Source organism: Lonchura striata, chromosome 16 (assembly GCF_046129695.1).
Source record: "Lonchura striata isolate bLonStr1 chromosome 16, bLonStr1.mat, whole genome shotgun sequence".
NCBI lineage: Eukaryota > Metazoa > Chordata > Aves > Passeriformes > Estrildidae > Lonchura > Lonchura striata.
Genome location: NC_134618.1, coordinates 12,948,460 through 13,058,416, shown reverse-complemented (window position 1 = coordinate 13,058,416; position 109,957 = coordinate 12,948,460). Strand labels below are relative to the sequence as shown.

Genomic DNA, 109,957 nt, shown 5'->3' with positions numbered 1-109,957 from the left:
TCTAACTCATCACTGCCTCCCCATCCTGAAAGTGGGGGGATAATCCACCCCTCACTGGCTGGTCCCAAGGGCCACCACTGCCCAGACAGAGTTTAGGCGCAGAGACCAATTTGCAGGAGAAATTCCACTGCATGGTGGCACCTGCTCAGCCAAGAGCCCTTCACTTCTCATCCCCTTCCCAGTTCCTGGTGGTGATGGTCTCCCACCTGGAATAAGGTGAGGGATTCTATTTTCCTGGGTATGAGCCTTTTTTCTTCAATGCGCTTGGAAGGGATGAGAACTTGGACACAGACAATTGGTGGAAGAAATCAAAACAAAACACTTAGAAATCCAAACAGTCCCCCCCACCAAAACATATTCCATCAACCAACCAACCAACAAAAAAGTTCTTCAAATAAAACTCCATCTCTTTCTCTAAAATCCATGATTAAAACCTGGTACAAACAGGTGAATATAGATATATATATATATTTTTAGTAGATGTAGTATTGTTTTTTTTTCTCCTCTCTCTTTCTCATTATACAGCAAACATTGCAAATATAGAAATTTTCTCTGTACAATTAATGACTTCGGTTTACAATGCAATGTGTGGTAAAACCTCTTAGTGAGTGAAAATGTGAACGGGCCTTCAACCGGGTAAAAGTCTAAACTGGAAGACTCCGTTTGCAAAAACAGCCCAAAAGATGGAGCTCCTTCTGGTCTCTTTTTGGTTTTTGTTGCTGTTTTTGTCGCTGTTGATTTTGGAAGGGAAGGAAGGAAGAACACAAACTGTTCACAAAGAATCCACAAAATCACGGAATAGGGACTCATGCAATGCAATATTGGAAAATGCCAGACCTCAGCTCTCTGCCCGCTCTTTCATTTTCATTTTATATTCAATTTTTTCTTTTTTCTTATATTTTTTTTAAAAAATCAAAATTAAACAAAACTTTTTTTTTTCCCCCACTCCACAGTTTGTTTGTTTGCAAAGTTTGTGTTCAAATTTGGTGCACTTCTCACCAACGTGAGGACATTTTAATATCTCACTGTATATATTATATAGAATATTTATAGATTTTTCATTATTTGTTCTCTCTTTTAATTTTTTATTGATTCTCTTTTTTTTTTTTTTAATTTTATTTTGTTTCAAAGACAGTCTGAATAAAAATAGCTGCTGCGGATTTCTTTTGGTCCAGTTAGTGTGTTAAGTCACGAGTTGTGTGAGGACTCAGGACTTTTGCTGGGCAGACACGCCCTTCCAGTAGTCTAAGATGTCGTGAAGATCCTCGTCTTTGGCAAACTGGACCTTTTTGCGTAGGGCATGGCCGGCTGCCATGTACTCCTCCTCGTCTTTGTGCCGCTTGCGGTTGAGTTTGAAGCGCTCCCAGATGCTGTGCGATGGTTTGCAGGTGTACTCTGGGCTGGAGGTGTAGCTCAGGTTGTGGTACTGGGGCGAGAGCTGGGAGTAGGCCAGGTCTCTGGGGCGAGGACGGGTCAGAGGCTCCAGGATGGAGGGTTTCCGCCCGCCCATGCTGTCGTGCTGCTCCCCTGGGTGCGAGCTGGGGTACGAGTGCCGGTGCTCGCTGTACTGGCGGATCTTCTCCGCCTCTGCCCGCAGGATGGCCGCGGCCGGTGTCACAGTGAGGATGGTGTCGGTGGTGGGGGATGTCTTCTCAATGTATTTGGCTTCGGATTTGTGGCCCGATCCCTCGGAGCGGTAGGACCTGGGGCTCCGTATGGAGCCACTGGAAGAGGTGCTGGAGCGTTTGGGGGCCGCCTCCATGCTGTGGTGTCGCTGGAGAGGGTGGTTGTAGCTTTCCTTGTAGACGGGGGAAAGGAATCCGTGCTTGCTGGGGATCTGCTCTGACAAGAGCACCAGCTGAGGCTCCACCGTGGAGACTGCCCCCGACTTCACCCCTTGGAAGGAGGTGGACTCGGATTTCAAGGCATCGATGCAGTTGTTGATGATCTGGTTCACCTTGTCCACCTCCTTGGCAATGGTGGAGATCTCAGCCACAGAGCCCTGCGTGTCTGGCGGCAGGGACAGCTCACAGTCTCTCCTCTCAGGCTGCTCACCCGTCCTCACCTCCATGTAGTTGCCCTTGGTGGCCTTAGGGGTCTCGCTGCTCTCAATCAGCTTGTACTGCTCCACCTCGCCAGCAGAAGGTAGGTAGGGGATGCGGGTCACTGTCTCCCCACCCAGTATCTGCCCCTGGGACAGCTGGGTGATGCTGGTGGTCTCCATTTCTGGCCCATACTTCAGCTCGATGATGGTTTTCTTCATGCTGCCGGCAGCCTTTTTGTGCTTCTCCTCCTGCTGGCGCCTCTTCCGGAGGCAGTAATACACCACGCCCAGGACAATCACCATGCCAAAGAGACAGCCCAGGATTGTCATGATATAATGGGTGGCAGTGGAAGGGGTGGGCACCGGCTCCTTGCGGTTGGGTCTGGTGGGGGTGATGGTGACACAGGTGTGGTTGTACTTGGAGTACTGGTGAACAGAGACTACACAGTAGGTGTAATCTCTTTGTGCTACTAGGTTGCTCACGGTGATGTTCTCCTCCTTCTTCCTGAGCTTGGTGATCATGGAGGAGAAGCCGTTTTCAAACTGGGAGAGGATGTACATCTTGCTGAAGGGGTAGGGAATCTGCACGGTGAGGACGGCCGAGTTGTGGTTGAGGTGCTTCACCTGGATGTTGGGGCGCACCTCCGTCTCACCGATGGGCGTGAACAGGGAGAACTGCGGCGTCGTGCCGTCGCCGGAGGAGCATTCCTCCTCGGAGCAGGGGCTTTCGGAGGGCACCGTGGTCACCTGGTACCTGGGAGGGATAAAACGAGGGATCACAGTGTAGGAGCCACCAGTGCAAAGGGACGAGAGCATGCTCAGAGCATTGCGGTAGCCAGTCCGGCCTTGGCCTAACAAGTAGTAGCCCATGTAGTCGGGTGGGGAGTCGCACTGCATCCGGTCGTAGGTGCGTGTCATGTTGGTGAAAGCCTCCAGCCATTGCAGGAAGCCGAGGAGCTCGCAGGAGCAGTAGAAGGGGTTACTGTAGAGTTCACAGACAGAGAGCTTGTTTAGGCCCCGAAAAGTGTTGCTGTCCAGTCTCTGGATCCTGTTCATGGACAGGTCAATGTTCACTATGTTGGGGCACTCCCAGAAGGCATTGGGGGTGACAGTCTCGATGAGGTTGGCCTGGAGATAGAGGTACTCCAGCTTCCCCAGGCCCCGGAGGATGCCCTCGGTGAGGTTCCTCAGTCGGTTGTAACCCAGCTGCAGCACCTGGAGGTTGAACTGTCCTGAAAAGGCACCGTCCTCGATGTAGGAGATCTCGTTCTTCGTCAGGTTGAGGTATGTCAGGTTGCCGAAGCGGCTGAGCGAGGCGTACTGCACGCTCTTGATCTTGTTGTCGTTCAGCCGCAAGTCCACGATGGTGCTGTTGATCTGCTGGGGGATGGACTCGTAGGGGGGCTGGTTTTGGCTGCAGATGGCCAACCAGACGAAGCCCTTGTCCCCCTCAATGAGCCAGCAGTCTGCCCGCACCCCGCCGGCGTGCAGGAGAGACACGGCCGCCACGCACACACAGAGGGCTGACGTCGCGGCCCACCGGCGACCTGCCATCTGGAAGGGCAGCACGGAGAAGGGGCTCCTGGTCTGCTGGAAGCGGGGAACAGGACAGGGGCCAGCAAGGTGTGGGCTAGTGCTCCTTTGGAAGCTTTGCTTGCCTCTCCCTTCTCCTCATGGCTCAGAGACGGGAGGGAAGCGTCCGTGGAGAAAGCAGACCTCGGTGCCCACGGTACGCGGCAGCCAGCAGCCAGGGGCTGCTACCAGGGCCTTGGTGGTTGAGGCTGGTCCCGCATCACCAGGCCTCTGGCATCTCGAGGAGGGAGTCATGAAGTTAAGCGCCTGTGCAGAGGAGTTGTTCAGGCTTAGAGAAAAGCCTTCCTCTCATTTTTTATAGTACTTCTCCTTGTTTTCTTTTTGCTGCACATCGTGGCGCTGGTCCCCATCTCCCTGTGCCTCCGTGTGTTCAGCTGTCCCCTCTCAGTCCCCCGGCTCACCTGCTCAAAACAAAACACAAGCACAAATTAAGCACAAAGGAAAGACAGTCAGCACTCAGAGGTGCTGGAGATCCATCCAACTCCCCTATTAGTTAGGCATGCACCTTCCCATTCTGGCAACCAGCTTTCAAGGAGCCTTTGGCTTATTTGGCTGCCACCTGCACTGTTTGGCAGCACAAGGAGAGGAAGTCACTGACCACAGAGGTCATCCTCTGAGCCCTTGTCCAGCGTCACTTTTTTGGCAGTCGAGAGACCAACACACATCCAGCACACCGTTTGTCTGACCTATTTAGGTGTCTACCTGAGGAGGAGAGGAGTGATGCCCCAGAAGTGTCTGTTCCTCTCCGCTGAGAGCAGCTGAAGTCTAGACAACTCGCTCTGATGTAGATTTGATGCTGCAGCGTTTTGCTGAGGGGAATCCTGACTGTCTCATGTGCTGGTGTGCGCAGCAGCAGTGCCCACACAAGGGGTGCTGGTCGAGGACACTGTGTCTCTCTGCCTGCACTGCCATGTGGCATTCGGGATACAGCCCAACATCAAATGCTTGTCCTGTTTCTGGGAACCTTTGCAAAACCCACTGGTGTGATTGTGAACCACCCAGTGTCCTTGTCCCTGCTGGGGGCTTGTTGCCTTTCTCCAAGGCTCTCCCTCCCAGGTGAAATGATGCAGAGGTGTGGAAAACCAGCAAACATTCAGTGGCATAACAAGAGCATTTGCAGAGGATGGGACAAGACTTTCCCTCCCCAGCCAGAAGCAGCTGTTTGAAGACTAGGAAAAGCCTTCACTAGAAACAAACCTGTGAGACTTCCAGCAGCCACACTCACACAGAGAAACTAATTTCTTGCTCACATTTTCATTTTTCCCCCTAAATTTTTTACTAAGCATAAATTTCCATGGATAGCTCTTACTTCTTTTTGTGATTTCTTAGGGAAACAGGAAGGCAAAAGTGGAGAGGTGGGAAATGCATGACCACCAGCATCTCCTGGGTCATGCTTTTCCACAAGATATTGAAAACATCATCTCTGGATATCTCTACTGCCAAACAGAACTTTTGGCTGGTAGCATGGATGCAGTGAGATGTTGTAGCAGAGATGGAGTTGCCCACAAATGGACAGAAATCATCATGGCCTATCTAGAAAAATCCTTCTTTGAACTTTTTTGGGAACAGAAACACTGTTTGTCTCCCTTGGCCAAGGGCATACTATAGAAGCCAGGAAAGACAGCACCAATACTCCTTGGAAACAGCTGGTTAGAACTGCAGGTTTCTTGGGAAGTTGTGAAGGATATAGGGCCACATCTTACATTCAAATGTTCTTTCATTAAATCTGAAAAAAATTATAAACCCAGAAACAGTTTTCCAGACCATTTTACAGTGCCCAGGCTGGACTGTTCTTGGTGCTACATACCTGAAAATTGTGTGGAGCTGATTGTTTAGAGGCAGATGTATACTCTGACCCTTGTCCCAAAGAAACAGGGTCTTTTCCAGCCACAATACCAGGCAGGGAAGGAGAGCATATTTCACTGCAGAGACCCCTGTCCACCATTCAGTTTATACCTTGGAAAACAGGCCACTATTAATAAGCAGTAAAACAGTTTATTTGGTTGGATTGTGAACAATGAGTCTGTTCCATGGTGACAGTTATGTTTCCACTACATGAATGATGAGACCTTCTCTCACATCAGCTCTCTGCACATGAGACTTTCCAGCCACCTTTTCCTCCGTGTGCTGTCACTTCCCTGAGATGCTCTGCCAGCACCTGGAAGTCCATTTGAACATGGCTGAGTCCTCGGAGCCAGCGAGGAAGGGAAGTGGGACTGTGCTCCCTGGCAGATTGCAGGTGAGTGCCCCCCTTGCCACCCCCACAGGCTGCAGTGCCAGACTGAAACACGGCTGCTGCTGCATCCCTCCGGTGTTAGACAACTCAATTAACCTCTCTGCTCTCCAGCCTCCTCTCTGGTACTGTGAGATAATGATAGCACTTCATGGGGTGGTGGGAGACTGAAGCAAAGTGCCCTGAGCTCCTCTTGTTGGGGTGAAAATCCCAGCACATCCATTGTGTTGCAGGTGGAGACTTTCCCTCTAGGTGTGCCAGCTCTCCTCTGCCACAGGGAGCAGCCTGGTGCCCAGCTCCTCCTGCATGCTGTGGGGATGTGTATTGCCCCTAAGTGTGTGGGATGAGGCATTCCTGGCCTGCAGAGCCATAGCAATGGCTTGCTCCAGTTGTCCCTTGGGGGTGGCATTGATTCCAGCATCTCCCAGTCCTTCTCCATGGACTTGAGGGTTCCTGCAGGCAAGGGAAGCCCTGCCAAGCCGAGCACAGGCAGCAGGAAGGGATGCACTTGGCATATTCTCTTCAGCAAGCATTTGTTCAGTCCCCCCTGTCTCCCATTGTGACCCAACCACCCTGTCTGGGCAAACTTGTGTTTGGGAAGGCTCTGCAGAGCCAGACCAGCCTTTTCCTTGCAGAGGAATGTTCTTGTCACTGCTCCCTGGGGAAAGGCTGTGGGCAGAGGGCATTAGTGGAGTGGGACCATTCATGAGCAAGGAGCAGAGACAGACTCCCCACAGATCTTGCCAGGCTGATCCCCTGTAGCCTTCCCCTACAGCATCTTTGTGCTTCCCCCATCTAATTGGAGGTGTGAGGATGAAGAAGAGCAGCAGGAAATGACTCAAACACGTTTAGTAAGTGTCCCACTGTATGTTTTCTCTTATTTCCCATACATTGCCTATCAGCCCAACAACAGAAAGGAGAAATGGCATTTTATCAGCAGCCTGAGTTTAATTTCAGCTCATTAAAGCAAGCAATTTGCTGGTTTATTTGCTTTACAAAGTGTGAATAAAATGACAGCATTAAGGAGATGTGAGAGCGGAAAGAGGGGCTAATCTCCCTTTTTATTAGATTCTCAGGACATGACTGGTGAGTGGAGAAGTGGGTCTTGTTGCTTTGCACAAAAGGCATAATTGCTCATCTTGCTGGCTTCTGAGAGCATCCATCCCAGCCCGTGGTGGTGTGGGGGTGTGCCCAAGCAACACCAGCATCAAGCATCCCACAAGGTTCTGTGGTTTAACTCTCCTGCCTGCCTGATTCACCTTTGCCCAGCTGTCCTGAGTTTATTCTCCTGGTAACGCAATTGCACATCACTTTTTCCAGTCCTCTGAACCCCCACAGAGCTGAGAAAACCTGGGAATAAACCAGCAAAACTCTTACATGAAAAACAACCAGGAAAGTTTTGTTGGTTTTTTTTTTGCTGCTGGAGAATAAAGCAAAAGGTGGCAATGAAGAGAGTGTGGAATAACAATAGAAATGTTTTGGAATGATGGGTCTAATCTCAGTCAGAATATCCTGAAGTGTGGCACCATGGTGACAGTGACAACAGGCCACATCCATGACATGGTAGCCACCCAGGGAATTCCTGCACCATTCCTGCACAGTTTCCTGGGCCCTGCAGACACTGCTGTAATTCCCTTTCCTTCTGCTCTCAGCAGGCAGAATGGTTTGACCAGCTGAGATGATGTTGGGTTTTTGTGTCCTGAAGAGCAGTAGCATCCTTATCCTGGCTGAAAACCCATAGCAAGGAAGCTGGAAAATAAAAGGAAAAGCTGGAGCTTCAAAAACAAGTGCAAGCTGGCTGGGAAGTTTTTTGCTTCCATTTCCCAACTAATGGCATCTTGGAAAATTAAACCAGAGCAGCAGCTGCAAGGAAGCAAACAAAGCATCTGTGGGGGTTGGGAAGAGAGCTGGCACTCAGTTCCTAATTTTGTTATTCTACTGAATGAGTTATTTCAAACTGTGGATTACATTTACTGAGGGAACACAAGATTACGCATGCGTGTGCGTGTGTATACACACAGCAGGGCTCCTCTCCTTGGCATTTCTGCATCTCCACAACTTCCTTTTCCCTAGCTGCTCCATCTCCAGCATCTCCTAGGTCCTCTTTCACAGCAGCTTGGGCTGTTTTATCAAAAAATTATCCCCACTTCAAAGAGAGCCAGAGGAAAATGGAAGTGGTACATTACAAACATGAGTGTTTGGTCACCCGAACTGAAGGGGAGAGAAAATTTAGCTAACAGAAACCAGATCTTAAAGTGAACTTTGGTTCTTCATTATGTGTAAGATAATCTGGAGAGGCAGCTCCAAGATGGCAGATGAAACCTTTTATAGTGATGAAATCACCTGTAAATAGCTAATGTCTGTATGTCAGGTGGGGAAAGGAGGCTTCCAGGCAGGTTTTTCCCTCATTCATACTCCTGGTCTTTGTTCCATGACTCCTGCTGGGTGCTGTTGGTCAGAATCAAAGCCTCCCTGGATAATAAAAACACTCAGGCCTGTAAAATTCAAGTTCATTTTATATCCAGACATCCTGGTCCCAATACCTTTCAATGACAGGGTTTAGGCAGCATTTTGTGCATCCCAACCTTATTCCCAAACACCTCACAGTGTTAAGAGTTCTCCAGTCAATTCTACTCTCTCTCCTCTTATTTATTATTTAAGAAAAACAGGCAAGGGAGAAGATATATATATTCCACTGAGGTTTGAGGAGAGATTAAGAAGGAACAAAGCAGAGAGGTGAAGGGGAAGCTGAGAGAGAAGTGCTCAGCATTGCATCCAGGACAGCTTTTCCTGGGACTCTGGGAGGTCACAGACTCTATCACAAGTATCCAGGTGGGAGGGATGGCAAAGAGATAACTTTTCTGGGAGACACTGGGAGAAACAAAGGGAAACTACATGCTTGGTCTTTATACAGGGATATTAATACCATCAGTATGTCAACACTCTTGGGCTCTTTATGGTGTTGGGGCAAATCTCTCCTTGGCTTATTCCTATTTTAACCTTGATTGAAAGAGTTATGATCTTTACTGGAAGCTGATATTCAATCCCATTTAATTTAGCAGTAAACTTGGGTGCAGTAGTGCCTGAGGGGAACCCTAGTTCAAAGCCACTGTGCCTCCAGAAGCCAGGAGGAGGCCAGAGCTGCAGCCTGGGAATGGCCAAACAAACCTCTTTGCACAAACATTTGTAAGAACCTATTTTATATGGTAAGATAAATTCTGGTTTTAAATGACAACATTTTCAAGACAAACTGTTGGGATTTCAGAAAATAAGACTATTCTGCTGTTACTCAGCTGCAGTCTGAAATCATTTATATCCATCTCATGCTGCTTGGTTTCCAGGGTCTGTTGAGATGACAGCCCTATCTCATGCTGCTGTGGGCTGCTGAGCAGAAGCCTCTGCTGAGTTTAAATAAATGCATAAATGATTTTCTTGGTGAGCAACCTCTTAAGCCCAGCTGGGGCACCTGTGCATTAAACCAGCCTTCCAAAACATCAGCACGAGCAGCAGTGGAACATCAGCTCCAGCTCCTGACAGTGCACTTGAGCCCTCAAGGAGCTGAGAAATGTGATGAGAGGGACAGAGTTAGGGGAAGGTGAAGAGGCAAAACATTTTAGGGAATGTAGAGAAGTAAGAGCTGTGATCAGGTACTACTCTAGCAATAAGAAAGATGTGTTTCCATGGGAGAAAGCCTCTCTGGTACTTTCTTGATGGGATTTTTCCTTAGAAATAATCAGTCTGAATCACAGCTTCATTATGGGATGGTTATGCTGATGGTAGGCTGGGGAAAAGCAGAGGTCTGGTGTGGAAGCAAGAGTCCTGTTTTCCCCTGTAAATAGTGCTGAACACCAAAGGATGTTTTTCCAGCACCAGTGCAATGGAGGGAGCCAGCCCCACGCTGGGCAGTGGAGCTGCTGGTGCTCCTCAGCAGTGACAATCAGATCTTTGCTGCTGTTTGGAAAAGGGCTTTACTGATTTCATTCATTAATTTATTTTTGCAGGAAGCCTGCATAACCCTTTGCCTCCCAGATGGGAAAACCCACTTTTACACAGGGGAAAATCTGGTGATGGATCTGTGAAATGGTGCGCTGTTAGAAATTATTTTTAGAGGTGCAAGTATCGTTTTTGCTCTGATATTTTTATGGCTGCATTTGCAGGAGAACACTTCCCCCTCTGTCCTGCCCTTCCCCTGTGAAGGGGTCTCTGGCCAGTGCAACATCACAGCTTCTAGACAGGCTGTAAAGCTGAGTGTTGAGAGATGGAGAAGAAAACACACAGCTCATGAAGGACTTCATGGATCTCTGGGTAGGCAGAACAGAATTCACCCTCCTATCAGCATGTGTCCTGCACACAGGAATTGTTATGTCTGTGCTGTCAGCAAATACCTCTGCTAACCTCTCACTGAGTCACTCACCTTGGAAGCTGGTCCTGATTTTCTGGTCGGAGACTTTCAGATGTCTCTTCTAGTCCAGGTTATCTTGTGATTTTAATGGCCTCCTGGAGCTGAGAAGCCCAGCTTAAGGCTGGACCCTCTGGCTATCCACTTTCTGAAGGGGGTTTCTGCCCAGATATTGCTGCATCTGCAAGCCCCAGTGCCCTACAAGCCTAATTTTAGCTCAGTGCTGCAGGCTGGCTTCTTGTCATGGGCCAGGAGAAGGTTAATGATCATCTGGGCAGCCCTCCAAAACCAATCTAATGTTTATTCAGGATAACAGCATTGCAGAGGAAACCAAGCATGACCACCTTCCACATACAGCTCACCCATCACAGCCCTGCTCCTGCAGGTGGCTCTGCTGGAGCAGCTCACACTGGTCCTCTCTTGGAGGAGACCCTTCCCTAGGTCAACTCATGTCCTCATCAACATTTCCAACCCTGCTCTCTTAACCCAAACAGATGCTGTGTTTCTACAGAATTTTACCAGGCTGTGTTGTTTCAGAGTGGAAATACGTGCTAATTATAGGACACTCCTCATGGGTCAGATAGCCTGGCTACAAACAAATATCCATTTATTTGGATATTTGAGAGGTGGGTCAGTGGTCCCAGCCTGGCGGTGGTGGCCTGGATGTTGCAGGTCTGTGCTCCAGCTGGGTCTGGGGTGGAAGTGAGAGGATGAAGGGCTGGTGAAGATTAACACATGAGGAGGCACAGGGATGTGAGACAGCAGAGACTGCACCCTCTGGCAGAGGGCAGAGTCCACACGATGGCTGTGTGCATTTATTCACCTCAGCTGCTCTTTAATGGCTTAATTTCTGCCATGAATTACAGCCTTTTCTTCCCACCAGCACAGCCCCTGCATCATGCCTTTGACACAAAGCGAAAGGATGTGCAACAGATTCATCCCAAGAATACCTGCACCTGTAGGCAGGTGAGCACTCTGCTTTCTTGGGGCTCTCCTTGGGCCCCTCAGGGCTCCATGAAGGCATTGGGTATAAACTGTAAAGCCTGAAGGCCTGAGGTGTGCTGTGCTGGGGGAAAATTCTCTTCAGCAATAAGTACTCGCAGACATACATAGCCCAGGAGAGCCCTTGATGCTTCCCTCGGGGTGCAGAAAAAATTGTACTGATAGCAAAAAGAGTTTTCTGAGGCAGCCCTGAGATGCTGGTACTGGCTTTGGCATCAACAGTCCCAAAATAGCTGGTTCTCACTGCCTTCCCAGGTGTGCTGGGAGGCACTGTGTGAACATCTATTTAGCAGTGTCTCTGGAGAACACTGGGAATGTGCTTCCTGCTACCTGAGATGGTCAGGGAGATGGCCACATGTTTTTGGAGCTGATATTAATGTCTCATTTGATTATGTTTTACAGCATGATTAAAAGGCTCCTAGACTCCTGAGCAGGTATCTTTATTATGCTAAATCTGAACAGAGCACAGATACCCCACTGTGGGCTTGGCTGGTTAACATGGTGCCAGACAGTGTTTTTCTCAAGACTACCTGATTTCCCACTGGACCATGCCCATGCACTGGTGGGAACAAGCAAAACCCACCTTTGCCCACAGAGGATACTCAGCTACAGGGATGAGGAACCACTGAGGTTCCTTTATAGTGCCAGTATGCCCAAAGCTCAACCAAAAAGCCTTCTACCTAAAAGTGTGTGGCCAGATGCAGAGAAGCTCATAAAAAATGGGCTGTGCACATGCTAGACTACAAAAGAAACTGGTTTTGTCTGGGCACATGCCAAACTGATGGTGGAGAAGCAGCAGTAGGAGCTGCTGGTGCATTAGTGTGCAGCACACAGAGCCCTTGCACAGCATCCTGGCTGTCCCTCAGCCAGGTCTGTGGCCACTCCCTGGGCCTCTGTGTTTCCCTGCTTGTCCAGAAGATATGGAGAGTGGAAAGAAACTTTGGAGTCCAAGACAACAGAAGCAGGGAGCTGTGCCAGTGTTTGGATTGCCTGTCCTTTTCCCAAACATTTCCTGTGGAGGTTACCCAAGCTGAAAAAGCAAGTGAACCCAAAACACCTACCCTCTTTGGAGGATTGCAGTTTATTGTTAATAATCTGCTGCTAAAGGGTAACATCTGTTTTGGACAAACTGTAATGAGATTTAAACCCCAGGTGGAGGGAGGACTTCACAGTAATAAATGACTTTCTGTATGTCTAAATAGTTTTAATTTTTTTTCTGGCAGAAATAGCTGCTTTTCACCTCAGGCTTCTTTTTGCCAGCTCTTTTTGTTTAATGATTGCTATTAATTTCCAGGGTGGCAGATGGATTCTAGGCTGGTGTAGTCTGAAATGAGGAAAAACAGCCCGTGAAGGTGCAGGCTTGCCATGAATGTGTGCACAGGTCACACACGCTGGTGTGATGCCATGTGTGGGAGTTGGCTTCCCAGGGGAACAATTGCTTCTAGGTACCTGCTAATCCCCACTGGGATGTTTGAGCACCTCTCAGTCATAAAGAAGGTAAATTAACATTTCTGGTCACTGCTCGTAGCTCTGCCTGTTTACACCTTCATTTAATAAAGCTGCTGATTTCAGCAAGGGTTCAGGAGGAATTCAGCACTCAGTGCTTTGCTAAATCCAAGCTAGAGTGAGCTGGAGAGCAGCACGTGGTCCCCAGAACATGGAAGGAGCTCCCTGCCCATGGCTGGATGCTGCCAGGTGATGGGGATTCCTCCTTGGGCATGAAACAATGCAACACACATTTTTCAGTGCTTTTCCTGTGTTACTTGGATATTTTTTTTTCAATAGTGTGGGATTTCCCAAACAAACAAACATTCTCCACCCTCCAGCTGTGGTAGTAAATGTGTGATGTTGAACCCTGCCAAGCTTCTAGTGCCCAAAGGAGGACTGACTTTATCCTCTCTGCTACCACCTCCTCCTCAAGAAGCCCACAGAATTAATCCCAGTGAGTGCTGCAGTGTGCTGGGGTGCCTCCTTGTCTTCCCCTCCTGTGGAGCATCTCTGCACTTGGCTCAGCAGGCAGCACACATGGGTAGCCAGGTGAGATGCTGGATCTAGGAAGCAAGGCTGATGCTGGACCACCACAGGGCAGCACCCTGCAGACAGACAGCTGTCCCAAGACAAAAGTGTGGCAGAAGAGATGGGAAGGAGGGAGGGATTTAGTTCCCTGGGCCTGGGTGAGCTCCTGGGGATGGAGGAAAGGGGGTAGAGATAGAAAGTGCAGCATCTCAGGTGATGCAGATAATCGCCTTTAATCTCCTGCTCAAAATAACCCAAAGTCAAGTAAAGGAGGGATTACAGGGCCTAAGCCACTGTTATTGCCAGGGTGGTACAGACTTAGGTTGCCTCTGAAGGGCTCCTGAGGAAGAAGAGGAGCTGCAGCAAATACAAATACTGCTGGAAATGCCTCCTGGTGAGGGTGACTGGGTGGGCTAGGCACCCTCCTGAGGTAGCCAAGGGGAGTTGGAGCTGCAGGCACAGCAGCCTGGCAGATTTAGGAGCCTACACAGGCACCTGGTCCCAGGGAGAGAGTGTCTTAGATGACCTTTGTCACTTAGTCATTGCTGATGAGTTTATTCTTAGTGCAGGATCCAAAGTGCTTTACAGCCATTAATTATCCTAATGGGGAAGCAGTGCCCGTGAAACCCATTTTACAGATGGGAAACAGAACCCAGGAGGAGCTAAATGACCTATCAGGTGCTGGGGCAGGGCTAGAGAGGTAGCCAGGCCTTGCCCCTCCACCTCCCTCCAATTTGAAGGAGCCTTTCCTTGGATGTGTGTTGCCATCATCTGTGAGGCTGAAGGCATCTCCTGCCCTTTGCCAAAAAGCCACAGCTCGGCTGCTGCCAGGCAAAACCGAGCTGCAGAGCCCTGTTCATCAGCTCCTGGTGATGTCTCTGAGATAGCAGCAGCACAGGGACTGTGTGAAGCAGGACTGCACTGGGGAGGGAGCAGAGTATGCTCATTTTAATGAGCCTGTCCCTGCCTAAAGGAGAGAGAAAAGCGAGAGGCCAACCTGGTTTAATAAACTCTGGCATACGGATTTAATCAGACGGATCATTGTTCCCCAGCACAGGGATGAATATATTAAAAAAATGATTCAAACTTTCCCCCTTTGTTTTTCATTTGTATTATGTGCTGTGGTGTGATAAAACATCCTGGGGCCAACTTGCAAGGCAATAAAAGAGACAGTGGAGGAGAGGAAGACATTGATCCATGCGAGCGAGCACAAGCACTGTGGGAAGGGAGGCTGCTGGCAGGCAGGGCTGGAAGAGAGGGGCTGCAGCATCCTCAGCCCCCACCAAAGCCCCTGGGAAGATGTGGTTATGGGGGCTGACCTGCTGTCAGCTCCCTTTCAGAGATCTGAGATGACTAATAGCAGTTTAAGTCCAGTGCTAAAAGCAGCTTCCTTCAAGCATGAGATTTCCATCTCACTACAGAAAGATCTGAGCACAAAAATACCCCCACACCCCTGCCCCAGGAGGGAAGGAGGGACAGTCCCCACCTGGTGCAGGGACACCAGCGCGTGGATTGTGCTGGTGGTGTCTTTTGGACTCAGGTGGCACTGGCCTTCCAGGGAATGGTGCAACAGGACAAACTTTCCTCTGGACTCTTCCCTCCTCCTTACCAGGATGTTGTTGCTTCACTGCCTCCATGTGCCAGGCAGGAAGGAGTGGGGATCTGGGTGCTGCTTATTAATTTAGAGAACTAGATAGCTGTGGTTGCAAAGCTGCAAACTGCACAGGCAGAAGGCAAAGGCTGCTCCCAGCGTGAATGCCACACCCCTGTGCCTCTCACTGTCCCTGGGGACAGCAGGCATTGCTTGGGGGCACAGAAAGGTCCTGGTCCAGCACAGCAAAGAGCAAACTGGGTCTGCAGGCAGCCCAGGGGGGATTGTGTCAGTGTGGGCCTCAGCAGCACCTGGCTCTGGGCTTGCAAGGCTCTGGCTACGTGGGTGGGAATAAAGCCAGCTTAGACCAAATAGTCTTTTGTACTAAATCCTGGACAGACCACCTGGAGCTGTGGACAAGGACAGTCCTCAGGGGCCTCAAGATGCCTCCATGGAATTGACCTCCTTTGCCCTGCCCAAGCTCACTGTCCTTGACTCAGGCTTAAATAACCCCCAGCCCTTGCTTTGCTCGCCCTTCTCTGGCCTGTCAGGCTCCTTGCCACCCTGAGACACAAAGAATTGGCTCTCCAAGGATGGAACAAGGCACTCAGCTGGGTTTTTAACCTCTCCCCCTAATACTAAGGCCAGAGTTGTCTAGCTGCACTAAACAGCTCCCTGGCAGGTGATAGATGGGCATTTGGCTGAAGGCAGCCCAGAGATGCTTTTGTTGGGGGGCTACAGGATCCCCTGGCAGAGCAAAGCTGTACCTGACAGGTTTGACTGGCCCTAGGACAGAGATGGGGTTTGTGGTGAGAAGCCAGGAATTACTTTTTCCATCCTTCCTTCAGGATGGATGACCTCCACCAGCAGCTGCAGGGCCATGGTAATGTTTAGAGGAGGGGGGAAAGGCATCTCTTCCTTGGAAAAGATTTCTCTAAACTGTGTCATTGACCCATCCACTGAAGTCACTTGTGGCCACTTGGTGTTAAGTATCACCAGCTTTGGCTTCTAACACACCACCGTGCTGCTGCTTCATTACTTTATCCATTACTGTCCATAAACACTAATAAATAATCCTATTTTCATTCCCCCCATTGTTTAAGTGGTCATTAATTGTAGTTTAAATGCTGTCTTTGCCTATTTGTGTACGATAGCTTCTTCATGATTCCTTGATTAACTGTGATTGATTGTGTATTTTAAAATCAATTAAAAGTTTCAACACTAAAAGGTAGAGTCTTTAGCAGTAATTCTCCAAGACATTGCCATTTATAATGGTGCTATTGTAGTGCTGGGATCCATTAGTGTGGCAGGCTGTGATCTTTATTTTCCAGATTTATGCAAATCAGTAAGTGTGAGTGTGCACGTGGCTGTGTCTGGTGTGGGAGTTCCATGGCAGGAAGAGGGTGTGGTGAAGAATCAGCTTCTCACAGGGCTGCTGGCTTTTGTGGGTGACCAGGAATCACCCACTCCCTTCCTCAGAACACCAGTGCGAGGGCTGAGCCCAGGACCTTATAATCTCCTTGCATTGTGTATTAATTTTCTAATTGTAAAGAGATGCTGATACCCTCAGCTGAAGGGGGCCACGAAGTGGGGTGGGTGCTCTTCTGCAAAGCTGTTTTAGTGGATGCCCCTGTGCCCTGGAGGGGTGGAGGTGAGGGGGCTGTGGGAGGATGGGGATGGCTGTGAAGGTCTGTCTGTGGTGGTGCTGAAATGATGGAGGAAGAGGAGGGTGGTCACCACCTGTGTGTCACAGCATGGGCTGGAGCACAAATCTCTGCTCTTTATAGCACCATACCTGTATTACATCAATGCTTAGCTCCTCATATTGCTGTTGTGCTGGGAAAACGTGTGTCCAGCACCAAGGGCTGGAGGAAATGGGCTTAACACCGTGCTCTCGTGCTGCCTTGCCCTGTAAACCTGGATCCTAAGTGCTTAGGGCTCTGTGCACTCTGTGACTTCAGGGCAGCTCTGCCCAAGCAGCTTCTCATGGCCCACACAGAGAATTAGGGGTGGGGAAATCACAAAAGAGATTTTGTGCAGGTGCTCCACGGTGGGAGCAGATCCCCAAGGACCAGTGGGAAATCAGGCCCTTGTAATGGATCCCCTATTGTCCCCCATCCCCCTGGATGTCTGCCTGCTGCCAGGAGCAGGGCCCTCCCAGCCACCTGCCAGCTCAGGCAGAGGATTCCTGTGCTCTTATCTGCTCACAGACATTTGCCACCCACCCCTCTCCCAGCTGCATGATGCAAAAAATGCCTCAGTGCCCCAGTACAGCTGCTGGGAGCACCTGTAGAGGAAATCACCAGTTCTGTTAAATGATGGGGGGACCATTTTGTGCAAGCCCTGAAATGGGATCACTCTGTTGAATTAACTTGCCTGGCTTGCATTGATGTTAATGAAATAAAGAAATATAATGGTTCCAGACTTTTAAACTTCTTATAGCTTGATTTGCATAATGGCCACCGCTACCCTGAACAGGAACTGATCTGTCAAAAAATATTGTTCCAGTCCTCTATCATTCAGCTCAATGGGAGGTGCAGATTGGCCCACAGGAGCTGTTTTTCGCTGATGGAGTGGAGTTTGCCTAGTGCCGACCATAAAAAGCTAATATTAGCATGCAATCCAATATTGTAAAAAAGAAATTGGTTAAAAGTTATAGATCAATAACTGTTAACGTGGCTCTATTTTTCAGACAGATCATGTTTGCTGCTGCCTGCTGATGGGGAGGCAGGCTCCCTCCTGCTGGCTGAAACAACTCCAGGGTTCCTCCTTGGAGGAGCCTGGGACTGCAGCTGATGCTCAGCTCTCCTGGACAGCCCTGGGAGCTTACTGTGCTGCAGAGTGTTTCTTGTAGAAGTTTGTTCCCCTCCACCCTGGATTATGAAATGCTGGTCAGGGCTGGACATTAGCCCTGTCTCCACCTTCTTGCACAGCCCTCCTCAGTGCCTCAGATCCCCTCTCCTTGAAGCAACCCCACTTGATGCCTCAGATTGTTACCCTTGATTACCTAGACCCCTTCTCCTCCCTGCCCTAGATCACTGCTCCTTGGTTATCCACATCTCTGTTCTTTGATGCCCCAGATCTTTGCTCCTTGGTTACCTACATCTCTGCTCCTCCATGCCCCAGATCTCTTCTCCTTGATTATCCCGTTCTCTGCTCTTTGATGCCCTAGATTTCCTCTCATCAGTGCCCCAGATCTCTGCCTGCTGCCAAGACAGTGTCTCTTCCCTGCAGATGACTCCTGCAGTGCTTCCAGCTCTTCCAGAGTGACTGGATACTCTTACCCCTGTGGGGAGAAGGGAGTTGGTCTTGCCATGTGTCTGTCCCATCCCTGAAGTGAGGGGAGCATCCCTCCTCTCCACCGTGTGCATTTAAAGCCTGTTGCCCACATGGCAGGGACTGTCTCTCCACACCAGAGTGTGTTTAGAGACTTCAGACCCAAATCCTCAGCTACAGTGATGGGAATGGGAGTGTGCAGGAGCAGGGAACCAGCTGAGCACCACCAGCCAGTGTGACAATGGCCCTTTTGCCCCCACTGACCTTGGGTTTGCCTCTGATACCTCATTACAGCCTGCCTTTGATCATTTGCCTCTTCCCTGCCCTTTACTGGAGATGCTGGAGAGCTTTCCTGACCAATATCATCAAAAAGGACATTTTTACTTCCAAAATATACAACTTAATTAGAACTGAGAAGGGAGAGAGCAGCCAGTTCATAAAAACACCCACTCTGCGACAATCTCTGTACCGATCCTGTGGAACTGGGGACAAGAGACACCTGGGTTTCAGTGGGAACAGGGTGGTTTCCCAAATACCCCTCAGGTCCTGGACAAAAAGGGGTTTGTCCACTGCAAGAGAAGGATTTGGTGTGGAAATGCCCTCACCTGCAGTCAAACATGCTTTGCTGAATTGGGACCCATTGGAAGCATGGACTGAATAGCTGCAGACAGCAACAGACAGTCTCTCATCTAAATCATCACCCTGTAAACACACCTTCTGGCTGAATGCTTGAATATCCACAGTCTTGCTAACACACTCACTGAACTGGGACCATTTCCAGCTTCCCAGGCCCACCCCATGGCACGGGAGGAGTGTGTTTGCATCCAGCTGCCAGCTGTGGGCAGGACCTGCCCAAGAAACGAGGTCCAGTCGTTCCCATCTCTGCAGCTGCCCCGTGAAACAGCTGACACCTTAAAAATTGATGGGGTTCATTTCCTGCCTCTGTGCACTTACTTGAAGCACCAGCTCTGCCATTACCAGCAATGTCCACATTAATTACTATCAGAACCCAAGTACCTTGGCACGGCTCCCCTGCCTGGAATGTCTGTCCCAGCAGTGACCTGCATTTCCCTCCCCGTGGGACCTTTGGCATGACTGGGATTTCCAGAACTGAACAAAGCTGATGCTGGATGAGCTCCTGGGGAGGAGGACAGGCAGGTCTGCTGACAGGTTGGCCCTGGCCCAGAATCACCTGCAGCATGAGGGGCTCCATCACCCCTTGCCTCACTGAGCCACAGCACCAGTGCTGCCCCATCTCTGGGCATGGGCTTTTCCACATGGCATAAATGATTTAAATACTCATTGGAGACTGACTGTGGCTGGGTGGTGGAAAGACTTCTCCTGCAATCATCTGGAGTCCTTGCCCTGAGTCCCTTCAGGTTTGAGCTCCAGGGACCAGCTTTCAACTGTCCTTTGCACAGAAACCTCCAGCTTCTAAGGAAAACAGTCAAGTCATGGGAAAAGGCTCAGCTCACTCTAAAAACAGCTCCTGAGGGATGGAGACAGGCTTTTCAATGCTCTGTTGGCTGCAGAAAATTGAAAATCTCATCTCTTTTGCATAAAATGCTGATTAATGAGTGCTAAACATAAGCATGTTTTAGACAGTGAAAGGACATGAACAAAAGAGAGAAAACACTAGAGATTACGAGGTAATGGGAATCAGCAACTGGAAGGATCATCAATAAAGCTTCTTCAGCATGGACAGAGTTACATCTAAGCCAGGTATCACACAGCCTGGTCAAAAGTCTGACCAAAAGTGTGCTTTGAATGCATGAACGCACCAAAATCAGGACCTGCAAGAGACTGACAAATACAAGAGAAAACAACATTCATTCAAGATGCTTCATTCTTGCCTTTTGCCATTTACCTCAAAATCTCATGGGAAACACCAAGCCCACAAGCAATAGCTCCCCAGAAAAAGGTCTACAAATTATCATGGGTCACAAGCTGAACATGAAGTATCCATGTCGCATCAAGAGGCAGACAGAGCCCTGGGATGTAAGAGCTGCAGCGTGGCCTAGGAGTCTCACAAAATCATTTTTCTGATCTGTCCAGGACTGGCGAGGTCTACACTGGAGCAGATTCTGGTTATTGGCAGCTCATATCAAAAAGGAGGTGGCGCTGCTGTAGGCAGCACAGAGCAAACAGGATGATCAGAGGTCTACGAGACATGACCTACAAAGAAAGATTGAAAGAACTGGGTTATTTTGCCTAAAAGAGATGATGGAAGAAGAGATGTGATAACAGTTTTCAAGTGTTTAAAAGGCTGCTGCTAAGGGGAAGAGAATAATCTGTTCTTTATGTCCATGGTGGACAGGACAAGAAATAATCAGCTTAAATTACAGCAAGAGAAATCAGGTTAGGCTTGGGGACAAAAAAGGCTCCTGGAGCAAGGCAGTGGTTACCTGGGAGGTGGAGGGGCTCTGTCTCTACAAACATGAATGCTGTTTGGGAACAGGCAAACATCCATGGGGAGAGGGGGCTGTCCTGGGGCAGGGCTGCACCCTCTCCATGCCCCTGTGGTGCCATCAGCTGAGTCCGGAGCTCCTGGATTGTCCAAAGTGAGATCATCCTGCAGCAATCACTTCAGCTGGCTGGACAAACCCCAGACATTTTGGCTTGTGAGAAGATTCAAGATGGCAAAACTTGATTTGGTAGCAGACTAGGGGCACAAGTCAATGTTTTGGGTTATTTTTCTTGCCGTGAAGAAATACTTCAAAATTGATTTTCCTTTTCCCCTCTCATCTCTTTCAGTCACTCGATTGTAACACAAACGAAGCGGAGCATCCCAGCCACGCCACACAGTCAAGCTGAAATGACACCATCCAAATGAAACCTGTTTGATAACGTCCTTGCTGAAAACAACAATGAAACCAATCTCTCTCCTCCAGGCACTCGGGTGCGGTTGAATCACCAGTTCTGAGTGCACAGACTTGCCTGGAGACGTTTCTCAGCCAGCTCGAAGGATTGTTGCTACCAGACAGACAAAAAGAAAACAAAAACAGGGCACCTTCCAACCCAGCTGTGCCCACTCTGAGCAGCCACTGTGCCAATGGCCAGGATGGGGGATCCACCACGGTGTCCAGAGCAGCTCCAGCCACTTCCACCCAGTAGCACCTCCCCTGTGCTGCTGAGCATGCACCTCGGGGCTACTGATTAAGAGATTCTGCGTTCTCCTGAGGAATTATTATTACCCCTGGGTTCCAAGAGCAATCCTTTATTTTAAAAACCTGCCTCATTTTATATTTACCCATAGAATCTTGGCCGGGGTTTCTGAGAACTGCAGGTTTTTGGAAAGGCCAAGTTTTAAGTGGAGCTGACTCAGCAGAAGCAAACTTGATTGAAACAGTGCCTGTTTGAGTTTATTCTGTTCCTGGGCAGGATTGGAAACAAAGCAGAAGAAAATAGACTCTTCCCAGCTTTGTTTTCTCCACAGGCTTTTGGCTGTGTGCAGCAAATGTTGCTGACCCACAGGGACTGCAGACTGAAGTGGAGGAGAGCAGAAGAGAGCTGGCAGAATCCCTGCTGTATATCCCATATTCTATTGATTTAAAGTTTAATACAGGTGAGATGAGATTCAAAAACTAAAAAGAAGAAAAATTAAGAAGTAATGAAAAAAATTAAAGCCCTGTAAGCAATTAATTTTCAGCCTCACTGCTTAGAATCAGTCTCAAGAAGGGGACTGGGGATGCAACTAATACTTCGATTATTAAAATATCTCTCCAGTTCCCCCCAGGTATAGGCAAGCCCTGCCATGGGGAACATGGTGCCAATTCCTTCCCACGCTACAACAGCAGCAAACTGGGACCTGGAGTCATTTTAACATAGCCCCTGCAGCCAAGCCTGTGAATCCTTAGCTGTGCCTGTGGCACAGCCTTCTGTCCACAATGGCAGCACTCCTTGCTTGTTGATGTTGGTGGGGCAGTGCTGTCCCAAGCAGGTCTTGCTCAGGAGATGAGTACCCCCTCCACAGCCTGCCTTTTTCTCAGGTTCTCCTCATTCAAGAGCTGGAGCTGGAAAGAGAAGATGGATTACAGAGGATGGCCAAGCTGCCATGCCAATGTAGCACTGGGTTCTGCAGTTGGATCGTGTCCCAGGTGAACCAAGATTCCTTCAAGGAAAAATTCATTTTAGGCTCAAGAGAAAAATATAAAAGTGCCGAAAGTCGACCATTTTCTCATACCTTGGAGAGTGCCTGCTTCTGATGTCCTCACTGTTATGAGGTGCCTAAGTGACAGCCAGGCTATGAAATACAGCCAAGGGTTTTTGAATTGACAGCTCATTTCATGTACAAGCAAAGCCTGAAAGACAGTCCAGAGCTGCTTAGCAAGAGCAGGCTAATAGCTCAGTACACAGCAGAGACCTAATGAGAACACCAGTATCTCCTAACTCCAGCTTCCCTCAGACAGCCAAGAATATGGAAGTTGTCACTTAGTGTCCAATGGCCATAACGAATGTGCCAGTGGAGGTGCCCAGAAAGAATAATACCATAAATTGGCAAGGTGGCAGCTGCATTCATCAGCTCAAACAAGAGCTGGTCATCCATAAAATCTGGCAGGATCAAAGACCAGTTCTTCAATGCCAATGTTATTTCCACCTTTAGAGTGTGGGTGGAAATATGCTTGAAATTTGCCAGCAGCCCCAACAGATGTGTCTCTTCTGCTGAAAGCCAGTGCTGGATGGTGACCAGGCTATGAAATGCAATTAATTTATTACAGCAAATGCTTAGAATCATCAGGGGATTCAAAAGTCAACCCCCAAATCCTCTGGAGAAGGCAGCAAGCGTGTGCCCAGGACATGCATCAGCAACAACCATCAGTGGCCTGCTGGAGCTGAGCACCAGCACCTGGGCTGGAGGTGGGGACCAGCGATTTGGAGACACCTCCAGCACCAGCTAGAATGTGCCTGCTGAGCTTGTGCCAAAGACCACCCTAGGTCAGGGGTGGCTTCATGTGGTGAAAAAACTTCTCCTCCAACCCAAGCTTCCTAAGAAAGGCTCAGCAGTCTCTTGTTGTCCAGTCTCATGGTTGTTTATTGCAAGTTATCTAAAAGATTTTCTTCTGGGGCTGCTGTGGTTTGCTCACAGCTCAGGCAGAGGCACACACACACCCTGACATCCTCTCTGACCCCGACTGCTTCTTCTCTCCCCGCCCAGGGCTGCTGCTCTCTTTTATATGGGACATTACGTGTTAAATGTTTACATTTTTTCCCCAATGCCTATTACCTATATTAAATGGTACTTTTCTACTCTAAACCAATCTGTGAGTGCCAACATCACCAAGAACATGGAGGTAAGGAAGGAGAAAGAAGAAGCACAGGCCAGGCCCAAATCCCTCCATCTTAAAACCTCTGACCCCCATGTACAAAACCAAAACCCCCCTGTACAGCACTCAAAAATTCTTCCCTCTACTTTGTGACTACTTCTACTATAATATCTAAACTTTTGTGACTTCTTGTTCTTCCTGCAAGGTTGGTAACTCATTCCATGGCTCAAATCCAAAATCACAGCTGTTTCCAGCTGTGCCAGAGTCTCAAATGCTTCAGACCTGGGCCCAGAACCTCCAAAAATGTCTGAGGGACATTTTGAGCTCTGACAAGCTTGTGCTGCAGGGGCAACACGCGGGCCCCTGCTGTCCCCTCCTTGGTGACAGCGCTGTCTCCAACCCACACCAGCGCAATGCTGAGGCAGCCTGCCAGCTGACACCCCTCCCCTGGAGCTGGGAAGAGGGTGAGAAAGGAGCTGCCAGTCCCCAGTGACTCGTGCCCACCCTGTCTGCCTGCAGAGCCCCCGGGCCGCCTGTCACCGCCTGGGGTTCGCCACCACCGTGACACGGCCGGGGAGCGCACGCGGTGTTGCTGGCACTGCTGCTGCTGCTGCGTCTGCAGGCGTTTGTGCAGGGAGAAAACTTCCCTGCAGGATCCAGGATCCCATCCTGCCCTCCCCTGGGCAAAGGGGTGGGCTCCTGCTGCCACTTCTGACATCCTTTCCCTGGGGGAACTGCTGGGTGCAGGGGGTGGTTTGCTCGCCCAAGGAGTGGAACAGAGTCCCTGGCGAGGATTCTTTCCCTTTCTGGGATTTTTTCACTTTCCAGGGGAACACAGGTGATTTGAAGCCCCTGGGCCACCAGAAGTTGTGCAGTGTTATCCGTGCAACAGCTAATGAAGATCACTCAATCCATAAAGATTTTAAGTCAAGGGTTTGATGTTAATTATGGACCAAAACATTTAATAGCCCATTTCACTTCCACAAGGCATTTTTTAAATTAAAAAATGATATATTACACAAAAAAGGTGGCGGGGGGGGAAGGAGATAAATAATTGAAGATTGTTTTATTCCATAACAACCTGAGGCTGGGAAGGCAGTAAAGAGATGACGTGTTGGGGAGTGTGATGGCAGCACCACCAGCCATCACAGAGGAACCCAGGGAGGGAGCAGTCTCATTACATTGGGAGAAGGTGCCCAGGGAAGAGAAAAACAGCCAGAGGCAGGTAGGTGGAACTCCAGGTTAATATTTTGGCCACCACATTGGCCTGCCCTTACCTGTTGAATCTTTAGTTTGTGCTGCTGAGGACTTGGTTTCAAATCCCTCTTTCTGACTCTCGGTCAGCTGTCTCTCAAGAAAAACAGCTAGACCCCCCCAGAGTAGAAATTAGTCTGGAATAGGTCAAGGATGAAGAAAATCTAACACACCTAGATCTGATATTACTCTGGTTTTTATTCAATATTTAAAGATGGGTTTGAGCAGGGGTTGGCCCGAGATGCACTGAAATAGTCTGTGCAAAGGAAAGATCTTCATCAGAGCAAACCAACACTTCCCCTGCCTTGAGCAGTGCCCATCAGCTGGTGGTGCACAGGGCAAGGGCAGCAGGAGGGAGCAGCTCAGGTGGGAGGCTGGTATTGGACTAACTCAAGGAAGGAGGAAGAGAAGTGGGATGGAAATGTGGCCTAGGGCTGACTGGGAAAACCTAGTGTGACTGCTTAAAACTGGAAGTAGCAGGAGTATGACACCAAAGTCCCTGGCTATGGGTGGACTCGAGTCCTCCTGTGCCTCCAGCTCTGAGCCTTGCTGTTGTTCTCTTCCTTCAACTCTACAAGGGGAATAATATTATTCCCTCCTCACAGGGTTTTGAGATGCTTAGTTACTATGGTGATGGGGCCATAAAAGTACCAAAGATAGCAAGAACAATAATAATATCAGACATGGCAGGAGCCAAATAATTGCATTTAGGGCACGCACACAACACAAAAGGGAGAGCCACCTCCATTCACCACGGCTCTCAAACCCCGAAGACACAACCTTTCCTGTACCAACGGGCTCTCAGCCTACTTAAAGGGCTAATTCCCAATTCCTGCAATACCCACTCAATGCTGTGAGTGGTCACCAATGACTGCAGCTCCAGGATGGTCCTGCCTCTCCCCAATTCCAGCCAGGAAGAGGGGGGAGCAGCAGAACTGGATGGCCTTTGCTAGTTGAGAAATCAAATATTCCTTGTACCACCTCTCTAACACAAAGTCCCCACAGGTGTTTGGCCACTGTGTGCCCAGCTACGCATTCTTTGCCCAGAGTGGCGAGTGGACCCAGCACAATGCCACTGACAGCTTGTTCATTTGTCTCTGCTGAGCACAGCACCTACCTCATTTTTTTTTTTTTTTTTAATTTATGGGGTTTTAATTGAAAAAATTGTGTAACATCTGTGGCTGCTTCCCAACACCTGTGTGCAACAAGGCTGATTTTCAGCAGTGATTGTCACAGCATTCTCATCTGGGCAATCTGAGTCAGTGCTGTGTGGCCTCCTCTGAACTGCTCAGGCAAGAACGATACTTGGAGGGCACGTAAATAACACGTGATGGGAAACAAGGTGCTGAGGAAAAAATATGAAAGACATCTCTTTTAAAGGGGAAAGTTTGGGATGAGCAGGTGGTGAGTTTGCCATGGTTCCCCTGAACAAATGCTGCTGGATGGAGAGCTGGGCTGCCAACCCAGCTCTGGCATTATGGTAAGAGAAGGTGGCAGAGGGGATTTGGTCTTTCCATCAGCATTTTGGGCTGTGTTTGCACCCCAGTTCTTGCTGGGCATCCACCTTGTGGTTGTCCCCAGCTCTAGCCCAGGAGCTGCCTGATCCCTGAGGGGGGCATGGGCAAGGCTGGTCCTCCTCTTGCAGCCCCTTACAGCAGCAGTGGGTTACAGCTCTGGGATTTGCTGAGCCCAAGGGGGCTGCTGGCAGCAGGAATACAAACTGCCCTTCTGCCATTTACACAGCTGCTGTGGGGACCTGCCCTGCTCATCCCTGCTCTGACAAACATTTGCACACTTGCAGCATCCCAGATGTGGCTGGGAAATGTCACCACCCATGCTGTGGCACAAGGCACAAGGAGCTGCTGCAGCCCTGTCCTTGCCAGCTGTGGACAGTGAGCCCAGAAGGCAGCAGACACCCCCAAATGGCCAAAAGCCCAGCATCTTTCTCTTCACTGTTAGGTCTGGAGGCCCAGCACTGCCCAGGTAGTTTTTATCACGAGTAGAAGGATTCTGGAGCTCACTGCTGGTGTTACCACCCAAATCCTCATGATTTTGACAGCTTTGAGTGCTGCCTACCAAGAGCTGCCTCCTTGCAGCATCTCCCAGGGCTTGCTGTTCAGGTGCTGGCTCTCACAGTTTGGCTGTTCAGGAAGCACAGAGCAGCCTGGGAGACTTACAGGTGCCTCTTACATTTCTACATGCTCATGACAAAGCTGCTTGGTAGCATGAGTGAGCAAGGAGCAGCAGGGACACAGCTCTGGCTGTGCACAGGCTGAGGTTTCTTCCTTGCAGGAGCCTCCCTGTACAAAGCTGGAGGAGGTTTTATCCACTGCTCACAGCTCTGAGAAGCTCAGGCTGCCCTAAAATCCCTCTTCCCACTGTGACTTGGTAAATAAATAAAACCTGTTCCCTGCTGAGCTCGGTAATGGCAGCAGGGCTGCCAGGGCAGCAGACAAGCAGGGCTGGCAGGTAGAATGCAGGGGCCAGCCGAGCAGTTTGGGCAGGGAATAAAGGAGCAGCAGTACAAACATTTCCATGCCCTGCCCCTTGTCACTGCAGCTTGGCAACACCCCCGTGTAACACGGGCTTTTTGAGCAGATTCCCCCTTGCACACCCTGGGAGCTCTGCTCTCCCCTTCAGCACAGCATCAGCATCACACCCCCTCCTCCCTCACTTCTTCAGCCTGAGAATTCCCCTCATCTCTCAGAGCACATTAAAAAAATCAATGTAATTACGCAGCAAACATTAATTATGATCAGAAAATGCAACTGAGAGGGATTGATCTGGAGGAGGGTGACAGCTAGCCACCAAATTACCAAACACCAAATCAGTGGGGCTGGTCCAGACAGCAAAGCATCCATAGTGACACGGGGCTTGGCCATCTCAGGCTCTGGTTTCTTTTATTGGCTCTCCCAGTTTGTGGTGAAAGGCAGCCTGAGAAGTGGATAAATGTAATGTGTTTGTAGATATATCCAGGTGCCCCTGGTATGGCTGCTAAGAGGACATGAGACAAGAGAAAGCAAATTGCTTGTCCCATCCTGGTAATCCCAAGGACACGGCTAATCCTGCTGGGGGTGGAACTTCATCCCTGCTGTGGAGGTCACCTCGAGGCAGATGCTTCCTCAGCTGATTGTAGAAGCTCTCCTGGAGACAGGACTCCCCCACACCCCCTTTACATCCTGCACAGGCTCTCAGTCAACCTTGTCCTTAGGCAGCTTTTCCTGAGCACCTAACCCAAGACCTCTTGGCTGCAGTTTAAACCTATCACAGCTTGTCCAGCCCTTGACCAATTGATCAGCAGCATTTTTATACCTGCTTTTTTCCGCCCTGGTGAATGTTACACATCCTATCTCCAGTTGTCTCAGTCCTGGAGCCCAAACCAGCTCTCTCAGTCCATCTTCCCTGGAGCATGTTTTCAAAACTCTGCGAACTCACTCAATTTGTCTGAATCTTTCTTGCACTTGTGATGCCAAAGCCTGGAGATATATGTCTCCAGCTGATGCATCACTAGCACTAAATAGCACCAAATAAATTACCTTGCTGTCTTCTATCTGAAACTATTAATACATCTGTGGGCAAGATGTGCCTTTGCTCTCCCTTTCTCAAGCAGCAGGTTATTGTCTGCTGCTCACTTTGAGGACTACTCCATTGCTTGAGCCACTCTCCTGCTGGCTTACCAGTCCTTCCCCATCTTATATCTGTGATTTTGATATTGTCTTCCTAAGTGCAACACTTTGCACTCGACTTTATTGAATTTCAGTGTATTGATTTCAGGCCATTTCTCCAATTTATCAAGATCATTTTGCTCAGAGGAATCTGGCAGCAGCTTGTCTTATATCTGCTCTGTTGACAAAAGGTCTTTAGACCTCGGGGCTAGCAAGCCAGAGCTTTGCATTAGTCCTGAAAATAGTCAGAAAGAACCACACGGGAGGCATGGGGACAGGGGCAGGTGGCAGTGACAGACTGGCTCACACGGAACAGCCCCACGCTGCCACCTCAGCCAGGCAAGGAGCAGAAGCAAGAGGAGGAGACAGAAGGAGCAAGCTGGAAATGCTAATGGGTCCCCAAGGGTGAGAGCAGGGATACCTGCTGAGAGATGCTGGGACCCTGCTGCAGCCCTGGGGACAGCCCTGGAGCAGGGGGATGGAGGGGAAATGAGCTCTGGGATTTAATGGTGCCTCCTTCCTTGCAGTCAGCGTGTGATGAGCTGCCCTGCTCCCACCTGAGGGCTCGCCAGCAGACCAGGAGAAGCCCTGCAGCATCAGGCATTAATGGCACTATCTGGGGACAGAAAAACTGGAGAGAGATGGAGACAAAAGTCCACCCTGGTGTGCACAAAGCAGGTCAGATGGTTTTATTGCTGCTATTATTATTATTATTATTATTATTATTATTATTATTACCCAGAGATTGGAGTGCTCCACTCTTTAAGGCAGAGAAAGAGCCTTGGGAAGCTGCTGCTTATCCTGGGGTGGAAGGAGCAGCTCCCGACCCTTCAGTATGGGCACACTGCAGGAGCACAAGGCTTTGGACAAACATTATGGGTATACAACAGTATCCACCTTCCCACTACACTCTCCTTCCTCTACTTCTCCCACCAGCTTGCCAGCCTTCCTCTGCCTCCTCCTCCTGCCCCTCGCGGGGGCTGCAGTTCAGTCAACAATTACCCACATACTGGGAGGAATTTCCTAGAAGACTTTGCAGAAGAGCATCTCCTGCAGAGCTGCTTCCTGACAAGTCCCATTCTCCTGTGGAGGGCAGGTGAAACAGCTGCTGGCACAGCGGGAAGGCTGGGGAAGCTTTGGGAGAGAGCTGCCAGCACCCCTGGGGAGGGGGCAAAGCAGAGGCGTAATGCAGGGGCTGGAACAGCTTGGGAGAGGGCAGAGGAAATGGGTTCCTTGGGAAAAGACTGGCAAGCCTCGACTGGAAAAAGGATAGCAAGGAAGAGATAGCAGAGCTCCTCTGGGTGCAGAGGTCACAAGGGGAGAAGAGGAGCAAGGTTTGGGTGAAGTCCTGGCAGCCACAGGAGCTCACCTTGGCTCTTGCCATGGTAATGATGCAGACACAGACGTGTCATCAACTCTACTCTGCACACGCTTTAAAATCTAAGTAGCTTATTAATAAGTAATAATCCCTTATTCCCAGAGCCATAATCTATATTTAATTAAGAAAATAACTAAATGGTGGCAGTAAAAGGGGCTGTGTGGGGAAATGGAGAGAGGAACACTGTCAGATAAGCTGCAGTAAGAAAGGGAGCAAACAGAAACCTTGGCATGGCAGAGGCAGCAGAGCTGTGGCCTCCAGCTTGGCTGCAAACACAAGGTAACCTGGCCTTCAGAACACCTGTCTGCAGCAAAGTCTGCCTCAAGAATCTTCTTCACTGCAGGTGAGCTGCAGTTGGCCAAGAGGGAGTCAGTCATTCCCATGTAAGTGTGAAATTCCCTGCTGTTCAGTGCTGCTGGACTGAGGAGAGCAAGGCACAGAGGAGCCAAAGCAGCCCCCACATCCTGTATGGGAGCATTCAATGATCGCCTTCAACAAAAGTGTCTTACAGCATTTCTGTGCTCAGTGTCCAAGGTCTCCTAATGTCTGGCACTGGCACATCCAAGCAAGCCCAGCAGCTGAGCAGCACACGGGGCTGGCAAGCTGTTAGCCTGGAAGGGGCCATGCCAGCCCAGCGCTGGGCCAATGCCCAAAGCATGGAAAATGTTCATCTGATGCCTGCAGGAGCTTGTCAGCCAGGCCGGAGCCCACAGCAGTGCTCTGCTGGATCCCTTAATGCACCCCTGGGCCCACCATCCTTCCCAGTATCACCCCAGCACCCACTGGCTGCTTTTCAGGGGTCTTTGCCATCTTGGAGCCAGTGCCAGGCCAAGACTGGAGCTTGGCTTTTCCCCTGGTCTCTGTGCTGGGGATGGTGCTGATGTAAGAGCTGAGCACCCCCTGCTCTGGACAAGAGAGAAAAAGATGGACACTGTGGCCACAGATAGTCCAAATACTCAGGACTTGTGTCCAGAGCCCCTCCAACCCCACCAAAAACAGCTCCCAGGTGCATCCCCAGACCTTTCCCTCCTGGCACCTTTCACCAGTTCCCCAAAGCATCACTGCAGCCTTGCTCTGTTAACTTCATTTTACTTATCCTTCCACCCCTGGGTTCTGCAGGTGACAGATGCCACTCTGCTTTCTTGGATTGTAGTAGTGGAAATGACAGCACGTTTTAAAGGCTGGGTTAAAGAGAATAAAAAAAAATCTCAGTCCACACACTATGCATGATAAACAGGCCGTCTGGTTTTTAAATTGAAAAACAGCAATAATCACTGCTAAGAGCCTGCTGAACAAAACCAGCCTTATTACCACTGGGACAAATTCATACTTACCAAAAGAACACAAGTATTTTTTAAGCTGCTCTTGAGCTCCCTAAGTTGCTAAAGTCTTGCTGCTTGCCCTGACAGAGGTCCCTGGGAGCGGTGACACAGAGCCCCAGCAGGGACACGTGGGCAGTGCCAAGTGGGGGCAATCCTTTCAGCCGTGGGCAAGAGGCAGGAAGGTGATTTGGAGCAGGCTCAGCTATGCCAGGCTGCAAAGAGAGATGCCTTCAGTTTTTTAGCTGCACTCTTTTCCTCTAACTGCTGTTTTATGGTAGGGAGACAGGAGGTCTGGAGAAACGTGGGTGGAGAAACCTGGCTGCACCTGGGTGGAGATGAGAGGCAGGCATGGGACAGGCTGTGTTTCAAGGAGCACAGCCATGCAGGCAAGGCTGTGTTTCCATTCCTTTAAGGGACAGAGAAAAGCACAACTTTTAAAGGACATGGTGTGCACACAGTGGGCAGCTGTGCCTGGGAAGGCGCTGCTGAGAGGTGAAGGAATGGTCCAGGGCAGCTGAGCAGGCAGGTGTATGAGCTGCAGGGACTTCTTGGGTTTGGATTATCCAGGGGGATAACAGGGATAACTACCTCACCTCCCCACCACAGCTGTCACACTGCTGACAGCAAGGTCAGGACATGGGCAGTGAATGCACTGAGGGAAGTGCAGGGGTGGGATCCCCAGATCTGCCTCTTCTCCCCTTCCTCACCAGAACAAGTGGCCAGGGCAGGGAGATGGGCCTGCAGAAGCTGCCACGGGGAGCAGGGTGCATCTCAGTGGGATGAAGGGCATTGCTGCCAGGCCTCAGGGCTGTCCTGAGTGTGCAGAGCAGGCTGAGTTCTCATACAGCAGAAACACGGGAAAGGAAAATTAAAGCAGCCCCATGGCAACATCCTGAGATCTTCCTTTCCTCTCTTCCCAGGCCATAATACAGTGAGATCACTGGAAGCTGGCTGCTAAATCTGATCTGTCCTGTACTTTGGGAACCCTGAGGTACCACAGAAGTCATCAACAAGCTGCAAAAGTGGCTGCCAACCCAGAGCAAGGAGCATGGCTTGAGCAGGTGGAGGACTGGAGCTGGTGGAGGTAACACTCCTTCATCTGGATTTTGGCCCCTGAACCAGAGGGCTGGGCAGGATGAGCCAACACTGATCTGGAGCCAGCATTTGAAGGACTGCAGAAGAAACTCACCCTCACTGGAGCCCTGCCTGGGCACTGAGTCAGGCACAGCTGCCAGCAGGCTCATGCAGTTGGCCTGTCCTGGGTAAAGATGGGGCTAAGTGGGTCTTCTCTCTGCTGGAGCCTGACTGTGGCACTGCTGAGGAAGCACAGACTTGTGAGGCTGATCCACCAAGTGATGCTGACTGCTCCTCGCTGCAAGCTGTCTCTGAGTGCAGCATGCAGGTTCAAATGCTGCAGAGAAACAAGAAAGGTGTAGCCTTGGAAGGTGGAGGAGAAAGGAAAGGAGCAATTTAATAATTAATATATTATGTAGACATGTCATGCCTCTTGCCTGCTGGCATGGATTAATATCCATAAATCAAAGAGGAAGGAACTGTTTTTAATGCTGGAGATGGATGCTGGTCCTCAGAAAATTGCTAAGGGGGCATTAATAAGGAGAGATGTCTGGGAATGGCTCCAGGTGCATTGGCTGCATGCACAGGAAATGCTGCAGTACTGCTGTCAGCTAAAAATTATTCCTGTGCTGTGGACATGTGTGGTCCATGAGGACAACAGCTTGGGAACCACGGGTCCCCATGTGGAGGTGTTGGTCAAACTTAGGAGGAAGTTGGAGCTGCTCCACAAGGCAGCTCCTTCCCTTCTCTTGCACACCAGGAACATTGGCCCCATCCTTAGACTGTGCTCAGCAAGAAGGGTCACACAGTCTCAGTGATGGCACAGTCTCAGCCTGTGGAAGCCAGGGGCCAAAGCTGAAGTGAGATGTGCCATTACATCCATGCTGACTCTGCTGGGCATGCAGTCACCATAGACAGGAGGCAGGGACAGCATCACCCACAGCCACCAGCACTGCCAGGACACAGGGGATGGGGAGTGGCACCTCTCCCTGCTGTTCCATGAAGCACTGGATCAAGCAGAGATCAAGATTGCCCTCTGGGTCTAGGAGGAGCCCTGCATTGTGAAAGAAGGAGCTCTGAGCTTACAAGGAGGGGGCAGAGGGCAGAAGCCCAAAGCTTGGAGCATCTCTCTGCAATGTTTCTGGAGCTCACCCTGAGGGTGGCTGGTGGGTGTCTGGGCAAGATGCAATTACCCTGTTGAACGAGCACAAGCCTTAATGCATCCATCAGGGATGACCTCCTTGGGATATTTCCTTTTCAGCAGCACAAAGCCCCTCCTAGGACTTCAGAGGGGTGTTAAACCCAGGGGCAATGGCACAGTGAGACCTTTCACATCCCCAGGAGGGCTCTGTGTGGGGAGAGCTGCTATCAGGAAAAGGGGGAGGGGAGTCCCTTTTGCTGTTTGTTTTTCTCCTGTCAGTGTTTTTTTCCTAAGTTGAGGGCATTGAGTGCCAGGATTTTGTTAATCACATTTTATGTGCATTTTAAAAACCCCTGAAATCTTCACTTTTTAAGAGCATCTGCTCCTCTCCCACCCGCCCTGTAATCTGGCAGGGGCTGCCTCTCATGCCTGCTCACTCTCTGCCCTTCCTGGGACCACCTCCTTCCACTCGCTCTGACCCACTTTAGGCGTCAGATTTGCAGCCCATCGGCACAGCCGGGGGAAGAGGCTGGATTCACAGGATAAATTCACAGAGCCAGGGAGGCAGCCAGGGCTGGGTGAGCAGAACAGGCTCAGGAGGCTGAGCAGGACAGGCTCTCCTGGAGAGAGAGACACCCACATGCACGTGGAGAGGTAAGAAACCTGCCAGGGAGAAGCCTGGGAGCAAAGGATGCTAAGAAAGCATCTGTTCACAGTGTGAATGGATTAGAGGGGAAAAGGGGAAGGAAAACAAGGCAGGAAGGAGGTGAGCGAGGGAAGGGCATGGCAGAGAGGGGCACAGAACAGTGGAATTGCTCACCAGCCAGGCAAAGCTCTGCACAGCACAGCTGCTGCTTCTCAGGTTGCACTGCAAGGGAAAAGTGGGAAAATGTGATATGGGAGAAAGCTTGGTCTGAGCACAGGGGGAATCTGCCACCCGAGGGCTAGAGCAGGATGGGGGGTAGGGCAGTTGCTGGCTTGGAGGACCTTGAGGGCTGCTGGGACTGAGCTGTAGAGACAGAAAGGAGAGATGGAGGAGGCAGAGTATTAAGAGATGCCTCAGCATTTCAGGGCTCATTCAAAACGAACACTCAGCTCCTGCAAGGTTCACCTCATGTGGTGAAGCAGCCCCAACTTCTGACAGCAGAGAAGAAGCAGCTGCTGTCCCAGGGTCCCGGCAGAGGGATGGAAACCCCAAGCATGAGATCCAGAGAGCTGCTACAAGCCAATCCATGTGGCAACATCAGAAAGCCGTGCTGGGGCCGAGCTCACAGGCAGACAAGCTTAGCTCTCAGAGAGCAGGGAATTGCTATCTGTCTGTGTCTCCCTCTGTTTTCCCTGATTTTATTGTGTTTTGTTTAATTGAATCACACACACACATGCACATAAAGGCCCAACTCGTGGTGTAAAGTCTGTGAGGAAATGAGCAGCAAATTAACGTTCCAGGAGGAGTGATGCTGAGCACACACACGACACTCGGCACGAGCTGCGAGCAGGAGGAGACAGGAGAAACTGGCAGAGAGGGAAGAGGGAGCTGCAAAAAGGATTTTCCTAGGGGAAATGGAGCCCTAGGAAACGGGAGGAAGCAGAGCAAGGGAAGAAGGAAAACCTGAGAGGAGAAGTGAGAGGACAGCACAGATGATGCTGGTGGTTCCTGTGGTCACTGTGCCCAAACTCTGACCCCTGTGTGGAGCAGTTCAGAGCACAGGGAGAGAAAGCTCACACAGCTTGTGGCCCGGGGATGGCTGGGCTCAAGGGACATGGCTTCAACTCCATCACTGCTCCAGGGCTCTCCTGCCCAAATATGAGCAAAACACTCCTCTGGACCTGGTACCAAAGTCCACCAGGATCACTGCCATGCCCAGCTCAGCCTCTCTCCTCTGGCATGGCACTCACATCCCTCCCTCAGCTCTCAGCTCAGCCAGGACCCCCACTGCCCTTCCTCTTGTCCCATCTGCTGTACCTGCAGCTCCATACAAGATGCTCATGCTCAGGAGAATATTGAACACTGAGGAATGATGGACATGTGGGGTGAGGCCATGAAATGCTGGGCCATGTCCTCCAGCACTCCCCAGGCTCCTCATCCCCGCAGAGCTGCACCCCAACAGCATCATCCAAACCCTGGATGAGCAGTGCAACCCTCAGCAGCCTGTGGCCACAGGGCAGAGGGCAGGGACACCGAGGGGAAGGAGCATCTCTAGGACAGAGGGCTGTCTGTGCAGACAGGCAGCTCTCTGCCCCCTCCTCACCTCCCAGCTCACCCCGCTCACAAGGGGCTGGGAGGCAGCACAGCACGGATCAGCCCCTCCTCAGGATGAGTGCTCTTCAGTACTGGAGAAGTGCAGGGTTAAAGAATTCTGATTATCCTGCCCAGGCTCGCTGTGACAGGCCTCACATGTGTTCAGTCACATCCAGATATGAAGCCACTCTGAAAACCAAGACATTTATTCAAAGGAGCAGCAGCACTGCACACACATCTGCCTGTGTAAAGGAGAACTTCAAAAGGGCTGACAGTCACAGAGCCAGCAGTAACCTTTGGCTAATTAGCTGTCTTGATTTTCTTGCCGTTTATTTTTATACTTCTTGGGCTCTGAAATGCATTTACTGTAATGTCAGAAAGGCCATGGTAAATATAAAGCTTTATAGCAATAAGTATATCCACCCCACTGAGCTTTTGGGACTGACATCTCCAGCTTGGTGTGAGCTAGGTGGAGTGACAAAGCTTCGCTGAGGTTTTTGTCTTGCATAGGATTTACTGAGACTGTGCTGGTGGAAATCATAAAGGCACCTAGGGCAAAGCAGGTATGGGCATGGAGCACAATGAGCACAGAGCAGAGGGCACCTGTAATGGTGCTTTCCTGAGGTCAAACCACAAATGAGCAGAAAAGACAGAGGGGTGAAGAAGTCTGCAGGATGCAAAGCCATCAGCCAGCTCACCAAGGAGAGGTGAGGTCAAGAAAAGCAGGCAACCAGGAAGGTGAGAGTGATGCTGAACCTGCAGAGAGGAGCAGGTGGGACCCCATTCTAAGCATTTAGGAAATCATCAATGGGAGCTGCACTGCCTGTAGAAGCCACAGAGCCTTCCTGCTCCTGGAGGGAGGAGAAGGCCTGGAAAGATGCTTTGGTTAGATCTCAGTCAGTGAGGCATTTTCAAGTCTCACTGGGGTGGAAGTTCAAGAAACACATGGAAACAGCCAGCAGCTGTTGCACTCAGCACTGTTCTGTCTCCTCTGCAATAGCAGGGCCTATTGAAGCAGGTCACTGCTCCCCACCCCAGCTGTGCTTGAAATAAGTCTGTGCTCTAGGTGTCACTGCACAGTGCCACAGACACCCTGTGAGCCTTGTCAGAGGGCTTGTGACTCTCACTGAGGCACCCCAGGCCTTCCCTGACAAAGTCAACCCCTTTTTCCTGGCTGACACCCCGTCCATCCCAGCAGCTCCTGCACTCCAGGGCTCTGCGTGGCAGCTGCTGAATGCCTCTGGCCGAGGTGCTGGGGTTAAGCTGAGGGTGTGCACAGCCTGGGATACCCCTGAATCTCTCTGCAGGGACATGCAGCCCACTCCTGCAGGGCAAAGCTCCTGCCCTGGGGCTGGGCACAGACGTGGGACCAGGCTGAGCTGCACTGTGAGGAAACACCAAGGGTAAGAAAACAGCTTCGTTATCTCTGCACTGTGATCTCCAGCACAAACCACTCAGTATGTGGCTCTCCCTGGACTGTGCACAGGGAAGATCAGTGGAAAGAAAACAAAGAGACCAGTGCATTAATGATCAGAAATGAAGCAATGCTCCTCTGCCCCCAGATCTAGCAGGGAGCGTTCTGAGTCCCTGCAGATGGGTGGCAGGCACCCAGGACTTCAAACAGCCTTCCCTCCCAGCTGCTGCTCCTCCTGCCTGGCTGGGTGTCAGTCCCAACACTGCCCTGTGCACCAGCTAGAGAACTCAGTGCCAATTAAAACCCAGGCTCTTGTGTCCTTTGAACTGCAGAGAAACAAAACCCGTGAATTCAAACTTTGCCTTTTTTTTTTCCCCAAATTATGTCAGGAGTTGAGGAGCTGAGTGCAACAGCTGCTGGCTGTTTCCATGTGCTTCTTGAACTCCACCAGTGCAGCTATGCTGGAGTTGGTAACTCCAAATCTTTCATTTTAAGGGTCAAATCATAATATAGTCACTCAGGGAAGTTAATAGGAAGTTTACCTGTGACTCAGCTATGTAAAGTCAACAAGAAATTCCCAACTGATCATAGTGATACACAGTTCCATGTCCAATGCCAAGCATCCCTTCTACAAGTCAAACTCATATTTTCATTTTTAAACCCATTCTTCCACTTAGAGCTTGTGCTGATCAGAACCAAAATGTCTCAGATGGCTGAGCAAACTTTGGGACTGGCTTCAGCCAGCACTCCAATCTGAGTCTCTTCATGAGGCTCAGGTGTTTCAGGACTGAGCTCTCTGCTGGGATAATGCACCTGCAAGACACAGCATGGCTGTGTTCAAGCCCTTGGTGTGCAGTTGGTTGAAAATCTCTTTGGCCTCACCCAAACACCTTAAAAGCCCTTTGTACCAACAACCTGGGTTGCTTTAAATGATGAATACCATGGGGGAAGTTTGAAAGCATCTTAAACAACATCAGGTTTGTGAGCAGAGCCAGGCACTGTCGTACCCACAGTCCTAAAACCAGCCACAGGGTGATGGTGAGCAGCCAGCACTGAAGGTTTCAGTGACAGGGAAGGATTACATTGCTGAAGGAGAACAGGACACACTTGCAGCAACAAGACTCGCCCCTATCAGCCCTTTTATTGCCCATTTACCTCAGACAGATGTGTGTGATGCCTGTGTAATCCCAGCCTCTGGCATGGCCAGAGCCAGGGCATGGTGCAGGGATCTTTTAAAGGAGCTGGTGCCATTCAGGCAGGGAGGGTCCTGAGCTCGTGGGTCATGCATATATGCCTGCATATCCATTATTAAAGCCCTCCACATGACAGCTGCTGGCTGTTATCTACAGACTCCCTCCACTGATGCCTCTCTCTGAGTCATGGCTGCATAAAGCTCCTTGACAGACCTGGAGGATGAGAGATGTGGTAAAATCCCAAACATGAGTATTGCATCAAAGGTTCTGTGGTTATCAGAGCACAAATAACATCTCCCTCCCAATTTCAGGGGCAGGAATAGTGCAAGGGCTGTCTAACCACCCTGCTGGAGCACAGGGTCCATACCCAGGGGCCCAGTGTGTCAGGGCCAGTCCCAGATGCTCCACAGGGGTGCAGTGAGGTGGTCTGTCCATGCTGCTGGCAGAGGAGCTGGGAAAATCAGCAAGGAGCTGGTGGGTGGACTTGAGTGGGATTTCTCCTGCATGGAGAGCTCAGCAGTCCTCCACGCATGCCTGGCAGTGTCAGTCACTCCTGGTTTAGCTGACACACAGGAGAGCCTCATGAGGGACTTGGAGAGGATGCTGCACACTAATGGTGGGAGATTGCCCCACGTGCCTTCATGGATGGGCAGAGGCACTGTGCAGTGCAAAATGAAGAGGAATGGCTGGGACAGTCTCCCCTCTCCTGATGACCTTTCTTCTTTCATTACCATCTTTCTTATTCTCCCCAGGCCTTCCACCTGCTCTGGAGCTGCTGCTGCCTCAGCCACCCAAGAAGAGTGAAGGATCCTGATGGACACAACAGCCACTTCCAACAGCAGGTACCCTGCACTGCCACGGGCTTTCATTTACAGACACTATTCCAGCCAACCCTTGAGGCTGGGCAGGAGGTTTTCCACCCATATTTTGCTGGAGCTCTGCTCTGGGGGATAGCTGTGCCCCCAGGAATCAGCACTGGGCTCCAAGGCAGGGGGACCTGCATGGGGAAAAGACCCCAGTCTGGGAATAGACAAGAAACAAGACATCAGGGAGAATCACTGTTTCCATAGTGGGTTTTCTAGCAGAGAGAACTCTGCTCCTTCCAACTCCATCTCTCTGCAGTCAGTGACTCCTCCACCATGTATTACATTTGATTCTGTAAGTGCAAAGCAATTTCCATTGAGGGTAGGGACAGTGAAGCACGGGGAAAGGGGAGAATAATATCTCATCTTTTTTTAATCCCCACAATCCCAAAGGATCCTGGTGCCCTTTGCTTTACTTTCTATATGTATGCACAGTTAATTAGCATTACCACAGAACTGCAGGTATTCTCAGACTTAGTAGAGGGAATATCTTGTAATAGAAGGGTAAGCAAATTGTTTCTGCTGTTTTCATTACAGCCAACTTTGATTATCCAGGGAAATGGGATAACAGTCACAAAGCAAAAACATGGATAACATGAGACCTATGCAAATTAAGCTGGGAGGGAAAAAAGTGATGCTGAGAGTAATGAAGGAAAGAAAGGTCAGTGATACTGATTAAGGAGCAGGGAGATCCCTGTGTTAGCACTGCCTTAAGCTCACAAATCCATACACAAAGGTACCTGGGCATAGCAGTTATGGAGCAAATCTATAGGGTCTGTCACTGTGAGAGGGAAGCAGAGACATCCCCTGCCCAGCAAGGCCAAGCTGCAGCAGAGGGAGGCGAATTGCATTAATGCTGAGCATTTCAAAGCCTCTGTGTGAGGGATTTGTCATTAAAATGAATAAGATTTGGGCACTCAACCCACCTCCTCCCTACATGAGCAGGAAGAAACCCAATTTAAAGGTCAGAGTCTTAATGGTTTTTACTGTGTATATACCAGGATAATTCCTCTCCAAACAGAAATCCAGCACCTCCTCGGTGAGGCATAGGCAGGGTTTGAAGGAGCACAAGAGCATCCATAGCTGAGCAGGTACAGGAGTACAGACAGGTACAGCTTCTATGTTAGAGGAGACTCCAACTCCATCTCCTTGCAATACAGCCCAAGAGCAGGAAAAGGAACAGCTCTGGAGTTCCTCTGTAGTCCCTCATCTCAGCAAAGACAGGATTCACTCCGCCCTGTCAAAGGGGATGTTCAAATCCTTGGCACCAATATCGTGGAGGCAGCTCTGAAAAATCTCTGGTGGTGGGTGGATAAAAAGGGCACAAGTGGAGATGAGACAGAGAGAAGAGAGGGAGGAATCTTAGAGGAAGAACCTTCTTAATAGGTTTTATTGATTTAACCCAAAGAGAGAACAGTAGGGGGAAATATGTGCCATTTAAATGTAAACCAGCAATAAAAATAATCATTAGAGTCATAATCTCAATCTGTTAGCATTTTATGTAGAAAAGATCTTAGTGGGAAATATTTTCTGAGTAAACTATTTGCATTTACTTAGTATGAAGGAGCCTCTTAAATATAACTCAATCACTATCATGGGCTTTTTTGCAGGGGCTGTTATCTGTACTCAGTTCTTGCAAGTGCCTATGATTTCACAGCTCCTGTAGAGCCCATCTTGGAGAAGTTGCTGGCCCACCCCAGTTGGGATCTCCTGTCTATATCCCTGTGGATGTTCCTGTTTCCATACTGGAAATACCTGTGGGTTTCAATGGCAGCTATAAATCATCACTCTCCACCCAAATGGTGATGTGACTTTGTGACTGGCCAAGAAGGCTGCATCCCTTGCTCAGATCTTGTGAGATTTAACTGAGGAAAAGTAACTTCAGAGTGTGTTTCCAGGCCCTGCATATTCCAGAAGAAGTGAGAACCACCTGACCATCTCTTTTAGCTTTCCCTCTTCTAAAATAAAAGGAAAATGAGGGGTTTCCCCTTTGCAGAGGAGCTGCAGGGCTGGCAGTGAGGCTGCAGGGCAGGAAGCCCTTTCCTGGTGCAGGAGGGGAGATTGGATGTGCCCACCTGTACCTCAGAAGGAGCTTTTCTGGTCAGTGTCTTGTCCCCAAGACCAGACCCCGTGGGGACACGGCTCTGCCCACGTGCAGGGGCCCAGGGGAGGTCACTGTCCCTGTGACTCCCACGCCATGTGCATCTCAGCCACAAAGGAAGGGATAAATACCCTCTTCTGCCTGGGGACACCTTTTAATCTTCTTGCTAGATTTTCATACACTAGCCCAGACTCCCAGCTGGGCCAGGCATGATCTCATTTAGCATCCCATGCACAGAGGAAGCTAAACCGAGGCTGCTATTTTATGCCATGCACTGGTAGGGACTGGGGATGCTCTCACTGATGGCACTGGGGGTTCTCACCACCCTGCAGCAGCCATACCATACCCCAGAGGGGAGAACATCCCGTGGAGGCAGACACCTGGACCAGCATCCCCACTGGGATGGGGGATGGCAGCAGACAGTGCTGGGAAACTGGTCAGCCCCTTGCAGAGCTGCTGGTGGCAGGAAATTTGTGGGCAGCAGGTGCCAGAGCAGCAGCTCTCCAGGGACCAGGCAAAAACCAGGGCTCCACACCAGCAGCTGCCACTGGCAGAAGCCATTGCAGCTCCTGGAGTGGGTCTGGCCCTGTGTGCACAGCCTGGGGAGCTGGTCTGGCCCCCAGTGCCCTGCTCATCACCACATCTCCACACTCACAGTGGTCCTCACGCTGTGTGGGTAATTCAGGCTCACAGGGGGGTTATTAAAATCCATTCAAAGCTAATGTCAGCCAGTTCGGTGTTAATGTCAGTGGCTGAGAGGCACAGCAGGAGTGGGTGGAGAAGGACTTTGATTTCCCCACTCGAATTTCCAAGCGGGGTGGGCTTGGCGGGCAGTGGTGGGGAACGGGGAGCGGTGGCAGGCGCAGGGTGCAGTGCCACATGTCACACAGCAGACAGGTGGGACTCGCAGCCAAACATTTCACTCCATGTTTTGCTTGACAACCTCTCTCCCTGGCTGCCCATTTCAGAGGCATGTTATCTGCCAGGATCCCAGCAGGTGAGTCTGCCTGAGCAACCAGCTCTGCACAGAGGCTGGGAAGGGGCTGTTGGTGTTGCTCCATGTGGGACTCCATCAGGAATTTCAGGTGGATTGGGCATCACCCCCAGGCACTTCCCATCAGGTGCATTTGGAGGTTCAAACCACATGCCCCAATTTCTGCACTGACTCACAACCCCTCAAAAAGCAGGCCTGGAGTTTGCTCACAGCAGTCCGGTGAGTCCAAGCCATCCCCTGGATTTTGGAAAAATCCGAGTAATTTCAGGATGTGGCCAGCATCATGCAGGCTAAGATAAGAGTAATCGGGGCTCCGGCCGTAAGCCGATTCCTCACATATGACAGGAAGGAATTAGCCCCGTCTCTCCACCCTGTTTGTACACATGGCACACAGCTGGCAGGGGTTCTGAGCCACCAGGACACGTGTGTCCCCAAGCTGGCCAGGGACAGGGTGACAAGGATCCTGTGCAGGCACTGCACAAGGCCCACAGGCAGAAGAAGAGGTACCAGCAGCAGAAGAAATCTGCTCTGACCATCACTCACAGGACAGGTTTTCCCCCCAGCCCCTTGCACTGGCACAGCAGTGCTGGGAACCCCAGGTCTCCTTCCCAGGAGCTCCTGCCCTGGCTCTCCCCCAGGTTTCAGCATCTGTTTGCAGCGGGGATTCCTCCACGCTGGCTGAGAAATGCATTTGCATTGCAGTCTCTTAATAGCTCATCCTGTCTGGAAGCTTTTCCTCGTGTGTAAATACAATGTGTAGAACAGTGGCCTCATTTCACACTATAGGAGTGCACCAGACACAGCTAAAGGTACTGAGGATGGCTTGAATGGTCCAAATTTAACATTTGGTTATGTAGGCTGAATATTTCAGTGAGTTTTTACGTTAGAAGATGCTGTAAATGGAGCCTAACCTCCTAGAGAGTGACTTTTACCCAGGGATTTAAATCAAGTCTGACCATTAAGCTTCATCTTTCTGACAGATAAAAATTAGTCTGGTTCATAAGCAAGGGGGACAGCTGCTGAAGGCAGACTGATCACACGCCACAGGATCAAAGTGTTGAACAACATCTCTGAAGGGCAGGAGGTCCTGCCTGATGATACAGCCACAAACCAGGTTATTTTGCTTTAGCTTGTCTGATTTGTGAAATGAGAGTAACAAGCAGTTCTGAGGTCAAAGCCAGTGTTCAAAAGCAATACTTGGTGCTGCTGTTTTCACCTAGAAAATAGCTGCTATTCAAAAACCAACAGTATTAGAGAAAAGTGAAACTCTAGTGGTTGCCAGCAATCGGCCAGATGGGTCAATGAGGTGGTTTGGGGTGGCAGGAGGATTGAGATGTGTGGCACTAGCAGACCCAAGTCCCATCCTGAGTCCCTGGGGAGAGGGGCCAGGGGGGTGGGAAGGAGTTGCATCTTCCTGCAGCTGGCATCTTGTGCCATGTGGCAGGTTACCAAGCAGCCGAGAGCAGGAGATGATTTCTTTTGCCAGTTTTCTAATTTATCTAATGAGCAAGAAAATAAATCAAGCTGACAGTCACCCAGGTGGTTTTGAGCCTCAGCTCCTCACAGTCCCCTTGCTCTCCCAGCCCATTTTATAACAGGGTTATAACCCGAGGACACAGCACTAACTCCTGCTATAATCTTTTCTTTACCAACATCACTTAGCAGATGGAGTCATTTAGATATGCTCACGTTTAAATGAGTGGCTTGCCCTGAAAGGGACAGAGCTGGGGCTGCTGGCAAGGTTTTTGGGATCGTTAGCCTAGAAAATGCTTAGCAGGGGAAGCAGTTGGCAGGCAGATTTCACGGACATGGCACTGCTGTCCTCTGCCAGCAAAATTACAAGGCTGAAATCCTGGAGCTGGATGGGGCCAAAGCGTTCACAGCAAACAATTTAATTGATGAATGAAGTGAATTGCCCAGGAGACGGGTTTTAGGCATCTGCTCACTGCATGGATCTGCTCAGAGAAGGGTTTGCACAGCTGGGTGTGTCCTGGGCTGGGCTGGCTGGGGCTTCCCAAGGTGGGAACCTCCAGCAGATCCCCCTGGGCACCTCCTCCCTGTCAGAGCAACCCAGTGCTGTGAGCCTGGCTACCTCCAGGCTTGCCAACCCAAGGTGCTTACAGTTGCTACTGCTCCTAAGCCTTCGTGGCTGGACCATGCAGAATTCCTCAGCACTCAGTGTTGGAAATGGGGCCAGCACAATGCAAGGAAGAACAGCACCAGTCTAAACAGCAAAAGCTACTTTTCAGCTCCTGCAAGAAATTCCATAGCACTCTCAGAGGTCTCTCCTCTCTAGCTCCCTGACCTCCTGCACAAGGCTACCTCCATAAGCTTCTTTCATTTGGTCTAATAAAGTAAACTAGTTCTCCAGCTCTTCCAAGGAGAATAGGCATAAAAATGTACATTGAGATGAATGCTTACAACCCTTGAAAATACCTCTTGCTTGTGAAAAGGCTTCTGAGGAATGAATAGAAGGGACAATGATTACCAAAAAAGGAGGAAATATTGTTCATGCTGCCTGGGAAGCATTTGACCCAGCCCTTGCAAAGGCTGGGGAGAAAAAGGAGGAAGAAGGCAGGGAGCTGAGATACTAATGGCAATCACTGCTCTGCTGGGAGCAATATCTCTCAATGTCCACGGAGATCAATCACAAATTACTCAGCCTAATAGTTCTCAAAACAAACTCTAATTCTGCTCCTTTGTGGCAGGCATGGAGCTTTCTCTGCAAGGCCAATTTTACATCTTAGGTTACTCAGTGCTGGATGGTGTAACACTCCATTGTGAAATCCCTGCAGGAGCCTTTGATGCCTGCATCTTCCAGACGAGATGCAGAGCTTATCAGCTCAAATAACACAACTGTCTTTTATCCTTTGTGTCCCAAGCCTGCTGTTTTGGCACTTATATTTGTAATCCATTGCCTGGCTCTGGGTCTGGATCCATTTGGACAGGCAAACTGTCTATCTGTCTGCATTGCTGAGATATTTGTGTCTGCCCCAAGGGGCCTGAGCACCTAAGCTCTGCTTATCTTCATTGATGCTTAGGTTCTTAATTGGTTAAAAGTCATTTTGGAAAGGTGGTCTTAAGGGCTGTAGGCTTGTAGATGCTTTCAAAATTACTTCCCCCAGGCCAGGCTGTCCATCTTTCCCTGGGACTGCATCCCTGGTCTGGTCTGGCTTCCAGACATGCCTGTGTGCCTCCGACTCTGCTGTCCCTCCCTTCCAGATCAGTGCCAGCCCACAGACCTGCCCGCCTTTCACCAGCACTACATTTTTTTTCAAAAAAGGACAAATGAGCTGGAAGAAGAAAAGGTGAAAACATTATAATAGCTGTGGGAAAAGGCCGCTGCTAAAGATTTGACAATGCTGGAAATAGAGGCTCAGAGAAAAGTTTTTCTCCAAAAATTATTCTTTTCAATCTCAACAGCACAGTGAAGAGAAGTTAAGGCACACTTTTTAACACCTTTTGTACTCAAATTCGAAATTCACCTGTGTAACCAAGCAATAACAGAAATAATCTTTTTTTATCCAGCTGCACATTTTGCTACAGAAATTTGTTTCCATTAAGCTATTCCCTTTTGTCCTCTTAGAAAGCATCTTTTAAATAATAACAGTGTAAAAAAAAATACACACTACCCAAAAAACTCAACCCTGTCAACCGTGCACTTTTATACAAAAGTTATCTCCTTCTTTCAATGGATTGATGAAAACCCTTTTCATAATGTCAAGGTGGAGATGAGGAAGAGAGAGAAAATTTCAAAGTGCCCAGCACAGCCAGTCATTTGAACAGGGAACATGGGGCAAAATCTGGTCTTAGAAAACTGAGCTACAGCTCCAACATAAACCAAATATTCTTTTTCTGCTTTGTAAAACAGAATTTTGTAGAAGTTGGGATGGAGGCATGCACTGCACTTCTCATCTGCAGGGCAGAAATAATGTGCTTTTTCTTTACTCCTTAAATCTCAAAAGAAGAATGCGAATTCAACCTTAAAAAAAAAAAATAAAAATTAAGTATGCAACCATGATAAGTCTCACTGCTGCCACACCTTCAGGAGTGCAGCAGGCACGGCTCAGCTGCTCAGGGATTCTCCAGGAAGGTCAGCACTCGGAGCAGAGTCCCTCCAGGAGCCACCATGGGGTCAGCAATGTGAGGAACACAACCCTGGCTCGCTGTCGTGTCTGCATCACGCTCTTTCCCACTGGGAACGAGTGCCACAAGGCTCCCCTGCACCCCCCACTCCTGGGGAGCCTTTCCCAGCACTCAGCCCTCTCCAGAAAAACCTGCTCCATCCTGCTGGCTCTCTCCCAGCAGCAGCTGTCTCACCAGAGATGCCATGGACAGGGCCACCCCTCACCTCTGAGCCTGTGTCACTGCTGGGCACAGCCACACTCCTGGATGTCTCCTAGTTGCTGTCCTCAGGGGCTGGCAGGCACACTGGACACGGCGTTCAGGATCCCACGAGGTGGTCACCAAGCCCAGGGTTTAAACTGCAAGGATAAAAGAGAAAGCATAAGAGGGACTTTCAACAAAGGGGATAAAAGATTGATTGATGTATCGATTAATTACCGAGCCATCCCAGGGACAGAACAGCTGCTTAAGCCATGGATCAAACACAGAGACACAGGGATCAGAGGTGAAGGGGAAGAAGACCACAGGGAGGTCCAAATGAGAGCAGTTGCTCAGCAGAGTAACTAAAAGAGATTTCTCTTCCCTTATAGAAAGGGATTGCCTTATAGAAAGTCCTTGTCAGTGGATCTGGGACTGTGAGAAATGCTGGAAGGGGACCTGGGACTGAAGTAAAGAGAATGGGCCAAATGCCAGACAAGGATGGAAAAAGATGCAGGGAAGATGGATAGCTCTGGGCATGCCCAGGGCAGATGGCACAAAACATCAATGCAGAGCTCCTGGAGGAGTGAGGAGCCACTGCCACCACCAGCACCAACCACCCAGAATATGCAGGTTTTAAGAAGTTTAATAATCCTTGTTATACCTGAAGATCAGCCTCATAAATGTATTTTGAAATCTTAAGTGTGATTTTATTGCTCTCAGTGGTCAGTTCCCACACCTACATTGTTTTTCTATTACTTTTGGATGCCTGGCTGGCCAGGGCTCTCTCTGCTTCCCACTGCTGTCAGCTCCTGCTCACCTGCGATGCCAAACAACCAGTACAGCAAGAAGTGACACTGTGTGTAACAGTACTCATCTTTGTGATATTCAACATCTTGTTTTATTAACAATAATAGCAATATTGGTGACAACCATTTTGTTACCCCTCCTGTTAGTAATATTCAGAGACCTAAGAGGTATTTCAGAAAGACAACACAAATCCGGTGCAAGATCCAGGAGAATGGGGCAGTTAATTAAATGTCAGAATGATGGACAGAGCTGGGACAAGCCTGGAACAATATCAGAGAGCTGGACAACCTCTGACAAGCACAGGGAGATGGATGGATCTGGGACACGTCCCAGACCTCTCCCCCAGCAGATACAGAACCCTCCTACCCCCACACCATTAAACACAACATTGCTCCCTCTCTGTCATTGCTTCATTGACTTATGCAGGTGAGGAAATTTCCTGGGGAAATCTGCCTTCCAAGCCATGTCACTGATCACAGCCTGATCTAGTGACATTTTTATACCTCCAAATTGTGCAAAGAAAATAAAGAGCCGCATTGAAAATGACAGTGTCTTAGAAGTGTGTTTTACCAGCATATGTGTGAACTCACAGCAGGTAGGGGTTCATTTTGCAAAAGATTTCTTGTCATTTTTCCAAACTAGACATTCATAAGAGAGGCAGGTGGTGGCCAGGGAATATGGGTAGAGAATGGCAGCCGGAGGGTGTTCCAAAACTCCAAGAATATTAGAGAACAAAAGAAAGCCTGTGACAGATACTGGGCAATCTGTAAGTCATCAGGAAGAGTGCAGAGCATAATAGACTAATCAATCAGGCAGACAAGGGTGAAGTGTCACGGGGAGGCAATAGGTAGTTGGAGGTCAGTTGTGAAATGTAATCTCTAAATTGGAAGGAGAAGAGCAGTAGCACAAGAACAATGACAGGTGTTTGAATGCAGGTAGGTGAACATTGGATTGGTGATTTCCAGGAGAGTGAATGTTGGATGGGAATATTATGGGGGTAAGGAAAAATAAGCTGGTGTTTTAGAGACAGGTACGTATTCTGTGAAGTGAAAGGCTGAGCTGGCGAGACTTTAAAGTACTGTTCCATTTCAGAAAATGCTGCTGGAAGACAGACAGTGGGGCTCCCTGGTGCTTGTTCCTCTGGGTTTCCAGACAAAGTTTATCAGGTTAGAAGCAAAACAAAAGAAAGTGATGCTTTTCCTAAGCATAAGTCCTGCAAATAACAGCTGGGATCTGAAAGCCAAGCCAGGCCCTTTCTAGCTGGTGCTTTCTCATCAGATGAGTAATCTCTAATCTAGTTAGCTGAGATGCAGGGAAGTTGCACGCTGCCACGCATGAGAAGATGGGGATTCTGCAGGTGAATTTAATTGCTCCTTCCACAGAGAAAGGGGAGTCAATAAGGCACCACTCACCCTCCGTTAGCTAACTGGGCTGCACAGACCCAGCAAGAAGCCAGGCAGCATCATTTACTGCTCTTCCTAAACTAAGCAGGAATAGCCCCCTAACACCCAAAGAAAAGCTTGACTTAACATGAAGCAATTTCTACCAGCACTTTTCTGACCTTAACTGCATATTACAAAGGTGTCACACAGTCCTTCTAAGAGCAGTTAGACCCAAGCAATTAGAGCTGAATGAACAATTCCTAATGAATAATCGTTTGGCAAACTTCACCTCATTTTATGCTCACGAAACATTCACACACAGATTGCAAAGTCCTCACATCTCTTTGTCAATGCTTATAACTTCTGGTTTTTTCCACTGAGCAAATAGCAAAGTAACAGTTCATTGAAAAAAATCTACATTCAAGCACAGGCAGGGTGGATGGGTTATGCCAGACACATGGTGCTGTTCCTCCAGTCCTTCCACTGGGTGAGGGATCAGAGCAGCTCCAAGAAAATCAAATCAGGACTGTTACGTCTCTTGTTTGAAATTCCCTTTTGCCAAATCTGTCAGAGCTGGAGCACATTTACCGGGTTGAGCCATGGATATGGGCAATGTGGGAGGGGGAGCCAGCTGTGGTCTGTAACTGATGGAGACAGCCAGGTATCATCAACACCACTGGAGAGCAATTCACCAAGAACACACTGGAGAACCCGGAGACCTTAAGATGATGACCCCGACTCCCTGAAACCCTTAAAACCACCTGCTTATCTCCCCATGCCCAGGGCTGTGGAGAAAGGGGCACAGGAGGTGGAAGCACTGGTGAGGCTTGACCAAGGCTGGCAGCCAACCTGCTGGTGGCTGAAGAAGCTGAGAACAACATGTGCTTTAACACCCAGGGGGATAAAGCAGTGTGGAGCAATAAATCAGGCTCTCAAAGCAGAGCATATTAGGAGATCAGTGGGACAGACATTAGACCAAAGGAGCCAACTCCAGAGAGACAGGAGCAATTCTTTTCCTCCTCCTTCTCCCTTGTTGCTAAGGATTTTTTCTTCCCATTTAATACCATCCTCATTGTTTTTAAATGAACAGCAAATCCAGTGGGTTCCACGTGGCATTAGCAATGTGTTTGTGAAAGGGAGAATGACTGGCTCCTAGCAGGATTTGATAAAAGCCTCTCCAAGTTCTGAGTGATTTACAGCTGGAGAAAACAAACACGGGCTGATACAAATGCAGAGAGAGGCAGAGCCGGCACTGACATCCAGGTACACTCAATTACCAATTCATCAGCCCAAGTGAACTTGAAGGGCTTTTCAAACTCTACATGGCTCTAAATTAAAGGAAATATTTAGATGGATAACGTTCTGCAGTGAGGGAGAAGAAGACTAATTTGTTGATCTTCGGCCCAGGAGCCCTGGCCTTTCATGGGCAAAGGGCCACTAGAAAGGGGTGCAGGTGGCAACTCCCACTCCCCACATGGGAACAGACCAAACATCAGGATGATGTTCACATACTCTTGCAAAGCTGTCAGCACACAGCTCCCCCTGTCTCCTCACCGTGTCAGTCCCCAAACAGACCTTTTTTTTCCCATCTCTAAAAACTTTGCTTTTACGTGCCCTGGAGGTAATCATGGCAAAGCTGTGAAAATAACCAATTTTTTGGTTCAATAGTTGAACTAAAAATAAAAAAGAGGGAAAAAAAAAATCACTGCACAGTGACCCCAAACTGGAATTGTCCAGGGTCTCCACAGCAAAATATATATAAATATATATCTATAAAAGATATAGATCTATGGTCAAACAATAGTTTAATTCAATCTGTAACTCATGGTGAAAATGACATTTTTCCCCTGCATCCCCTGTCCAGAAACCTATTTTTTTTCATGAGAAGAGATGATTTACATCTCCATGCTCCAGCAGCACTGACACAGCCACAGTGTTTGATATCTTCCCCTGCTCAATGAAGCTCCTCCGTGCTGGGGCGCGGGGCCCTTCAGTGCTATTCTGATCCAAACTCTGGCAGCTGGGGGTAGGAACAGAAGGAGTCCGGCTGCTGAGAGACTGCAGGGAACTCTTTGTTAGTTGTTCATGCAGAAACTGCTTTGATTCCAATGTCTAATTGATATCTTGGGGAAATCTTTACAAAAGACAGTGCATCCTCCCCAGAGCCCACCTGTGTGTGCTCAGTTTTGGGGCCCCACGCTGCCAGTGCTGATGGAGACCTAAGGCTGTGGGGTTGTCCCTGTTCCTCTGCTCCACGTCCTTGTCCCACATATTTGGAGAGCTGAACCAGCATGAGATCCCTGGGGCAGCTGGAAGGGTGGGTGCTGAGCTCCACTGCTGCTTAAATTTTTGGCAGAGAGGAGATTTTGGAGAGTTCTGTGCTGTGATGCCTGTTCATCAGCAAGGAGAGCTGTGTCAGCCTCCAGTCTCCCTCAGGAGCAGGGACTGCCTGCATCCCTCTGGAAGCTGCCAGCATCATCCCTCCTCCTGCCAGAAGCAGCACCAAGCCCTGCATTTTCCACTGGATATCAGCCCTCCTCTTTCCTCTGGCCTCCTCCACAGACAGCAGCCATGGCTCACACATGCTCACACATGCTCACACAGCTCCAAGGCTGGCTCTGAACTATTTAAAAGCACAGCAGGTGTTTTAATTATTCACGTCAAGCGCGCCTTGCTTGCTAACAACTCTCTGAAGCTGTCATGGCTGCATGGGGTGGAGCAGAGCCCTGCCAGCAGCTTCCCATGGCCTGGCCTTGGGGCAAAGCCTGGCTCTGCAAAACAGCCATGATCCAGTGCTGTCACTGGGGGCAGAGGGGACACCTGGGTGAGGAGCACCCTGGCAGATCTGTCCCCTCCTGAGGGCATTTGCCCACCCAGCCCATTGTCCAACCCCTGCCTGGCTCCTTGCATCCTCCAGGCCAGGGGTATCAGCAAAATGCTGTGCTATTACTGTGAGCTGCTGTGCCCCACACTGACAGATTAGCTCTTGTCGTATTTTAAGGGCACTGGAATTACCAAAATGCAAGGAAACGGGGGGTTACTTATACAGCACAGCTGGGTGGCTTCAGATGAAGGCACTGGAGGGGATGACACACTTCCTTCTGCCTTGAACTGCTCCCAGGGTTTGATGCAAGGAGCTGCTTTGGAAAACAAGCACTTGCCAGCCTGCAGCAACATCTTTATTTGCTTCTTCCTTCCCAGTACCATCAAAAATATTTGCTGCAATACCATCACTCTTCTTAGAGACATTAGGAAGAGGTTCTTCACCCAGAGGGTGTTTGGGCACTAGAACAGGCTCCCCAGGGAAGCAGTTGCAGCACCAAGCCTGCCAGTGTTCAAGAAAATTCTGGATGACTCTCGGGTGCCTGGTGTGATTCTTGGGGTTGGTCGTCTTGTGCAGGGCCAGGAGCTGGACTCAGTGACCCTTCTGGACCCCTTCCAACTCAGGATATTCTATGATCCTGTGATTCTGACCCACATCCCTCCTTGGCAGAACAAGCTCAGCTCTCTCAAGGTGAAATATGTGTAGAAATATGTGTAGAATATATCTTTGGCTGGAAGGAAGGTCACTTCTGTTGAAGGGAGCCACGTTCACCCCAGGCTCACAGAAGCTTTTATCAGCTTTAGAGTGCAGGTGAGGGGCAGAGAGAGGCATCTCACCTGCAGAAGCATCAGGGCTGTGGGTCCCTTCTTTTTTACCTCACTGAGTCTTATTAAAGGTGAGCTTCCTTTAGGGAACTCAGGATTTCTATCTAAGATTGATCTGTTTTATTGGAGGTTCCTCTCAGTTATTTCTCTTATTTCTGGTAATTAAGAGACGCTTCTTCCCTGCCTTTCCTCACCATTACCTCAAGGTAAATTTGGAGGGTTTCCAAGCATATTCAAGACCTGCTTTCCCTCTCTTCAAAATGAGCAAGAGCCTCATGATGGTAACCTTGAGCTCCAGGGCTCTTCTCTAGCAGCAACTCCCCATGGGCAAACCTGAGAGCAGAGAGGCCCCCACATCCCCTGGTTGAAGAGCCAGGCTCTTCAAGCCTCCTGGACCATCAGAGCCAGCCCCTCTCTTTTTAACCTGCATGTTTTTTAATGCTAATTTCCACCACATGCCCAATTCGAAGCTCTAATAATGAACAACTGCTTTCTTCCTTTCCTTCTGATTTCATATTCATGAGTCAGGGTTTCCTGGCACTAAACGTAAATGCTAAACGGAAATCGCTGCACAGTGACACGTCTGTGTAGCTTCACTGTCCATTTATTTGCCTTTTCAAAGAGCTGCTGTGTTAAGCAAACATCTCTGCCTGGATCCTATCTGGAGGAGTTTGTCTGGTACGGCGTGGTGCCTGCCGGGGTGGGGGAAGCCGCTCGGTGTGATGGTGTCTCGCAGCTCTGGTTTTGCTCCAGGGTACTTCTTGTACAGGAGTTTGAGCTTGGTGAGTATCTCAACCTTTTCTGGAATATTTTGCTCGAATCTTGGCAGGATGTGTTCAGCTCTGACACAGCGAGGGATGAAGCAAGGAAATCCCTGAGAGAAACACATCCACTGCTTCAGCTGGACTCCACTGAGGGCTCCTGCAGACAGCAGTGGGCAGATGTCTTAGCAGGGGAAGCAAAGAGGCACCTGTAACATCACTGGGCAAATTACTTTTTCTGGCAACTAGAAAATTCACATACACATGCAAACAACAAAAAACAAAACAAAACAAAACCAATAAACAAACAAAACAAACAAACAAAAGAACTCCAAACATTTCAGGCTTCATCCAAACTTCCTGCCATCTTCCAAAAGAGAGAGACAAAAGACATCTTGAAAAAAAGAATGTTTTCCATGAACCATATTGGTCAATATCTTTTCCAAGTATTTTCCTTGAAGAAAATACAACACTTCCATGTTGAATTGAACTTTTAAAAGAGAAAGGGCAAAAAATAATCTAAAAGTGAAAGTCAAAGGAATTAAATCTTCACATATTTCAAGGCAAACTGTTTCCTTCTCCAGGGTTCTGTGGATGCTCCTTATGATCTTGGTGCTCTGTTGCCTTCTGCAGTCATCCATTGCCTTTCCCTGTCTGCCTTTCCCTAAATACTTTAATAAATGAGCTCATGGGAAGGCAAGAGAGAAGATGAAAGATGAATTTCAGACCACGAGAAAAGAACTCACAAATGAGAGCTGTTTGCAAGCACCATCTGAAGAGTTGTGCTGCTGCTCATGGAGAACATCGTGTGTGGCATGTGTTCAATCAAAGTAATCAATGGGGACCACATTTTGAATATTATCTACATGCAACAGACTCCTTGGGAGGAAATTATGCAGCAATATTTAATGGTGGCAATGGTTCAGCAAGTAAAAGAAAGAAATATTCCTCCAAACACCATCAACTTCTCATGGATAATTCCCAGATGGGACTGAGGGTAAAAAACCCTTTCATTAAAAAGCTATTCAGTTATGGTAAAACTGCCATATGTGGCTCACTGAGATTCTGATTGTCAGTGACTTCAGCTTGAAAGCTGCTGTGAAATCAAAACTGCTTCCCATTTGAACAGGGGGGTGGAAATCAGTCCTTAGGGACCTGAAAGCACAGCTCGATCTCATGCAGCTGAAGGTGTCTTACAGCTGGATGTCTAGGTTAAGGTAATTGTCTAGACTTCTTTTATCATCAGTGAACAGAGAGACGTGCACCAACCCCCAGAGAGTGATTCATTCTTCCTGTCTTAAACATCTATTTTTGGATGGGATGAATTACACTCTGGAGGTGTTCAACTTTCTCCACTGACTGTGGAGTCTGGATGATGAACTTGGCCTAGACACTTCACCTTTCTAGTGCTGAAACAGGGAGTGCCCCACCAGAGAAGATAACTCAAGTTGTGCCAGTAATGGTGGTATGTTGGGAGCACTTGGCCAACACCTACAGTGAACAGACACAAGAGAAGCAGTTCCCTCAGCAGACAGGAGATGCAGGAGGGGAAATCATCATAAGCATACCCTGGAGTGATCTCAGTATTTAAAAAAGACCTGAGGATGTGCTGGTGCCTGATTATCTCATCTAGTTCTTTTATGTCATGCAAAAGGTACAGATTACATCCAATTGCTTTTTAAGTGTGACCTGAAAGTTGTAATTTTGCACTCCTAGGAGGAAAGCAGGGACTGGTCTCTCAGCTGCGTGCAACTCTCAAGACAGACATCCTAAAAGACCAAGCCTTTTACTGAGAGTGGGTTTTCCTGAGATTAGCAATTCCAAATTTTTCCAAACCACCAATTTATTTCTGAGACACCACCAGTATTCTTCTACCCATCTTCCCAGTTTTGAATAGCCAAGTATTGCAATTTTAAGGGTTTCCTTACAACCTGGAGAGCTATTTTGCAGACAGAAGGTTTCATGTCTCTGTTTTTCCATAGTCCAGGGTCAGTGCTAATAACCCACACTGCAAAAATAATCCTACTGTGTTCTAGGAGGCTTCTTGCTATAAGTCTTCCATAAATAAATGAGATTATCTTCCATGACTTCAGTGGGAGCCAGTTTTAGTCCTCTCAGAAGACCAAGTTCTTAGTGCCAGCTCAGGTATTAGATCCTAGAACCATTGAAGCTACCTCCTAGAGGCATCCTGCCAAAACCTCTCCAGATTCCACTCCTGCTATATAACACAGGATAGGTTATCTGTGCAAAACCCAGAAGTCAGGACTCAGAAACTCTAAAGGAAAACCAGATATTGCCATTTCAAAGATCAGCATGAGAAGATCACATAGGGAACTAAATGTCAGGAGAAGTCACAAGAGGAAGGCCAGGCTGCCATCCATATACAGCTTTCCAAAGGAAATGTTGCAGCTGGTTCTGAGCAGGGCACACAACTTGCAAAAAGTATGTTAAGATCCTTCTCCAAAGCCAACAAATGTGGAGGACAAGTGGGGATAAAATCAATGAAAAGTTGTGATTGCTAATTCACCAGGAGAGGGATTTGTGCTCTTTCCTGGGCTGAGCTGCTGCCAGGAACAGGATGCAGCTGATGACAAAGAGCCCATGGCTGGAAGCCAAGGGTTTCCTTGGGGGCCAGGGAAATGCCTTGGAGACTTCAGCTCTCTACACCAATTGGCTTACACCTGTCAAAAAAAATTCCCAGTATTTTTTCTTGACTCATCTGGAAAATCAAGATGGATCATCCATATTTAACAGGCTGCTCGCAGTGCTCTTGGGAACACGTTCGAGACAAGGCAGAGCAAGACCTTCAGTTCACAGGGTGATACCAAAAGTAACTCAGACATGTGAAGGGAGCATCCATCTGTCTATCCAGAAACATGGAACAGAGGATTCTTAGAGCCTAAGTGATATAGATTACCCTCCTGTGAATTGAACAGGTTCATTTAACAATATGACAGTCCAGCAGGACGGATACCACTGCTTGGTTTCTCCTTTTCCATTTGTTTTCTCTTTTCCTTCCTGCTTCAACCACTGAGTTTCCTGGGACAAATTTCTACATCTCTGCCTCAATTTTCCTCTATTTAAAAAGAGATTAATGTGACAGGGAAGAGTTGGAGATCTCTTAAGGAAAGTCACCACTTGACATATTTTTCTATTTTAAATTGTGAAAATTGCTAGCCAAATGCTGGTTCTTAAATACAGCTGGTGAATATATAAGGAAAATTGATTTTTGCAAATGACTACATCATTTAAGGGAAAAGTCAATAATCATCTTCCATACCAGCATTTAAATATCTGAGCAAAAATACTCAAATAATAATATCTTCTGGGTTTAGATTTTTCAGTGGAAAGAAGGGAACACACAGTATTAGACTCAATACTATGTTGACAGAGAACACAAATGTCAGTTTGACCATCTTAGAAACGACATTTTAGAAGATATGAAATTAAATTACTCAGGATTACTCATGAGGACATCTTACATTAAGCAATGAAAACTCTTATTCCAGGATAGTTTTTGGGATTGCTAACAATGTCAAGAAAATGCATTTGTGGAAAAGCTGCTTCCCCTGATAAAGAAACACAGGAACAACAAGCTCCAAAGATGAACACTGTAACTCAAAAGCAGGACAGAATGCTAAAGACTGAAACAGAAATCTCAACACATAATCAAGGGAAAAGGCAAAATCACAAATAAAATGGCCAAAGGAGACTTCCATGAAAGGGGCAGCAAGATAAAAGGGAATGCTTTGCCTTATTATAAGGGAGTTTATATAAAGTACAAAAATATGGAAATTTTTCAGAACAAATGCAAAATTATTTTAATAAGAAGATGTAGCTCAGTTTAGAAAAAGGCAAAACCAAAATAAGCCAAACATTACAGTATCATACCAATGGTCAAAGGGTTAATAACATGCAATTTCTGGCAAAGGAGTTAAATGTGACCAGCAGGCTCTACAGCCAGGCAGTCCTGGTCAGGTGTTAGTTCACTTTCCCAGCAGAAAGTTGCATTTCAAAAAAGCTGAAATTTCTCATGACACAATTTTTTCTGGCAAAATCATATTTTAAAATAATTAGGAATGTTTTGATAAACGTTTCATTTGCAAGACCTCAGGATAATTTTCCATTTCTATTTCTATCACGTAACAAAATCTTTATACATTCACATCCAAATGACATTAAAATTAACCTAAATTATATTTTAATAATAACTTAATATTCTATTCAGAATGCAACCTAGTGTCAAAATCTTGTACTTTTCTGCAAGGTACAAATTTTTCTATTATCTCATTGCTAAATTTTCAGCATTTCTAACTATTTATTCCAGAACCTGTACTGTAACATAAGAAAAAGGTAGACTCTTGAAACCCTTAGGTATATTGTTGTTACTCTAATGTGAAACAAAAGGAAATCTATAAGCAAACGTAACTGCAGCCCACAGCATCAGACCAAAATATGAGCATCAGGACTGTAAGTCTGCTGAACACCCTCAGAGTGCAGTGAACTGCATTCACTCAGCTCAGGTGAATAAATAGGAATTTAAAAATACTTCTGGGTACAGGAACAGCACCTGACTTTGTAGAGTAGCCATTCTTTGTGAACCTTCCTCTTTTCCACCTCAGTTTGGTTTATATTTAGAAATGCTATAAATATCATCTGTTTAATCAAATGAAAGAAATATTTTGATGGATCACTCACTCATTTGTTCTCTCCAAAAGAAAGGCTGCTGATAAGACTGTCTGTTTTCACTGCATCTGTTCACTTGGCAGGAGAAAATAATTTCAATGGAAACATTGCAAAAACCTACCCTTGCTACCCAGATGCTCTATTTCCATATTTCTGATGCCATCCTGCCTGCAACCACTTCTTTAGATTTACATGAATTAACTCGTGTAGGACAGACACAAGACTACAAAGTGCTCACAAAGTAATGATCGCTTTTGATGATGATTTTGGAAGTTCAATGGAAAATCTCTAATCTCTTGTCCATGTACAAAAATAAACATTATGGGATGGGTTTAATACACCTGAAAGTTTCATCCCATACGGTGCTTTTGCATAAGTTTCAGAATGAAACCGCAAAGTAGAACAAAGTACACAGGTTCCAACAAGGCAGCATTTGTATGAACTTCTTCCTTCATCATTTCCCCTCTTTCTTAGGGTTACTTCTGCAGCTATCCAAAATTTCTTTGTCATGTAAAAGAAAATTGTAACCATGTCGATACAGGCCTTTATTAATAATAAAACTTACTGAGTTTTATTAAGTTTTATTTCAGAACTTAGTTTTCATTAAGTTTTTAAAATCAACCTCACAACTCTTTTTTGAGAAAGCCAATATTAATCTTCAAATTAAAGTACGGACCAGAACAACAACAGATATTTGGATGGTAAATTAGGAATAATTTGTATCTAATCAAAACTGGACACTCGACCTCTTTAGGTCTTTTCACAACTAAGCTGAAGGAATCTACCAACAAGAAAAATCTGTAGTATAAATCTGCAGCCCTGTTCTGGCTCACCAGATTAAATTGTACTGATTCAAAGTTTGTACAAGGGATAGAGCAGGGGGAAATTAACCATTTTGATCTCAGGGAATTGGCAAAGGATGCAACAAAATGCAATTTTCCACAATTATGATCCTTCTTTTTTCTCCTAAAGCACAGTACTAGGAACACATCCTTGAAGACTACACAAAGCACTTAGGATTTGTAAGATAATAATGATTATATGGTGCAGCCAGGGAGTAGGATTTTACCTATTATTACCAAGCTTAAAAGAGAGGTTCCAACTCTGCAGAAGTTTGATGGTAAATTCACATTCTTCTGGAGCACAGTGGCAGGCAGGAGAGCAAAAAAAAAAAAAAATTGTCACAGTTTCTAGCCTGTTTTATAGCATCCAGTTCTAACTGCTGTCAAAATTTTTATAGACGTCAAGGAACAGAGAGTAAAAGACAAAAAGAAATCAGAAAAACAATGAAAATGAACTACAGTGAGAGGGTTCTTTTTGCCAATTCCCCTTATCATGCAAAAGTGCACTAACAGTCATATTGTACTAAACCATGTGACAAGGAGAATTATGCAGGCACTGGACAAAAACTCTTGGTAAAATCCTTGCAAGGTCTGAATTAAAAAAATAAGCCATCAAGATAAAAGCAGTTGCTTTCCAAATGGCCAGGCAAAAATTGATTGATGTAACAAGATCAAGTAGCTATTGCATGTAATTTTATGGCAAGTCTGTATAAAACTTAATATAGCCTCTATTGTGCCTCTTCCAGATAATGTTCTTGATGTAACTGGTTTGTGAGTAGTGCTGGAGAAACTGCAGTGGGGAAAGGCACTTCCAACATGTAATTTGGTTTTGTGCTAAAATACAGACATATTGTCAGGAAATAGTAACTGTTACCAAAAATACTGCTGGAATGAAAAATACTGTGTTTTTTCCAGTGGAAATAATCGTAGGAGATGAAAATACCAAAATAGCCCACACTAAAACACCAAGTCCCTGCAAGAAGAACATGCCCTGATTCAGCAAAACAGGTAAGAATGTGTTCATGCCAAGGGAGAAATGCCCAGTGGAAATCATTTGGGTATGACAATTTTGTTTATGTCTCCTTAAAGTCAGTGGGCATAATGCACCACTAAATTGGGTGGTAGTAGGGAATCTTCCCCTTCCCATGGCAGTTTGGGAGCTATGGCTTCAAATACTGGGAAAACAAAGACCTGAGAACTTCATTCATCTGGGAATAAAAACCAAAGTGAAGAGCTGTAAAGCTCTGCAACACATTTTCCCTGCACAATTCCCAGCAAGAGAGGAGGAGAGGAATAGATCATTTAAGGGGAATCTGCTCACTTGCAGATGTTGATAACCCATGGGATGTTTTGGGCTTTTGCCTTTTCCTGGTGCCAACAGAGGAGACCAGAACCTCTTTGGACCCTTCTGGATGTGGAAAACTGAAGTGTAAGGAGAGAATTTAAGGAATCAGTTCTACTCCAACTCATGATCATGTGTAGCCTTGACACAGTTTGGAGGTCCCATTTGTGTCACTCAGATTTGAACTTCCACCCAAGGCCTCGGTGTGAGGTGTGAAGCACCTCTCCTGCCTCAAGGCTGCAGCTTGTGACCCTTCCTCAAACAAAAGCAGAACTGCTCTCACTTCCCATCTTGAAAAACAGGTCCTTAAATATTTGCCTCAGAATCTAGATTTTAATTTTGGGCTCTTTGATCTTTTCTTTTTGTTAACTTTCCCCCCTCTTTAGTTATTCTGGAGTATTTAATCTCATCCCACAGCTCCTGAGTGGATGAGTTAAGAACAAAATAACAACAAGGGTTGGGATTTTCCAAAGCACTCAGCACTGGTCTAACTCTATTCTCTTTGAAGTCAGCAGGAGTTTTATTACCAACTTCAATGGGAGCAGTTAAGCCAATGCTACACATTTTGATCCTGCATATTCATGAAGCAAGCAGGATTTGCTAATGGAACATGGATTCAAACGGCTGATAAGATTTTAGTGAAAAAGATACTTGAAAAAAAAAAAAAAATCTCAAGTAGTTCCATGAGCATCAGAACTATGAATTCTTGCTTTTTTTGAGCTTGATTGACTTGGACAATGAGAAGGGGCATGGGCTGATTGAAGTCCTTCCTGTGGGTGGGTGCAGAGATTTGTGCTCTCTCCCAAATGGATTCACCAGCATCAAATAAAGGATCAGCACAACATGGCAGCTTTTTCTTCTGTAGAAGTAGGGCATCTCTCTTCTACCTCTGCCTGTCTGCTCAAACCTTGAGGGAACTTGCTATTTTTGAGACTGCTACCCTCTATCAAATTCGGCTGGAGTTGGATAATGCACTTAAAAGTTGTGAGGCATATACACACAGGTATAAACACACTCCATGTGAGCATGAAATCCACGTTTTTGCAGGATCTGCAGGAAGGCAGATGTTAAGACTGCTCAGAATCAAGTCTTGAGGCAATGGAAAAGATGGGTTCAGAGCAGATGGACAGCAAACATCCTCAGATGGATGAAGCACGACCCTCTGAGAACCTCAGCTATAGAGAAGGTGTAAGAAAAGGGCAATCCTTAAGGAAAGAAGAAGACAATAATATAGTCCTTCAGAGGAATTAGAAAAATGGTTGCTGAGATAAAAGTACGTTCCAGATAAGAAACTGACACATGTAAATGTGACAAATTGCTCAAAGTACTCAAAATGTGTAAAAAATTACAGGACTTGAAAGGGTGCAGGCTTTTTGAGCAACGGAGGCACTGCAATTCTGGAAATCCAGGGCATTTCCATTCTGGAATGCCAAAGCATCTATGGCTGCACAAAGAAAATGAAAGGAAGCAGCAACACTGACTGGTCCCTTTGGCATCTGGGCTAAAACAACCCAAGAGGAAGACAGAGAGAGTTGGATAAAATCCCCAAACTCCTTTCATATGGGAATCCAGAGTCCCAGGAACAAAGGCTGGCAATGGACCTTCCCTGCCAAGAGCAGCCCATTGCCAGCCCAGGTGCTCGCAGGCACTCTCACTGCCTTTGGCACCAGGGATGTCCAAAGAAGAGGATCAATTCTCTCTCCACCCCACAATTTCCACACCGCTGACAACTCAGAAAACAATTCAAGAGGGAATTCAAAGGATCTGTTGAAATTTCAACGAGGAAATCTGAGTGAGTGAGCATATGTAAATAGAAAGAATGAGTAGCACATAATTACATCAAATTGTTACTTAGCAAGGGAAGTAAATAACCCAAAATATGCAGAGCAAAAAATGGCAATGAATTAGAACTAATTACTTAAGGCTAATTAAAATAAGAATGGCTTGAATTGAAATATGTTAATAGCATTGAACCTGCCTTCTACCAGGGAATTTCAATAAAAGTGATAATATCACTTCAACCTTCACCTGACAGGGGGAGGAAAGTTGGGATTTGGAGCTCATGGCTGCTTGGGGATACTGACCACAACAAAGCATTATTTATGATGGAATGGACTGGATTTTTCTGGCAGGTGCAGATCTCGTGGTCATGGGTAGAAAGCAATTTTCTTGGATAATGGATGTGAAGTGGAGAAAATACTGCGACAGGCAGAAGTTAAATCCCTCGAAGACAAACACCTCTCCATGCTGGGAAATGCTATGGTTAAAGAGAGAAAAAGAGAAAGGCATGGAGATAATGAGATAACAAAGAAGGAAAGAGAAAGAGGGAACAAGAGAGACTGAGGGAGTGAGGAATGAAATAGATAGGGAAAGTTTAGAGCCATGACAAATCATCACCAGCTTCAATTACACGAGCCTGCTGGGCTATGAAATCTGCCAAAGGTCACTGGATTCCTGTCTTTGCAACTAAAAACCAAATGGCTTTGCTGGTTCCACCTCATGTCTGGTGGGAGTGCCCAGGGACCAGCAGCCTTGCTGATGGGCACTAACAAGCTGGTGCAGAGAGCACAGACAGCCCCAATTAGGAGATGAACATGTCAGAGCCATGCACCAACTCCCAGCACTCTGCCAGCACGCCAGAGTGCTCCTGTGCCAGCAGCTCAAGCCCTGCCAGAGAGCAGGGGGAAACCTGAAGCAGCAGCAAAGCCTGGTTCAGCATCTTCTTGCCATGCCACAGAGCCCAGCTTGTGCTCCACCACCACCCTGTGCAGGCTTCTGCCCCAACACACCCTCAGCCACAGCCACTGATCCCAGCAGATCCTGGGGCTGAGCTGGGCACAAAGCTCTGCCTGCTCCTCCAGGTTGCGTTTACTGCCTCATTCTTTCCAGTCCCTCTGGTTCACACTGGAAAACTCTTACCCCTCCCACAGCCCTGGGATTCCCATAAAAACCAACAGCTCCCCATCCCAGCATTCTGCATGAACAGGAGTCACGGAGAGGATGGAGGGTGGGATATGGCAGCAGTGCAGCCTTTCCACTCTCACTCCATCTCCTGGGCTGGCTTTTGAGCCAGCTGAAGGAAAAGCTGGTGCCAGGCTTGCTGCCAGCTGATGAATCCAACTGGCTTAATCTTGGACCTGTGGATCTGAGAAAGCTCTAAAGGCAGAGCACGGCTGGGTTGTGCCCAGCAGGTATGGGGTGCTGTGGAATATCAGAGAGGAGCTGCAGCTCCAGAGGACTGCTCTGTCCATGACAGCCTCCCCAGCACGGAGCAGCTGCTGAGACTGGACTGCAAAGCCAGTCAGGAGCAAGAGGACAGACTGACTGAGAGGTAACAGCCCTGGGTTGAGTGCCTGAACTACAGGCTGTGACCTAGGGATGAGCACCTCCTCAGAGTTCCCTTTGTACTGAATGCCACCAGGACGGGTGACAGTGGGACACACCCTTGGAAATGCCACCCTACTGACTACCAGGGCTCTACCTGGAGCATGCTGGTGGCTGGAATATTATTTCTGTCAGAATCTGTGGTATTGATGATTCCCAGATTGTAGAAAGTCTCTGTCTGTCAGCCCCTCTGCCAAAGAAGAAGCCATAATTGGTCTGTGCTGGTTCCAAGGTTGTTTATTCTGTTTATCTCTCACATGTTCTGCTGCCCTGCCGCAGCTCTGTCCTGCAGGGCAGCGTGTGGGGCTCTGCCCTCAGTGGGATGTGACAAACATTAAATACCAGAAACTCCCTGGGCTGGATTTACAATAACGTGCCAATATCTGTCACCTACGTTGGACAGTGTGTCCCCAGCCTAAACCAACAGAAAAATGCCAATACTGCAGTGAAACATGGAGGGCATGAAGAAAAAGGACAAGACACACCCAATTTCCTCCATCTTGTCCCCTTTGGACCCCTCATCTAGAATCCTAAAATTCTACTTTTGCATCCGTGCCACACTTAATTATTACTTATATCAAACACTCCGAGCTTGTAATTCATCCTGTAAGATTGAAAACTCTTTTCCATGGACAGAGATCACAGCCAGTGTCTCTGGGGGCTCTGTCCAGGGGGGTTCCTGAACCCTGCCAGGGTCCCAGACCTTCCAGGGCAGCCAGAGAGAAGCCCTGGATTCCCACAATTTCTATTTCTCCAGTCTCCTTCAGAAGGAAAAACATTGCTTAGAAAAACAGAGTTCAGACTTGCTGCTCCTCCTGTGCACGGAGGAGCCGTGGCAGGCCAGGAAGAGGCTCCTGTGAGCCTGCTGCCAAAATCCTGACATCGCTGCCACTGCCCTGCCTGACCCTCTGCCTTCCAGGGAGGGAAGCCCTGGCTCTGCTGAGGATGCTGCCTCGGCAGACACAAGCTGAAAGACATTTCTTCTTTGTTTCTCTGCTCGGTGTAATGAATCCTGCCTCCCACTCAGATCTGCTAAGTAAGAGGAGTTACTGTGAGTAATCCCCACTTCGACGTCTTCGGCTGTAATCGCAGAGAAATCACATTAGCTTTTTTTTCTAGGACAAGGAGAAATTCATCAAATTGCAATCCAGGGAGAGCACACACAAGAGAGAGAGAAAGCCAGCAACACACACATACCCTTGCAAAAAAATCCCAAAGTTGACATTTACATTTCAAACACTTATAACAGCTAAACAAATAACAGTAATTATACTATTTGCATCCTCTGTTAAATAATTGTTTGTTAGGTGAAGGCAGCCTGTGTATGTCTGTGTGTGTCTGTGTGTGTGTGTGCAAGGAGCAGATGCCTGAAACCCTGGGAAGCAGAACAGCTGCTGCTTCCCTTCCCAGGTGACCTGTTTGCTTTACAAAATGGTGACAAGTGGCCCAAAGCACTGGCTGGGAGGGTTGGATGTGCTGATATATGCACAGAGGCTTGGGGCAGGAGGCCCCTGGGTGAGGAGGACAAGGACCATGAGCTGTAATCCTGCTGCTCAGCACCCACATCACCCTCCTGGGCACAGGGACAAGCTGGGTGCCCCACACATGAGCACCAGCACTTGACAAGGTGAAGCTCCAAAGCTCTGAGCATGAATTGAGGATTGCAGAAACACTGCCAAGAAGGAGAGCTGTGGAAGAAAGCAGGGGAAAGCACAAAAGCTGGACAGAGGGAGGCTCTCCACCTTGCAGTAGGAGATGCTGAACACCCCTCTGACGATGATTCCTGACTCAGAGCCCACAAACCTGGCTGGTGATTTCCCTTTGCTCCTGCAAAAGCATCTCAGCTTTCATCCCTTTCTGCTCAGCTCTTCGGGCAGACAGCTAATTGAAGGGTTTTCCTTTCATTTCTAGTACAGAAAATCCAGTAAATGCCTTTTAGTCTGCACAGTTTCCCCATGATTGGCTCTGTCTATCCACTCACCACTCCTATCCTGTTTGGTTGGTTTTTTTTTTAATAGACTTGAATGATGCAAACTGGTGGAGAGAGGAGAAGCCTTCTGCCTCTCCTCACATGGTCAGAAAAGGTGGAGCTGAGCCAGAGCCACTGCATCTTTTCACACCTGGATGGAACCAGGTCAGGCAGCTAATGCATTTCTCAGGCTCAGTGGCTACTTGTTGGAGACACACAAATGCTGCTCGGCTGCTTGAGTGCTGGAGGCTGGGAGGAAAAAATTCCAGCAAGAGACATATGTGTCAGAAGGCTGAGAGGGATGTGGTGCCAGGAAAGAGAAAAGTGATGCACACACACAGAGCTCAGCTCTGTGCAACAGGAAGAGATGCAGATTGAAGAAAAAGCTCCACGACTTTGAGACTGCCCCTCACAGCATCAGTGAAGAGTTTTTTAAAGAGGGTTCATTAAGCATGAGAGAGAGTGCTGGTGTCCTGTTTGTGGGTGAAATCCCAGCTCCAGAGGTTAAAACTGTCCCTTAGTCTGGCAGCAAACCCCTGCTCACTCTGGCCCCCCCACTCAGACAGTTTGTCCCCCCAAGCAGCAGCAGGAAAGTCACAGTCCCAAGGAGGAGCCCAGGCATTCACTGCCTCTGATCTGTGCAGCTCAGATTTTTAAGTGCACAACTAAGGGCATCCCATGGGGCTGGGGAAGAGAAATGCTCCAAAATAACCATTCTCCCCTCAGAACATTTTCACTGGAAACGTTTATATTTACCCTTCAGAAAAAAAACTTTTTCCTGATTTTTTTCTTTAAGTTGAAAGAATATTTTCCAGTTCAACTCTTGTCCTTTCAAGTAGAAATGTTCAGTTTTCTTTAATGACTCCTTTCTCCCCAACTACTCTGCTTTTTACTTAGAGTTTTTTAAAAAAAAGAAATGAGGAAAGGAAAACTAACAAAACCAGAATGAAAATTTTTACATGAGTTTCAAATAACTTGAAAAAAAAAAGATTTTTTTTTTAAGCTTTATGAGTGATTTTGAAGGATGCAAGAGCTTTCAGCAAACTTTGTTATGTAGGTCAAAAAAACTTCTTCCCAGGATGAAAAAAAAACCTAAACAAAAGTCCTTAATGGGAGTGAAACAATGTGGACCAGCTCTATATAAAAGCTTTGTCACAACTGTCTGTGCAAAAAAATCACAGAATTATAAAATCATAGAAGAGTTTGGGTTGGAAGGGACCTTTAAAGGTCACCAAGTTCAAACCCCCTGTCATGGCCAGGGACACCTTCCACCCACCCAGCTTGCTAAATGCCCCATCCAGCCTAGCTTTGAACACTTCCAACAATGGGGCAGCCACAGTTTCTCTGGGCAACCTGTGCCAATGATTCACCACCTTCATTCTAAAAAACTTCCCTTTATCGAATCGAAAGTGACCCTCTTTTTGTTTAAAACCATCACCCCTTGTCCTACCACTACTGGCCCTGCTAAAACTTTGGTTTGTTGTGCCACAGTGCCCAGCACAGGGGCCACGTCTCAGCCAGGGCAGAGCAAGGAGTATTGAAGTATACTTGGTTTGGGACAAAATGGCAAAAAATCAGAGAGAAAAGAACTGTGATTCCTGACTCCCTATAAACAATAATTACAAAAAAGAGCTTATGGAATGAGACACATTTTCCTTCAAAAGATATTTAACACTTCATTTTGCTTTGTCCTTTTCTGAATACTTCTTAGAAAACACAAAGGCTTTAAACAAAAGGTCATTAAGAGATAAAGAATTGAAGCTCTTCTTGCAAGAATGAAAGGAGAAGGCATCTTGACATTTTTAACGTTTTTTTCCCCCCCTCTTTTCCAAACTGAAAATTAATCAACATTGATTTGATTTCACACACATAAGCCCGTTTTGTGGAAGTGGCATTTGCTGACAGAGAGAGCTGTTTTGACAAGAAAACTCCAGCCGGAGGAGCACACAATATTCTGCACACCATTAGGGTGCACAGGCTGCAAGGACACTGGTCTCCCAGGGTTCATCATAAATCCTATCCTTTTTCTGGGTCAAGAAACTCGTAGCTGTCTGGAGGTTATGCTAACACACCAGGGTTTGGGGACTGATGTTGAGATCTGAGGAATTCCTGTTGCCTGGAATAGAAACAATGAAATTGTTCCAAGGCACCATTTATTCCCAGGTGCCTGCAAGCTGTCATGTCTGGGGAAGATGAACAATCTGAGAAGATCTAATGTCTTCAGAAATAATTCAGGAAGACAGAATTCATTCAGGTGCCCAGGTCAATAATGAATGGGACTCGTGTGAGTCAGAGGAGGACAGAGGGGACCTGAGCAGCAGCTCTCCAAAACCAGGTGAGCTTGTGCAGCCTTGCAAAGGGCACTGACAAAGGCTTTGAGCAGCTGGGACTGGAGGCTGTGATGCTTTGAGAGGCTGAACCTGGAACAGAGATTAGACAGAGCTAAGAGAATAAAGCAGGGATTTATCAAAAGGCCTCAATGGATACACCTTGGGCAGCACAAGAGCACAGCCAGGGCTACACCCTAGATGGACCCAAAATGGTCAATAAATGGACAACCAGTCACGAGGTTTCACACTTTTATAAGTTTTGGTCCATTTCCATATTGGGATTAATTGTCCAGTTACAGCTTTGGGTTATGAAGCCCCATCCTTCTTGTTTGCTCCCCTAGGTTCTTCATTGCTTATACTTTTGGTCCTGAGGTTTGTAACACTTTTCCTTGGTCTCAAGCTGGAAAAAGATTGTTTTGCCTAACTTTGAGAAGAGAGCTTACTAACACTTCATATGAAGCTCAGAGCTACACACCTAGGCAGCACAGAATCTGAGAAATATGAAAGTTAAAAGCCAAGGCATCAGCCCCAGGTGCTGCAGAGGGGCTGGGTGGGAGCAGAGAGGACCAGGGGCTGCAGCAGCCCTGGGCTGGCAGGTACAGGCCAACAGCAGGAGCTGCTCTGCCAGCATATTAAAGACCAACATAGTCTTGAGCCTTGGGATACTCCAGCACCGCAGTTTCCCCCAGTAAACACCTTGTTTTTTCTTGCCTCCTTTCACCTCTCAGTCAGTTCTAGTCTAAGGAATTAGACTAGACAGGAATTCTCTAACTGGGAAAAAAAAGCAAAGAATGCTATGAGCATGGAGAATTGCCCTTAGGTATTTGACAAAGAGCTGTGAGACACCCTGAATGTGCCACAGCCTCAACCTGCAGTGAAGGGTCAGAGGAGGGATGAGGAAGGAACAGCATGGAAAAAACCACAGGATCACTGAGACTGGAAAAGGCCACCATGACCACAAAGAACCACCCACTTCCCCCGTGATACACTAAGCCTGGGTGCCAGAACCAGTCCTGCTGCCCTGCAGCACTGCCCTGCATCCTGTCCCGGCTGGCATCCGCTTTCCTGCTGGCATTCCACTGCTCTGGAATGCTGTGGCTCCCTGTATTGATGTCAGGGAGCAGAGAAAATGGCAAGGGAAAAGCAAACAAAGTGAATGAGAAAAACACAACAAACCCAGCAGAAAAGCCTTCCCACGCCACTCTGTGCTTTCAAGTAAATGAGGCTAATTAACTAATTGCCTAAATGATTAGGGCTATTTTTACCCTTGTATGAAGGCTTGGCGTTATTGCCAATTCCTTAAGACTCAGTGCTGAACTCTCAACTTACCGGGAAGTTAATGAGGCAAAGCCCCTGGAGAGGGGAGCCTGAGGGCAGAGCAGCTGCCAGGCCAGGGCTGGGCCAGGCTCAGGTGGGCACTTCTGCAGCAGGGAGGGATCATCTGCAGCAAAACCACCCCCTTGGGCGATGCTGTTTAACACAGAAGTTCAGAGCTGTTTGCTAAAATCTCCCCTGCACCTGAGTCTGCCCCAGGAAAGGATTTCTCTCCATCAGCTTCCCACTGCAGGCAAGATGATAGAGGCTGATTTGGAAGAAAGATTTCCCACCTGGGTTGGAGGAGGGGATGGCTGCATGCCAGCCCTGGCTCCATGGAAGCCCATCAGATCTCCTGGGCAGACCCAGAGTACCCTTGGACAACTGGACCACCCTCCAGAAAAGGAAAAGGCTGATCCACCTGCTGTAACCAAGACTGACCACACTCACTGCCCCAGACATGCAGCCTAAGGCAGGAACCAACGTGGCAAGGGCTCCCTCCTTCTGCTTTGAGAAAATGCTGTTTCCTTGGGGTTTGAAAGAAATCTAGATGTTTTCTCCTCTTCAGCTAAATGCCAGCGTCTGAGCTCCCTGGTGGCAATCTCAGTTAACTCCATTACAATCCCCCAGTCATTCTGGCTGAAGAGCTCGTCCCCTCAGGAGCCAGAAGACTGATAGCTCTCCTTTTCTGTAACAGATCTCACCTATCAGCTCTAATGAGGTGACATTTCAAGCCTGGCTCTTCTCTCAGCACAAAGTACACAACAGTTTGGGGTGCCAAATCTCTCCCAGGCAGGCAGGTGACAGCCTGCTGTCCTTTGGATGCAGGAGGGAGCTCTCCTGTGAGTTAGCTCCAAGATTATCGTCAATGCTGGACCAGCCATGGCTTGGTGTGGCTGAGTCCTGGAGACCTCCAAGGATGGAGATCTCACAGCCTTTTCTGGCCATCTGCTGTGGGGCTGTGCCAGACTCTCAGTGCACATCTCCTCCCCAGTGCCCAGCCTGAGCCTCCCAAGCTGCCTGTGTGCCCTCTGCCCCTCTGTGAGGCTGCCTGCTGCTCTTGGGAAGAGTTTGGCTCTGGCAGCTCTGTCCAAGCAGCTGTAGTTACTTCATGCTGCCTTTCCAACCTGGATCCTGCAGGATGAGGAGTCTTTGGATGCCCTGGAACATTGGTCTGGCAGTGCTGGTGAAGGGAACCAGCAGTTCACACCAAACCAAACCAAGAAAGCCACAGATTTATTGGGTCAGCTCCCCCAGGCACTTGTGCCTTCCAACAGGGCTCCTGGGCCCCTCTCAGCTCTTTTGGTGAGGCTCAGTAAGATGAGGAAGGAGGCCCAGATGGCAACCACTGCTCTGCTCAGAAATGCAAGAAGGGCATCTCACAACTCTGTTATCAAGGAAATATGATTCACCACAATTTGTTTTTATCTGTCTTTCTACCTGCAGGCCCTCTCCCCAAACTCTGGTCACCTTGTTGCTGAAAATCCAATTTTGGTTGGCGCTAGCCAGCTTTTGCTATTGAAAAATGTCATGTTTGACTAGTCCAGAGTGGAACCTCTGTCAGATCAGGTTCTTTTATCTTAGAAAAGATGAATACTTTCTCCTGTTTTGTCAGGGAAGCACAGAGAGTCATTGTTCCAGAGTTTTGTAAATATAAAACAGATTATGGTCCCTGGGGTGATTTGGCAGGAAACTTCACCATTTTCAAGGGCCTTCCTGCATGTGAAATGGAAAGAGCAATGTTGCCCTGTAGCTCCCTGATTGCAATATACTTAGAAATTCTTGAATATCTGGCACAAGACATGCTGTATTATCTCCTACCTCATCTCCTGTGTATAAAGCTGGCAGCTTGATCAGGGAAATTATTCCAGATTTGTGCTGTCCAGAAAACAGCCTGACAGGAAGATTTGCAAGTCACATATCCCTGCTCAGTGCCATCTCCTGCCCCATTGCTCAGGAACCCGGTAGAGATGATGAAATTTGGGCTCCTCACCCTGGGAGAGGGTTGGCAGTCCCAAAGCAGAACTGGCAGGCAGCTCTCACTGCCTGCTGCCAGCTCCCAGGGCTGCTCACTGCCTGTTCCCATCACTCTCAATGTCCCCACCAAGACACCACCACCTCAGCCTCTACTGCAGAGAAATCAAATGCTGCCCTCTCCACCCACACTTAGGGGCCAGCAGGGAAACTGGATGACACTGGAGAGCCCAGAAGAGGTCAGGCCTACTGCAATATTTACAATACAGGAGAATACCCAGGTTTCTCATTACCCCCAAGCCCACAGAGCAGTGGAAATGGAGAGGATGTCAGGACTCAGCCCTGGGGCAGGTCCTGCTGAAGGTGTTGGGGCAAAAGGAGTAAAAGCCTGGTTTCAATTTACCAAGTGCCTCTTCCCAGCACATTTGCAAGTCAGATTAAATTTCCCAGGTTTGCCTTCTGCATATTTTATCCACTTACATATTTGCATAGATTTAAACACAATACAAAGCTGCAGACACCATCTAAAGAGGCTGGAGGGGGAAAAGGCAGAAGAAGCTTGTCCTTTTTCTTTAGGCTTATGGAAGATTCTGTTCTCAGAGGTTGGAGAAGGGGCATTGCCAGGCTGGAGATGTGCCAGTCCCTCACCTGAGCAAGCACTGCTTGGAGATACAGGCAGGAGCCATGGGAGACCTCAGCAGGTGGGTTCAGGGCAGGGATTGGCACTGGTGGTGCTGGGACAGAGCATTCAGTAACCTCAACCCATGCCAGTAGCACCTGAGAGAGCAGGATGGCAGCTCAGAATTTGCTGCATGGCATCTCTCCAGAAAGTGGAAAAATCCCTTGGATAACCCAAAGGTTTCATGGGAATGCCCCACTGGTGCATTCCTCAGAAGGTCTCTGCACAGGTACAGGTAAAGCACAGTTTAAACACACACTGGACAAAGAGAGGCACCATGTTAGATGATTAAATCCCCCATGTACCTGCAGAAGGTGGAGAATAGATCCTGCTCACCAGAGCTGTGAAACATATTCGCCTGTTGCAGGAATTAATCTTTTTTTTTTTTTTTTTTTTTTTACTAACAGAGAGTGGCAGAGCTCTGCACACAGAAATCCTGTCTGAAATGAATCCCTGATAAAGAGGAAGCCAAGTTAAAAGGTGAGTTTTACTACCTGCCAAGGTTTTGGGTTTTAAAGGGTCTCTTATAGAATTATTGTATTAGCAAGCTATTACAGGTATAGATATCAAACTGCTATGCACAGCAAGAAAAATCATGAAAGTTTTGAGATGGGAAGGAAACACACAGAAAAAATGAGGCAGAAGAGGGGAAAAGGGGGAGAGAGGAGAAGCAGTGATGTGCAAAGGGGAGGGAGGCTGGTAAATGATGGAAGAGATAGTGGAAAGGGGTTGAAGAAGAGAGCAATGAACAGTAGAGTTGGAAGAATAGAGAAAGATAAAAAGAGGAGGAGAAAGGAAAAAAGAGATAAATGAGGGCAAAGACCAACTCATCATTTTGCAATTCCACCCCGGTGGAGAGGAAAATTGATGTCTGGAGCTTTTTTATGGCCAACCTCCTGGGCATGGGACAAAAGACAAGTTATTACCCAGCCCCAGGTCAGGTCTGTAGCCTGCCAGCTGCCTAGACACATTCAGAGAGCCCAGGAGAGCTGTAAATCAAGGGGGCCAAAGAGATCAAGGGAGGCTGGGACCAGGCACAGCAGTGAGCTCAGCAGAGCAATACAGCCACAGGAGAGGAGCGAGCCCAGGAGCAGCACGGGCAGAAAGGAGTGCCCAGATCAGAGGGCTTTGCTCATCTCTCCTTCACGCCATTCCTAAGGACAGCACCCGCCCAGAGATGCAAGTCCCCCTGCATTTCCTCCTATTTCTCTTCCTATTGATTTCCAAGCCCTGAATACCATTTATTTTTGCTTGCTTGATTCACTCATTCATTGAATAAAGGCTTCATCACTATTATTATTATTATCCCCGTCATTGGGCTCCTCATCACACATTATATTATTTGCATTGCAGAGCTGGAAGATTTCAGGTTGAGGCAGGAAATTTGTGTGAGTTGTTATTACTGCAATCAGATGAAGTGAGAATTGGATCGGCGGAGGCTGCCAGAGCACAGCTCTCCCAGCAGGACACCGAGCCTCTGCCCAATCAGGGAAAGCTGCTAACTCAGTCTGCAGGTCCCACCAGCAATTTTGGACTTGCCTTTGGTGTCCCACCTCTCCCTCCCATCCCACTTCCCAGCCCCACCAGCTGCCAGCAGAGAACGGGGAAACGCACCAGGACAGGAGGGCGAGGAATCAGAAAGGACTTGGCGAGATTGCACATTTTCTGCCTTGCTGATGGTATTTATTAGACAACAGAAAATAGCTATTTTACCATCTGCCTTGTAAAAAAAGAAAATCCTCATTAAATTAATGGAATGTGCAGCTGCTGAACAGAGTGTTCCTCCTGCGGCCGCCTCCCCATTAGCCCAGCACTTGCTGGAGCAGGGAACCAGGCTGCCAAAAGGAGCTGTGGCTGGTGTGGTGGGAGAGGATGGACAGACAGACAGACAGACAGCCCCCTGCTCCTCCCAGCCCTGAGGTCATGCCAGGGGACTGACAAATGCTCTGCTGCTGCAGGCAAGGTGTAAGCACTGCCTTAGCCATTGTGTTATGGAGCAGAGGGTGCATCCCCCTTCCTGCACACAGCCCTGCTGGGACTCAGCCTGTGAAGGGAGCCAGAGGGGTCAGCTCAGCAGGCTGAAAGTGCCTCCTTTTGCCCAAGCACAGCATGATCCAAACTCCAGCTTGAGGAGGTCAGTGTTGCTCACTGTCATTTGTTGAGCAAGGCAGGGTTTGCAGGTGAGGTCCCAATTTCCTGGGCTCTGCCACCTCAACATGACCTAGTCCGTCCATCCCAATCATCCATCTCTCCATCTGAGTTCCACCGAGCTGATGCTTGCCCTGAGGTATTCAGCTGGAATTGCCAAACCAAAGAAACCCCAAGCCTGGCTGACTGCACAACCCAGAGGAGTTCCTACACACAAACTTTTGTTTTGGCCGAAGGGAGACCAAAAACAATGAGCCCAATCCTTTCCCTATCCCAGCAAGACAGGTGCACCACAAACCCAAGGCCCTGAATGATTTTAATGATGCTGACAGAGAGAGAACAGCAGCCAGTCTTACTCATTCTTTTCTGCTGAACAGCACTGAAGGGGTTTATGAGAACCTTTTCTTCTGATACTGAGCAGTGTTTGATGGTGAACTGATGTCCAAAATCCCATATTACATGGGGCTTTGGGGAGCAGATCCACCAGTTTGCATTGCCAAATTCTCCAGGAGGTACCAGATACCAAAACATGCTGCCTTGGCTCACTGCCTCACCACTTCATCACAAGCAGCTCCTGGAGAGTTTTATCTCCAACTGCTTTGGGCCGAGCAGTTCTTCTCCTAAGGAAATAAAGTCCTTTGTTAGTTGCCTCAGCACTGCTGATGTTTCAGGATCACTGCAGCATAATCCACATTTAATCCTCAATTGTGTTTTCTGCAGTAAACCCCTCTGCTAATGCCGGGGAGCTCCCAGAGCCTGCACTGCTCCTCTGAAGCTGCAATCCCTTCCCTGTTGCCCTCTCCTCCTCTTTCTAGGAGGCTTTTCTATGTAGGTGTTCCACCTAGGTGAGTTTTTACCTGTCCTTCACAGGGAATTTTCTCTCTTAGCGTGCTCCTTCAGCATTTTTGAAGCAGCTGGGGGAAAGCTGCAGAGAGGTTGCCCCCACTGTGTCTGTGGTGGGAGCAGGAGACGGGCCCCTGGTTTTCAGCAAGTGAAGGGAAGGTACAGGACGACAGCATGTTGAATCACCTCACGCCAAAATAAATCCTGACATAATAAGCCCTAATGCCGTCAAAGAAACTATTACAGTCAGTTACAGAAATAATCCACATAGAAAATCAGTGCAAATACCTCTCCCCAGTGGAATGACATGGCTCTAGAGGATCAGTTCCAGTCAAAGATGATCATTTCATGTTTACCCAACAGATGAGGGCAGCTCCAAAAGTCAAATGTTTGTTGCCAAGAAAGCTCTGCCTAAGTGAGATTTTTCCACCTCTCATCAAAGAGTTGCTTTCAAAAGCGATGAGCAAGTACAAAAGGGAAGACCATGAAAGGCAGAGATCAAATCAAAGTCCAGAAGGCTGCTCTGACTCTCTCTTACACCACTGCCTTCATTCGTATCAATCCAATCAATTTGCAGCAGCAAGGGCAGAACAAACACCAACGTGATTGCTTCTTTAGCAGGAATTTTCGGGTTTTCAGAGGCTAATGGCAAAATTTCTCCTAGCCTTTGCCTGTGTTGCTGCTGGTCTCAGGGATTTTAAGGCAGAACCCTCTCTGCAAGTCGCTGATTTTATCTACAGCATCAGTTTGTTGTTTTTTCAGGGATGTAGGTGTCTTGGCAGGTGTGGATCTGGCCAGTGGTGTGTGCATGCTGCCTTGGGCAGTGGCAGTGCTACTCTCTCACAGGAACCTGTGACACAGGACCACCAAGCTGCTGAGCTTCCTGCTGGAGAGACTCAAAGGTTGGTTTAGAAAGCAGGTTAGCCAGAAAGACATGGCAGAGTAGCAAAAAACCGGAGGCTGTCATTTCTTCCTTGGAAAAACATTTGCTTTCTTAGGAAAAAAATAAAACTAATTTCATGCAAACAAACAAACATAGACCCCCAAGTTCCATTAATTAAACCTTGAAGCCTGTCACAGGGAATTTTGATAAAAACATTGACATTTTGCAAAGTTGCCCTTGGACAAATCATGAGCACTGAAAGCTCTGAGACAGGGAGACTGTGGGGAGCGATGCTGCGCATGCCAGAGAGCCTGGGAAGGACATTCATCTTCCTGCAGTCAGGTGTGTTGGTAATTCTGTGATGTTCCTCATGTGTTTGTCCTTCCCATATCCACGTGCAATCTGCATTGCACGGGGGCTGTGGCAGGACTGCGAGAAGGCCAAGAGAAGGTCGTGTGTGGCTGCACAGAGGGAAAATGCAGCGCGCCCCTGGCAGGCTGCGCACGCACACGGCTCCGCAGGCTCCAGGTGCCGTTTGGAAAGGAGGGACTTTGTGCCTGTGTGTCTCCTGCTGCTGCCACAGGCACGGAGCTGCATCACTTCACAGAGCCCAGCACGCATTTTTACATTTTTACAGTGGCCCAGGGTCAGGGATGCTGGCTGGAGCAGGCAGAGGTGAAGCAGAGCTGCGAGATTTCGAGTTACTCATTTGCTCCGTGGAGGCGCAGGTTGACGCAGCGCCCGCAGGTCTCCAGGACATCTCCAGTGCTCAGGGCCTCACTCAGCAGGATGCTTCCACCTCGTGAGTCAGAAATGCTGGTGCTGAGGCTCTCTCCTGCTTAGGAACATTCTGATACATCACCCCTGGCCCAGGGCTCAGCTGCAGACAGCAGCCTTCTCATACACACACAGACCCATGGCCACCTCAACATCCATGGAGGAAAACCAGAAGAGACAGTCAGGGAGGAAGGACCTCACCCTCCAGGTCTGCCCTGGGGCTGATCTACAAGTGAGGAGTCGCTGCTTTTGAACACCACAAGTCTCATCTCAGCATCATTTCCCCGGCTTGTGCCGTGCCGATGGGAGCACTCAGTTCACACTAACAGATCTGAGCGTCCCCGGATGATTAAAGGAAGCCCTGCCTTTTAAATCGCTCTGATTGGGGTTGACGGCTGTGTGGAATTGGACACTTGGCTCTAATGATGTGTGAAAATCTCCCTGCTGTGACCCGTCGTTCCAGCTGTGGAAAATAAGGAGAAAGGCGGAGGAGGGGCATAAAAAAAACCTTCAGTGGGAGCCCCAGATGAGACAGAGGTTTGTCAAGCAGGACAGTCCCTCTGGGGCTCTGCTCAGTGCCTGTGTGAGGCTGAGAGGTGGCTCTGCTTCACAGAACTGATGGGGATGTGTGTAAATGTGGCACCAGTGGCAGCAGAAGAATTGGGGTCCTGGTCTAGTGCAGGTCAGCATGACCAAAGCATCTGAGCACACAAGGAATGCCTGCCAGTTCCATGAGTGGGCTCCATCCTGGCTCTGGCTGGTCCCACCGATATTCCCATGCTGGCATTGGGGGGGAACGATCCCAGGCTGAGGTGCAGCTGGTGTGTGCAGGCTGCCATGGCATTGCTCCAGGCTGGGACTCCTCTGGGTGAGACTGTGGTGAGCTGGATCCAGCCCCAGGGCCAGGCAGGCATGAGCAGCCCGCAGCACAGCACGGTGGCTTCAGGGGGGTCCCACAAGCACGGTAAGAATCGCCTGAGCAAGCAAACCACGCTGTCCTGACACACAGGGGACACCAGCTGACACCTCCTGGGCTCAGTCTCCACCACTGCTGCTGCCAGGGGACCAGCCAGCAGATCTCTGTGCGAAGGCAATGCCAGCCCAGCCCATTCAGTGCCTTCTGTCCCCACCGCCTTCCCCCGTCACTAAATCCCTGATCACACCTGAATTCAAGGCAAATCTGGCCATACACAGTCAAATCCTTCCTCTCCAGACAAATTGGCTTCTTAGAGGCCCTCCTGGCTGAGATTTGCTGCTCTGTGGCAGAGGGGAATGTCCAACCAGGCTCTGAAACAAAGGATGAGTTTCCTCAGGCTCAGATGGGGCTGAACAGAGGCACGGGGGGGAGGCCAGGCACGGCCGGAGGTGTCCTGCAGCGAGTGACCCCCAATGTGACATTGATGGCTCTTAATTCCTAAGCCTGCTTTGGAAGGATTTCAGCAGATCCAATTTAATCACTGCAGCCTCTTCATCTCCCCTGTCTCAGCTCAGGGTAATGTTATGCATTCTCCTGCACCGCTTTTCTCCAAGAACTGGCCACCCTCCTCTCCCTCCGGGGAGCTCCAGCGTGAGGCCACCAAGCCCTTCACCTGCAGCACGGCTGGGGCTGCCAAAGCCACAGCTGCCCTCAGCCTGTTTACCAGCACACAGCCCAAACAGCATTTGCTGAATTTCCCGTGTCTGTGGGAGGACTCGTCGTGCTAATGAGGGGCACAGCTCCCTGCAGGTGCACCCACCACCTCCCCACAGTTGCATAGCATTAAACATATAAGCACTTGTCAAAATGTTGTAACTATTTTTTTGTCTTGTTCCATTAGCTCCACTTCGAAAGGCCACCACCAGAACTACTGAACATTTATTTCTATTGAATCCAGCTTAGAAGTTATGATCTGAGGAAGCAGGAGACAGGACAGTATGTTCTGCGGCACAGGCTTTTCCCCACCACCGCTCAGCTGAGACACGTTGGCCTTTGAAATATCATTTTTATTCCTACCTTAGAAAAGCTAAAATAAAGAGATTGAATCTTCCATCTGCTTGATTTGCTTCTGCTGTTTAAATAAGGTACATAAATATCAGTTAGGTGGCTGCCCTGTGTAAGTTTTGAGGCTGTGTGTTTAAACATCCTGCACAGTTTGTGGTACCAGCCGTGGGAGCTGGATTTCCTCCCCAGATGCAAAATAAAGTGTGGTTATTACATGATTTTCCTGTTGCTAGAGAGGCACACACACAAATCCTCCTCCCTCACTGCCTGTGCATGAACAATGTCTTATTATGCAAATACTAGGAGTATTAGACAAAAAGCACGGAAGAAAACCAGTGGAGCCAGCAGTTTAGATGGAGTGAAGCATGGGCAGGGGTGGGCTGTGGGGATCAGTGATCCCCAGGTTTGCTTTATGTTCACTTTATCAGCAAGAAGTGCAGAGCAAGAGGGAGTTGCAGGGGGTTGGGGACACCTGCAGCCCCCAGGGACACTGGGGAGATGCCCAACACATCATCCCATGGCCACAGAATCCTGCACCAAGGTCACTGCAGGGCTGAGCTCCCCCAAGCAAACCCCAAGTTTGCCTGAGCGAGCTGGGCTTGCTGCAGGACAAGGGGACAGCACTGCTGCTGGCAGCCCTGCAGACAACAGCCTCCCCTCCTTCAGGGTAAAAAAAGGGAAATCTAAAGCCTTCTTAAAGACTTCCCTGCGTTTAAGTTCCTTGCTATTTAAAGACATGTGAGAGCCCAAGAGTTCCAGCCCGGCTGCCAGTGCCTGGATGCTTTGCAAAGTTGTAATCCCCACCAGTGACATCACAGGCTGTTGCCATGGGGATGTCACAAACTCAGAGCTGTGACTTCATCACAGCAGAGATCAGGAGCAAGGGAAGCAGTGCTTCCCAGTGTTTCTGGTAATTAGCAAACTGGCATGGAAAATGAGGATGAAACACACAGGATGGGGACATAAAACCATTTAGCAAGTATCGTCTATTGGAAAGCATTCCCTCATGAGAAAGTGCCTCCTTAATGTATCCTGAGCTCTTAAATAACCCACAAAAGGCAGGGAATAAAATAGAAATTATAGTGATTTGTTTTATTGGGCATTTCATTGAGTAATTAAGAGGATAATTATGAGAAAGAACATTAAAAGGCGTTACTCTCAGCCTTCATCCTGCTTTAGAGGAGCATCCTCATATTGAATGTGCAGCATCATCCAACATTGTCCTGTGCCAACGCAGGTTTCCCTGCAGGGAGGAGGGCATGCTTGGATGAGGGAAGGGGTGAAAAACATTTCCCCCGTGGCCAGAGTTCTGCCAAGAAATGCAGGGTGTGAACAGTAAGTTGCAGGGAGCAAACCCCACTTTTATGGTGTCTCCTGGCACATGGTGTCAGGCCCTTGAGCATTGTGTGTCATGCAGGGAGAGGCTAAAGGAAAAACTGGGGAGAGATCAGTGTGGTGCAAAGTACTTTTGGAGCACCACAGCCAAGGCAGAAGTGGCAGAAAGCTGGAAATCCAGCTGAAAATTCAGCACAAAGGTGACCCTGCACCATGAGGGAAGCTCTCACCCACCCCCCTTCTAACACCCATCCCCTCTTGTATCTCCTCACCTTTGGAAAACACGTGCAGAACTACTTGTTTAACTAATCCAAATCCAGACAGCACCCAGCACCATTCAGCAGACACAATTCAATCTAAGCTGCCTCTCTAAGACTGCCAGTATTTCCCACAGATGAGGAAGCCTTAGTGCTGGCCAGCACATCCATGAAACACATCAGTGAACAAAGTCCCCAAATCTGCAGCTCCTTTCTGACCCCAGCACATCTCGCTCCCCCCCCATTTACCCACTGGAACAGACACACCCCAAGAGATATGTCAGGACATCAGGTCCCACCACAGGCTTCCTCTGGAGCCCATGTCACATGCTGGGGACCCCAATGCTCACAATACTCCCACCTTCTAAGAGGCCCCAGGTGAAAACCAGCCCCAGTGACAGCAATTTGCCTACTTCAAGTCCCCAGAGGTCACTGCAGGGAGCAAATGTGTTGATAAGGGAAATGCAAACAGGAGTGATGGACACAATGAAGAGCAAGAGCTTCACCAGAAACAGCAATTCCCACTGGACAGGCATCTGTAAACACTGAGATGAGAGATGAGCTAATTCCCACTATTTCCTCAAACCACTTTGCACAGGTGGCAAAAGAAGCAACCAACCCACCTAGATAAATGAGAAACCCAAAACTGCAACATCACAGCGCTGACCAGTTGCCAAGATTTAAGTTGCCCTTAGGTCCTTGTTTGCTACAAAACATACATTTAGGGAAGCAGACTGGAGAAGGCTGACATGTTTTAAACTGGCCTCTGTTTTTCTCTCTAGGGAAAAAACCCCTTTTTTCTCCCTTGAGAAATGGATGTGGCAGCTATAATCCAGTTGCTATGCTGTATTTCAGGGACAGTGGTTTGTCCATGTTGAGCCCAAAGCATCAGACAACTGACAGAAAAATCCACATTCAGGAAGTCACCAACCCTCCCTTTTCTTGTCCTGGGAACCACAACTCCCCTCTACACTCCCCTACTCACAGGGAGCAATTTCCATCCTCTTCAAAAGAGAGTAAAATCAGCTTTTTGGCTGCTGGCTGGCCCTTCCAGGCACAGGAACAGCTTTCTGGGAGACCAGAGTGCTCAGCACAGCCCTCAAACAAGGCTCCTGTTTGAAGTGCATGGATTGAGGCTGGATTAAGAAAACCCAGGAGGAGTGCTTAGCTCTGCTCCTGCTCTAAAAAGGCTGCTCAGCAGCAGCAGCCAACGCAGCTTCATCCTGCTCAGCCCTCCCTCCGTGTGATGCCTTCGAAGGGCCGGGGAAGCGGCGATTCCGTTTGACGTGATCCGGGAGCAGGGAATGGCAGGGAATGGGCTCAGCCTCCCAGTGCTGCAGGAGAACCCAGATTGGAGCTGATCCCCCCTGAACCAGGAGCTGGGAATGGCAGGGAATGTGCTCAGCCTCCCAACACTGCAGGAGAACCCAGAGGGGAGCTGATCCCCCCTGAACCAGGAGCTGGGAATGGCAGGGAATGTGCTCAGCCTCCCAACACTGCAGGAGAACCCAGAGGGGATCTGATCCCCCCTGAACCAGGAGCTGGGAATGGCAGGGAATGTGCTCAGCCTCCCAACACTGCAGGAGAACCCAGAGGGGAGCTGATCCCCCCTGAACCAGGAGCTGGGAATGGCAGGGAATGTGCTCAGCCTCCCAACACTGCAGGAGAACCCAGAGGGGAGCTGATCCCCCCTGAACCAGGAGCTGGGAATGGCAGGGCTCTGCTTCCCCATGCTGCCAGAGCACCCAGAGCGAAGCTGATCTGGTTCTCACTAAGGAGGAGGATCAAAAACCTCCATGGGGAAGGGAAAGAACAACAGCAAACACAAGACAAAATGCCACCACTAACCCCCACTAGAGCCTGAAGAGCCTTGCACTGCTTGTGTGTTGGAGAATGGTTGCAGGAGAGGGGTCATGGATCAATGGAACAGTTATTCATTGATACCTCTGTCTGAGACCCCAGAATCAGAACCAGGCTGTGTCTGGCCTGGGAACAGAGATTGGGAAATAGGCTCTGTGTCTAGGCCTGGGAAACTGTACAAGGTCTGTCAAGGCCTGGGAAATAGTACAAGGTCAGAAAGAGATAATAAGGATGAGCATATCCTTGGAGATATGCTTGTACAAGAATAGGCTGTGTGACAAGATGTGCCCAGAGAAGATGGGATGTACCATGATGACCTGACTAGAGATGAGAAACTTGGCTTAAGAAACCTGGCTATAGCTGTAAATGCACATAGCCTAAACAGAACACAGACCTTTGTAAATTGACCAATGAGAGCTGTTGCTGACTTTGCTTGTAGCAAACCCTATATAAACCGACAGGATTTTTGAATAAAGGAAGCTTGCTTATCAGTCATACTGATTGTGCTTGTCTTCCTTCCGCCTGTGGCTTCACTTGGGTGCAGCAGACACTTATCTGTGGCTTGAGACAAGTTTAGAGAATCCCTTCTGAAGTTTCCCTTTTGCAAACACCTTATTTCCCCCCTCTAATCAATGCAACGAGCAAGCTTAGTGAAACACAAATAGGGAACAGAGGATGAAACAATTTTCCAGCCCATACCTGAAGGTGCATCCTTCTTTTCTCAACAAGCAGCAGGGAGGACGTTGCTGTCTCTCGGTAATTTTCCAACATCCTGTGTTGCAGGTAGATTTATGCACTGATCATAGTTGAAGCTGTTAATAAAAAAGTGCAAAGAAAACGGATTTTACTGTGAAGTGTAGGGCTGCTTTTCTCCCAGCTTTGCATTATCATGACTTCCTCCTTTTTTAATCTTTTTTTTCTATGATTGACCATGTTTGGGGTTCAAAGCTTCAAAAATAAATCGCGGATCGTCTTTCATCTACTATGCATGAGAGAGTCAGAATCATTACATGGTTTAAATGGATATTTTGGGAGCAACTCTGGACCAAGCAGCTCCTGCTTTAACTGGGAGCCAGAGGGATGAAGCTAATTTGCAAATAATGTTACATGCTGGTTTTGCTTGAACGCAGGGAAAAGCTGCAGTGGCTACTTGTCATTCTTTGTGAGAAATTGAACAAAATGGAAATCAGTTCACTAGTTAAAAAAGAAATATATATATATATATATAAATAAAAAATCTGCAGCAGACCAATTTCTCCCGCATCAGGGGAACATCCTAGGACTGCAATTAAGCTGTAGCTGAGCACAAACCCTACAGCTGACTGAGCGCTGAGGACAAACACACCGGCCATCCTTTTCCTGGGAGCAGATTTTTGACTTGGGGAGCTGTGAGCTTTTCCTCAGCTCCACTTGAGCCACTTCTTCCTCAGGCAGTTCAAAAGTCAACTTTCCCCTTTAGCATCACTCATGCCTTCCCCCAGGAGCAGGGAGCTCCGGATTCTGCAGCACTGCACCTTCCCAGGGAATCACCTATCGATGACTTTGTGGCTAGTGTCTACAAGGGGAAGCAGAGGAGCTAATATAATGTAATTTTCCATGTTTACTGCATTATTACAGTGGTTGAATCCGCTGATTAGTTCCCTTTTTTTTTTTTTTTTTTGCTATCTTGTCCTAAGCATCCCTTTTATTTTTGCCCTGCTTATCTGCATAGAGTCATTTATTCACATGGCTGCTGTAACAGCAAGCAGGACCAAAGCTATCATTTCTCCTCCCTTTCACATTTTAATCTTGCAGACCTCAATCTCTGTGATACTGCTATTACTTTGTCCATATCTGATCTAACAGGAACCTGTCATTATTATTTTTTTTTTTTTCCTTAAAAAGAGAAAACTAATCTGAGCAAAAGATCATGGTGGCTGTGGCACTAATGATCTCTGGCATACCTCCTTGCAATGAATCCAGTGCTAGAACAGAGAACGTTTGTTTCCCTTCTCTCTACAGAACTGCAGGACTGACCCCTCATGCACAGGCAGCTCCCACGAATAAACAACATTGTCCCAATCTCCTGGGGGATCCATTTCTCTGCCAACTATCTCAGCAGCTCTTCTTATTGTCTTATTTATCCAAACAGTGGAAAAACAACTCAAGAGGAACCACTCTTCAACAACATGACTGTTACTGGTTTATTCAGATTTGCTCCCCTACGAGCTAGGAAAGCCTCTTGCCCCAGTGGTTATTAACTGAAACGAGAGTGGGGAAATTTCCTGTAATATGAACAAGAACAGAAAAAATGCTCTTCCTTCCTGTTCTTTGAAGATCATGGCAAGCCATTTTGCCCCCTGGGCTCCCTAATGCTTCCCCCCCACCACTGAGCTATTACCCGAACTGGAGACCATCCACTGAAGCACCAAGCCAAGATTCTGTGCATATGCCAACCACATCAGCCAGAAAGGATTTACTTGGGAGAGGCAAGGAGACAAATTGAGGAATCCCTCTACTCCCTTCTCCTGCATCACAAGGTTTTCAATCAGCAATCACTCCCTCAGCGTTCCCACTTCATGTCCACCATCTGCACCCTCACTGTGGTTTGTACCCAGGCCATGCTCTTCACGTCTGCTTGTTGTCCAGAACATCACATGCCCCCCTGTCTCCCAGGAATATCATAAATAAATCAAAGGCCATGTTCAGCTCTTGGTCTGTGGTGCAAGCAGGGATGTGGAACTGCTTCAAAGCCACACAGCTCTGGCAGGGCACAGGGTCTTGTCTGTCCCCTGTCCAGGATTTACACAGATGAGACTTCTGGAAATCAAACTGAGCCCTTCTCCACATCCTCTGCTGATTTGGAAAATCCCTTGCTCACAGAACTCACAGCTGCCCAAGCTGTAGCACTGCAGGAACCTGAGTGTATCTTGGTCTGCATGCACCCCAGCACATATTATATACACTGTTAATGAAAGATTAAATGTTCTAAAGAGCAATATTAATTTTAAAGCTACTAATATTCATCAGCTGTCCCTCACTTCACCTCACAAGCCTGAGAGCTGTAATGAAAGAACAAATTCCATCTGTAAGCTGTGGTCTGCAGCCCAGCTCCGCAGCTCAAGGTCCCACAGGCATTTTCTGCAAGTAGTGGGAACCCTTAAAAATCTTCTAATGTAAGCAACCATAAAAAGACAGAAATGGCAAAAAAACCCCAAACTCTCTTATCCTTGTCTTTGAAAGTCAGGACTAAAACAAGCCTCCCAGCTCTGCCACACCGATCTGACTTCTCCTGTGCCAGTTTGCACCCCTGTGACCATCCCAGGAGCCCAGGTTTGCTCAGCAGCAGTCACAGCAGTCATGATATGGTGATCATTTAGTTCCAAGAGAAAGTCTGCATTTCCAAATGTGTCCCTTGCCCTCCTCCTTGGGAATATGCAGCTCCTTGCAGGAGCAAGAGCCAAACAAAAGTTGCAACAGACCCATCCCAAATCAGTTCTCAAAGGACAGGACTGTCCATTGATCACACAACATCCACTGTGCCTCCCAAAAGTGGCATTTGCTCCCATCAGAGGTGCTCCATCAGCACCAGGAGCAGGGCCATTTCTGCCCTGAATCCTCCAGCTACTCAGCAGGACAAGCAGAGCAGGAAGGCACCAGCCCAGGCAGGGGATCTGTGTGCCAGAAGGGCACATGTGCAGGTACAAAGCATCCTTTGCACACCAGCAGCTTTCCTGCTGCCTTGGCACATCAGCACTGGTGGTGAATCACATCTCCTTTGTATTTCACTTGGAAGAACAGGGAGAAAGACATAATTCACAGAAGAGAGTCACAAAGAGGCCCACCTAGGAAAACAGGCTATTTTTGGCATTATAATCCCTTTCCTGTGAAGAAGAGAGGGAGGCCCAAGAGACTGAAGGAGCTGCTGAAGCCTAGAGAGGAATCTGGTAGCAGACCTGGGGCATAATTCAGATATCAGGGACCAACAACCAGGACTAAGAGCCACGTTTAAAGACTGAGGCCTGTGCTTCAGCACCTGCCTGCCCACCAATCCTGCTGTGAGCCATGCCAGTGTGGCATGCTGCAGAGCAAGAAGGTAACCAGGAGCACTCTGCTTGCTTCCACAGACCTTTTCCAATCATGCAAAGACCTGGCTCTTCGTTTGAGTGCTAATTCTCACTCTCTTTCATCCCAGTTTTTTGCAGCTTTTCCACAAATCCAGAATACATTTGAGCGATCAGCACAATGTTTAGTGAGAAAATCGTATGCTACATTTCCGCTTGGCATGATTTGGAAATGGTTAAGCTGTTAAGCCCTGAAAGGGAAGTTTTAAGAATACCGTGAATAAAAGGAGCCAAAAACAAAAATAAACCAACAGCAGCAAAATTAGAGCATGACATAAAGGAACCATTTGGATGGATCCTTTTTTCCAGAGAAATGGTGCATGCTGGCTGCTCCAATGTCAGGAGCTCTGCAGTTGTGTAGCACTTGGACTTTCATTACAACAGCAGAGAAATAAATGGAAAGTTATCACTAGCACACAGGAGAGGGAGGAAGTTTTCCTAAGCTGTCATCAAATCCCTTACAAGCTTCTCTAAACCATGTCCACATTGTCCCTGAGGCTCCCTTTGCCCCACTCTGTCCCAGCAAGGGAGATGCTATCACACACCTAAAGACAGGCAAGGGTCCAGGGTGGGGTACTTCACCCAGAAATGCTTATATACCCACATTTTCCAGATAGACTCTTCCAAGGAGAAGCAAATCCTGCCCCAATGTTCTGCCCAGAGTGTTCAGGGGACAGGGGGGACTCCCCACCTTCACCCAACCAATTTGATTCACACAGTGCAGTGACAGCTGTGTGGCCCCTCTGTCCCCGTGTCACTCAGAGGTCCCTCCTGAATTATGCATTACCCAGTAATACAAAATAATGCTTTGCTGCTGTGCACACTGACTCAGTGACTTGTGCAGCCAGTTACTGGTCTGAAGGACACAGCTCAACCACGACCATTTTACACCGATTTTTGTCATAAAATGTGATACAATGCTGGATCAAAAGACCTCCCAGAATCCATTCATGTGACAGTGTCCCACTCCAGCTGTGATGCAAAGCATTAGAGTAATGACAGCTGCATTCATACCTGCTACTTTTAGATCCACCCAACCCAGAGCAGCTGAGAGGAACAAGGGCTCTCTTCTGCCACTCCAGCCTCCCCTGAGCCACTCTGAAGTGTTTGCTAGTCAAAGAGCTCCTGCAAGAGAGCCCTCTCACCTGGATCAGAGACATCAGGGCAGGTCATCTACAAAGGTAATGGTGGGAAAAACATCATTCCTGAGCACGTTCATGTCTGTGCACATCTGTGCAGAGGTCAGGCACGCTCTGGGGAAGGGCATCTTTCCTGTCCAGTTCTGTACCCTGACCCAGCTTCAGCTGGCAGTGATAAAGAAGATGAACAAACAGCCAAAACCAGCCCTTTCCCCCACGCTCTACAATTTCTCCAGCCCAGGTCCTCGCCCCTCCTTCTTTCTGAAGTGCCAAAGGATCTCACACTGGGTCTGCAGTCACAGGATGAAGCCCATGACCTGTACCCCCAAATACCTCAGGAACCTGAGCAGTCAGCCCACCACCTGGATCCACCCTAGGAGGAGTTCTAAGACTTGTCCAGACAAAGTCAACACCAACCTGAGTCACCACTGGCAGAAGTCCTGCTTCAAAAAAGAAACTGAGCTGCAGAGTCCCAGAGTCCTTCCCTCCTGGTTCACCCTCCTCTACAATCTTGAAACTGCAGCTCCTCTGGAAAGCTCTCTGACTCCACAAGCAGAAACTCTCATATATGAAGTACTGAAAAAACACTGGGATTTCACTTTTATTGGAAAAACAAGCAGCATCTCTGCAGCTGTTGATTACCCCTGAAGCACAGCACACACAGGAACAGGCCACAAACAGGGCACAGCACACCATGACCTGCAGAGGACTTGGGCTGAGTTAAAAGCACAAATGCTTTATTGCAAGTCAAGGGCCAGCACTTCCACAGAGAGGATAATTTTACTCTGCGCTGATTTTTATCTCACAAACTGCTTCTATGGTGTGGTCTCAAAGAGCCCTTGCTCCTCCTCACTCTGGGAGGAAGCCTGGCAGCCTCATCCCAGGACACTGCTTACATTTCAGGCAGAGGGAGTCATTCCTCTGGGTAAGGTGGGTAACAGCACAGTGCTGCTCGTGCTCAGGGATGCACTCACCTCCCATCAACCACTTGTTCACGTGGGCTCCAAGTTACCTTTTCTTATTTCAAACTTCTCCATCCCACTCCCAAGTGAGCCAGTGGGATTCATGGGAGGCTGGAGCTGGATCTTCAGCTGTTGTACAGAACAATACCTAAACAAGTATGCACCTCTTTCTTCCCCCATCTGAAGAGCCGTGTTATCAAGTGCTAAAATTCTTTAAAGAAATTACTGGGCAAGTGTCTCTACTATTGCAGCACCAAATAAAAGAGCACAGGGCAAAAGTAAATCAGTGTCTGTGGAGGAGGAACTCCTGTCCATGGATATTTCTCCACACTGGCAGCCTGGTGGCTCTCAGTGCAATACAACTTCATGACACAAGATACTGAGAAAGTGCTGGTGAAGAAAGGAAACTGTTTTTCCCTGCCTTTTGTTTGACAAGTGCTTCTGCTGGCACTGGCTCCTGGACAAGCATTTCACCATGCCCAGCTGAGCATGTCAACACAGAAGCACAGACCCAGGCTCTGCTGTCTGTGGGCTCCACTGTGGATCAGCTGGGTGATGAGGAAAGGTTTGTTTGCATTGCTGCCACTTGGTATTTGCAGCACACAGGATGCCACAGGAGTTAATCTTCACACCACACACCTTCCTGAATGCAAAATCCTCCTGCCAGCCCTCTGTGCCATCCCAGGGTGGCAGGGCAAGGTCACAGCACCCAGCTCTGCCCCCAGAGCAGCCAAGGCTCCTGTGACTCTGCTAAAGCCACCTTGGCTGAAGCAGCCCTCAGGCTCCACTCAAACACATCAAGCATTCAGTCCTCAGCACGGGAGCTGGGAAACACCAGGAGAGCCTGGAAGACAAGCAGTTGTGTTATCAGGCATTCATCATCAGGAATGAGAGCACACAACTCAACACGAGTGTCCTCCACTGCCTTCAAGGGCACACATGCATTGAAATTCCCAGCAGATTCAGGGATCTTGTTTGCACTTCCATCACAGCCACGGCCAGAAGCTCTGAAGGCTTTCCAGGCAAACCCAGGAGTTCCACCAGGACTGGCAGCCTTGGTTTGCACCTGTGCAGTGCTTTGTGGGGGCTCCTGGGAGAGTGATGGAGGGATTTTTGCTATTTATTGATTAGAAGAGTGGTTTACATATTTTAAATGAAAAAGCAGAGGAGATTTTGCTTTTATTTTCTTCCTTCATTTATTTATAAATTGTTCAAATCATCAGAACTTCTTTCCACAATGAACAACTAGACAGTTGTCATGTTACCTCAGATGTATCATGGCAAGCAGCTAATCCTCTCGGTTATAAATCATGTCCATTTCAATCTCCATTATATAGCCAGAGCAAATTTGTTATGATGCATGTGTCATTACACACCAATGCTTTTCCATTATCATATAACTGGATACCCCCAAGGTTTGTAATTTGCAGTATAATAGTAATTTTTAAAGAATCATTGGTAATCAATAGCTCTCAGCATCACTGTCAGGATCATTTGCAAAACAAATAACAACACTGATCTCAACCAACTTTACAGGAGGGATATTTAATCCCCATGAACTGCATTATGTGATGGATAAGCGAGGAATCCTAGACTATGTATCATGTCTTTTCCTTGGATTAAATATCACTTCAATCAATGCTGCTCCCAGCTGTACAATGCTGTCTGTGTTTTCACTGGGTAATGCTGAAGTATTGTTTTACAAATTGACATCAGCTACGTGCTGGGCAACAAAACCCCAGGGTGGGGTGTGAGGAGGGGGCACGGCCAGGGGCAAGGCTGATGTGATGCTCGGGGCAGCACCCAGCAGCAGCAAGGCTGGGGGCACAGGGGGCTGCAGGGACCCCAAACAGGGCACCACTGCTGTGGTGGGGTGGGCACAGGTGGTTCTCAGGCCTGAGAAGCTGAGCAGGGCAGAGGTGATGCTCCCTCCCAGCATGGCTTTGCTCTGCACAGACCCGCCCTGGACACCAGAATGCCCAGCACAGCCTCCCTGCCAAAATGGAATGAGCAGCAGGAAGAGGGGCAGTGTTGGGAAGGATGGATAAATATAATTATTCATAAATAATACAGCCAGATGGGAACAGTCCTCTCTGCTAGCCGGACAATGCCCCTGCCTATAGATGGGTCCAGGGGTCAAGTGGACTGTTCCATCTCACCCCCCAAAATGTACGGCTCACCCTGCACCTGTAACCCTCCCCTAAAACATCAAGTGTCTGTAACCCCATTGGCCCAAGCCTTGTTCCAGCCCATCTTGAAGCCCCCTGATAAGGGTCTCCAAGGGGCCACACCTTCTCTTGGAACTTCCCCTCTCCTAGAGCATCCTCTTGTCTCTCCCCTGCCCCATCCCCTCAAGCCTCGCCACGTGCTGCATCTGGCAGCTCGAGGCAGGACCTTTCTCCATCCATACTAAACCTGATATCCCAAGAGCAGCCTTCAGAGATCTCTCATCACCATTCACCCAAACCATCCTGGAGCCCAGCGATCCCTACAGAGCAGCTCTCAGCCCCGTGTCCATACAGAGCTGGGGTTTACCCAAGGCACCCTGTAACTCCACAGAAGTGCTGTGTAGTATCAGCTAAGAGGTTCAGCCATCGCCTCAACATCTCACAGGCAGCCAGCAGACTGTACTTACTGCTTTTCCTTTTCAGGATAGAATTTGGAAGGCAACTGCATCCCAGTCGCCTTGCCGTGGTCAGTCTGTCCGTCTGCATCCCTGCTCCTGACAACCTTCAATGCAGCTTTTCCATTTAAAAATGGGGGCACAAGCAGCTGATCCAGCCAGACCCTGTGCAAGCAGTGCATGGAGAGCACTCACAGGGACACCCCTGGCCTTGGGCTCCCTAATGAACATCTCCCAGGTCAGATTAAACACCACGCCTGTGCTTCAGCAGCCTCACAACCAGCCAGCCCAAGTGACCTGTTGCATGGCCAAGAGCCAGCCAGCACCTGCCCCTTCCCTTACAGAGGCTTTCTGAGGCATTAAATCCACATTTAAATTTTCTACTCGGTTCTGCCTTTCGGAGCTCTCCAGCTGAGCCGTATCTTGCTCCTTGCAGCTGGAGACACCTTCAGCAAAATCTCCAGCTCCTACTGATGTGGAAAAATTCATGCATTTCTCTCCTTGTGTAAGCACGGGTCTGGCATTCACAGCACTTCCCAGAGATAAGCCCCAAATCACTCATCGCTGGAACCCTGCATTTTGGTAAGGGCAGACAGAGTTGGGATGACAGAACACCACCCTTGGACCCTAACTAAACACTTCACCTGCTGGAGATTACAGAATCCTATTCAGTTATACCAGAGAGCATTTCCTATCCTCAATCTGGCTCTAGGAAGCCAGTCAAATAAAAAGTTTTGGAAGAAAGAAGAAATCTAGCTTGGTTTGGTTCATTTTTAGAGACAAATGTGGTTTAGAAATGGGATTAACTGGGATGTCCTGGCACCTCTTCCCGCTCAGCAGCACCTCAGCTGGGCTGTGCACTCCTGCAAGCTCCTGGCTGCCCCAAGGAAAATGCCATTAAAGAAAACACAGCTATTTTTAAAGCTAGAAGGACACATTATCCTCCCAGTTACACCAGTGACCTCGTGACTCTCCACAAGGTTGGGCAGGCAGGGCTCTGATCTGGGGCTATTTTGAGCATCCTCCAGAGTCACCAGGCACCCAGCAGGCAGAAAGCACCGAGGAGCAGGAGAAGGCCCTTGTCTTCAGGTAGTCACACCCAACCTGTTAAGACAGTGATAACTTTCACCAACAAAAGAATAAAATATGAATTCCCTTTCTAAGTAAAGCACTTTAACCAGCACAACCACTTCCCCCACATGCACATGGGCCCGAGGAAGACTGGTGGTGCTGCTCCTCCTGCTGCCACCCCCAGTCATTCATCACACATGCACACGTAGTACAAACTCATTCAGGGCTCTTCTGCAGATGAAATATTTAAATGGTTTACACTTTGCTATCCTTTTTAAGTAAGATGGAATCACCATAAACAGACTTGGGCTGACTTGCTCTCTCCGCCACCTTTTTTTCTTTTAATATTCTCCCTGCTGGTAAATGGATGGAGCCCCCCTGGATGTTGCAGATCTGGCAGTGGGATGAGGAAGCAGCTTGTGCTGTCTGGAGCAAGCACGTGGCTATGGTGTGACTGAGGGGATGTCACACATGAAGAGAGATGCAGAGCCTGGGCTTCCCAGTCAGCTTTGGACCAGCTGGGATGAACACAACCTGCCTTGCCATCTGACCCAGCCTGTTTGTGCTGCCCTTTTCAGGAGCTGCTGCTCCCACCCCAAGGCAGCAGCCACATTTTGGCTGCTGGTGACACCAGCAAAAGCAAAATCCTGGGCAAGCTGTCAGACAAGACACAGCCAACATGCAGAGTTGCTCATGTGCTGACACACCACCCAAAACCCTCAAGAGCAGCAAGCTTGAAGGAACGTCCCAGTTTGTGAGGTCCAAGGAAGATGTAACCACAACACAGAGGCTTTCTCCCTGCTGCCATGCCCGGCTCCCAAGTGTCCCAGGAGGATGCAGACACACAGAGGCTTCACCAGGAATCCTGGTGGACAATGACTGAGCCAAGCCACCAGCCATTCTACCCAAATTCACTCTCATGTTCCCACACTGGAAACCAGGCACTGCTCCTGTGCAAGGGGAGAGGGGAACACCCATGGGCAGGGAGGGAAGATCTCTCCTTTCCCTGCAGGAGCCTCGGGATGGAGAAGGCTTACAGCTGTGTCTGCATCCATATGCATAAGGGAACAGGCCCTGATCCAGCACACGCTTACGTCAATCTGCCGTCACCAAGATTTAGGAGAACATTTAAAATTAAACAAGAATTTCCTTGCACTGCAAAACTAAGGACAAAGGCAGCAAGGAAGTCTTGTGGGTAGTGCAGAAGCAGGTGTTGAAGGAGCTGGTCCCAGCACGGCTCTGGTACTGACACCCCAGATAACCCCGGGCAAGTCACTTCACTTCCAGGTTTACCCACTGAATGCAGCTGCCAGCTCTCTGGGTATCATTCTGACAGGTAAGGGCTTCTCAGATGGTCACAGAAAACTTGACCAGCTCAGGAGATCATTTCCCATCTTTACATGCTGTGTGCAGGACAGGTTACCTGTAACTCAGCACCTTCAAGGACCCCACAAGCCCTGGCTCTGAGGAGCTGCTTGCAATCTAAACCACAGAAGTAAATCAGCATTTGCAACAACACGTCAGATTTCACCTGCTGAAAATAAAGACAACAGCTTTTCAAATTAAATAGGGAGAAAAAGCAAGATCAATAAGTGACACACACTTAATTCCCAAGCCAGCCTCATTAAAATGAAGTGTGTTATGTTTACCCCCACAAATAAGGGCTATACAAGCTGATGCTGTTTCATGGCTATATTGTTAAGGCTGGAACTGGAATGGACAAAAAGAAATCATAACGTGAATCATCCATTCTTTATTGACAGAGAGGGGGAAAAGCCATGCAGAAAGTTTGGGGCTTTTTCTTAAAGCCAATGTGGTATTAGAGAACCTACAAGCTAGTTCATAACTGGGAAAGATTTTAATATAGAAGAGGACTTTTCTGCAAAACTGTTGGAGAACCATAGAATCATTTACATTGGAAAATACCTCCAAGATCATCAAGCCCATTAGTGAAGAACAAGATTAACAAACTGACCCACACAGTAAACAAAGAGACAAACTTCTCTGAACTTGGATGGAGCCATGACGTTCACTTTGCTTACGTTCACTTTGCTTGGAAGCATTATGGTTGGACTGTTTTCCAACCTAAATGACTGTATGGTTTCTAATGAAGCTTTAAGGATCTCATCCCACAGACTGATTTCTACTTTTTCTTTACATATGAAACAGTTACACAAACTCCACAGCCCAATTTCAGCTCCTTTGTGAACTGGGACAGAGGTTGAAACATGTTGATTTATTGAAGTTTTCCCCTTGCTCCTCTGTGGTAGATGTTCTCCAGGAGCAGTTGCATTATTCCTGAGCCCAGGGTTTCCATGGACAATGTAAAAAAGGAGCCAGGACAGGTGAGCAACACCAGAGGGGCTCAGGGGGGTATGAATCCCCATCCACCCTCTGTGCACCCCTCATTTCCAGCCCCACCTGCCTGCTCAGCAGGGCTGGGCAGAGGCAGAGCTCCACTCCATTGCCCCCTCGGTGTCCTGCTCTGCTGCACAGCTGGCAAAGCACAGCCTGCTCCTAGCACAGGCCAGGTCCCTGCAGCCCCTGCAGGACAAAGGCTCAAACCCAGGCAGCACAGAAGTTCAGTGGTGCCAGAAAACACAAGAGACTGGCTTGTACGCCCAGATTTTAAACACAAAGAGATTTCCAGCAGCTCTCCATCCCCCTTGGGGCACACACCAGACTTTGCAATTCATTGTTCAGCACCACCTTCCCAGGAGACAGCACTGGAAGTGACATTTCTGCAGTGCCTCCCTCACCCCCAGGAGTCAATCCACCAGCAGTCCCATCCCTCATCCCACTGCTCCTGATGGGAGCCGTGTCTGGCACACTCCTGATGTCTGCCCACGTCAGCCTTTGTGCCTGCTTCACCCTGAGCAGGTGAGACCAACACGAGAGTTACAGGGTTTGCTTTCCAGACTCATCCTTTGGCAGGAGTAAAGCAGAAACAGGTATTTTTACATTGTAAATCAGATGTTTAGTATCTTGTTTTAATTGTTGCCTTTTTTGCATTGCTTTAACAAATCCACCCTTCTTTTGTGGGGGGGGCAGCTCAGAAGCCTGAGTGGGAAGTGCCCCTACAGTGCTGCTCCACACACTCCTGATTTTACTCCAGGCCAGGCATAAATTTCTCAGTACAATGATGAAAATAAACTACTTCAACTTCTCAAGTGTCCCAGGCTTTTTCCTGGTAACCAGACTGACCAATTGTTTATCCTGGAGAGGGAAGGGTTAATTAATCATGTCACAAGGTGAGCCCCTGGACCACACAACTACCATCTCCTGCTTGGTGAAGCACCAGCATTAAAGGAACCAGCACTGAGCTGAAGTTAAGACATTTATCCTTTGACAATACTCCATTGCAACAACTTTATTTTGATGATACGGGATGATTAATTCTCACAGCCACTGTCATTTCCTTTGATAAATTTTTGGGGCTGTGGAGTGACATTTGCTCAATGCACCTTTCCTGAAAAGCTGTAGTGTGGAGGAGAGGGATGCTCCATGCATCAGCCATCAGTAACCTGCCTCTGCCAGCTGCAGGTGGCCAGGAGAGATACGGTGAGGAATTGGGGGATGCTTACAGAAAGCTCTGACTGGTAAAGGCCGTGGAGTGACAGGAAGGTGTGTTAAACAGCCAACGTTGTAAGAAACAGTGAGAGTATGTCTTTCTTAGTAGAAAGAGAGGAGACTGTTGGTTGCAAACACCACAGCCAAGAGCTGCAGCAGATTGTTTTTGGTTTGTTTTTTTTTTTTTTACCACAAACATGCTGGAATCCTGAGAGAGCCTTTCCGGGGCTGAGTCGCAGCCACAGCAAGCTCTCACAACTTCTCTAGAAGGCAAAACACATCCAAAAAAATCAGACTGATCAAGACAGACAAATGTCTCAACTGTAGCCTTCACTAATTGCAAAAAAATCCAACCCAGCCTGGAAACCTTAATCTTAACCTGTGCAGCTCTGAGCTCCCCCCACCTGTAACATGAGGACAAGAATATTTCCCTCACCCAGCTGCTGCAAGGTTCTCCTAATCAATCAGCTCATTAATTCATGCAAAGCATTAGACAGGCAGCAGATGGATGACTTTACACAATAGTGTTTTCTACAGTGAAATATTTCCACTTAATTCTCCACCAGCAGCTGCCTGCCCACTCTCATCACACCAGCACGGAGTGGTCCAGGCTCACACAAGGACACACGTGAGTTCCAGAGCAGCAGAATCTCCCCTGGATCCAAACAGCACCCAGTGCCACATGGAATTCCCTGGCTGGAGACACCCTTTCCACAAGGCTTCTTAACAGACTTGATTTTCCTCATATTTAAAAGCTGTCTCGGGAGCGTAATGATTTTAAATTCACTCCCCGCCGCAGTCAATCAATGGAGCGGCGGCTGCCGGTGCTGGCGAGCAGGCGGTGATGAATGGGGCTGGGGAGGCTGCACCGCCGAGCCAGAGCAGAGCGTGGGCAGAGGGTGGGGAAGAGAAGCAAAGCCAGGAACAGAAATGAAAAGGAAGAAAAGGGGCAGGGGGGGTAGAAAAGCCCGGACTGCTCTCTGCGAAGTTGGGACGAGCGTTGGGCTGGAAGGCGTCGCTTGGAGGGAGCAGCCTTGGCTGGCGTTCGTCTCCCTGATCAGTCACCATCCTCTACCTTGAAGAAAGCAGGTGACACGTTTTGTTTCAAGCAAGTGCTAACCCCAAGCCTGGCTCGCGGTGAGGACAGAGCCCTGGCACCAGCACCCACCTGCACACGTGCCCCTGAGCCAGCTCTGCTTTCCAGGAGCTGCCGGAGAACAAATGCCCCAGAGCAGCCCCCGGGAGCACATCTCCCCTGCAGCCAGAGCATGAAGGGCACAGGAGCTTCCCCCAACCTTCCCCGTGCAGCAGCGGGCAGACAAGCCCCACAGGATGGCACACAGCTCCCTGTGCCCCCCATCCCTGCACTGCGCCAGGTCCCGGGAGGAGCAGCCCTGTGTGTCACACTCACCCCAGAGGGACAGGGAGCATCCATCCCTGCAAGTACCATGAGTTTCCAGAGAGGAAAAATATCAAATAATCCCATTTGGGGGAGCCCAAAGGGCCTAATCCTGCCCCAGCATGCTGCAGATCGCCCTGCTCTACGGAGAACAGATGTTGTTCAGCATTCAAAAGGAGCTGCTTCAGATCTGGGCTCTTTTTCTCCCTCTTCCTCCTATTACAGGGTCAGGTCAGTGCTGTGCAGCCTGTCAGCGTAAAAAAAAAAATTTTAAAAAAATCATAATACAGAAAACTGCTATTCCCAAAGAAGCTGCAGCTTGTGGTATGAGCATCACAGCTGAGTGTTACGAGTCTCACAAACCAGAGAGGGGAAAGAGTCGAAAATGAAACTCGCCACACCAGCAAAATAAAAATATGACGCAGTAAATTAATGATGTTGCTACAATTTGAGAAAACACTAATTAAGAATGTGTAATTGAATTAATTCATTATTTAGAAATCCCAGCAAACCCTGAGTGGGAATATAAATACATTATATGGTTCCTTTGACATCAAGCCTCTCTCATACCTCACTACCCACAATTTACTTTAATGTCACCAGAATCTCCAGATTTATTTATGTCCTTGCCATTGACCACTGCTTTACATTTATCCCACATATCAATATCCTCTCCCCTCAATTCCACACACTCAAGTGCTCCATATGGGGTGGTGATCACCATTTGATAAGTCATAAGTAAGTGCAATTAATTAGCTCAGCTCATCAACCACTTCCCCTCCCAATGCCCTGCAGCCACAGATCTGGGTCTAATTTGTTTAGAGCCTGGAAAAACATCAAATACCTCATTAAAAAAGAAATCCATCTCCTAGAAATACATTTTTTCTACAGTTTCAAGTGTCAGTTTGCTCCACGTTACACTGGGAAAGGCCCTGCACATGCAGGATCTAAACCCAGCCCAGAATAGGTCAAGAAATGAATATCATCACATTGTGAAAATAGAAGAAAACAGTATCTCTGGGAAAAGTCAGCCCCTCAAATGTATCACAGCACCTGTGGAATGTCCTGAGATCGTGCATCTGCAGATGAGATGGTTTAGGAGTGCTTTGGATATTTAGCAAGAGGCTTTACAAACATTATTCTACCCTCATTTTGAGCCTTTCAGAGCAAGGGTTAGAGTTCTTATTACCATTTCTAGGAAGATATACAAATACACCAGAAAGAAAAAAATAAATCCAGTTAAATTGTTTAAAACTGCTAAAGACTCTTTTAAGGAAAGGAGAGAGAGAAAAGACTGCAGCCAAATCCAAGTTCATATACATACATATAGCTCTGGGAAAGGGAAAAAGAAGCAGCACTAAAGTGCCTTGTGTTAGGTATGAGCACACACTGTAGCAAATTATGTATGCTGTTTATAAAACATATTGGAGGACTTTTCCCCTAAAAGATGCCATAGAGAGTATAAGATTTTATGATCTCTGCCTGTCCATTTTACAAAGATATACACAAAAAAAGTAGCCAAATCTGCCTGCAGTTTAACTCCATTAAATCCAATGAATGAGTTTGGCCCACGAAAACTCTGCACTTACTGTAATAAAGTTAAAAGCTGATAGCAGCTGATACAGTGAAACACATACATTTCCATACTCTTATTCCTGCAGATTTAAAAATACGAATGAGTTCAGAGATTGCCCTTGTCCAGCTCATAAGAAATGCTGGAATGGGAAAGAAAAAAAAAACAAAAAAACAGATCTTGGAGATTTTCCCACTGACTCCCTCTAAGCACAAAGGAGAGAGGGGTGGGGGAAGCCAGCAGAATTGTGGTCATTTGGCTTTTCTGAGAGCTCTGAAACGTATGATGTGTGTGTTAGAATAATCCCCTGATGGTTTGGTCCCCAAGAGGGGCAGGACCCCACTCAGCAGGAGCAGAGGTCACAGCCCTGGGATCCCACTTGTCCCTCCTCAGACCCCAGAGAGGACAAGGAGCTCCCAGGGCACAGATGTGGGATGCTCTGCTCCCTGAGGGAGCTGTCCACACTTCATCAGCTGAGGGCTTTCCTCATGAGCACTGCTTCTACAGCCACTGGGCCATCTTTAACTGTACCTTGAACCTCACATTGCACAGGGGACCACACCAGGGAGTGCAGAGATTTAAGCCCAAACAAGAGATTCAAGCCTGCCCTGATTGATAGGCATTTTGGGTTTGTTTATTGGGATGTTTTTTTAAACAGGCAGTTTTCTCACAGGCTCCTGCCATAACACCAACTCCCACCTCCACCTCCCCAGCTTCCTGCTGTGTCCCCCCAGCTTCTTTACCCAGGCTCATAAACCCCTGCAGCCTCAGTGCCACCTCCCCCAGACCCTCCTGCCCCAGCTCTTCATGGTGCAATGAGGCTCCAGGTCCCCCTCACCTGGAGCTCTCATAACTCCTTTCTTTGATATTTATTATCATTTGCTCCTATTACAGAGATGTCTCAGGGACTGAGATAACCTTTGTGCTGGATACATACACTCCCCACTCCAGCAGCCAAATAACACCTCATGAATCATTTCATGCTCTTTGTCCTCTTTTTCCCCATCCAGCCCCTGGCACTGCTCTGCACTCTGGACCAAGGCTCAGGGTCTCCAGTCCCTTCACCCCAAAGTCCTCACAGACCAACTGCTTTCACAGCTCTGCCTCCCTCCTCACCCACAGTTTGGGCAGTGTGTGACTCCACAGCTGTCCCATCGAGCTCCACACAGCTCCTCTCCTCCCCACCAGCCTCCTCTGGGCCCAGTTTACTGCTGGCCATCAGATCTCCATCTCCCCACACCCAGATACTCCTCCCCAAAGCTGCCCTGACATCAGGCTCGTGCCAACCCTCCCCAATCCCTCGGTTTGCAACGACAAGAAAATACAGCAGCTGCACAAAATCGTGCCAAACACTGCTCAAGGCTGTGCTCCTTGCTCATACCCTCTTGACATTCTCCACAGTAGCTGCCCATCTCCTCAGCCCTGCGCCTCACAGCCTTGTTGGTGACTCTACAGCTGCCTCCCCACTGCCCAGATCAGCACAGCTCACCTGCAGCAAGCCCCCAGCCCCACATCCTTCCCTCCTCAGGCTCCTCACTGCCCTGCAACAGCTCCTTCACAAGTCCCTCTGCTCCACCAGACTTCCCTGTGCCCTTTCTGAAAAACCACATAATCCTAAGCTTTTGCTTCACCTGGAGCTACCACCAATTCACAGCAAGTGCTGGCAGCTGGGATGTTGCAGGAGATGCTGTGCTGCTGTGGCTTTTCTCAGCATGAAATCCTGGTCCTGGAGCAGCCAGCAGGGAAGAGCATCCCAATCAGCATGGCTGGGATGCTCCTGGGTGCTGCTTTCTGTGTTCCTCTGGAATGCAGGGCTTCCCTGACATAGCCCACTTACTTATCACCAGCACATACATGGAGAAAAAGTATTAGAAAAAATTGCCCAAGGATGGGGCTGAGACTTGATGAACAGATGGGACAGCTCTGGTCTCTGCAGGGCATGGACCTCACGTCCTGTCCCCTTCACAGCTCCTCCAACCCCAGTGTTACACCCAGAGCTCAACTCATAAACCTCAAAAGCACTGACCACATCCTGCTGTTTGCATGCATCGTGCACTCCTGTGTTTAGCACAGACGGGAGAACCAGAATACATAATCCACTGCTCACAGTAACAAACCTTGCACCTAGAACAAGCCAAAAGCCTGACCTTTCAGAGTTAAGCATCCTGGTGAGAGGTTAGATCTTGTGTTTTCTGATCATCAAGCAGGGAAGCATTAGCCAGACAGGGAGAACAAGCTCTTATCTAGACCTGATTTCTCTCCCCTCCAGGGGATCCTGTAGGATATTTCAGTTCTGCTCGCTGTATGATTCTTCCCTCCCCCAATAGCTTGAAATCAGCCAAATTCACAATCTAATCTGGCCAGGAGTCAAAGGGGAGAAAAATCAAGTCCTAATGCAGTGGCTTTGAATGGGGAACTGAAGCCAATCAGAAAGGCATTATTGATCCCTGCTCGGAGCACCTCGGTCAGGGAGGGGGAAGCTGCGGGCAGCCGCAGAGCTGCCCACCGCAGCCAGCCAGGGCTGCCCTGCCAGGCCCGCAGCGTTCCCAGCGGAGCTCCCAGCGCTGCCCGGGCTGGGAGCCGGCCCGGCCGGCACGGCGAGAGCACCCAGCACCCCGTGCCGCCAGTGGCGAGCAGCAGCCAGCCCCGGCGAGCAGCCCCTGGCCAGCAGCAGCCCCTGGCCAGCAGCAGCCCCTGGCCAGCAGCAGCCCACGCGGGAGCGTGACCCGTGTGCTGCCTGCAGCGCTGTGTTTGTGTGCAAACACTTCCAGCGCGCATCGCCTCGGCGTGGGCCCGTCTGCGGTGGCCGCGCTGCTCCACGGACGGGATGTGCGCTCCGAGGGCTGCGCGCATTCCGGCGGCGTTAGTGCGGGGCAGCTCTGCGGGAGAGCCGGGGGCAGGGCAGGGCAGGGCAGGGCAGGGCAGGGCAGGGCAGGGTCTGTGTGTGTGTAGGGCTGCCTGTGCCGCACAGTCCCCGCAGCAAGCAGGGACAGGCAGCGGGTGCCTCAACGCGGGCAGCGGGGCAGGGGCAAGCGAGGATGGCGAGCAGCCGGACAAGGCTGAGCTCAGCTCTGGGCATCCCTGGGCGCGATCCCGATGATCCGGCCCGCGTCAGCGCTGGCTACGGGCTCCTCTGCCTTATGTAACCACGGCAGGGATGGAGCGCCGAAGGGGGATGGAGACCGGGGGGAGAGGAGCTCCCCACTGAGCCCCGAAAGCAAAGGGGCCGCGGCAGAAGCTGCATATCCCCGGCAACGTAACTCTAGCCGCCCGGCCGAGCGCCGCTGCCACCGGGCAGGCTGGCCCGGCTCGGGGCTGTCCCGGTGCGGAGCAGGTCCAGCCTCGGGGCCGGTCCCGCCGGGAGATGCCGCCGGCTCAGCCCGCAGCCTTCCAAAGCCGGCGGGCTCGGGGCGGCAGTACCGGGGGAGGAAAGGAGTCCTAGGAAGTTTAGGGACTCCACATTTCACAAGGAGTCAGGAGGAAAACATGCTTCCTAAAAAAAAAAAAAGCCTAAACCCATGCAGGGTCCCGGTAGCTCCTGTCCCCCTTTGGCTGTGCCCCCCAACCTGCCATCCCGGGCACGGCGGGGCCGTGGGGCACTGCACCCCCTTACCTGCCGGCGTCACGTCTGCTGCTGCCTGCCCTGCTCCTGCTCTTCCTCCTCCTCTCCTTCCTCCTCCTCTCTCCCTCTCCCTGCTGCTTGGGGCTCTTTATGGAGATTCATTCATTCATGCCTTCCCATCGGTCCCTCAGCCTTTCCCTGCCTCCCGGAGGCAGACCGTGTGACGCCTCGCCCCTTTCCAGCCACTTTCTCTTGTCACAGAGCGGCGCTGCCCCAGCCCGGAGCGGCGGCCGGGCTGGGACACGCGTGGGCAGCGCCGGGCCGGGGGAGCGTCCCCCAGCGCGGGGTGAGGGGCGTGGGCGGGCGTGGGCACGGCACCGACCCGCCCTGGTGGGTACAGACTGTCTCTGGCATCGTAGCAGGGGCGTGGGGACGGCCCCAGGGCTTTCCGCTCTGCCCTGCGCTTTCCCCATCCCCACGCCAAGCCGCTCCCACCGAGAAGCAGCTCTGCGGACAGGGCACGGGTGGGCCCGTATCCCCGACCATTCCCCGGGCAACCCTCGCCCTTTCTTTCTGTCTCTGCTCGCCCCTCCATCCTATTCCAGCTCGTCTTTCCTCAGCCTCTCCCGCTGCCTCCGCACGGCTCCCGGACCGCATCCCGCCCTGCCGAGCGCTGCCCCATCCCCGCCGCTGACAGAAGCGCCGGCTCCGGCTCGGAGCGGGCGGCGGGGCCCGGCTCACCGGCCGCCCCGTGTCCTTCGCACCCCACCCCCGGGCCGCTCGCTCCTCCAGGTCATCGGGCAAACTTCATCCCTGCTCCAGCCTTCCCCAGGACGGGGTCCCCCCACTACCCAGAGCTGCACTTCGGGGGCTTGGAGACACGCTCCCGGTCCCTATCGACCCCACCCCACTGCCATGGCAAACCCAGAGGGTCTAGAGGAGTGTGAGCCCTGCTTGGTGTCAGGCAGCACGGCGGGAGGTGCTGACGGGGGATTTTAGGTGCTAAATTCGAGCGGATTGCCTCGTCTCTGCGAAAGCAGAGGGTTATTCTTTCCAGGCAGGCAGGGCGGAAAAAAACATGCTTTTTAAAGACATCGTCGGAAATGTGAAGAGCAGCTCCCGGGTTTTGGCGCTGCCACAGCATTCGGAGCGATAAACCCTCAACTTGGGGTGAAACCCCTTAAAAACCCTCCTAGGAGCGCCCCGCCCGCTCCCGTTGAGCCGCGCCGTTCCTGCCGCCGGTGCCACCCCCTTTGCATCGGTGCCATCAATTTCTATTACCGATCGCTTTATTCACCGCTGCAAACTTCTAAATATTTAATCCAGCGCGAACCGGCGGCGGAACGCGCGAAGCCGACGGGAGGAGGCGAGTCCCCGGCCGGGGAGGCGGGAGCGGCGGCTCTGCCCCGGGGGAGCCCGGTGATGCCAGTCCCCCCCGTCCCCTCCCTCCGCGGGGCTTTCCCGGGGCTGCAAATCGCAGCCTGGACGTGGGCAGCACCGCAGGTCCCCCGGGCTGCCCGAGCCGGAAAGGCAGGGATGAGCGGAGGTGCGGAGGATTCTGTCCAAGGGGAGCTGGAGGAGGAAAGGGCTGCGGGGGGACACCCGGCACCTCCCCAGCACCGGGCGCCGCTGCCCCGCGGGTCCCGCCGCGCACGGGACGAGCAGCCACGCTCCACACGGAGCGGGACGAGGACTGGGAACCGCCGGGGGTTTGGGCTGGTTGGAGAGATCCTGCCCAGAGAGCGGAGGCTGCCCGCATCTCCCTGGTATCCCCGCGTTCCATGCACTGCCCCAAGGATCCTCAGACCCGGCCGAGCCTCATTTAAAAAGCAACCAAAAAAAAAAAAAATTCTTTGGCAACTCCGCTGCGCCGAAGGGCGAGTGCCCGGTCCGACGGGCGAGTTTGTCGGTGCTTCGTGTTCTGCCTGTATTCAGGAACCGAGACGGAACTTTACGGCAACATCTGTCATTATAATTAAAACTGCAACACACCCTCCGGGAAGGAACACGTTCCCGCGTCGTCGTGTGTCCGTTCCATCTCCCCCCGCCTCCCCACCTCCACCGCCGCCCTTTTCTAAAAAAAAACCCAACAACCAACCAAGCGAAAGCGGCTCAAACTCTCAGGCGGGCACCTGCCCCCGACCTCCCCCGAGCCATCGACAGCGGCAGCCGCACCGGCGAGGTCCCGGGGCCCGTCCCCCTCTCCGGAGCACGGACACCCCCCCCCCCCCTTCCCCGCCCTCCTCCACTAATTTTCTTTAATTAAAGCTCTATGTGCGGCGCGTTTGGCTAGGACAGAAATAGCCGCTGAAGGAGCGCGTGTGGGGGGAGGCAGGTCCCAACTGCCGGCGTGGGAATGCAGAAGGGATTGGGGGGCGGGGGGAGCAGAGCCGGAGAGCGGCTCTGCCACAGCTCCCACCCCAAGGTTCGCAGCCTCCAGGGTTATTTGGGGTGAGGGCGACGCTCTGCCCTGTCCGAGCGCTCCGTGCCGGCGTTGTGGCGACCCGTGCGGAAGACCCCTGCCCCCGAGGCCATGCTACTGCCCGCGGCGCCGGCTCTTCCCCCGGAGCACCGCGGCTTCCCGCAGGCACCAGTTGCAAAGGCTCCCCCGGGGATGCTCCGGCTGGGGCGCACCCCGGCGGCGGAGGGAGACCCCGAAGTGGGGATCCCCCATGGGCGGGGAGGGAACGCGGGCCCAGCGGCCGGAGGGGTTCCCGCTTCCGCAGCCCTGCGGAGCTGCTCCGGTCCCGATCTCCCGCTCGCCCTGGGGATGAGGACAGCGGGAGCAGCCCCGGCCGAACTGGGGAGGGGAGGGCGCCCCTCTCCCCTCGCCGCCGGCCCCGCGCTCCCCTCCCGCCGGAGCCCCAGCCTGGGCTGCAGCCGCTAAAAGTTTGGCGACACGGAGCGGCCACCGGGGGCTGCGCGGGGCTCCCGGCAGCGCGGGGCGCCGCGGCGGGGCGACACCGGGCGCGGGGCCGGAGCGGAGCGGGGCGGGGGGCTCCGCTCGGGGTCGGGGGCGGCGGGGGGGGCCCGGGCGGGCTGCGGCGGGGGATGCGGGCGCACCTACCTGCTCCGGAGGCGGCTCCCGGCGCTCGGCGGCGCGCCCAGCCCCGAAGCGCGGTGATGGGCGGCGGACGCACCCGCGGCTGCGGCTCCCCGCGCCCTTCCAAGCGGGCGGGCCGGGGGCAGGAGGCGGGCAGGGAAACGCAGCCGGAGCCGAGCAAATCCCAGCGCTGGAGCCCGGCCTCCGAGAAGAGAAGGGCTGCAGCTCCTCACTGCGTCAGGCGAAGAGCCCTGCCCGTGCGGGCGGCGCCGGGCAGCGCTGCCAGGCCCGGGGGGCTCCGCCGGCAGCGCTCGGCACGGCTCGGCTCGACGCGGCTCGGCTGGGATGGGATGGGCACGGCGCAGTTCGGCTCGCTGCGGGCCGGCTGGAGGGGCGAGATGGGGCACGGCACGGTTCGGCTCGGTACGGCCTAGCACGGTCCGGTACGGCTCGGCACGGCCGGTTCGGCTCGGTTCCGGCTCGGCATGGCACGGATCGGTAGAGCTCGCCGGGGCTCGGTGACGGCCCGGAGCGATAAAGGGCTTGGTCGGCAGAGTCGGGCTGGCACCGGGAGCTGGGGGCTGTGTGTGGATGACACCGAGTGTGACACGGGGTGTGTGACACTGTGACACTGGGTGTGTGACATTGCGCGGTACAGTGTGTACACGACACTCTATTTGTGACACTTGGATGTTTGTGACACTGCCCGTGTGAGTGACACCTTGTGAGAGTGGGGCTGTGAGTGTGCAGGGCTTGTGAAGTGTCCGTGTCGGGGACATCTGCCTTTGTGTGTGTGTGTGGTGACACCCTGAGGGGGTGCAGGGATGATCGTGTTTGTGTGTTGGGGTGTATCTGTGCAGTGGGAGGGTGCAGGGTCCAGGGTGTGTCTGTGTCTGAATTTACACACCCGGGTGTGTGTCTCTGTGAGCCTGTGAGAACATCTCTGCGTGTCCTCATGTGTGCATGGCAGCCACCCCGCCCCTCACACCAAATCTGAACCTCCGTGGGCCAAACTGGTCCCAGCTGGGCAGCACCAGGTAATGCTGGGAGCAGAGGACTGGGACTAGCCATGACACTGATGGGGGGGACCACGACCCCCGCCACAGCTCCCAGGGGTACCCAGCCCCTGTGCTCAGCCATTCCCAGGCATCCTCCTGCCTCAGACCTCCCTTCCCCTGTCCCAGAGACTGCCATCCTGCCTCCCCATTTTGGGCAGGCTTGCTGTTTTAGCAACACAAGACACCTTTAATCAGGATGATTAAATTGTGGCTGGCACTGAGCTGGCCCTTGGAATAGAAGTGCTCTTCTCTCTCCCCAGGCACTGTCATTTGAGGTAAGGACTAGCCCGTGTATTTTTTGGTGATGGTTTGAGGTGTCTCAAACCATCTCCAAAACCACCTCCTAGGCAGCAATTTCGTTTTGCAGCTCTGCAAGAAGGTGGCAGGGGAGAGAGAAAAAGATGGGTGCAGGAGAGAAATTTTACTCCTTTCAATTTAATAGCAACAAGACCAACACCACCACAGCCAAAAAACCTGAAGCGTGGAGTAATAGATCTGGGAGACAGCCTGGGAACAGGCAAGCAATGGCCCCTCTCCAAATGGCAGCTGGCAACCTGGCACAGCACTCAGCTGCATTAGACACACAGCCCAGGAAAGTGCCCGTGGGAATGCAGGAGATACCCTGCATGATGGAGAGGATGGGCATGGAGAATGGATCCAGCATCCTCTCTTCCACAGCTGTGACCCAGTCCCCAGGGGCTTGGTCTCTGGGTGAGTAGGTTGATCTGAGGTTCTTCCATTCCCCTTCACCACCTGTGCTCATGCCCTTGAAGTATGGAAGAACCCTTTCTCCCTGGAGCAGGGATATCCCATTCTCTCATGTCCCATGGGATGCCCTAAAGGCAAGGAATTCCCACTGAAATTGCTTTGGACTAATGAATACCCAGGCAATGACATGAAATAGCAGGGGCCACCATGAGGGTGGCTCTGGGGTCAAATGTCTTCCTGGAGAGATGACAGATAAGAGGTCCCATCCTTCCTCTGTCTTTGCTGGAGAAGGAGCAAACTGGATTTCCTGGGGAGGTAACAGATACTGCCAGGTCCCTCCTGGTGTCAGAGCAGGGTGTTCTGGGGTTCAGCCACACAAACCCTGGGCCAGCCACAAACACTGAGGGCTCATGCCAGCCCTGGAGCTGCGACTGGCACCTGGCAGCTGGATGAAGAACCACCCAGAGGGGACACGGATGCCACTGGCACTCCTCTAGAGATCTTCACCCATGGAGGTCAGCAATGAGGAGAGAAAGGTTTGCCAAAGGCTCTTTGCAAATTTGCTGCCTTTGTCCGTGCTCCTCAGGGTTGCTTTGGGAGAGGCAGCCCCAAAAACCTCAAGCCTCACCCATGGATGAAGGACAGGCTTTGAGCAGCATCATTTCTTCCAGCTGCCAGGTCAACGGGGTGGAAAGACTTGGTGCAATCAAACAACTTTGCAAAGCAAGACACATTAATAAGAGGAGTAAGTACTTCTGAGCAAGCTGTTCCAGTTCTTCTGGGAGGAAGTGACGCCAATCCAGATTCTGGCCCCTATATTTAGTAAAAATCTAAACCAGACATTGATAATATTATTAAAGACAGGAAGGAGTAAAAGAAGACGTAGCTGTGCTGGGATGACTGATCTATTTATGCGAGATGGCAGGAGGAGGGCTGTGAGAAAGGTGTCTGGGGTCAGAGAGCTTCTGTGAGCCCTTCCCCTCCACCAGCAGAAGATGTCTAACACAGCAGGCTCAGGCAGTCCTAACCCAGTTTAACAAGGAGAGAGAGGTGGTTAATAAAACACTGGCTGCTTCCCACGGTGATGTGGAGGGGGTATGGGAATGAGAGCTCTTCTGCTGCCTTTTTGAGAATCACCTGGAAAGAAATGCTGGCCAAAGGACAGAGTGTTGGCTGGGCACTGCTCCATTTGCCCATGCAGAACAGGGAGGTGTTGAGTAAGATACGGAAACAAAGTGTGACTTTGGGTAGGCGATGTCTCTTCTGTCCTTGCTCAGGGCAGGGACTGAGTTGTTCCCCTGCAGTGCCCACAGCAGCAGGGCTTGACTCTGGATTCTCCTTGTGTCATGGTGAGTGTGACAGCCCCGTGTCCTTGTAGAGAGGGAAGGGCTCACCAAAGGAGGAGAGTCTGAAGGGCAAGGTGGCAATGTCACAGCGTGGGACTGCCTTTGTGCAGAGCCTGGGGGAGAGTCACAGCTCCTCACCACATCTCCACGGGACTCCATGTTGGCAAGGGATGGAGGTCTGGTGTACTTTTCTTGGTTATATTGTTCATCTCCCCCCAAAAGCAGTGGCTTCAATTGTCTTAGAAATCCCAAGCACCTGAAGCCCCACAGTGAGACCCTCAATAGCAACAACCCACCTTACACAGAGAGTGAAAATCCAACCGGCCCTGCTCCACCTGGGAGCCCCACTAGGGCTCTGCCTCCAGCTCCCCTCCCTGCTGTGGGCATCTGAAATATGCACCACAACAGGGAGCTCTTAGCAGAATAAAGGGAGGCTGATCCTGCAGGAAGGGTGTGACCTCCCCCTTTGCATCCCCACGAGACTGGCTGGTGTCCCCTGGCTTGGAGGGTGAGTAGATCTGCCCAGCCATGAGTCACCAGTAGGATGAGGGGATGCTGCTCTGCAGTACCCAGCGATGCACCAGCTTGGCTGTAGGTGACTTGACATCCAAGGGATAATTTTTTTCAGCCTGAAATACTTTTTCACTGCTGTTGTCAAATCCTATCTAAAAATCATCAGATTATTTAGAAAACAAAAAATGACATTTTATGGGCTGTTAGTGCTGTAAGTGGACTAAGGCCTTATGGTATTTAAAGAGTGTTTGGAAAACAACTGCAATATTTACATCTGGGAAAGTTACCAGGCCCAGGCAGAAGCTGCATTTCAAAACATTTTTGTTTAACATACTCAGCCTTGGTGATGACAAATATTACTGCACATCATTACTCCAATTTTTCAAGGCATTAATACCTCATCCATTGCAAATCACATCTGCTGTAGACTTGGCAGCTTGGATGTGTTTTTATAGGTCCTCATTTGTCCTGAGCTTCTCTTTCAGTTTTGACTTTGAAACTCTCAAGAAGTCAATGAAAGTCAGCAGGAGGTGACAGCAGTGGGAACAGGGGACTCCTGCCAGCCCATAGCCCAGGTGCAGAGTGACTGTGCACCGTGAGTTGCTCTGCTCACCACCTGAAGCTGGTGGGGACATCCAGGACTGGCTTGGTCTCTGTTCTACCCTTCCTTGCTGGGCCTGGCAGCTGAGATGTCCATGAGGACGGTGCAGTCCCCACGCAGACATTGCTGCTCACCCACCTCCCAAAGCAGAGACATTTCCCTGTCCTGTGTGGTGCTTGCATTGACCACTAACTCTGAAAATGGGTTTCATTTGGTGCTCTTCATCCTTGTTGATGCTGATCACTGCCTCCCTGCTGTGCTTGCATCCCTGTGGAGCCTACATGTGCAACTCTGGATTCAGTGCAACACAGTTGGATGTCCTCCACCAGGGCTCCAGGGAACTCACCCCACTGTGGATGGTATCTTTTGGATCTTCTGGATACCTTGACATGCTATTGTAATGCAGATTGCGCAGCATCTTCCTTGTGGGGACTCCAAAAAGTAGAGTAAATAATTCAAAATTAGCAAATTCTTTAAAGATCTTTGTCTTTTCTTTTGTTTTTTTCTCTGTCTCACATAAATTGTCCATGAAGAAAATGAGAAATTCTCCAGTGCACTTGTTAGGTGCTATTCACAAGTCCCTTTGGAGAATAACTCTCAGCTTGTGAATGCTTTCAAAGCAAGGAGTCTGTCACCAAACCTTCAAGTGGCAATTTGATCATGGCCCAGCAAAACACATATTTCAAACCATGCATCCAAGGGCAATGTCCAAAATCCACCCTGCAGCTTAGCCATGTCCCAGCACCAGTGTTTGGAGAGGGAAGCCTTGTCTCTGCCCTCCTGGCACTGCACAGATCCAAGCACAGACATTGTGAACCCCAGTTTTACAAGTGGTCACTGGTTTGGGGGCTTCATTGAAGACATCAAAGCCATGCTGCGGGTACCCAAGGTTCAGTCTCCTTTGGGGTAGTGGTGGAGGAGAATCAGCCTGAGCATGAAGCTCTTCACAGCAAAACCCTTCCTTTGTTGCTGTGCACTTGGTTCTCCCCTGCTCCTGATGTCCATGAGGACATCTCCAGTGACCCTTTGCTTGAGGAGTCTCACCTTGTCATGCATGAGGGGCATCATCTGCTCCTCAAAAGGCAGAGCCAGTTCAGTGCCA

At 49.5% G+C, this 109,957-nt stretch overlaps 1 protein-coding gene across 4 annotated transcripts; it reads right to left on the bottom strand.

Moving 5' to 3' along the window:
• Positions 1-386: 386 nt before the first annotated feature.
• On the bottom strand, positions 387-104,758 carry ELFN1 (extracellular leucine rich repeat and fibronectin type III domain containing 1). Of its 4 annotated transcripts, XM_031506179.2 has the most exons (5): positions 101,638-101,893; positions 82,284-82,396; positions 46,408-46,540; positions 5,445-5,593; positions 387-4,038 (listed from the first exon to the last, which is right to left on the bottom strand). In XM_031506179.2, the coding sequence occupies exon 5, from the start codon at positions 3,596-3,598 to the stop codon at positions 1,208-1,210; it is 2,391 nt and encodes a 796-aa protein (XP_031362039.2). In that variant the 5' UTR covers positions 3,599-4,038; positions 5,445-5,593; positions 46,408-46,540; positions 82,284-82,396; positions 101,638-101,893; the 3' UTR covers positions 387-1,207. The 4 variants fall into 4 exon arrangements, with proteins under 4 accessions (XP_031362039.2, XP_021395374.2, XP_021395373.2 ...); XM_021539699.2 differs by lacking the exons at positions 5,445-5,593; positions 101,638-101,893 and adding an exon at positions 104,654-104,758; XM_021539698.3 differs by lacking the exon at positions 5,445-5,593.
• Positions 104,759-109,957: the final 5,199 nt, after the last annotated feature.

Bases quoted from the DNA above. Each gene is read 5' to 3' on its own strand.
- ELFN1 (XM_021539699.2), bottom strand. From the start codon at position 3,598: ATGGCAGGTCGCCGGTGGGCCGCGACGTCAGCCCTCTGTGTGTGCGTG.